We start from the raw sequence: 120,943 nt of genomic DNA, 5'->3' as shown, positions 1-120,943 counted from the left end.
ACAAGAAGTCATCAGCAACATGGTGGAAGTTTTTTAGTCTTTCCAACTATCCCTATTTATTCAAAATAAGACAAAAAATAAGACAGGACAAGTGTATTTTTATACAAATGGCAGTGTATTATTTCATAATTACAAATGTCAGATATGGTACAACAACCAGTGATACAACTTGTACAAGAATTAACAATGACTGCAGTGGTTCAACGACATGACTGTACAGATACAAAAAAAAAGAAGAAAAATCAAGAAGTCCCTGGCCCTGTTTAAACACAAACAATTCATTTGTCATTACTTCCTTCTCACATGACATCAAAGAACTGAAGATCTCTCACTCATTAAACTTTGTAGGTGAGTGCCATCCCAGTTTTTGAGCATCACAGCTTCAGAGGAAGAGCAGAGAGAAAAGAATTATTGGTACATATTCAAACAGGGCCAACTCAGCTGGCCACCTTGCAATTTATAAAGTTGTCCTCAGATACCAGTGAGATATGTTGGCACTAGAAGGTCATTTACATATACAAGGAACCTGAAGTATTACAAACCAATACATGCTTGAGTAATAAAACATATGTTTTTTTTTTTTTTTAAACAGGCATTACAATGCACTTAGTGCGGACATTCATAACTGTTGAGCTGTTTAAAGTTCCTTTATGGGAAGGAATTCTCTCTGAATGGACGGAAGTATAAAGGGGGGGGGGGGGGGGGGGGGCGTCACAACTTAACTTGGCAATTGGCACATCCCATAAAAGGCTGTCAGTCTTTCTTTAGTTAAACCAGTTTGATTAACTTAATGTTGCTTTTGGTATCATTGGCAAAAAAGTTAAAGACACTTCCTATAATCATTGTCCAAACACACCATAGTGCAATGAAACTAAACAGAATTTCTTTACTTCTATATGAATGATGTATGGGTACAGTTACTCCAAATAATGACGGAGGCAAGGGTGGCAAACACAGTTCAGATTCCCTGTGAGAGTGAGTCAATGTGTGTTAGAGCTTACTTACATGTTAGAAATACATCATTTACAAGGTTTTTGAGGCTAAGAGCTAAAAGGCTAAAATCTACATCGGCAAGAGAAATCATTGTTGAAATGTGCCTTAAAGCAAAAAACAAAACACACACACAAAAAAAAAAAAACAATTTAAAAGACACTCAGAAACTCAAGTGATGACAAGTTGATGCATCATATTAGAGTCCCGATTTTGATAATGGAATGTACAGCAGGGGACAAAATCTCAGATCAGATTAGTTAAAATAGGGACCTATATGCGTACCTTATAAAATGTAGGCAACCTTGAGTAAAATTTTGTTCAGTTTTTATGATACGGAAATATTGTATTAACAAAATGCAGACATTGCAAATCTGTACAGTTAAAATTAATTTGTGAGCATTCTTTAGCCGGCTGAATCCCATCTCCCGCATGGATAGTATATCACATTTACTTTAATGCATTGGATTAACAAAAGCTGCATTTTCATACAATGTATTTATAAACACACATAAAAAGGTAATGTGTCCAAATTGGGTATTCACAGCATTAAAACAGTTGGAGAGAAAAACAGCAACTGCCTCAAAAGTAATACTCAAAAAGATCAAATAGTGAACATAATAAATCCTGATTAGTATGTGTTTAGGAAATGAGGAGTCAACTTGGAAATTAAAAAAAAAAAAAAATGTTCTAAGCTAAAACAAAAGTGCTGGACATTTTGGGATCTGCAAGTGGTCGAGTGTTTTTGTACACAGATGATGTAAATACTCCTCCCCATCTGCACACAAATACAAGCAACTGCCTCGAGTCATTTCTATGAGATGACAACATACAGGACTTCGATGGAACAGTAAAGGTGGGCACTATTACTATTAACAATTGTTTTGTTTTTTTTATCTAGTACACACACAGCTAAAGCCACAGGATATAACTGGAGGTCTACTAGCAGGATATGTGGCTGACAGGCATCGTGCTATCTATGGTCAATGGGCACAGAGGCCAAAGCAGGCTGTATCTCAGGAAGCTGGTTTAATGTAACAGCAAAATTATTCAGATGAAGCCTTTGTCAGCTGCAGGTAATACCATCTCTGATACAGTGCCATCATTGTCCCTCCATCTGTCTACATTTTCCAAGTCATTCTCCAGTGAACCTGTCCAAGTCCTAGAAGTTTTGGTATACTAAAAATAATGGGAGGAAATCTCTCTTATTCTGGACTTGCAATTTGTTCATTAACACCTGGACACATCAGAAAGACCATAAAGAAAAAAACTGCTAGAGGATTATAAGGCCTTAAAATATAGAAAAAGGCCCCCATAATATTTCTTTTGTACTTTAAGGATGTGCATGCTGACTATAAGATTGTCAGACCTAAATCAGTATCATCTTTGCTCAAATCAAGTTGGTACACGCACCTAGAAGACTGTTTACATCACACTCCAACCAAATACTTCCACTTGCTACCCAATCAAGTGCAATCTGCTTTCACTCAGATATGGGAATTCATCAGACTATTAAGATTCCCAAACCAACGAGGCGTCTTTCAATCAAAGGGGGCATTTGAGATCTGGGAACACATACGTGAAGTTTAAGCAGCATGGCATCAACGCAGCAATGTTACATCAGATTAACTTTTTTTCCCTCATATCATTTGGATGTACACGTTTCATTCAGATCTACCTGAGCCTTGAGGGGTTACAGAGGCTTACATTTGGAATCAGGTGGATCTGATGTGCTAGCGCCACGTCACATTTGCCAAATCAATGAAACACATACAGCACATAGAAAACAAAAAAAGGCCTGATGCTACATTGGAAAAATAAAATAACTACTGGTACTGTGCTTCTTAAAAAAAAAAAAAAAAAAAAAAAAAAAAAAACTCCCCGATACACATAATCCACACTCATTCCAAAAGAAAATAAAAAAGAAATAAAAATGTAATGTATGCATTCAAGTGGTACTTTTATGGCTTTTTGTACAATACAACCTTTAGTGAAAATATACATCTAGACATAAATTCAAGTACAAATGTACAAAATCTTTAAACTCATACTTTTTTCTTTAATTATAATACACTTTTAATACAGCTCATAAATACAGGTCAACATTCACTGAGTTCCTAAAATTTGCGCTCGGTTGGAGTTTGTGGTGAAGTTCAGCGGTGGGAGGGGAGGATGAGGCAGGTGGAGGGAGTGGTTTAAAGTCGTGAGGGCTCTTCAATCTCATCGTCACTGTAACCGCCCTTAAAACAGACCTGAGAAGAACCAAAAGTGAAGGATATATATCACTAACATCAGCACTACCACCACGTTGCAGGTGATGTCACATTCCCCTTGTTGAAGTCGACCTTGGTTTCAGCCACATCACAAGCAGCGTATATGTAGTGTACCACTGAACTATGTAGTACCGTGTGCACACATCATCTGACGTGTGGAGAATAAGGAGACATAATCCATGCTGTTTAGGTTAAGAATAAACAGCTACAGAATTAACAAGATATATGAAGTAAAAACAAATGACACCAGGAAGAACAATTAGCAGCTGCATGAAACCAAAAGATGTTATTTGAGTAGCTTCTGCAACTGAAAAAGATGTTAGAACCATTCCTTTGTGTTATTCAGTGTTAAAATATTAGGGTTAGCAGAAATGTAGTATTGTCCTCACCGCAAACCAGCTCCTTTAAAGATCTTTGACCCTCAGTACGTAAAGAATATGCAAAGGTATTAACAAAGGCCTTATTCGAACCAGGTCAGAGTTGTAATTACAGAAACAGACAAAAGTAACAGATTTTTTTTTTTTTTTTTTGGCTTTGGTACAGGACCTCAAAAGGTCCATACAGTTGCAAGAAAAGTTTGTGAGCATTTAAAGCTACAGGAGGCAGAAATTAGGAGTGAAAAAACACACCGCAATTTGGAAATACACACCTGCCTTTTGCATCTCTCGCCTCTATCTTGCACAATCAATCTTTATTTCTTTTTTGCACCTTGATACACTCACTCTTTGCAGAGTACTCTCTTTATTTTATTTTACCTATTTATTTTTCCTTGCTTAGTGCACAATTTATTTCCCTTATTTCCTTTCAGTTTAGTTTACATTGTTTTAATTGTAGAGTTTATTTCCTTTGTTTCATTATAGTTTAGTTTGAATGTTTACGTTAGTCATGTGAAGGAAAACCGCAAAGTATAAATTTCATTGCTCTGTACTGCTGTGTATATGACCATAAAATACTTGAATCTCTATGTCTATTTAAAAGGACTAAACACAAAGATTAAAGGCCTGGTGCCATTCACTGTTGTACGAACAAATGAAACCAAAATATTGTCATTATGGGAGTCACCTTTAACAGAATCAGGGAAGTAATTAAAGCTGTCAGTCGCATATTTAACCCCTCTACAGCTCTTAAAACGCCTGGGATCATCAGTGGGAAGACTTAACAGCCTGTAGAGTCTAGAGGGAGAGTCTTGATTCCTCTCAGACTAACTGAATTACAGTATGCTGAAAGGAAACTGAATAATTTTTGCCTCACAACTAGCATGAACTGAACCTTTAATATCATATATTTGCCCTAAAATAAAATCTGATTTTCACACATCCTGAAGCTAGATAAAAACATTTGAAGAATTAAAAACATTCTTCCTCACCGAACAGTTTACACTAAGACCTGTTGGTCTGCTTCCTTGTATAAACTTCCTGCTTCTTGTCCTTCCACAACTGGATTAAGTTCAAGAGTTTGACCCGGACATTCCAAAACATTACATTTCATTTTCATGGACCATTCCTTGGTAGAATCACTTGTGTGTTTTTACTCTCTGATGATGTTCACAATTTTCAGTCATGACAGCAAGTTGTCCTGGTCCAGAGGTGGAAAAGCAGGCCCAAACGATGATGTTTCCACCAACTTTTTTCATAGATTTGGGATAAGTGATTGGTACCAAACATAATACTACTCATTTAAGCACACTGTTCTCAAAGTGAGGCTTTTAGTTTGCTCCACGATACCCTGTGGGTGACTGATCTCCCTCACTGCTACATGCCCTGCTCTTGGTGTGATCATTGATGGTCAACCTGTGGGGAGGGCAATAGTGGTGCTCAATCTTCTACTACTACTACTACTACTGCTACTACTACTGCTACTGCTACTACTACTGCTACTACTACTACTACTACTACTACTACTGTTGAACAGTTTTGCTCTGTATTCAAGCCATGACACACTTTGATAAACTTGTGTTATTACGGTTAAACCTTAAAAGTGAAGGTTTAGCAGGGCCTCCTAAACTCACATACACTTAATTCCAGTGACCCTTTACAATTAATAAATGATCCTAAAGGTCTGCCACACACAAATATTCAAGATTGAATCTTTGTTTTTAAAAAAATTTAACGTCCTTCTTGATTTTGTTAAATTAACACCTCTTTCAGTAGATTTGTACAAAAATCTGATTACATTTTAGGTCATGTACATTTAACAGTAAAAAGAGAATATCTGAGAGGGTTCACAGACTTTTACTTGCAACTTTAAGAGGTTCACGGCTAATACTACTGTCATATGCTGAGTTTGGACAAGGCCTGGGAAAGGAAGGAATGAAAGAAGAGAGAAAGGAAGTACCTTAGCCCCCACCCCCTCGGACAGTTGCAGGAGCACTAGCACTTGCCTCTCTTCTGAACAGGCGGTAGAAGAAGCCTCTCTTTGGTGGAGGGTTAGGCCGGTTCATGTCCAGGTCTGGACACAGCGTCCCATCGGTCTCATACACATTGATTTCTTTGAAGCACTCCATCTCAATCATCTACAGAGATATAAATACTAAGTTTACACCACTGATGTATGCTTCTGCAGAAAACAAGGTACCATTGCTGTATCAGTCTGCTGTAGCATTAAATGATGACATCATCTGTGACCAAAGGGTGCAGTACCTCATTCTGCCATGGGATGGAGACACTGCCTGTGACAAACTTGTGGTAGAAGTCATCGTCGGTGGGGTCAAGGTTGACACCTTTGACAGTGGAGAACTGCTCAATGTCCAGGACATCTTTACAGTACACGGCTCTGGGCTGAGAGAGCAGAAGATAAAGGAAGATGGAGAAGGATAGAAAAAACAGAGGTATACGATCAAACAATGCAAAGCCTAACACCTGTGAAGCCATTTACTACTAAATCTGGAATACAGTGGAAGAACACAAAAATCTTTGTACGCCTGAGGACTGTTTTCCTCTGTGTGGACCTACTGACCTGAATAACCCAAAATAGAAATGCAGATAACACTATCTACTTTCAACTATTGATTTAACCTCTGGGGTCAGTCACTCTCCCTCACTCCATCTATTTATGACACTGAAAATGAAATCATTTCTTCTGTGAGCAGCTTTGTTGTTCTAGACAAAAGGCTGTAGCACAAGACTAAAGCATACAGCACCTTTTCTGGGGAAGACAGTGGTCTCTTTCACAGTCACAGTCAGTATATACACACACACACACATTTATTTATTTATTTATTTCACACTTTAGAGCAGAGGTAACAACGGTTTACAGATTTACTTAAGAGGGATTATGAAAGTAAAAGGTAAGCCTTTGGAATATATAATGTGAATGTAAGGACATGACTGTGGAGACTATTACACCAACTCAGTTTTTGGACAACAGTGTAACAGAACACACATTACAACATATTTTCTCCATGATCCAGTTGGGTTTTAAAGTCTGTTCAGCCTCCTTGCATCATTTTGTCAAATATATAATCATACTTCCTATGAAAATAACCAAAATGAGCACTATATCACAAAATTAGAAACTACAGGTGTTTTCCTCGTGTTGCCATAATTACACCATTTTCACTGAGTGGTTTGTTGTGTTATGTCTACTGATGGATGCATCAAAAAAAGTCATCTTTAAATGATCCTGTTTTGAAACTGTAAGGTATACAAAGTACAGATTTCACTGAAAAGTTAAAAGTTGTTGGATGATGCACAGATTCTTTCTACTGTAGTCAAACCTTGATTTAAGTGGAACAGAAAGCTTTTTTTCTTTTTTTTTTTTTCAGCCAGTTCAGATTCTAACTCTCCACTACTTACCATGAGTGCTTATACTGGAAGTGTTTGTTTACTTGTAACAATGGTATTTCCTGTATACTGATTTGAAGCTCGCCTAAGTTTCAAGCTCCAAGTTGTGAATAGATGGTGATTTGCAGTGGGCTTGTGTGTTTGTGTGCACAGTTCTTACATCAGGACTGAAGGGAGGGTCCAACATGTTGGCCTCTAGTCGTTTGAAGTTTATGTTTCTAAAGATGGGGTGCTGCTTCACCTCTATGGCCCCGTGACCCTGACAACCCAGTCGCTCCTTGGGGTCTTTAGCCAGGAGCTGGTGGAAGAAGGACAAGGCAAAGAGAAACTGAAGCAACAAAGCTTTGCAAAGCCTGAGGATTCTGACAGATAAGTTATTACTCAACATCTTTTCTAAATTCTTAATAAAAAGAACATAAGCCAAGCCCTGGTCTTTATCTATATCACCTCAGTAAATCATTCAAAAGAAATGAAAGAGGCTGCTGTAATACTGAATAACTCTTGACAGTTTTATGACAAATTCATCCAATTCTGCGTATACGAAACACACATGGACATAGTATGCATGTAACCCTCCTGATTTGACGTGTGTGATCCTACACAATCTAATAAAGGCCAATACAAATCCATATACACAGGATAATACAACACCATCATGGTTAGCATTAGAGAGCAGTGGCGCTGCCTTGAAGGGATTCTGGATAGCATTACCTCCACAACAGAACAGCAGGCTTATGAAGAGGATGACTGCTGTTAGTGCTTTCACCACCAGCGGATGTTCGGACTGGCCCTGTTTTCACAACGAACAAACTGATGCCTGCTCACTTTTTCACCATCATCTCCCAACTCCATTCCCCCTTTGTTTCTCTACGTTTACATTACACAACTCCTGCCCAATTTACGCTACAGTTCAAAGCAGAATCTCACTCTCACTTTCTGCATTTGACAGCTCAGATCACTTGTCTATTTTGGGCTGTGGTAATAGCAATCTCTTCAGTATGACAGAGGCACCCACCCTAAGTCCTCCCCCCTTCACATTCTCTCCTCTTTCTTATCATCTATCTCCCATTTCTTGTTGAAACCTTTCTTCTCCCTGCTAACCCCCACACCCCCCCACACACACTCTCCCTCTCCCTGGGGAGTCTTTGAGTCTACCGAACCTCGGGTCAGAATGTTCCACCACGTCACACAAATAAACGTCCTGTCCCCTCCCGCTCGGGTGCAAAGCAGCTCAGTGGCTGCCTTTCCAGGCAAAGAATTGTGGGAGTGAAGAGGACAGAAGAGGTGAAATACAGAAGGGGATATCTGAAACTAATTCATTCAAAGTCCGCTGCATAACATTTAGTTTGATTTAGGAGAATCTAATATTTATAATTATGTTTTTATTAGTGTATAATCACCTGAAAATTATTGTTTTGTAAGAATGATTTGTTGGTATCTACAGAAGGCAGGGACCACTATGCAAGGGGTGCACCATGTCTCTGCAGTAGCTCTAAAAGGATTTCTTTTTTGTTTTATACTAAGTGGCTCCCAGCATTGCGATGAATTATCATCACCTATTATATACGAATGTGGATTAGATTTAATATTTCACTTTACTAAAAAGTCCAGAATGAACAAACACTTACTCTAACAGGATTTCCACATTTTTTGTGACCACTGTAGGTGTTTGTGGGGGCCATTTAGTCATTGCAAATTCCAACTTCACCACTAGATATCACTAAATACCACACACTGAAGCTTTAATACTCTGTTTTAATTATGCTTTAATTAATACAAAGGTTGTTTTAAAAAAAAAAAAAAATAGCAGCAAAGACATCTTTCCAAGGCTGGCACTAATACAAATAGACAAACACAGTATGATAATGTCTGTCTTTTTCTCACCAACTTCATAGTACAATTTCTTTCTTATAGAAAATCATCAGACTGATTACCATACACTTCATATATATTAAAAGCCTCATTGATTTTAACATTGCTACTTATCAAGACTGGAACTCAGTTTACAAAACATTATTAGTTCTAAAACACACTGTAAGGTCTGTGCAAATAAAAAGCTCATCATGAATCTGTTTAGTAAAACCAGTCCACAACATAAGAGTGTTAGGCCTTCATTAATGACATACTCACTGTTTAATAACCCACTGTTCAACTTCTGCTTTGTCATGTCAAGTTGTTCTAGAGTGGCAGAACATAGAAGTTGCTCCCTTAATAAGGTCATGGTGATATTAATAACAACACTGATTATGGTCTATAACCTTGATAATTTTTTTTATATCATCAGTCATTTCACCCTGATCCTGATTTAAATCTGTAATTTCTACTTTCACAGCAACTCCACCCTCTTTGCTAAACTTCCTGCACTCTTCCAAGCAGTATCTCTCCATCTGATATACTTGAGGCTAATTTCTTCACTTACCTGTCTGCAGATGTCCTTTGCATCCTCAGAGAACTTATCAGAGTACTCCTCCTGGTCCTCACGCACTCGTCTATCCACCTCTTCCCTCTTGACACGTTCCTTGCGTTTGCGGAAAGGTGACTGGCCCTGGATCATCTCAAAGATCAGACAGCCGAGTCCCCACCAGTCCGGGCTGAAGGTGTAGCTCTCGTTTTGAATCACTTCAGGAGCTGAGGAAGGGGAGGACAGTGTTGAGTTCAAGTGCTGCATCTACTGTACATGAATGGCTGCAGGAGTTTGTGATCATAATTGATAAGTGCAAGTTAATGCAGGGGTTTACTTTGGATTTTAGTGGTGGATTTTTCAGAGCTTGTAAAATTCTCACCCATGTATCCAACAGTGCCCACTCTCCCTCGTATCGTCTCTCCTTCAGGGATCTGAACTGCAAGGCCCAAGTCTGAAATTCGGATGTGGCCTAAAAAACACCCAAAACATTACACTGAATCATACACACTGAAATAGATTTAAAAATTTTAGCCTTTATTCAAAGTAGGGTTACCAGGTCCCAACAAGCTCAAAGCGGGACATAGAATTTGTTTTGTGTGCGACAATGTGGGACCTGTTATCGATGCTGAGAGGTAAACTTATAATTAGGTATAATGTCAGAATAACTTAATAAACACACACAATATCATTCATCTAAGATGCAATGTGTCCTCAGATCAACTTCACAGTGCTTGGTAAATTTCTCCTCCTGCTAATGAAACTAAAAAGAATAAGAAAATCCAGAATGGGTGACAATAGACTTATTTTGTTCAATTTGATTTAATCTTACATGTTGTAATGTTTAATGTTATAAAAGCAAAATGTGGCTTAAATAAACACAATATCAAAAATATGAACTAATTATGCAACAAAATTCTAGATAAACAAACAAAATTAACAAAAAAGCATAAAAAAGTGAAATGAACAAAATAAGAAAATATCAAACAACAAAACAAAAACTCTTCTAATAGGAATGTCTTGACAGTGTCTATATGATTGGTTAAATGTATGAAACAGCTGGATGTACACCTGTCTTGAACTCACACATTCTCTTTAAAGTCAAAATGGCCAATTGTCAATATGTGGAAAGCAGGACCAAGAGACAAAATTGCAGGGCAGTCCCACAGAAAGCAGGACATCTAGTCACCATAATACACAAAGGTAATGCATATAAAGTAATTAAATTTGCATAAAGAAAATAAAATACACTGCCTGTACAAACAGGTTTATGAAACCTGTATGTACATCCAGCAGGTTTTTGCTTTGTACATACAGGTTTATGAAACCTGTATGTACATAATTATACGTATAAACATAATAAATAATGAACCTGTTAGAAACTGCAAAACTGGGTTTCGTAAGTTCACATGTCAAGCCTTATTTTTAATATACAGTATGTACATATACAAAATTTTACTATGGTTAGATCATACATATATTATGAACTTGTATCTTCATATACATAATCTCCATGAGCACGACTGGATTTAGGCATACATGTTATTTTCTGCTCTTGGGATTCAGTGAATTACAGATGCAGTAAGTTGCAGAATCACTATAAACCTAATTGAAGAGTAAAAATAAAAATGTAACACTAACAATTGTCATGTTACTGCAGAATAATTCTTCATAAGAGAAATGTAAATGAAAGGCACAGCCAAGAAAACTATGGCAGAGATTCCCTTATTTTGAGATAGACCGAGCTACACACAGAACACATAATATATTACCCTAACTCAGAGGAAGACGTGGAGGAGATGACGCTCTGCTGTTGTGCTTGAACATTAGAAATAGGACTAGTGGCCAAGTGTTCATTTGTTTTAGACCTTGTGGCTACATCAAAAGAAGTGTGAAAGACACAGGATAAGAAATGTGATGACATGGCGCTCCGCTCAGGTCTGCCTTGAACATTAGAGGACACAACAGGGGCTTACCACGATCATCCAGAAGGATGTTTTCAGGTTTCAGATCCCTGAAAGAGAGGGGGAAAAAAAAGACAGATCACACTAGAGACTCATACCTTTGACGCTGTGCTTTTACAAACTGAACATACATTTAAGAACAAGGATATAACAATAAAATCCTGGATAAATATTTGTATTCTTTATTAACTTGTCATTTTGTTGACATTTCATTGTCTTTTATTGCTTGTGTGTGTTTTCTGTTCTTAAGTGTCAAAAGTCTTTTCATGTGGATTAATAGGTAGCTTATCTGCACACATATCTTTATTTGCTTTATTTGTTATCATGCAGTGTATTATGCTGAGCTATACTGCTACTTTTAACAGTGTTGAAAAAGAACATACAGCCTGGTAAAGTCATGGTCTTTTCTACGTCCTTTCCCAGGATACAGTTTATATTAAGACCTTTTCCAAGCATTTTAGATGAACATATAATATTATTTCCAGATTTTAACTGTTTTCATTTATTCTTAAACTTGCTTTCTTAGAAATGTGCTTAGAATCGAATGAAACTTAAAAATGTAACTTGTAGTTTTAGCAGATCATAACAAAGTTTATAGGAACATGCCATGAGAATGAGGATGTATGTGTTAAAGTGTGGCCCATGAGTCTCTGTGCATTTCTTCTAAGAACATCAATGTTTATATTAGCATTACTCTGAGGCTTTGCTGAGTGTGACACACCTCAGTGAAACCAGTACACCATTAATCCAGTCACACTTCATTATCCAGCACTCTTTATTTTTCCTCATCCTAGTCATACACTTTTAGGAAATGTGTTTTATTAACACCAGAGCAGGAACAAACAACTGGACATGATGGTTTGCTTTTGGCCTAATGATACACGATGCTCATCAGTTTGATCTTCCTGCTAAACTACTACAACATTCAACCATTTGTAAAGCCTGTTTTCTTCAGCGACACAAAGATTACATCATGTGGGTCTGTGAGATAAAAACTCAAAACATCCCCAAGTCCCCAAAGATGAAGATCCTCAAAATACCCCAGTAAAAGTCCCTTTCCCCTCTGGGTTTAGTTCTGCCCCAAGTAATAAATAACATAAAGCGAGCTGGTCACATCTGCGCAGTAAACCCCAACAGACGAAATGTAACAATCATCCAGTGAGTTTTCATTGAACAGTAATGACTGCCCTGCTGTGCATTGTCCTGCTTAATGCATGGCTTAAAAAGTACTGACATAAAATATTGATTTGATTCACTTGATGTCAGTTAGATGCTACAGTTAGAGCTGTAGATCACATAACAGAGGTCTAAAAATCTAAATAAAGTTTAAATCAAGATCTTTCTGTCAAATTATTGGCTTCTTTACTATGTTGCTAAAAATAATCAAAGTTAAGCTAAGTATCCTGGTCGTGAATGTGAAATACTCCTTGACAGAGTGATATAGCTTTGTGTCAGGTCCTGAACACCTTCCTGTACAACACTCCTTATATGACCAAGTATGGATTTTGAAAAAGTAAACACTGAAGGTCGTGTGTGTAGACTTAAAGGCATATACCTGCAGAAATGAATGTAATATTCATCATTATGTTTCCATGAGAGATTAATAATCCAAAAGTACATATGTTGTGTTTTTATTATCTTAGAATGAGCCTTTTATTTATCTACAGAGGAAACAGGTGGTCTATGGTAGCTCAGAATATACCTCCTCTACTTTTACTACTTCACATTTTATTGTGGGTGTTATCCAGCATTAACGTAGCTAGCCGTCTCCTTCTATGTATGACTGTAAAGCAGATATACTCTGAAGTCATAAACCCAAACAAACACCAACTCTACCAAGTGACTATTTCACTTTTGCTGCTGCAAGTGAGGGGTTGGTTGCAATCTGCATATTTACCACTCAATACCATAAAGTGAACCTTGTGAAAAATATTTGAAACTTGTATCTGAATTTTAATTGACTAAACATGAGATCTGCGTCTGTGTGTGACTGTTATGTGGTCTAACCTGTAGACTATTCTCTCACGGTGCAGGTCCTCAAGGCCACAGCAGATCTCAGCAGCGTAGAAGATGGCCCTCTGCTCATCGAAGCCCGAGTTGCCCATGTTGTAGATGTGGAATTTTAAGTCACCGCCATTCATAATGGTTAACACCAGGCACAGAGCATCCTTGGTCTCATAGGCATAGGCTAAACTAACCTAGAGAGAGAAGCAGAATGGGGAAGTGATACCAAGGGAGTTGAGGGACCAGTCAAAAAGAGACGAGGGTATGAGGAGAGAAAAGGGAGGAAGAGCAGTGGTGAGAGACAGGGTGGCGACAAGAGCTCAGATGGAACGCTTGTAATGTATACACAGACAAAACAAAAGGATATATATCACGAACATGAAAAACCAGAAGCAGTTCGAGTACTTTTCTTTTTTTCTTGTCTGCTCCATCTAATGCCACCATTTATCTCTTTTTCTCCTCCATTCCCACTGCCCCCTCCCACAACCACTCATATTCTTCCTCTTCCCCTGTGGGTCAGTGACATGCAGGGTACAGCAAGGCTGTGCTGCTGTGAATAAGCAGGATGTTGCTGCCATCAGGAGGAATTCCATCTGCTTTCCACTATGTAGTCAGATCCAGACCACAAGAGGGGATGGGAAAATTGTTACGGGCCAAGAGAACAACACACACACACATACATACGTAAACACTCAGATCTACACTACCACCCAAAAGCAAACAATCTTACAAAAGTCCATCCAAACAGTTTTAAGGGTCATATTCACACATGTTGGGCAGTTGAAAGGTTCCCTCATTTCCAATATAATAACAAGTAAACCCAAAGGAACGTGCTTACTAGATACTGGGTCACTAACAAATAAGGTGAATCATACTATCGTAATATCCGCTTTGCCCCCTTTGGAGAGTAATCTTCTCAGGTAATGGACAGGACATTATAAACTGGCATAAAACTTAGTTTGATAAACCCATTAAATTAATCCTCAATCATGTGCATGTCCCGCTATTCTTTTTTGGAGAACATTATTGAACTATAGCTATCAAAAAATGTATGAGCAAGAAGCATCAACAACAAAGTGAGGTGGCTTCTGCTTCAATCTCACCTGCCAGGGAAGTGAGATCAGGGTCACCCAGCCCTGCGCCTCATCAATACATACTGACACCCACACACAGGGTATGCAGTGAAATATGGATGTTATCAGTGGAAACATAAGCTCACAGTATGTACTTACTAACAGTATGCATGGACAAAAAAAGGGAAGAAGAATAGTGTGAGTGAAAGATGAGGGGTTTGAGAGAGCACTTGACTCTTCTCCTTGCTACTGCTGTTTGGTCAGTGTTGCTAGGCAACAGAGCTGTTCTCGTAGGTAGAGAGGCACATGAAAAGTCATCAGTTCTGCCTGCAGCACAGAATGAACACACACACACAAAATCATGTGCCAATCCCAGGTGACAAGAGCTGCAAGTCTGAGGTTCTGAAACAAGCCCACTCCAGCAGCCTCTGCAAGTGTGTGTGTGTGTGTGTGTGTGTGTGTGTGTGTGTGCACGCACAAGTGTGAACCCATGCATGCCCATACACATGTTTGCCATGACTCACTCAAACAAGGATGCGCAACACAGCTCATGCTGCATAAAAAAAAAAAAACTAATCCAACAAGTAGTACAACTCAAACATAAGCATTAGCTTTAAGTGGCGAACATGGGAGCATCTGAGCCTCCGCTCCCTTCCTGTTCAGGTTACTGTAATACAGATCAATATGATAGCTCTGTACAGTTAAACAGTCACACAGCCTTCTGTGTACACACAACAGTATACAAAGTACACAGTGCAAACAGAACAGAAATTAACAAGCTTATACTTCCAGCTTCCTCACTTTCTGTGTTCCAAGAACAGTCAAACAGTGCTTGGTGTAATTTTCTTGCCTTTGGAACAATATTTTTTTTTAAAGGAAACATAACATTTAGCCAAAACAAAGTTCCCTTTTCCTGTACACCTGAGACAATTTGGAAGCACACTTGACAAGTTTTCCGGCTACATCTGTGTTCAGATGTCAATATGCACAGTGCAGCAACAAGATTCAAATTCAAGCATTTCCATTTTTAAATTATTATCGTGTTGAGAGTAAAAAAACCTGCCTCACAGGGGCAGGTGAGGCAGTTCACATTTGTAAACAGTTGCTCCTATGTACAATATGTATTTCAAATTCAGACATCACACTGTGTAAATTACATTACACATTTCTACTGATTGTTCCCACATGTGTTTCTGAAGTATTAAAGGCCGGCAGAGTATTACTAAAATCTCCCATTTAGGATTTGAACTGTTCCCATGATGTATCAGGTTGCATGTTAATGGACTGTCACATCTAAATTTGTGCCCTTCAGTATTTTGGTGCAGCATGGAAGAAATGAAAAGCTAGGTGACTCCCCAAAAAGCATTCAAGCTTAGCATTAAAGAGCCAGCCAAAAACCACAGTTTACTGATGATTAGGACTATAGCTCAATTTATAGAAATCCTGCAAAGGAAAATCAGCCAAGGGTAGTGCCACCAATAAGAGCTTGGGCCATGGTAGTACAGTGGGAGGATAATCTTTTTTTTTTTTTTTTCGTTCCTTTTAGGGCTGGCACACAGTGTTTAATGCCAGGACACTTTGCTACATGCTGTTGGTCTACAGGGAAACTAAAGTTACAACAAATGGTATTGTGGATTTTCATCTAGTTGAATCCCAAAAACTTTTTTTTAATACTATAGTACACTTGTATAGTTTGGTCTGGAATAACACTTTTAAAATCATTTTCTAAATGATAAAACCTTAACTTCTGTTGTAATGATATGGACATTTTATGTATTGTTTTAAATATTATCATTTCCTCAGAATTGTATCTGAAATATGCAAGTTCTTTACATTCAGTGTTCAGTGGTTTGAAAATTTTTCTTATATTATTGACCTTATTTTTCCAGTTTGAGCCATTAAGAAAATTAAACATAGAAATGTATGCATCTAAAATACTGTAAAAGAAAAATAGTATGCATGAGCACCTGTATAACACTCAGAAACCCACAAACTGCATCAGAAATATATTCATCTCATGATTAAATGGTAGTAAAACAGGTTCCACATTTTAGAGAATATTCATTAATCAACAGGAAAGTCCAAACAAAATCAAAACTGGCATGTTTGCACAGGCTAAACAATAGCTTTAGGACTAAAAACCTTTGAACATACTGTCTCGCACAGCCGGTCAATAATATGTTATGACTTATTGTTTCCACATTTGTAGATTTCATATTATCAGGAGCCTTTTCACTATGACTCATGAGCTCTTCCACCTGGTGTGGACGTCACTAAACAAATACTCAAGTTGCAGCAGTGTCTTTAACAGCTGATTGACTGCTTCTGCAAACACGCCGTTCAGTTTCATTTGCAGGATCCTGGAGCCATGACAATGCACACTCAGACAAACACACAAAACAATTCTGTAGAAAAATTGAATAAGAAAAAAAGTAGTACTTACTACAAAACTACTGTTAACTTTTTCTAAAATGCGTTTTTCGTTTAGTGCCATTGCTTCACCTTTTCTTTTCTTCACTCGTTTCTTTTCCAGCTTTTTACAGGCGTACATCTTACCGGTGGCACGTACTTGGCAGGCACAAACCTGGAAAAGAAGCAGCAGGGAAATACGATCACACACACTCACATGACGAAACACACTATAAAAGCAAAACTAATAGTTAATATGTCACACCGCAGATCTCTCCAGAGACATAAAAAAAGACTGGCTGTTAACTATCTGTTAAAGGTCAATTGTATGAACTACAATCATTAACACTAACATCTCATTTCCAAACATAACGTTGGTTCAGTGCTCACCATAAAATCCTTAATGTCGTGGTGACTAAAGTGACACTCACCTCGCCAAATCCACCTTTTCCTAGTACTCTATAATGTCTGAAGGTATTTTTGGTTACTGGTTGCCTGCAAAGGTAAAAAGAGAGACAGAGGGGAAAAAAATGAGACAAAAAGATTATATAAAAATAACTGATTAGGTTGTCATTTTCTCAGACCATGTGATGTTGCAGACAGACTAATGCTCTAATATATTATTAATCCACCCTGATGACTGCTGTTTCCACCCTGCTTCAGTTACCAGCCATTATGCAAAGCATCATCAATTATTAAAGACCAACTGAATTACTGATTGGCAGTACCACCTTTGTGTTCCCGTGCAAATTTCTCTCCTAACACTGGTCTGGATATAAAGGATACCATTTATTTCCTGCGTGGTTTATGCAACGTCTTTTATTAAAGGAGAGATATTTTGCTTTTTTAAATGGAATTATGTATTTTAAAACATTTCCCTGTGGTCTACATAAACTGTAAATGCTCTGCTTGGGTCTGAATTCTTCATTAATTCAACTCCACAGGTCCATCTTCAACCCTATTTCTGAGTAATGACAGCAGAAAGATTGTTTTGAGCGCTGGCCCTTTAAATGCACATGAACCACTTCATGCCCCACCCCCTCCAGGGTGTTGGCTGCGCTGCTCTGTCCCATTCAACCAACAACTCAACATTTTAGGTAATCGGCTCCAAGTTTGAACATATTTTCAGCATGGACTACAACTGCTGCTGCTGACAAACAATTATGTCGTATTCAGAGAAATGTTTGTCAGAAGTCTTAACCTTATATGTGCAAATGTCATGATTTAATTAGTAATAAAACATAACAAATTAAGAAGGAATTGAAACAGGTTGTAGAAATTCACTCAATTTTTGCCGGAATGAATATAAAGATAGTTTTGCAGCACCTGGAGGGTTCAAATTCAATCTTTATGAACTATTAGGGTCCAAATACACAAATAAATGAACCAAAGACTAACAAAAGTGGGTTTAGCAAAATATGACCCCTTTAACAATCATTGCTCAAATGAGTGAATTCCTCTAAAAAGGCAAGGACAAAAACTTGCTTGAGACATGTAATTGAGGAGAAGCCCTGCTGTTGGACTGAGGATACCCTCACATAAACATCAATGATACATCATACGTTGCAGAAGGTCACTGCTGCTGTTTTTCTATGTGAGCTAAATGAACGTTTGCATGTTTGCGGTGTTGAGCGTGTAATCTGTGCCTACCTCTCCAACCATTTCCACTGCAGGAAGCGAGAGAAGTACATGGACTCCTGGTAGGAGGAAAATGGAGCTCCACTCAGATAATCACGAACTATTCTGGAGGGAGGGAGAGAGAAGTAGACGCGGTGACCATCTTAATAACAAGGACGGAGCAGTGTAAATGTTAACAGGAAAGAAAAACCTAAAAAATAATAATTAAGTCATATATGATTTGGAAGATCACTCCTTTACCTTAAAACTTAGGGAAAAACAATAAACAAATATCTTCTTCATCCGACTAATCCCTGAATGACATACTGTATATGCGTCTTTATAAATACACGGGTGTGTGGTTCATAGCCAGTGGAAAGGTGGAAAAAACATGGTGTCGATACACCACCATGACAAATCGTAAACCCCTTTGAACATTCCACTCAACCACAAGACAGGGGAGTTTGGGAAACATTTTTTTGGACAAAGTTACTTTAGCGGAACATCTAACCTCACCTTACCTGACACATGAACATGGGTGTTACCATCAACATTATGTCATCTAAGACATAATCTCCCCCAAAATTCTGCCCTGAAATAAAGGATTACAGACTCATTGTGACTTTAAAATACGAAGGTTCTCTGAGGAAATGAGGGGTTGTGAAAGGTCACAGCCTGCTCATCTCCTGACTGGCCGTCTCCGATTCCACTGGGAGATGTTAAAACATGACTCCCTGACATGACCCTGATGTCCTCACTAGCGGTGACCTCTCTTAACTGCTTTGACCACAGATGCTGGTTGACATAAAACATCATGTCTTCTTTCTCGCTGTAAAACCAAACAGGAATGAACTAAACTAGATCGAGGCACGATTACAGCAACTTCCAAGGTTTCAGTCACTGAGTACAAATGTTTTTATACAGAGCTTTCCCTATTATAAAAGTGTATTATTAAGTGTAGGTGCAGCCACTGGGAGCATCACCTAAGCCAAATTCATGTCAAATCAATGTGGAGAGCGTCAAAACCAACCAAAATGACTTCTGTCAGAATTAATAATTGCTGTAGGTCTCCAGTTCAGCGGGGTTATTGTTGTTCTTCCTTCCTCTCTCTATGTGTTATCACTTTGAAAGCTGTAACTACAAGCTGAAAATGGTGAGCTCTGACAAGGCCACACATATTTTTACATGCCATTTTCTTTTGTAGGGATTTAATCATTTTAAAACCACAAGGGACTTTGTCATGTGCACAACTTCAACCAAAAAATAAACTTCAATCCAAACACTGTTTTGCTAATGCACTTATACAGCATCTTAGAAGAACTAGACAAACAACCGAAGAAGTTTTTCCCCTATTCTAGAACACACATGAGGGGTGCCAGAGGTATCTACAGTAGGGATGTCCAACTCCAGTCCTCAAGGGCTGGTATCCTGCATGTTTTTAAATATTACCCTCTTCCAGCACACCAGACGGTCGTTACCAAACTTCTGCAGAACTTGATGATAGGCTTATCATTTGAATCAGGTGTGTTGGAAGAGGGACACATCTAAAACATGCAGGATACCGGCCCTCAAGGACCAGGATTGGACACCCCTAATCTACAGCAATAGTACAGAGCTTTTAAGGTGTGGATATAGGCCTAAAATGTTGCCAAGTTATATATATTTTGATTGAAAATGTAGAATTTTCTTGCAGAAGGTTCTGCAGTTTCCACATACACTCACTTAAGTCCTTCACAAAATTAGAAAAAAGGCTGAAAACAAATTACATTTTAAAACAGCTGAAAACTGAGGGCACACTATCAAGGTGTCTTTAAGATCTACTATTGTGTCTACAGGTGTTGTCAACAAATAAAATGATAGTAAGAAGAAGAGCTGAATGCCACAGAAACAATGGTAGTTCTTTTTAAGTAACTTAAGGTCGGTATAAATCTTTCAACTCTCCATCTAGATGGTTCCATAGGCTTACATTGATAAAACCCAAAATATCCATTAGAGAATAACCAGCCATTTACAAATACTACACCACTGCAGAGGATACCACTTCTTAAATATATATAGTATGCATTAAATAATGTTTAATGCACACAATTGTTGTTCATATGGTGTTTCAAATTAAAAACTTCCAAACAGGGTGGCATTTGTGATCCATTTTAGTGAGTATAAAAATTAGGGACCAAAAACGTGTGGAGAGAGAAAAGAGAGAGGTTTGTGCTAAAATATATTGAATGCATTTAAGAATGTTGTGTTTTGTCCAACCTTAGTAGGATACATTCACATTCATGATCAACAAACCAATGCTACCTACGTCATCAATACTGGAAGTAAACAGATACGCCGCCATATTGGAAGGCAAGAGTGGAGGCATCAGAGTGGCAGACTGTGTGTTTAGGAGCTACTTTATCAGTGGTAAGATATTTTGAACGAGTTATTGTTTTATTAGTTTATTGTTTATATGTGGTACACTATTTTCAAACTCTGAACTCTGGTGAAAGGCAACGCTATGGTGAGAAACTGGTTGTGGTTCATGGTTCACGGCACGGCCTGGACACAGAGGGCCGTCCTGTCAAGCCAGAACACCAGAACACCAGAGCTGCACACCACCCCATTTTAGCCACGGCCACGGCGCACAGTTTGGGCTCCACACCTGAACTGTGACCCAAGAACTGCAATATGTACCAAAGCGTGGATAACCTGTACCATTGCATCCCTGCTGTTCATCACTTTTAATGGTAATACACAATATCCAGCCGACAGGTGACCGTAGGTCAACTACCATACTCAGTACTCTGTCTCTGGGCACTGAGTTCCTTATATTTTTCTCCCTGGTTGGTTCAAACAGAGGGGGTCCTGTAGAAAGACTTCCCAAAATGTCCCGCTGTGTTTGAGCAGCCTATTACTGTACAAAATTTAACCATGACTACAATTATTAAGTACAATTATCTGTCTAACAAGCCTGGATCTGCTCTTTCTAGCTTGTGGGTTGCCTTCCAATATGGCCATGTAAACATTAATCACATGACGTCATGTGGCATCGGTCTATCGTGAATCATGGCTAACTCCCAGAGTAAATATCAGCACACTCTTGGTTAACATGACATAAGACAAGAAAAAATCTATATCTTACCAGTGGTGTTATGAAAGACAAACAATAATAGCCATCCTTCTCTCACAGCCAATTTAATTAAGCTGAAGGCAGCAGGGTTAAAGAAGTCCATTTGTATCTTATGCAGAACTAAAGCAAAGGCAGGAGAGCAGTACGAACAGCACAAACCCCAAAGCCACAAAGGTTTGGTCAATGTAACACAGTGGAAAACATGCCTCTGTCCAGACTCTATACATTTTAACATATGATGGATTTCATAAAATAGCTTTGTTTGTATTTTAACAGGCATTTTGGAAAGGAAAAATGTTCTGCACACATTTAAGTATGTTCAACACTCCTAAAGACATAAAAAAAACAAATCTGATTTGTTTTTCTATTTTCAAAAGGTTTGGACATCTGTTAGGGCGGTAGTGTGTGTACACAACACAAGCAGCACCTTTATTAGCCACCAAATAAACATGTTATAAAATCATTCCTTTAGAACATATTTAAGTACAGATTATTTTGGAGCTCAGCTGTTCTAGTCCTGAAGCGCTCAGTGGAAATGACACCATATGTCTTTCTCTGCCACTAACCAGTGAGATCACAGTCTCCTCTGCCAGGCCTCAACACATGACTGAAACCCAAAGTTACAGCGGATATCCCTCCACTACCACCCAAATGTAGAGGAGATGCTCATATTTGGCAAAGACATTTTTCCTTGACTGTTTTTTTAAAATGACTTCATCACTAGAGAGGACAAGGAAAGCTGCCTGTGGTTACTGAGCGCGCTGGGGTGGCTGTTCTTGGCAAAAAGGCTCATGAGTAGAGTTTCCAGAAGGAGGGCAGCCTTCTGCTGTGTAAAAGAAAACTGAATTATGTCGTCATGGGACACAGTTTCTGTTTGCAAGATAATTGTCCGGCTATCCTGACGGGTTCTTGATTTATTCTGGGGAAAAAGTGTCGGAGATTTTAACACTGCATCCTCACATTAGTAAAAGAAACTCCCACCTGAGTTCTTAAGGGTCGCTCTAAAATTAGATTTATAAAAGTGTTCGTCTGTCCTGTGGCCTTTTCTGCATACTGTACCTGCAGCCATTTTTATTTCATATGTCTAGAGCTGTCCAGAAAAGAAAATTACAATTTAAAAATTAAAATGAAAAATAGTTTGAATACAAATATCTGACTATTTAAATCATCTCTGTCTGTTCATTCACACTGCTGTATGGAATAACCCAGACAAAAGTTTATTTAAACACATACAGTACAGTTCATGAAAAAGTCTATAATGACACTGAACACAATCAAATGTATACTGGGCAAATGTGACAAATTACTTTAATAAACAAAACATGACTGAATAATGACTCAAATGTGAAAAAGTACAACAAGATAACGTTGGTCAAATGATGGAAAATAGTGTGGCTATTGTGAAACTAGGAATAGGATGTTTGACACTGAATAAGAACTTGGCTCCAATAGCATGATGGCTAATTTAAGGCTTTTCATCTAAAAGTATTGACTTTGCAGGAAAATAATACCTAAAAATGTTTAAAAATATGTAATAAATAAATAAATAAATAAATCACACAATCACCTGGATTTTTAAGTGTTGTTTTGATGTTCAATTCCAGGTTTATAGACTCATGCACATAGACTTTTACTACTTTGATTGTGATGCTCAGTTCAACAATGTGGCTTGAATTATCAAAAACAGCTAAATTTCCATGGTATAATTTTTTTTTCAGCAGAGAAATGTTGGCTAATGGTAGAAACTGCTTCTCACTGTTATTGAAGCGGCTGGCAAAAGTCCACCTCTGATGGGAAAAGGACAAATGTGGGTGTAGATGTTTTTTTTCTAATTGACTGAATTGGGTTCAGCTTTGAGATTCTTTTAAGAAACGTTGTTATACTTTTAGTACCTTTCAAAAAAAATGGTGACATTTTATGTGTATGTTCTTTTTAGTTTTAAGTTTGTTTTTAGTAGACTTTCATTGTGTTTATGTATGTTAGTGTGGATGCATAGCTGTGATTTCCATTTTGTGTAACTTCTTCTGCTGTCTTGGCCAGGACACTCTTGAAAAAGAGATTTTTAATCTCAATGAGCTTTTTTTGTCCTGTTTAAATAAACATTATAATAATAAAAAATAATAATGAAAATTGTACATTTCTATTAGTCCCATTTAGTTGTTTTGGTACAGGTGAGTAGAGACAATTAACTCAAATAATTGTAACAAGGCGATTATGTAATAACTGTGACAGGCCTAGGTGCATCATAGACGTTAACACATTCTTTCAGTTCATTTTTTTTTCTCTCCAGATACTAAGGCCTTCCAGTAAGGCAGGAGCCATGCAGTGCCTGGGACACCACTGGGAGCGGAAATAAACAGCCACATACAATATAGCTTTTGTTAGACAATGGGATGAGGAAAAAGAAAAGAAAAGAAAAGAAAAGAAGCAGAGCAAGCACACAGAGCATAATGCTACACATGTACTCAATAGTCATTCTTTACACTATGACATAACTGCATGTTCCACTGCAGCAGAAGAAAATCCATGAGTGAGCTAATGCATTTCTGCTAGTGGGTGTGTGACTGCCAAAAGTCACATTTCCACGTGCTGTACCATGCTTTCCTACAATCTCTCCCCCTGAAATAGGGGGAATTATGCTTGGGTCACAATTACATACTGGAATAAAAAGAATTTAAGAAAATCAAACTTCCACACTGGAATATAAATAATGATGATAGTGGAAGGAGTGAGATGACCAAACCTGAACATGCAGTATTCAAAAACATCTGAGCAAACACGTGCCTGTGCTGTTTCTGTTCGTACACTCTGCTGTTTTCCTCTATCCCTCCTTAACACTTTGTTTCCATTTCCCCTCATTTTTCCCAGTTTTCCTTTTTTGCTCTCCTTTCATTGCCCTCTGCTTTCTACAGACCTTCTGTAAGACATGTCAGTGTTCTTCTCACATCACGGAGCATAACAGTTATAAGGCCACCGTACTTCACCACAACAGTTTTCTGCCTTTTGACTTCTTGTTGTGATGTAACAGTGACATATCCAGATTAGGGGTGTGTATTGGCAAGAATCTGGCAATATGATACAAATCACAATACTAGGATCCTGATACAATATATCACAATATATCATGATACTGTTAAAAAAGCAATTTTTTGTTTGTTTCTTTTTTTTAAATGACTATTTCCTTGAAGAATTTAATTACACCACAAATATGCACAAATACTAAACACATTTTTATTTGATCACAACAGGATCTGATGCTATGTCACAAAATGTTCCTGTGTTAAAACTTAAATTATGTTTTATAGACATTACAGTTTAGGATCCTGTTCAAATGTTCATATATTCTATTCGTTAATATCTAACATTATAACATTATTTTTGTGCTGCAATCCCAACAAAGGAACTAACATTATTTAATAAAAGAGTGCTAAATAATACTAAATAAAATATAAACAAAAAAGAAAAACAAAAATGAACCTCCACAATATCTGCACTTGAATAAATACCTAAAAATATCGATACAGTACTTTTTAATATCGATACAGTATCATGAAATTAAATATCACGATATATTGCAGAACCGATATTGTCTTGCATCCCTAATCCAAAACTGAACAAAAACAACCTAGATGCCAAGATAGTGTATATTTGTGTTATGTTTATCTGAACCTTACCCACTGATGATTAAATCTTCCGTAAAACAAAAGCCACCAACTTGTCACTTTCCTCCATCTCTGTCTTCTCAATCAATAAAAAGTATGTACTAATAAAAAGATCTTATTTTGATCCAAGCCTGAGAAACAAATACATCTGTTTTAGAAGGTCTCTACAGCTGTGTATCACTCCATAACCATGTCTTTTCAACCACATGAGTTATCCATTTCATAATTCCAGCAGCTCTTGAACAACTCTCCATGTACTTGGCCAAAAACAAGAGAGCAGTCTGAGAACATAACTGAGTGTTTTCCCAACCATCATTCCCGCTCCTTGAGAATTCCTTCTAGCAGATTCCGGTATTCTCCAGGGACAGCTCTGATGAATCAGAGGCTGGACGCAGCATTTCCAGCCCAAAAGTCTGGCAGTATTCACTTGCAGCCACACATGCAGTCAGAGCTGAGGAAATGCAGGCTGGTTTCGCTGAACCTAACTGAACTGATTAGGGGGGGGGGCTGTGTTTGTTTTTTTACAATATTTTGTCTCGACATAATGTGTTTATTCATTTATTTTTGTATATTTTGGGCTATTTTTATTCTGACATCGACAACGGATGGAGTAAACTAACACTTTAAGTAGTAGTTGCACTTCTCCCACCCCTTTTCAGACATAAAAATGAAACTATTGTGCTGTTTTTCTTTCTAATTTTGTCTTGATTGTTGATTTTTGTATTATTATTTCTGTTTTACTTGTTCGCATATATGTTAAATCTCATTGCAAGTTCAGAATAAATCACTGAATCTTAATTTACTTTTTTGCAAGGACTTGAACTTGGGACATTGAGATTCATGGTCACCATTTTAACACAGGTGGTTTGCTCTTTATCCAAATTAAAATTCCAGATTTTTTCAAAACTGCTATTTTTTCCCCCCAAGACTTTATGTACTTTTATGCTTGCGTGCCCACTTTTTTGGTTGAGATTGTACCTGTTATGTATAGTAGAGAAGTTCCTTTTAATAAATGTATGAATGAATGAATGAATGAATGAATGAAGGCATTGTTTGCAGTAAATTATGTTTTTTGACAAACATTTTCAAAACCTATGAAAATCACAAAAATGCATGGACAGCACAAAGTTTTACTAGAATCATTCCAGTCCCAACAGGTTAGTGAAATCATATCCAGTTTTTTAATGCTTTCCTCATGTATTTCTTATCTAACAAGATTATGTGCCTTTGATCATACTCTAAAATTCTACTATGAGAGAAACATTTTTCCATACTTTATTAAGACTTTCACACAAAATTCCAGACTTGGCTCCAATATGCAACAGCGTATTAAATTTCCATGCTTTTTTAAGACTTTCAAGACCTGCGTAAGCACCCTGTAACACCATAAACCAGAGGTCACAATGTGATGTACTTATTTATTGTATGATAGTTGGTGCCAAGTTGCATGTGTTTGTCTCTTAGGTCTCGTCTTTCTGATACAATATGATACATCCTTCACAATACTGAAGGACAAAATCAAATCTACTGTGTTCCAATTGTATTCATTACCAAAGTTATTCGTTAAACAATGATGAAAGACAGAATCTACTCATACTGTAATTCACTGATTCCCAACCAGGACGTATCTGTAGAGGTTTTTTGAGAAACATGAAATATAAATCCACTTGCACTCATTAAGAATGTATTACAGACCAATTCCATTCTCATGTTTCATAGATGTACGATAACTACTACACAGACTGACGGCATGAGTTGTTTAAAACCATTTAAGTTCCAGATGTTGCTGATCAGAGTACATTAAAGTCAGGTAGCTAAGAAGCAGAACATTTGAAATAGGTAATTAAATAAAGAGATCAGATTGGCTGATTAAGTAGGCCCAACAAGTTGACCCTGATAATGAACATGGAAAACACTGGAAAACACCGACTCTGGTTGAAAATAATACCTCACCTCCAACTTGGCTGTTATGGTTAGACTGATGTTCAGTTTGTCTAATTTATTGATCAATCATCTTGAGTTTGGTGTTCAATGATTCCGATTCATTTATGTGGGTATTACTTCAATTTGATTAATCTACAGTCGCAGAAAAAATTATTAGAGCACCCCTTGTTTTCTTCAATTTCTTGTTCATTTTAATGCCTGGTACAACTAAAGGTACATTTGTTTAGACAAATATAATGATAACAACAAAAATAGCTCATAAGAATTTAATTTCAGAGCTGATATCTATCCATTTTTCATGTTTTCTTGATAATAACCAAAGTCACTTCAGTTCTAACATCAACAGCTTTGGCAGTGTACTGACAACAACAGCGCTTTTAGGCATTCCTTGTTTTCTTTTCTGTCCGTTTTAGTCACATGATACACACAGGAGTTAGTACTTGATTGCATAACCATTGTTTTTGAGGAGTTTTGATTGTCTAATAATTTTTTCCGCGACTGTAGATTCTAATGAAGTAAATGACGTAGGGGTGGTAAAGATGTCGGCCAATCAAAGAACTACTAGCTTTTCCATGCTCCAAACTACTCTTCTTATAATAGCCTCTAAAAATCCACTATCAGTCAACTTCTAGAACAAATGAGAGGTTGGCTGATAAAAACTGAAATGACTGACGTTTTTTAAAAAATGTCTAAATGTACGCAATGAAGCATTTAGCATTACATAGGTAACTGTCAGTGTCTCATGATACACAGTAGATATTACAGTTATTTGTCTGGAGTCCTGAGCAGCTGAAAGTACTAGTGACAGAGTTAAATTATTAGGCTAATACAAAGTTAAGTTGAGGTGTGTGCATGTGTGTATTCATGGGTGCCTGTGCAATGAGAAGCACATTCGGGGTAATAATCCTTGGTCTGTTTGCTTCCCCTGGCTCTTGAAGCAGGAAGCAGAAACACCTGCAAGAGTGTGTGTGTTAGTAAATCTGTGTGTCTACCAGAGAGAGAGAGAGAGAGAGAGAGAGTGCGAGTGCATGTTTGGGGAACACTGAGGTGGCTGTTGTTTTCATGCCAGCCATCCGGATGCTCTCTCTGCCCACTGCTCTTTTTCATTCGCCTCCACTGTGCATGTGTTTGCAAGTCTCTGTATATGTGTGTGTAATACTACGCTCCAGGTGCCAGCTGCCTCATCATCACTAGTGACAGGGTGCACTAGTACACAGTCTACAAACACACTCTCTCTCTGAAGGAACAGGACTCTGTTAGTGCCTATGCAGTTTTGACAGCCAGACTCAATCATAAAGACAAACAAACATTACGCTACCAACTAACAAACATTTCATTAACAGTCTCAGTGTAGGAGTGCTGATCGTAACTATGAAATGCTGCTCAGAAGTGCAGAAGGTGTAGGTGTTGTGATGAAGGTGTGGAGGTTTGGTAGACCTACTTGGTGCAGTCATTGAAGAGCTCCTTACAAGGACTCTGCTCCAACCTCTCCCAGCACCCAGCGACCACATCCTGCGGTATGTCAGGCAAATGGGCTGCCGACTTGAGGGTTAGAGTGAAATATACAGACAAGCAGAGGGACACAGAAATAGTGGCATGTTAGTCTAATGCAGACAGTGTTACAGAGGTGAGACAACAGATCAAACTAGACCGTTTACTCCAGTGGTTCCCAACCTGTTTTGGCTCGTGACCCCATTTTAATATCACAAATTTCTAGCAATCCAAGACATTCAAAACAGAATTTTTTTTTTTTTTTTTTTTTTTTGCTAAAATTCATTTGTTTTTGATCGTGTAATAGTTTGCTATACTATGTTGCAAATAAATGTTAATTTTAGGTTACATTTAGGCTATATAATGTATATTATTATGGACGGAGGCAGAAAAGCCAGGTGTAGATTACTGCACAAAGTGAGGATTTTATTTTCCTTGGTCAGGATATGTACAGTCAGTCCAGTTTATATTCACAAGGCTGACAATTAATACTGAACAAACAATAACTCAAACTATGAATTATGAAAGAGCTGCAGCATCTGAAACCGACCACAATGAACATTTGACAGATAAACAGTATCACAGTGTTTCAGTTTCAGCTTCAGAGTTTATCATGTCTTTTATGTATTGTAATTGTCTCTCTCAACTCACCATATATGTTTTATTAGGAAGTTTTTTTTAATTTATTTTTATCAATTACTAGAAATTTCAGGTGACCCCATTTGAATTCCAGGAGACCCCACGTGGGGTCCTGACCCCAAGGTTGAAAAACACTGGTTTACTCTGTTTCTGTTGTGATAGGATAGGGCATGATGTGAAAGTTGGGGTCACGCCTAGAAAGACCAATTTGCTACAGCTGAAATAAACTCTTGCACATTAAGGCTGGCAGGAACGCTGAAAACTTGATATGGTTTTATTAAGAACACTGCTTAGGGAAAACATCCTGTGAGTTTGATATTGAACACAACTGCCTACTTCCTTCACTGTGACGACAATAACACCTATCAAAAAACACGAAAACAAAAATAGAGGTTAGGGCTGCACGATTTTGGCAAAAAAAAAAAATCCCGATTTTTTCCTCTAAAAACTCGATTTTCGATTTCGATTTTTGGGTAAAACTACAAAAGACAACAGAAGTCAGCATGTCATTTTCGTGAGCAGCCCACTATGCAAGGCACTGCTCCCTACCTCAAATCTGTGATGGTATCATGTGATGAACCCACAGTTTTTTTTGTTTTGTTTTTTTCTCTTCATTAAATCTTTAAAATGAAGTAGAGTGTACAAATAATGTATACAACAAGAAAACAACATAAGTTTGTCAGGGGGAATACACTACAATAAAATGTCCAAATCAGAGCAAATACTTATGTTTTTACAGCCTTTTTGTTTCCAGATTTATCTAACAGCTTTAAATAAAGTTCAACATCTTACAAAAAATAAATACTATTTGGTTTTGTGTTACAGAACTTACATTTGTGAATGAAAAATTTAGCAAGTAAGAGGACTAAATTATTTATTTAAAAAAAAAAAAAAAAAAGGTTTTTTTTCCCCCTTTTTGGGGTATCTGGGCCCACAGAAGTGATACCAATGCAAGTCAGTGACAGGCATCAGTCGTGCGTGCGTGGACCACACAATATGAGTGATCCACATGCGGTTCTATTTAAACTGGGGGATCCGTGCATGGAACAGACCGACCCAGGACACACTGGAGGGATTCTATGTGTGGAGCTGGTGGATGTGTGTGGGCACAGGGCTGTCTGAGCTCCACTTCTGAGGCTGATGACCAGAGACCCGGACCCGGTTCGGAAGAAGACAGTACGGTACGGATCCGGGACAACGTAAGATGAGTGATCCGCATGCAGTTCTATTTCAGTTGCGGGATCCGTACGTGAAGCCACGGCTTACAGTGCTATAAGTACTGTGGGCTCATGAACACATTTAAAGTCCGGTCATTACACAGACTTCTGTGACAGACCGCTGTCACTGATAGGAGGAGGAGCCTACGGTAGCCTGCGGGTGCGCGGAGGCGCGCGGCCCGGAGGCACGAGACAGATGAAATCGATTTTACGATTTCCCTTTTTTAAAAATCGTCCTAATTAAAAAATCCGATTTCGATTTAAAATCGATTAATCGTGCAGCCCTAATAGAGGTGTGAACACATTATGTGCTGCGCACACTGCTGTTTCTATCATCTTTTGGCTCTATAATGTAAATACTGTCAAATGAGTTCATTTTAATTTGGTATAGGCCTATTTGTTCATTGTTCTGGCTTGAAGTCAAAGGACAGGAGTGAGTATTTAAAACATTATCATGTTAAGTTATTTGATGATGAGAATGGGGGTGGGATTAGATAAGTTTTTCTTCTTCCCACTCCTTGAGTGTAGATGAATGATTTTGGAATTCTGAATTTGAATGTATTCTGTAAATGCTCGAAATAAACAAACGAATGAATATAAGTCACCAGATGTGTGAGAATCACATATGATGTGGAACAAGATAATATGTATTTATTAATCCATTAATAACTGCTGGGCTACTGAATATCTAATATAAAGCAAGAGCTAAACAAATTCCCAACAGAAACAATGTTTGAAACAATGTTTCAACAATAAAAATGTTGCTCATCAGAGACAATATTAATTGCCTCCTGTCCTCCACAAATTCTAGCTCATCATTAAATCCATCAGGCCCAGGAATCACAGACTGTTGATCCATTTGACTCTATGGATAACTTTATATTTAATTCTGACAGGTCCTTGTCCAAACCCTGTACTTGTCTCTTAGACCCAGTTCCAACAAAGCTGATTAAAGATGCTTTACCTTTACTTAGCAGCCACCTCACTGACATGATCAACCTTTCATTATCAACAGGGTATGTACCACTGTCCTTTAAAGTAGCTGTAATCAAACCTTTTCTTAAAAAGCCATGTCTTGACCCTGGTGTTTTAGCGAACTATAGACCCATATCAAACCTTCCATTCATATCGTCGTTCTCCATGAGAAAACAGTTGCCAAACAGTTATATGACTTCCTTCAGGACAATATTTTGAGAATTTCCAGTCAGGTTTTAGGGAACATCACTGTTACACATGTACTTGAAAGAAATGTCTGGTTTCCTGTCAAGTATCCTTTCTTATGGATTATTAATTAAATCACACACAGAGCGATCCTTTTTCTGTTATTGTTCCATCCATTTATCTTGAAATTCTCTTGACATTGGAAGATGCACATGGAAAAGTATGCATTCAAATATAATTGGAGATCCTTTGCGAAATATATACAGAGTGGAAAGCACACATACTTGAGTTAAAATGTATGGCAATAAAAGAAAAAAGGAAAGCAAATTATTTGTACTTGAAAGAAATGGCTAGCTTCCAGTCAAGAATCCTGTCTTATGGGTTATTAATTATACTGGTTATATAAGGCCTGACTCGGTCATACTTTGTGTGGATCTTACCCCATTATTAAAGTATGTGTCTAAAACATTCAGTCCACAGTCCCTCCTCTTCTCATCAGGAGCTAGCTGGTACATGGCCTGTCAGAAGAAAACAGCATGTGAGCAATGTGAGCAACCACACAAATACAGGAAGCCATCTTTAATATCGCTCCAAATAAGGCCAAAGTGCAGGGCACCAGAGGAGGAAGGTTAAGTTAGGGATGGGAAGCGAGATGGAAGGGAGATAGAGGGGAGGTGGGTGCAAAGAATATTTTAAAGAGTATTTTTAAACTGAAATGATTATGGGGGAAAAAAAACTGTGACAAATAGCATTCATAGTCAAGAAAGCTGAATATCAGTGGTGTCGGTCTTCACACCCCATCTGTTATGTCATCTACCAACATGAATCCTCACTTTTCACGCAATCACAATTTCACAGATTGGTTTTTAAGTCAAATATGGCTGTGGGCAGGAGATTGTCAATGGTTTGGCTTTGAGACATGTGTTTTGTGTGAAAACAAGTCCAGCAGTGAGGAATGAAACCAAGCCCCACAAAGCCCATCTTAAGCACTAAAAGTTGCTTGTCAGTCAGTCTGAGTGGGTGTCTCCCTTCTACCTACGCCTGGCTTGTATGCTTACCTCCAGAAAAGACTAATGTACGGTCTCATTAAATAAGCATGATCCCCCTTACCCCCCCATTTTCCTTTCTCGCATACCTCCTGGGGCCTAGACACAAGCTCGGGCCTGTGTTTGCCTGCTGACCCAGGGGACCTACCTCTGACGTGGGCTTGAGCTCATGGAGAAATGCATGGAAGGAGGAGAGGGGTCGAACTCTGACAGCCTGTCTACGTTGCTAATCACCCCCTACATTCAACCCCACCCACCACCCTGCACTGTTGCCAAGACCAGACATAGGACCAAGCCCTGAATTTCCACTCCTGTTCCTCACTCTGCTTGGACCAGATTCTGGCCAGTCCAATAAGAAACAGAAAGATGAAAGCAAAATAAAGGCACAGGCAAATACCAGAAAACATATGACAGGCAGAAAGATGTGAGATGATGCTCTTAGAATAGGCAGAGTAATACTTCACATTCTTACCACAGCATCCATAAACTCGATACAGCGTTTCAGCTCTGGCCTGGTGTCACAGTACTGACGGAATAACAGCCGACCGATGGGCTGCTTCTCACATAGACTGGTGTAGTCCCTCTCTGAGAGCAAAACAACAAAGGGAACAAAACACAAGGGAGATGAAGAAATGTTACAGAACATTTGATATTACAATACCCTAGTGGTTTCCATCCAAGAGATCAGCACTTCACAAGGGGTTGGTAATACTATCTAGAGTTAATAATATTATCCAGAGATAATGATAATAATAATAACAAGGAACAATAAGAACTGTAAGGTCAATCTGATGTGTCCTCTACTGTTAGCCTAAAATGTGTTTTGTGAAGTCACATCAACGTTGACCTTTAGCCGGTGTAATGAGCTAATCCTCCAAAGGGCCAAGTGACAAATTTGTGACAAACTTGAGAGAGATTCCCCACTGGTGTTCCTAATATATCACATTCAGTGTTTTAAACAAACATTTAACTCTTTCAGTGCCATGGGCCGATTAAATCGGCTTTACGAATACAACCTTTAAAGTGCCACGGGCCGATCAGATCGGCTTTGGAGAACACGCCATATTTGTGTACAAACAAACCATCCACCCCCATTTCTTTCTCACATTTCGATGACGTTCTTTCTGTGTCCCCCTTTTGAGACCAATCAGACGGGAATTTGAGGTCACGCGACCGAATAATATTTTTATATCTTTTTAATGTTTCTTATTCTCTGGTGTTTCATCAGAGGGAGCCCTCCATGCCGGGGGGCGGCTGTGGACTCCGGGGGCTGTGGCGCCTTCTCTCACTGGGGTCCGCTCCTTTCTGGTGGGTGGGGGTCCCAGTTGGCCCTCTCCCACTAGTTGGGATGCGGGGCTGTGTTGCTGGTGCCTGGTCGCCGGGGTCGGCGGCTGCCTCCTGGTGCGGATGGCTCCCTGAGACAGCGCCTCCTAAATTGATGTTTTACTTTTACTTGTACATTTTTGTTCTGGTCTACCTGTGCTCAGTCAGTCTTCTTAAGTATGTGTGAGCTTGTGGGTTTGCATGTATGTGTGTGTGTGTGTGTGTGTGTGTGTGTGCGGGTGAGTGGGTGGGTGTGGGTGGGGGGCGGTACTGATTTTTAAACTGATATGTAAAGCACTTTGTGCTACAGTTTTTAATGTATGAAAAGTGCTATATAAATAAAGATTATTATTATTATTATTATTATTATAAATTATGCAAATTACGATCAATAATGAATCGGCTGCGTCCGGTGCGTTTTGAATCTAATCAGCAATCGGTCGGATGTTACCGAGCGGTTTCCTGCAGGGTTCTTCAAATATTATAAAAACAACTCGAAATACTGAAAAACGGCCAAATTCTGTGGCACTTTTAAGGCTTATTAGCCCCTTAACTGTCTGGCACCGAAAGAGTTAAAAACATGTCAATCCATAAAATTGCTATTTTTTGGAAAATGTTTACTTCACTTTTAAGGTGATATTAACTCTGGCTCTCACTCATATATAGTAAAGCACCTTATTCCACCTGCTATAAAACAGTGAGGAAGCAGCAGAAGACGACATCTGTTCTGAGCCACTGTAGAAACATGACAGACTCTGAAAGGTGACCAGCTCTCTCAGTAGATATAAACATCTAATTGTAAAGTAACACAATGCGTTTTGTTTGATTACACACTAATGATAATATTATGAATATCGAATTCAATTTCTGCGATTAGATCCTTCAAAATCCCACAAAAATGTTACACTGGACATTTAAAGGTCTGATTTCTGCTCGTTAAAAAGCCTGAACATCATACCATCTTCTTCTATTCTTATACATTTACCAACATCGGTCCAGATACCTGTACAGATATTTCTAAAACTGAAGATCTTTGTCCTTCTATGTTGACATGCATGATGTGTGCATGAGATAATGTAGCCCTCAAGTGGGGAAAAAAATCTGCCAAAATATCAAGCTATCCAGTGAAACCAGTAGTACATTTGCTTATGCAAAAGACAAAGTGCACTGTATGTCTGTGTTTTCTGTCCGTGTGTTTGTGGTTTTTATGTATGTTTGTCTGCTGTGCAGCTGGCCCCAGTCTATTAGGACTAATGGTGTCCATTTGAGTCATATTTCCTCTGGTACCAAATGAGGAAGAAGGCCCAGGACGTTTTCCATCACTGGTTGACAGTAAGTACAAGCACACACACACACAAGATAAACATACAAACAAAAATAGGCCACACACATTCACTTGTGCATGGAGGAAAGGGGAGGAGGAGGCAGCGGCAGAAGAGGGATGCATGGGATGAAAATTTCTGAGTGGTGACAGCTACAGGACAGCCTCCAACAGTAAATCAAATCTTCACAACAGCCCTCCCAGCTGCACTGTTTATTACACAGCATTCCCCCTGCTCCATAGCTCACAGCTTCCCATTCAGACTCACCACTTATACAACCACCAAACCTAAGTTATCGCTTTGGTGAGCAAACAGCAGCGTGCAGAGATATGATATTTTTATTGCTTCCCTTTCTACTGTGTGACCACTGTGTTTCAAACCTGAAGAACAAAAGCTCTTTCAGGAAATCTCACTGAAAATGTTTCAATATATTACTTGCCTCAATACTTTGCTTTTCTGCTCTGATTTTGTTTTTCCCTTGGGAAATATTTTTTTTAGGTTTGCTTTGACCTGGAACAGGGAAAACCCCTCACTTTCACTCACACATACACACCAGATAAAAGTAATTTTAGGGTGTCTCCACATTAAACCAGTGTATTTCAAATAGGTTACCAACACTCCATTCAATAATAGAAGTCATTGGAGAGTACATGCGACCAAGGTTTACGAGCTGGTTTCTTAAGTTATAAGCGATGTGAACCCAAACAAAAAATTATGGGGCAAAATGGAAAGAACTTCAGGTCTGTCATTTTGAAATGGTCTACAAAAGGCTTGAGACTACAAACAAATACTCTGACATCTGGTTCATCCTCTAAATTTATGATGAGTCTTTGAATAAGGCCTCATTGTTCTGCTCAAGAACAGGTTTTGCTGCAGGAGCTAAGAACTAAATTATTGTTTACAGTCTTGCACTCAGTGAATTTCTAGCATTTTAAATGCAGTTGCAGGATCAGACTGATGTGGTCCTATATATATATATATATATATATATATATATATATATATATATATATATATATATATATATATATATATTTGTTTTTGTTTTTTTTAATCTATTTGAAATATTACACTATTGGTGTAGAGGAGAACCTCGTAAGCTTTCTTGTAAAGCACCAAAGGGTTCCATTGATCCTTTCAACAAGACATTGCCATCTGTCTAAACTGTAGGTGTGAAGACAGCAACATAACCAGTAAATCTGATTTCACGCACTTGACGAAGAGTAAAACTGGTCACAAAACTCTTTTAACAGGATAAGTATCATTTCTTCAATCACAGAATTATTGGAACGGTTAAAATGTGTTGCTTGTAAAAATCTTGAACCACTTAAAAGCGTGGTTCAGATGTTCATGATGGCACCACCTCCGCTTCATTCTGAGCCAGAAAAAAACCTTGCTCAGGATAAATTTGATCTAATTATAAGTGCTCTCACACAGGTACTTATGAAATGTTTTTCAAAACATGATATGCTGAGCAACAAATGCATTAAATAGCACAGAGACACTGCAATGATCATGATGTGTTCAAAGCAAGATAAATCCCCTCAAAAATCATGAAAATTATTTTATTTATGCAGTCTTTCTTTTCTCCATCTGTGTCCATAGGTTATTGACTTAAAATACCTGATAAGTGTATTCCAGGGATGTCATGGATGTCAGGGATTTCAAGCTTCACTTGGGAACATAAATATTCTATGTCAAGGACTTTTTGCAGAATTTTGGAAGATAATCTCCTGTATGTAGGGAATAAGTTTTTTTTAGTTTGACTGCTCCAAAAACCCAGCTTCAGGTTGAGCACTTCGACTAAATTTCTTAATCGGTCTAAAGATTAAAAAATAAGTTTTATTTTTTAGTTAAATAAGCAAAATAAAGTTATGTGAGAGACAGAGCTGGTGGTTCATGCACATTCACTCACCATTTAAAGTAGGAGGGAGTAGCCTCAGCAGGTATACTGGGATTTAATTTGTTTACTTTTTAATGGTACACAGAGAGCTGGGAGTTGGCAACAATCTATACCCAGGGACACATGACTGATTTTAGGAGGTATATTTTCATAGCTTGGTTAAACAGAGCAATCTTCTAAAATGCATGTTCCTGTAAGAGCAACACCTACTAAGCAACACCAAACAAAACGCCTATGCACTTATTGAAAAAACACTGAGTGAAGTGATGGGGAATGTACACATTTTAAAAATAAAATGAATCCTGTGACACCGAGTATAGTAAAAACTGTTGATTCAACATAAAACATAAAGCTAAATCACATGCACTGAACACCTTTGGATATCCTTCTCCAATCTGCCCTTTAATTTGGATGCAGTTACCACATTAGTCTTATCACTTTATTTATCTTTAGATTTTAAATCCTACATTTTACAAAACACGTTCAAGCTAGTTGCCGTCTAATTCACTTACATTCGAAAATGCAGCCTAGCATAATATTGATGAAATTATCCTTTCTGTTAGCACAATTTTCTTCCCAATTATGAAAAAATGTTGAATAAATATATATGCTAGAGGACAACAAAAGGAAACATGTGAGATAAAATACAAAATTACAAGGAATATCGAGGAGGAATTATGCCAGGGTCTGTTTTGTGCTGTTTTGTCCCTCCATTTCTAAACTTACACTATGTAAGCCTTATGGTTGACATTTTAGTGAGAAGTTGCTGTTCTCAAGTTCTAAGCACAAATAGACACCAAAACAAAACTGAGCACACGAGTAGGCTACATAAAAATGTCACATAGAGAATGTTTACTTTAAAAGTTGAAGAAGAAGAAAATGTAACATGTTAGTCTAGTAATTTTTACATGAACATCTGTGTGTGTGTGTGTGTGTGTGAGAACAATGCATTTGTCAGTTTCTAAATAAAAACATACAACAAATTGTAATCACATTTTCAATAAGTGTATTCCATACTATTCCAGATTCAAAGCATTTAATGTTATATGCAAAATAAGGAACATCTCAGCGATTGACTCGATACAAGAAAAGTCTTACCAAAAATGTCTGGTACCTAGCCCTATTAGTGATTATTCACCACTAAAACTGCCTCCAAGTTCAGGAGAACATGGGATAAGCAGTGTTTAACCTGTAAAGTAAAAGGTGCCCATACATGTTTACTAGATGAGAGAAAAAGGCTAGGGGTAATAGATGGAAAGGAAAAGAGAGAACAAGGTCTAAGGCAGGCAGACAAATTGGCTGCAGCCCACATAATGTAATCTGGGATTCTTAGAAGTACTGCACACTTGTCAAGACTAAGGTCAAATGCCTGACATTATCAAGACACAACAAAGACACGGCTATCAGTCACTTTACTGTATCTTTCTTTTCTGTGTCCCTACACTATGTTCAGGGCATGAGTGTGCGCCTCTGCCTGTGAGTGCATGTGTGTATACATGCACATGCCAACACGTCTGTGTGTTGAAGTATGCAAAGGGGATTATTTTGATCCAGCGCTCAGTGTGATAGGGAAATTACACAATAGTGTCTATGTAATGGTGACGTATGCAACCCTCAACAGCTGCTATGTGCCCTCAGACAAACTCATACTACACATGTGTGCACATATAGCACTATTTTAAGACCTTATGCAAAGCTAAGTCCATAAATATGTGAGATATGACAAGTATGATGCTTCTTCACCCTCATGCTGACATTAATGTGCTGCTTCTGACCAGGTAATCCATCTCTGCTGATGACAGGTACATTGCCGTTTATGATAATTCCTGTAGATAAGTGATCATTTGGGATATAAGGAGAAGGCTAGACAAGAAAAACAAACAATAAGAGGTACATGCACATGCGCTTCTACTCCTGTCATCTCTCTCACTCTCTCTCTTGTCCTTAAGAGTTCTTTCCTCCTGCTGTAAAAAGCCTCTGTGTTTGGTTTTCACTCATTCTCTCCATAACTCTCCTATTCTGCCACTCTTATGTTCCTCTGAAGTGGTGGAAAGAGGGAGGGAGAGAGAGATAGTGAAAGGGGGAGGCCTGGAGATAGAAAAGAGGGAGGTAGTGTACTGTATGTGGGGGAGGGTAGCACTGCAATCTCTGGCAAAGATAGCTGTGACGCACTGTTACACACACACACACACACCTATACACACACACACACACTCAGTGCTGTGGCATTCAGAGAGCCACGACTGGTGCTGTTGGTGCTGGGGACTTTGATGTATCCTGTCACTGCTCCCAAGTCTAACCTGGATGTAGACAATGGGAAGGAAGCAAGGGTGACAATGTTTGGAGTCAGCATCTGACCAAACAATCTGTCAGTCAGTCAGTCAGATGTACACACAATGTTAGGAGACACTAAGATTGAGAAACGGCTGCTGCAAACGGATTCCCTGAGTCAGTTATACACACGCAGTTGTACACACACACTGTTTCCTGTCCCTTGCCTGTAACTGCGGGTGGAGACGGGTAGAACAGGAAGGAAGTCAATCTGAACTTCCTCCTGCAGTCGGACCCACCCCAACAACGGCATGGCACGTTATCTTTGTGCCTCACACCCACCCACATGCGCACACAAACACAGCGCATCGCTCGTTTCTTACCGATATTGCGGCGGAGCTCCTCACACTGGCTGATGTGGGGGAGTTTGAGCATCTCCTTCCATTTCTTACTGCGGCCATTCCTCTTCCCTCCTCCACCTGAAAGACACACAGAGATTTCACTTAAGCCTGCATGATATGATGATACAACTTGCAGTAAATAAGCAGTTATTGAAGTGTGTGTATTAGCTACACACCCTGCAATGATTATTATTTAAATGATTAGTTGTCACCTATTATCGGCAGTTGCTGAGAGAAACCAATTATCTAGTTTTAGACATTTTTAAAATAAATAAATAAATAAATAAATAAAGGGACATTTTCTGATTCTACCTTCTCAGACTTCATATTTCCTGTTTTTTTCACTCCTCTATGATAATAATCTGAGTGCTTCTGAGACTGTAGGTTGGGCTTTGCAAAACACTGAGCCAGTTTACATGACCATAAAAGTAAGATATCTGGGAGTAATCGGATAAGTGTAATCATCAGATCGCATTTACATGCACTTAAGAAATGCGATAATCGAAAATCCCTGGTTTAAAAGCTCCAGTCCATTATCGGATTTCTTTTTGAGTTCATATGTATGTCCTGACTATGTAAGTTCAATTCTCTACGATTTTAACTGTGTTTACACATGCGCAGACATAAAAAAACGATAAGTCAAATTAACCTGTATACATCCAGGAAGACGCCAGAGTACTGGGGAGAAATCCCGGTGTGTTAATACAATTTCTCATAATCAGATTACTGCCGTCATCTGATAAAGCATATCAGATTATCCTGTTTACATGGTCACTTGAATAATCTTACCACTCCAGCAATCGGATAATGATTGGAGCATTGGTGTGCATGTAAACACGCTGACGTTTTGCACCATTTCATCGGCCAAATCCCTAATCGCTGCAGCCCTAACAGGTACACTGCTAACATATCCCCCAAACAGCCCATTCCTAACAGATCAAGACATAAATGTTGAATCAGCATACTTTGATTGAACTAATGATATAATAGCTGACCAGTTGAAAAGAAGGTAAGACATAAGGATATACTGTAAATTCAAGTTTAATTTCCTCTGAACCATCTGAACAATATTTTCTTTTAAACGCTACAGAACTATATTGGTAAAAGAAATTCATCAAGGTCCTTGACACTATCTAACAAAGTACAGAGATTTATAATATATATATATATATAAATATATATATATATATTTTTGTTCTTGCTTCTCTGGCAATCTTTTGAAATGTGTTTATCGTGCATCTTCATATCTCAATAGCAACGAAAACACAACCTGTCGGCGCCAATTTCAATCAGGATATCAATCATGCCAGAGCCTTTATATTACATTTGGAGTCTTTCATCGAGATGGGATTTTCAACACAAGAACAAGAGGACATCCAGCCAAGTTTATGAGTGTGTGTTGACCTTGCTGTGGCCAGCGGCAGGGGCAGCTGGTTCATCTCACCAGTCGCCTCCATGCATTATGACAGAGCATGTGATGAAGAATGTTGACAGCTTCAAAGATCACAGTGCACACACAAACACACACACACAAACACAAAGTGGTGAATGCTCTCTTAAGTTTGGTCAAACATTAGCCAAACATGACTCTAACATAATGTTCATGGGTTATCTCAGTGAAAACACACACAGAGACAGAGTGGGTAAGGGGAGGTCTTCCGCGGCCTTAATGTGGGGGGTGAAAAACTTGTGGGCACAGCAGCTCCCCTTTAGATGAGTGGGGTCAGAACATGTATTACACTGACACTCACATACCAAGGCCAGCAGGAGGACATGTGTAGGAAGATACGGTGTCAGGCAGTGTGTCAGGGGTGAGCTGAGGTATTTGGTCCTTGAGGCAAAAAGCACTTAAGTTGAGTATGTTGATTATACGCAGCTTTCATTGAGAAAGAAGACGACTTGAACAAACAGCACAGTCTTTGCATGAGTGTAAATCTGTTGAGATCTTATGACTTTTGATCACAGAAAATATGCAATGATACATTGTGTCCAATCAATACACAAATATAAACTACATATAAACTTGAACAAGTTGGTTTCTGTCCACATGCCGTAGTGTCCATGGGTGAAATATTTAACCCCAAACGGTGTCCAAAGAGTGCGAAACTGATAGATGAACACTTGTCTGTGAAAAAGTGAATGTCGCTCCTTCTAAAGTGCTATGAGCACAACCAACGTACGGTGGAGCCCTATATAAATGCAAGTCCATGTGCCATTTATGTGGAAAACATTCCTGAAGACCTTGCTAATAAAGGTAAAGAAATGTAATAACATTTTTTGTCCATATTGGTCACACTAATTGGTAGAGTAACCTGGTAATGGCTGGGGGGGATTCATTGGCTGAATGCTATATCATAGAGTATACTGTACTCTATGATATAGTATAGTCTATACTCATCATCATCTCTGTAGTGGACCATGCATTTTACAAATAAAATAAAAAAAAATAGTGGAGGTTTAAGGTGTTACAAAGAAACACAGAATACATCCCACTCCTTGGTCAAACTCCAATACTGACAGCGGGCAGAGCAGAGGTAACACTGTAAATGAGGTCAGAATATCTATTGCATGTTGGCTAATATATTGATTGGATATTGGACTTTTTTTACTCCATAATACCCAAAACTGCCTTTCAGAAGTATTCCGTTAGCATGGTTATTATTGTTAATAAAAACTAACGAAATGACGAAAACTAGAATTGAAAAATCATTTTCATTAACTGAAATAAATAAAAACTATAATTAATAGAAAAAAAAACGATAACTGAAACTGTATTGTGTGCTTAAAAAACTAAAACATAGTAAAATTATGGATAATATTCCCTTTGTTTTTGTCAGTGTCGGTTTGATATGAAATCGATTTATTTCGCTCAAGCAATTTTAGCTGGCGGCACCATATGGCACTTCACGGTCCAACACTTCTCATCATTTGTTGTTAAGAGTCATCCTCTCGTCCCAACTCTAGCTGGCAGCATGGAAACTAAAGTTGGGAGAAAGGAGCTGAGTCCTGTACGGGATTTATGCGAATATGATGGTGAGAAAAATAAAAGACATGAAAAAACTAAAACTAAGCATTTAAAAAAACCAAAAAACTAATAAAAACTAGCAAACCTGCTCTAAAAACTAATTAAAACTAACTGCATTAGAGAAAAAAAAAGTCAAAACTAAATAAAACTAAATTATTATGAAAAATCCAAAACTATTATAACCTTGTCTGTTAGGCATAAAAAACAACTCCAGATGTCTGGACTCTAAACTGAATCAAACTGAATCTGTAGCAATGATCAGCCAAGAACTACCTCTGTTGCAGGTGATAAAAAGCTCCAAAAGCCAAAGGACAAAAGGTGTTAAAAATGAGTGAGTGAGTGAGTGAGTGAGTGAGTGAGTGAGTGAGTGAGTGATGTATGTGATGCAAGTTGAACAAATGCAGGATTCATCCAAGACTTTGAAGAAGCTTTAAGAAGAAAATTTTCAAAATGTTTAATGCAAATGTATTGACAGTTTGACACTCTGCGGACTAATTGCTCCTTTCTAAAAACAACCCAAACGGCAAATAATAAAACAGCAAAGCTTACACAACTGCAAAATACCAGTAACTTTCCTCGTGTAAAATCCCTGATGAGGATTTTCCTCCCAGGTGTTTGTTGGTGAAGGCGACAGAGCAGTGGACAGAATGCTCCTGCTCCAGACACACATCTGGTTTTACAGTTAGTCAGTGGATGTAAAGCCTTGATGATCTTCAGGCACACATTAGTGTTTTCAAATCACTTTAATTCCATGTTTTAAAACACCAAGTAAATAAAGTAGCTCAAGCTTGACTGAACAGTGTTGCCCGTTTCAGTTTGAGGATGACAGAGGGGAAATCCTCTGCCCTGAGGTTCATGGGACAGCAGCTGACCTGGCAGTGACATGTGACAGCTTCAACACAAACACTTACAGTGGGTCAGGCGTGGTTGGCCACCTGCAGAACAGCACCTTCACAGGAATGCTGTACATACAACATGCTTACTCTCAACAGCACAAAAACATCCCTATCCTGATGGACTCACATTTTTTCAAGGTCATTCACATTTATGACATAAAATCTTTGGAAAAGTAATCGCACGAGTTAAAAAACTGTAGCATGTCACACCTTTCACGTCTACACTGGAGCGTTAACAACTACTTGTTGACGTTTTGTTAACAAAGCTTTTAAGATCACACTAGTCTCCCACTGTACATGTCGACAGGAATGTTGACAGACCAGTTCACGGGCTGCAGGGCACACACTAACACAGAGCTGTGGCTGTAGATGTATATGCACGTACACAAAAATAAAGACAAAAAAAGAGGAGGAGCAAAGATGAATGCGGTCGTTATATACTACACACAGTTTGACGTTAGCCAGTTGCACCTGGCAAGTTATTTACCAGGAGAAATCCTTGAATGTATCTGAGCCAAAAACACTTAATGATTGATGAGTACAGTCAAACGAGCTCTGCAAAAAGACACAAATTGTCAGGACTCTACTTTGTCCCTGTCAGATGCTTATACTAAAAGAAGCAGATTTAAGTGTACAGCAGTATGGTGCCAGAAAAACATGAAAAGATAGTCACTCTAGTGCATATTAAGGATATGAGGAAGGGAAATGTCCCCAGAAGTTGAGGGCAGTAGGAAGAAGAAGTGAAGAAAATATGCAAAGATACTGACAAGAAATGAAAGACAGGGGTTTAATAGCAAGCTATGGAAGAGGCTGAGTGTGTATGTGCCTGTCAGAGCTGGCTGGGCCACCCCACCCTGTTTAATGTCACTCTGACGTCAAAGCCATGTGTGCAGGCCCTTAATGCAGACAGGATGGAGCAAGTATTTATTTAACTTTGGTTCTCCCCTCCGAGAGAACGGGGCCCTCCATAAACACCGACTTCAGAGCAGTTTCGCTCATTCATAGCAGAGATGAAGCCAGCGCTGAGATCATCGCGCAAGATCTCAGGACAGGTCAGCGCATGTGCAGCAGTGACGAGATTCATGAGTTGGAACACACCGATTAGGAGTCAAGACTCATCCTGACAAATCCGATTCATTTCCTTAGAAGATTTACAGTCAGCAAGATCCTTGAGGTCTGAGATGTGTAACGTGCTACCAGTGGTGTCTCTGGCCCCTTTCCACATTTCCTGTCACTCTCTGCTGTCAAATATCCAACAAAAGCAAAATGGACGCCCCAGTGTCACCGTCTACTAGTTTAAAACAAGTTCATGTAACCAAGTCCACTTTGCCTACAGCCTGCAGGGTTGCAGGAGTATATCGTTTCAAGGTGCACTGTCAAATAAGTACATTTTATTACCTACATAGGTTCTCTCTACTATAACACTTGATGCTAATTACGTAGTGAGTTCTCAGACGCATTTTGCAGTAGTTTATAATTACATAATCCCACATAAAAATCACATAAAGTGGCTTAATTCTGTCATTAATATGGCAGAAAAAAGTGAAGGACTTACCTCATCAGTAAGCATAATTACTTCATTTTTATTTCATTAATGTCTATTAACAACAGTGCATTTTTGTAGAAATATTGCAATGACAATAATCAAAATGAACAGTTTTTAGTCAAAGAGCGTTAAACCCATGACTTGAACAACAGTAACCTAATCTTCCAGAGGCCTCGGGAAAACACTACTTTGGAGAAAACAAACCCAAGTAGTAATAGTAGTAACGCACAGCGACTGGCACCTGTTGGTGCATTTATTCTCCCATTCATGTTTCTTTATAGGAACTACACTTTGAATTCAGGAGAGATTACTTTTTCTGCAGTCCAAATAGTGTTCTTACTAGGGATGGGTGATAAGATAATAACTATATATTTCACGAAACAACATTTCCTCGATAGAATAATGAGACATGCTCATACAATTTGGATAGAATTCATTCGTCCATGTTTTGATAGACATAAGAACAGCTAATCATAATTAAGTAGCGCCACACCGAACCAATCACGCTAGAGCTATGCAAGTTAGGTTGACACACACAGCACAGGCGTAAAAGCAGCCACAGCACACATACTAATGTTTGGGCTGCAGTGGGAGATAATGAGTGTTCACTTGGGAGAAAATTTGACCGAAAACTCGGGTAACCGGGATACTGAAAAGCAGGGTGCGGCATAGGAGCTGAGAGTTGGACATTCAAAACATGTTAAGTTTCACTTTGTCTACGGTAGTTACGGCAGTTAACGAACGCACCCCCACGTATATACCCCTGGCATTGTTTTGTGAAGATGGTCTGTTTTGTTTGTGTTCTCTTAAAACTTGAAAGCTTTTGCCTGCTGGTCAGACTTTTTAGTTTTAAATATATAGACCTATTTTATTTACCTGAAACAGTTGTATAATGTTCTTCAGCACATCTGTCATGTTCAACCTCTGACAGAAAATAAATCATATTTAAATCAAAAATAATGTTGAGATGTCTTCATATCTAACTTATGAGTAACAAAAAATTTAAGGCTGACAATAATAGTTATTTGATTAATATCATTACACAAATTGATATCATCTGATGTAAGGAAAAAATTATCGTAATATGATTTTTTTCCATATCGCCAAGCCCTAGTTCTTATTCACTTACACAAGAAATGTACGTAAATATAAAGCATTCAGCCAAACAGCTATCACAGATGAGACATCATACAGCAAAAATGTCACAGAATTGCAATCCTTAAATTTCTTTTAAGAATACCAAGTACTATCAACAGTAGTATCGATAAAACCTCACAGACAGAGTATTTCCTTTTCGCTACCACGTCAGGAGGTTTCACTTGACAGACACATTGCATTGCTTTGATCTATCTTGGAGCTCTATTTACAGTAGGCATGGATACATCCACAACAGTGTCTTTTACTTTCTGTCTGCAGTGTATTTTAGCATTTCCTCTATTTTCTAGTCTAACCGGTTGAGCATATTGAAGAAATGGGAGTATGTAACAGATGAAGAAAAACAAAAAGACAAATGACAGAGAAATAACAACTGTGCTTAGTATCTTCACACAGGTATTGTTTTGCGTTTCTTCTCAGTGCAGTTTTCACATGCTCTTAAAATGTGTGCAGCCGAATACAGTCCAGCACTATCCTAAATATGCTGCAACTCCCCATCCTCCCTTCCTTTCTCCTTCATCTCAAGTGGGAGAAGGAGCCAGACTGCAGGTCTGGTATAGGATCGCTGTAGAGCTCCTCCACCCACCCAACAATATGTGGGATTTTGTTGCTTCCACAAAGACCAATTTACTTATTTTGACCACCAGTTAAGAGTTCACCACTTATTTCCTGAAAGTGGAAAAATTTAGACTTTAGAGAACAAATTCCTGAGTGAGCTCAGGAATTTTTATGTACAAACATCAGCTGCGTTTATTCATGAAAAAACATAAAATGGATTTTATCTCTGCAACTCAAACTGAAACATTTTTACTGCTACGGTTTCATGAGAAAGTCATAAAATATATTTTACCAATTACGCAAAATACAAACAAGCAGGCATTTCTCATAAATATTTAATTTATACGTTTTCAAAAAGCAACAAAATCTAACAAACTTCTTAGAAATAAAAATATTTTAACAGAAAAAATGTTCATCCTGTGCAGCCCCATTGTACAGTTTCCAAACATGGTAAGGTGGTGCTACAAACAAATATTTTCATTGTTAACAAATACTGAATAAATCTTACACCTTCATGTCAGCACAAATGACAGCTACAAATTGCCTTGGCCAAAGGCTGTATATTTAACTTGCCCTTTTTTTTTTTTTACTCAACCAACAATCTAAACTACAAATTACTGACCTTTGCTTAAAACATGACAAAAGCAACAAATCTTCACATTTGAGAAGCTTTTTCAGTAATCAAACAGTTGCACATTTATTAACCATAAATCTACTCGACACAAAATAATACACATTGAAACTGAATATGTGAAAAAATTAGCAAAATATCAATGGTAAATGAAATAACATGTTGACAGCTAAACTGGCAACTTCTGCTGTGATTCCCAGCTTTTTCAGATGTTACTGTGGACACAGAGCAGTGCTGCACTGCTGTCTTCACAACTCGTCTTTTATTTTGCATTGCCATATGGGAGCTGCAACTCTCCCATCTGATGAACACATGTCACATGCTGACACTCTGAATAACAGCCATGAGGCCAGAAAAACCATCTCATCAGTGACAGGCCGACCATGGCAGCAAGCAGCCAGTATTTACATCTTCATGCAATATGCTCAGGGCAGTCAGGGCTACACAGGAACACAGACTTAGACAGTAGTGTCGGCAGCTTTTAGTGCTTTAAAAATGTGTGTACAAGATAAAGATCGGGGTTGATGTGTATTAGGTCGACAGGCACCTGTAAAGAAAGTAGTTTGATCTCCTTTGGTCCATTTAAGACATTTCTTGAAAAAACAAAACAAAAAAAAACTTAAATAATCAAATGGATATAAGTTATCATGATCATCATCTCCCTAACACTAGAGCTGACAGGGTCACTATGTACCCAGAATTAACCTACTATCATTTCCAGTACCAAAAAATGTCTCCTCACAAAAGGAAGGTCTCAAGTTACAACATGAGTATATTCACCACCTGTGTTTTGATACTGCTATTCTACAATTTCACCATTTATAAGAACACCAGTCACTTTGCTTGACCATACATATCAGTCTAACGTGAAAGTAAAAATGGGCACCAAAAGAAAATATTTGCATATTGACCTGAACCAGACAAATCTCTGGATACTTCATGTTATGTATGACAATGCCACTTAAATGTGGCAAAATCACTATACCTTACTGCTTTAATCTGTTGTCGACTATAAACTATTATAAATTACTGGAGAGGTTTCTAGTCTTACACTAAAAGATGCAATTGCTACACAACTAGGGCTGTCACAATATTGATTTTTTTGGTTGACGATTAACTGTCATATAAACAATGGTGATTAATGATATTGCCATTATTAGCCAGTAATAAAACAGTTTAATCATACTGGGTATACTCGTGAATATACCTGTACCAGTTTCTCCATCAAACTCTAAGAGGAAGTCTGGATGCAAGGAGGTGATGTCATTGAGAGTCAAAATAGTGGAAAACAATGTCACGTAATAATGAAGTAAATTATACAAAGCCCAAACAAAAGACCAAGTGACATAATGGGTTCAAATAGAGATACATTTTACCCACAGAGTGCAATGCAACAATTTTAGGACCAAGTCTAAATCTAGGTTCTTCAATATTTTATTAAAACATATTACTCTAGAAATGAAACACAGTCATGGGTAAATTTTGAGTCTTGGTTTTGCTTATTTCCCCTGTGGCATTTTGATTCTTTGTCATAAGGAGCCACATTTGCAAAAGTCCAACTGACTCTTAGAGTACAAAAACATTTATTATTCTTGTCTTTTTTGTGATGTGTTTATAGCACACATTTGTAACACAATGGATGAAAATATGGTTTATCTGAAGGCACTAGATGTGTATTTAAAATTACTGAAACAAAACAAGACATTTAAAAAAAACAGTAATAATAAAGGTAAGTGAGAGAGGTGAGTTCATGGTGCTAAAAGCCAAACACCCACTATTTCTTGGCACACAGACATTTTTTCTGTTAAAACACAGATAACACTGTTTACCAAGATATTTTTGGCCAAAGGAATCGTACCCTAAATATTTGGTACCAGTTCATGCCTCAGTGGATGTGACCCACACCCTGCAGCGGCTGCATAGGTAGACACTTGGACTGGACAAATGCGGTGCTCTCCCAAAAAACATGATTTAAATGGTAGGAAATGAGAGAGGGTCACGCGTAGTTTAGTCCCATTGTAATATGAGCATGCACACGTACATAGGCACAATGGAGCCTGACCATGATAAATGAATGGCCTGTTGCTTTTCCCCAGTCTCTCTCCCGTACAGTGTGTGATTGGCTGGAGTAGCCCCTGATAAGGAAAACATTAGCTGCAAGTATCTGTGTTGCCTATTCAAAGCAAAGGCCTGATGTTTGCATAAGGTAATCCGTCTGTATACTTGCACTGAAAGACACACATCAGCTGAGAACCAGGGGGAAAAAAAAGCGTGAATATCAGGCAGTGCGGTTCTCCTCTAATCCTCACCTCTCACATGCCCCTTCCTTTTTCCTCCTCTGCTTGACTTCATTTTCTTGCTCCCCTCCCCCATATAAACATTTTCTTCTCTCATTATGCCCTTTGTTAATTCTTTATGGCCAATCCTTTCTGTCTCTACATAGTTTTGAAAGAAGGTGTTTGTCACATGCATAAACATAGAAGATATTACAACATCAGAGTGAATTCCAGGACATGACAACAAACGAGCAGGCGGATGGACGGTAGGTCTCACATGAGGTAGGACACACAGTGTTCCACATGAACAGAAAGCGCACGCACACACACACACACACACACACAGTTGTTCATAAACATGCGCTCTTGCTCATTCCAGCAGCCTGCTGTGGTGTTTTGCAAGACTTTTCCTTCCTCTGCCCCATCTCTGTGTTCAAGATATTCCATTAAACCTAACTGAGACGTGGTTGAAAACTGACCCTTGTTTTCACAGCGTCTTAAGGGAGAAGGGAGAGGGAAGGACAGTGAGGGAACATGGCGAGACTAAACTTGAGCAAGGCACACATAGTTTGAGTGTGCAAGAGTACAAACCGAAAGGATAATCATCTATATATTATCTACAACTGTCTCGGAGATGAAGAGCCCATTGCTTAATTTCATGGCCACACTGAAAGAATGAGAACACACAAATGGAGCCTCTCCAGTGCTGAGCCCTTGACTGTAGAACATATTGCACATATTACACCTTGAAGATTATCTTTGATAAGACAACTCCTGGACTAAAAGTCTAGCCAAGGGAGGTGCATACAGCTGAAATGGAGACTTAAGGAATGTTTATCAAAGGCAACAACATGAAGTCTCTCTAACATTTAATATACTTGTTCCCACACTTTGACCCTGCCTGACTCTTTAAATCTGCTGTAAAAAAAATGGCTTAATTAAACCATAAGAATTTGTAAATGCACTCTATGCATTATAAAATACACATTGTAAATGCTGACAGCTCTGTTCTCATAGGAACACCCATTTAACATTTAATAAGGCAGCTGGAACAACATCCCTGTGATGTTCACAAAGTGCCTCAAAAATTGCCTCTTCATGCATAGTAAGCTTGCCAAGAAATTGTGCTAATGAACACCCTGGTAGCCACCCAGCTAAGCATCACCGCTAGTGCCATGCAGCAGATCTGCATACACATCAGCACACTGCATCTTGTTCTCCACACAGCCCATTTGTGGTTGTAATAACTGTAAAGACAGTGCCACATCAAGGGACAGTCACAAAGCAACGTGTTTTATGAGCCTCAGCTGGAGGAAACACCCCAGAGTGATGACAACAAGTGTAAGCCCAGCTATGACCACAAAACTAATAAAGCTACTCTGGCTAACGTCACAGGCAAACCCTCACAAGTGGTCGGAGAGGACCTGCGAGCCTGCGATGTGAGGGGTGGAGGAGAGAGCACAGAGAGGTTAGGAACATCAACAGCAGAGGCACAAGCACTTACAGCAAACAAAAACAATCAAAGCTTCCAGTGTGTGAGATAGAAGATGGGTTATATAAGCAGGATTAATGTTTCTTGTGTTTGTCAGAGGAATGCGAGCACTGGACTGTCCACATTCCTTCTTTTTTATGACTACAATGGGAATATAGAAAGAGACACAGCAGGAGAACGATCTGGAAATTGCAATTCAAGTCCAGGGCTGTTGTGTCAACTCACTGTTCATATAAATGTCATAATAAGTTAATATACACTGTGTTCAAGCCTCTGATGCACATAACTCTTGCACTATCAAAGTCTTAATCCATAGTGGAAGCCTTAACTTATTCCGACAAGTTGATCAAAGAGCAGATCTCAGAGGACCACAACACACGGCAGAGACTCAACAAGTTGCATAAGACAAACAAAAGGGGATCCATTTTTCTTCTTTCGAGGAGGCTCCATCTTTCTCTCCCTTACCATAACATGCCCCTCTACACTGACTTTATTTATAACCCACATCTCACTGCAACAAGTAAACACCAGCTCCTGAAAGGCATTCTGGGACATGTATTTCATCAGAAACTGAGGGGAATGCAGAGGGAACAAAGTGCAGATTCTGATGTTAATAATAAAACGAATAAGAACATGGAGGTGGGATCTCAGCAAATCATATCATGTTACTATTTAGTCAGGAAGATTCACTGTTACACTGAGAATACCTTGGAATTACAAATGAAAGATAGGGCTGGGAAATGTGACAAAAAATATTATCCTTATTGACTGGTATTGATTTATATGTATTGATTATCATGATATATAATTTGATTGAAGAGTATCTTGATAATGTGTGAAACTTGACAACAGAAGGTTTATTAGTTAAACTTTTAGTTTTAGTAGTTTTAGTCCAATTTAACTACAGGAAAATGTGTTCATACTTTCTTCTTTCTTTCTTTCAAATATTTGTGGCCATATGATCTATCTGCATGTCAGGCTTTGCTTTTATTTCTTACGTGTAATAGACTGACAAATCTAATAATGTACAAAGCATACCATCAATTCTTGAATTACAATGTATTTCTTAACTAATTAATGATCAAGGTATTACTTTGACTTACAGTTGCTCAGTTCAACAGTTTGGTGTTATCGACTGTTTAATCAGCTATTGCTCGTTCCCTGCTCAAAGCTACCATTATTATACCAGCCTTTAAAAATCCACTATCACTTCTACTTGAAATATACAATTTAGTATTATTACATTTGATACCAACAGCATTTGAGACACTGATTGTGAGAGAACCAAGTAACCTTTTAACTGCTAAATACTTCCTGTAATAACTAACATGACATTTAATGATGTACATGAATAACTTTGGATATTTATAAGTTCCAGCATTATGTATGCAAGTACAGTTAGTATCCACAGACACCCTTGTCCAGGTACACACAGTGCCTAATATAAAGTTCCTGAAAGTTGTCATAAAAATATTTATGCTAAATTCACAAAATCCCAGTCCAATTTTGTTACTGAAGAACTCCAATAAATAAATGTAATGGATGTGGGATATTTTACAGCTGCAGAGTAAACATAATTTTTTCAACAGACTTCACCATCTGTTCCGCTTTGATAGGCTGCTCTGCCAACTCAGGTGGAGTCTATACTGGTCAAACTACAGGCACGTTTACACAGAGATCCTGGAAAAAAGGTGAGATGGTGATCCCACCTTTTAACCACCACTGACCGATTTCCACAGCCAAGCCAAAGGAGTAACAGAGGTGAGACAGACTGGAAGTTTACACAGCGGACCTGCGTTCCGGAATCAAAGGAGCGGTGACACAGTGCAGCGTATAGTGTAATGTATAACTTATGCATCGGAAATACTCCAAGCATAAGCAGTGTTGCTAACCTCTCCAGAGTCTTTCACCTTTCCACAAATATTAGCATGGATAGAGTCCTCCGCCCAAAGTGACAACAACTCACGGATCTCAGTGTCTCCCCAGTCTGATATTTTTCTGGTCGTGTTGATATGTTTATTTACTGTACACAGCCTGCGCTCATTTTTAACTCCACCCAGTGTGGGGGTTGTACACGCAATACGTCATCAATACGTCACACCTTGGTTGCGGAACGAAAAGTGTTCCTTTTACATAGCATTCTGGAATCATGATTCCACCTTAATCACTGCTCTGTTACTACCTCCAGAGGTGTTACAAAGGTGGAATTAAATGATCCACCATTTCATATACACAGACATTGTTCCAGATTAAAGGTGAAATATTCCCAGAACAGAAGTGCTGTGTAAAAGGGTCTTATGATAGCACTATTTATAAATTACATCAAGTGCTTTCAACTGCAATATGTACTGAAAATTTCCTGTTAAAATAGACCCGATATAATACTCCATGTGCCAACTAGAGACTCATACATAAGTAAGATCCTATGATTTACAGGTATACACTGTATGTAGCCAAAAGTAAAAAGGATTTAGACTGTAAATTGACTGTTAGGGTTGAAATATCTCCCACATATTGGGCTGAGATTTTACATTCACATATGCTTGGGTTGTGTCTACATGAACAGCTGTTATCACCTTGGTATTCTCACTACCACAACTTCAAAATGTTTTAATATATTCCCAAGGGAGCTTTGACAGAAGCAACATCTAACAGTAGGAAAGTGTCTCTTCATCTATAGTTTTAACCTGAGGGGGAGAAGAAAAATCTATCCAAATGCTGAAAATATCTGGTTTTCCCTTCTACATTTGCACTGAACAATATGTGTGAAATTCACAGAGAAGAGGGGAGGGTGTGAATGGTGTCATCTTGACAATACCGAACCACTTCCTTTAACACATCATTTCAACTTTAGGAAACTGGACACACCCTGTCATAACACTTGCCACTTTGGCCACCCAGTTTTATATGCACAGGTGTGGAAAAGTTACCTAAAATGTAGTCAGGAACTTCTGAAGCCCAACAATCAATTAATTGGGACTGTGATAGTCAATTAACTGGTTTGAACTTCTTTTGTGGAAAATTATTTAAAATTCTCTAATTCCAACCTCTTTATTTTGAATATTTTCTGGTTTCACTCCTCTATGTGAGCTAGAGACGACTAGTATCAGAAGATATTGGTCCTAATAATGACCAAATATCAGGCACATGAAATTGTTGACATTAAGGCAACATATTAGCTATAAAAATTTAACCTCTATTAACCTCTTTATTTGATTTTCTGGTTTCACTCCTCTATGCGAGCTAGAGATGACTGGTATCAGAAGATATCGGTCCTAATTTATTTAACCAGGAAGTCCCTTGAGATGAAATCTCTTCTTCCAGGGAGACCTGACCAAGAGGCACATCAGTGCAGTACAAATGAAGTAAGAGTATAAAGCTACATGCAATTAAGACAACATAAAATGACTAAAAATATAAAAGCTAAAAATCAGTTTAAGAATAGCAGTTACACACTTCTGTTAGACAGTTTGACAGAAGAGATCTGAATTCACCCAAGGTAATGAAATGCTGAAGCTGAAGTGAATTTTGCAAATTGTTTCATGAGCAAGGTCCATCATAGGAAAAAGCTGTTTTACCAAGTTCAGAGTGGACTCTGGGGTATGATGAGCGGGAGTTGTATCCACTGGTAAATGGAGACAGGAGGCGACAAAGATATGGGGGTAGTTTGCCCAATACAGCCTTATAGATAAATCCAAGCCAATGACCAAATATCAGGCACATGAAATTGTTGACATTAAGGCAAAATATTAGCTATGAAAATTTTAATTAAACCTAAAAGTACATAGTTTGGACAGTTTCTTTGCAGTTCAGGACTAGATTTATCATTCATTGACATTTTAGAGAAAACCACTAATTATTACCAAAAAAATAATCAACAGGTTAACAGAGCATGAGAATACTCTGAAGTCACAGCTTTGTTATGAGGCACTAATGTATGACGAAAACTGCCCAACTTTTGCACACCATGCATGTTGTCATAGGAAGTCCTGAGAATTAGCTGTCATCTTGCGCCTCCACAGTGAGGTCAGAGAGATACAGAAGAACTGATTTAACATCTTGCTCAAGGACACATCAGCAGAGCAAACTCATGCTGACTCAGGGGTTTAGGCCCAACTCCTGTGGAAAAAAAAAACACCTCCACCCTGCTGCGTACAAATACTTTAATGACATGCACCATTAATGTAGCTGCAGAGCAATGGTAGGACAAAACACTGCTGACCTCTGACCCACAGGAGCTGTTTCTGGCCTGTGTATCTGTGTGACATGGTGTCATTCGCGCTGCAGTGGTGACAGCTGCGAAAAGTCCCTGACATATAAACACTTGACAGCTGCAAACACCCACCTTTGGAAAAGCAAATTCTACCAAATTAGTCTCCTGTGCTCCTTAAAGTGATCATTTGGGAGCCATCAGTGTAATAATTCATTATAGTGAATTGTGTACTGGGGAGAAATATTTTTTAGAATGCAGATGTAATCAACATGCTTGACATGAAACAATATTATACCGTCTTGATCAAAGATTTTGATCACAATTTTATTCCTCATGGTCAAGTTCAAATCACAGGTTACAAGAGTAGCTTCTGGTATGATTTATAAAGCTGAAATAAGCAAATGGTTGGTATTTTCTCTTCATAAAAGAGGCTGATATTAACTCATTTATCAAAGTCAAATTTGTCAGCAATAATCAAGAACGGGGCGACACGGTGGTGCAGTGGTTAGCACTCGTGGTGCCTCACAGCAAGAAGGTCCTGGGTTCAATTCCAACACCAGTCAACGGGGGGTGGGACCTTTCTGTGTGGAGTTTGCATGTTCTCCCCGTGTCTGCGTGGGTTCTCTCCGGGTACTCCGGCTTCCTCCCACCATCCAAAGACATGCACTGATAGGTTAATCGATTAATCTAAATTGCCAATAGATGTGAATGTGAGAGTGATTGTTTGTCTCTATATGTCAGCCCTGCGATGAACTGGCGAAATGTCCAGGGTGTACCCTGCTTTCGCCCCTATGTAGCTGGGATAGGCTCCAAGCGACCCCCGTGACCCTAGTGAGGATAAAGCAGGTTCAGATAATGAATGAATGAATGAATAATCAAAAACGGAGATGTTACACCGTGGTGACCTGGGGAAACACTTTTAGAATCCAGGCTGCTTAAAGGTGTATTACTGAAGACAAATCATGGTAATAAAAAAACTTATGGACACAGGTATCTAGTCTGTAGATCCGATTAGTTCACGACTACCTCACAAGGAACCACGTGACAACACCAAGTACCATTTAATTGCAGGTAAGGAAAGTGTGATGCCTCATAAGGAGCAGCAGCTATGAAATGGATTCACTGCTGCTGTGAATAATCCATTTCACAGCAGTGTTGGCGTTAAGTCTTGAACTGATGCGCAGTCTGACTATAATGCAAACCATAAGCAGAGAAGGCCTCTGCGCACACTGAACCACAACGACTCGAATAAAATGCTTCCACTCGCACAATATCCTCTAAGGCCATGCAGAGGCAAAAAAAATAAAATTTAAAAAAAAAAAAAAAAAAACACCCTGTCTCCTGATGTCCAATCCAAACGAGGAGGGGGAAAAAATGGGAATCGTTGAGCAGTTAATGTTATAACACCTTTTCCCTCCCCTGGCTGCTGATACAGTGTTGCACACCCATCCTGCGCCCACTCACTGGATACAAAGTAGGCTCTCTGCTCTGCCATCTCCTGGAAAACAGATGGACACTTGCTTCTTTTCACCTCCAGGTGAGCTGGTGCGGGCTAACCGGGCTCCCTGTGCACACCCGGGGGTGTAGCGCCTGCCTGGGCCGCCGGGGTACATAGTACGGGCCTTCTTCCAGTCCCTCCCCCCTTGCATCTAAAACCCTCAGTCATAAAAAGTAATCCAAACAGCTCCCCATCAACAGCCTCACAGCAATGCAGTGACATATTTCTGCGTCAAATAACACGCGCGTTCACTTCAGTCACATAATTAGGCTTTAAACACACCGAAACCTAAAATGACAGGTAAGAAGACACTGTACTGGTCCACTGAGCCCCGCTGCGCAGCTTTATTTTGGTCTGCAATCAAAACCCATGTAATGCGAACACCATTAAATAGCCGTTATGTCATCGTAAATTGTATATATAAATATATATATATCCACAAAACCACTGGTGCTTGTGTGAAAAAATTTGCTCGATAGCCTCTAAAGGCAACGCGATGCTGCAAACACTCCCTGCGTTGTTCATCCACCACAGCCAGCTGGGCCTTAGCGTTAACCTGCCCAGTAAATGTGTGTGTTGTTTAGTGTACAAACAGCTAATTTCAACGGATTATGCTCGGCGTTTGCCTGGAAACAAAGCGCTGCGCGAGGATGGGAAACAGAGGAAGCATATGAATCCAAGGACAGCCGAGAGCTCGAGCCCGTCCACGGTCATGTCGTTGAGAGGGGCGCGAGGAAATACATGGTTTTAATTTTTTTTTTTTTTTTTTTTTTTAACTGTCATTGAACGGTGCTTACCTTCTCTCGCCTTCAGGAGAACCGTGTTGGCCACGATATTTTCAATCTCCATTGTCAGAATGTGAATTCCGAGCAGTCGCGATACATTTCACTCAGTGGAAAAGACGGTTTTTCTTATCAAACGTGCCGACGACGGTGAGGCTGCTGCACGCGCACTGGGAGACCGCGGCACTGGTGCATAGTAGGTGTTTAATAGTGGTCGTCGTACCTCTCCATTACAAGATATTTGATCAAACGCTACCTTCGGAGCCTGTGTGATTACGACGGGCTTGTTAGCATTCACAGCCTGCCTCCCTTCCCTCTGCCTGCTTTTCCTTCCTGCTTCGGCTCCCTCCTCCTCCTCCTCCTTTCTCTTCCCCCTCCTCCTCCTCCTCCTCCTCTTCCTCGCCCCTCCTCTGCACAACGGACCAGCGAGAGTAGGAGGGATCAATTTACAACCACTGCAACCACACACACATTCACACACACTTACACACACACATACAGCAGTGCACTCATACATACATGCATGCAATTTCCTAGGCTTAGTCTCCTGAAATTATGGATGGATATGCCATTTATTGTGTGTCAGGTTTGAATTAACCCTTTCATGCATGAATTATTAGAACCTTAATCAAGATGTTTTTTCCTGAGTGTTTTTATTCCACTTTAGGCATGAAAAAAAACAATGTGATTGATTTTTTTTTTCTTATGAACCTATTTTTCATGGAGTTACAAAAATTTCCACTCAGCTGGACACCATGCGTTTAATTTTTGAAGCAAAGAAACATGCATTTACTGTCATACTGTGTGAAAGCTATGAAATAAATGTTATTTTAATGTTGCTAATCTCGTATTTTCTCACATTTTAACATACTATAACATTGGTCAACAACAAATTTATTGTTTAAGTTTTTTGAGCTGATTTAGGATAATTTTGGTGTGCTGAATCCAAAATTCACATTAATTTTGCTCAATCAGGTCAACTTTCTGAACTATGCTACATATTGGCTTTTTAACATTTTTGCTTACATTTATGGGCATTTTCACATCATATGATATAAAATTCTTTCATATTTCTTGCAATAAACGAGTTCTGAAGATTTTACTTTTGCCAATTTATGATTAATGGGTTTTTTTAATATTACAGGTGAATGAAATGGCTTCGACTAGAAGATCTTGCAAAAATAAGCCTGACGTATTCTGCTACATCTGCGGTGAATACACCATTGTACCTAACAGGTACAATGGTGAAATTATTATTATTTTTTTTTCTCTTAAAACCTATTTTGGGTGAGAACTATATAAAAAATCAACTGATAAAGTCAAAAAAATGTAATCAATTTTGTGAGAAGATCAAATTTTTCAAAATCAAATTAGCAAAAAAAAAACCTGACCTGATTGAGAAAAACAGATGTCATTTTTGGATTTAGCGGTGCAAAATGGTCCTAATTCAGTTGAAAAAACCTAGACAACTTGCAAAAAACATTTTTTTGTTACCCAGTGTAATAGTAGTTATTTCTCACTCAAATAATATGCAAAAAACAACAAAACATAACAACTTTAAAAAAACACACAAAAAAACAACTGTTAATTACAGTCTAATAACAATTAGCAATTGATTTACACTCAAATATGTTGCTGCAGATCAGGTTTATCAAGAACAGGAATGTTACAGTAAACAGTGTATTATGGGATGGTGCATAAGTATCCACTGTGTTGGTTGATATGCAAGTAAAACAACAAAATCCATGAATATACAAGAGAACAGCTGTAGAATAACTGTCCACTGGAGTGACCAGTATGCATGAAAGGGTTAATATGTGCTTATGTGAGTGGTTTTCTACAAGTTTCCCTCAGTCACAAGTTAATATTCTCCCCAGCAGCACATAAGGGTTAGGATTGGAAACATCTAGAAAACTTAAATGTTTCCCCTGTACTTCAAAACATGAATAATCATACTAATAAAAGTTTTCCTTTCCATGACTCTGTGGGTAGTGTATTATCAGAAAATAAATGCTGAGACCTGATCTAATCTGATTGTATGATCTACTGAAACCACAAGGATTTAAGTAGAGCCATGTGTCTACAAACTGAGAAGAGAAGCTGACGTGTTAATTTTATGCATCAAATTAGCTGCAGTCTGAGGTCAAAGGTCACTAATTTCCTATCTTCATACTTGTAGGCCACAGGTGTCAAACATGCGGCCCTGGGACCAAATCCGGCCTGCCAGAGGGTCCAATCCGGCCCCTGGGATGAATTTGTAAAATGCAAAAATAACACTAAAATATGAATAATCCTTTTAGCTCAGGTTCCACATTCAGACTAATTTAATCTCAAGTGGGCAGGACCAATTAAATACTATCATACTAACATATAAATAATGACAACTCCAAATTTTTCTCATTGTAAATGTAAATATTTAACATATATTTACACTAAAACAAAGTATAATTTTGCAAAAAAAAAAATGTGAATAACCTGAAATGTCTTAAGAGAAGTAAGTACAATTTTAACAATATTCTGCCTGTCACTCAATGTTTTGTGTCTTTGTAGATCCACTGTTGATTTGTAAGTTATAATGTACATGTGTAGATGATAAACTGAGGCAGAATATTGTTAAAATTACACTGATTTTTTTTTCAGTTTGTTCATGTTATTCACATCTTTTGAAAGGATAGTTTGTAGATGTAAACCTTTTCAGAATGTAAATTCACTTTTTTTTTTCGCTCTAAAATATAGAGAAAAGTTTGGAGTTGACATTATTTATATACTATTATATTATTTTACTGGTTCGGCCCACTTCAGATCTAATTTAGCTGAATCTGGCCTGTGAACTACAATGAGTTTGATGCCCCTGCTGTAGGCAATCTGTCAAATGATTAGATCAAATAATATCATCACTTTTTATTCATTATTATGTCACATATTATATGTACTAGAACCAGGAATAGGATTAAAACATAAAAATCACAATTAAATATCTCTTTTTTTTTTCTTTTTTTTTTTAACAGTGTGGGTTCAGACATTAAGTCACTGGGAATTCCCAAAGAAAAATCCAGTTTGTGTACCTGGTTTGTTGTCATTATTTTCTTCTCCACAGTCATAATACACTGTTCCATAGTATGACATTCGCGTTTCATCGGCGGCGTAGACTTTTTAGGAACAAAATCTGCTAATTTTTCAATGGTCCATGTATAGTCAATGCTGCCACCTACTGGTAATGACACAAAAATACAAAAGGACTGTGTACAGAATACTTTTAGACTCTCCTATAACTGATCACAGCTACAGTATAAATACTTACTCGCTACATACCGATAAAACTTACAAAAATGCAGTACATGGTTGACAAATCTTGAAGTATATTTGAACATTTTTTGACATCCTTTTTCATTTACAGTGTATCCGGAAAGTATCCACAACACTACACTTATTTAGGCCCACATTTTATTGTGTTACGGCCTTATTGCAAAATAGATTAAATTAACTGATTTTGAATGAATACCTCAAACTATACACACAACACCTCATAATGATGAAGTGAAGAAAGTTTGTTTGAATTTTTTTTTCAAATGTATTGACAATAACTTGTCTTAAAAAAAAGAAAAAAAGAAAGAAAGGTGTAGTGCTGCGAATACTGTCTGGTTGTATCTGTCAGGTACGTCATGCTTTCTGTAAAAATCATTATTGTCAATGGTCAAATTCCACAAACTGCGTGCTTTGTGAAAAAGGTGGTTTCATTTTAATGATCATTATTACAATGACGTCACTATTATGTTTTTGCCTCTAGATGTACAGTGCATTTTATGAAAAAATAAATGAGATTGACTGAAAATATGGAGGAAGAAAAAGAGGCATCCTGTCTGAATCCTAGACTGCAATTGAAACACTAGATGGTGCTGGTGCCAAATAAATGTGTAGCTAAAGCAACTTTATTCTCTGCTTCATAACATTTGTAGTGGATTTTTTAACTAACCACATGTCTGCTGCTGTGATTATACAGATAGAAGAAAATGTTGGTGCAGGCCTTTGTTATGCTATGGAAAAGGAAAAGGAGGAATTTGATGCAAAAGACAGATTAGTGTATAAACACATACAAACAAGTAGATACTACTGAGAAGACTAAAACATGCTCTTACCAAATACTCATTAGGATAAAAATGGACCTTCCAAAAAGACTATTTCATTATTGGCTGTTGGCCTATTTATTCATTTTCACACAGCTTACTTATTGCTATCTTACAGCAGGTGACACTGTGTTTTGACGACATATTTTTCTCATCAAAACAACAGGACAATAGACTTGGCCCTCAAATACCAAACTCACACCCCCAAAAAGAACAACAACACCAACAACAACACCACCACCACCACCACCACCAACAACAACAACAACAACAACAACAACAACAACAACAACAACAACTGATGAATGGATTATTTTTAATTGAAAAAGAAAAGTAACATGAAAATGAGAGTATTTCCATTAGTGGCTGTTATAATACACTGCACTACCTGCAAGTTTGTGACATTTACTGACATCTAGTGGTAAAATTGCAGGTTTTTATTTAAGGCAAAGGAAAGGCAAATTTATTTGTATAACACCATTCATACACAAGGCAATTCAAAGTGCTTTACAAAGGCATAGAAGCACATAAAATTACATGAGACAATTGCAGAGAAGAAGATTAAGAGACTATAAAATGTGGTCTAAAACTCAACATACTCATATTTGACATCTTCTCTCAATTCTCTCTTTTACTGGTGAAAATGACAAATCAAACAACTGTTGAATCAGCTGTTTTAGTATTTCAATGTGACACATTCCCTTTGGATAGACAGTAGGGCTGTGGGGTTAGAGTTTAAACAGTGGGGCTGAATGAATACAGTAAGGACATGTTCTGGTATCCTATCTGTTTTGCTCAATTTGGATTTATTTAAAAAAAAAAAAAAGAAAAAAAAGGTGTGTCTGGCTTAGTAAAATACATAATTATGTCTAGAAAATAATTTTGGATCATGTTCAGTGATGCATGCACGAAGTATGTGACTCTATTATATTAATACCGACATGATTTACTCAAATGGAAAGGAGTTCCATTAAAGCAACAAATACTTATGATCGTAATAACAACAAACATTTGTAAATAAGACATGTTTAGGTGATCAGTTGGGATCTTCCATTCACTTCTGCATGGAATGTACAACTTTTAAACCTTCTTAGTTTGCCTTCAAATTGAACATCTAGCCCTCCTTGTAGATTCTAAAGCTTGAATTTTATGTATAAATATAGCGTGTTTAACATATTTCAAGCAATAGAATCTACTAGGTGGGCGAGAATGTCATTTTAGATTTGAAAAGTCAAACCTAATGATTTTTGCTGTATTTTCCAACATGATATTCAAATGAGTTCAGGTCAAAGGTCATGTTTGGTCATTAAGTGGAGCCGGATACAATACATATTAAATGCACTATTTAAGTATCATATGCGTGAATTATATTTAAGTTGATAAAATTGCATAAGAGCTTTTATGGGATTTTTAGGGAATATTGCTGGTACGAGGTGATGACAAATGGGGGTGAGTTCAGCATCTGGAGGTTTAGATAGTTGTAGAATATCAATATACGGCATCATAAGATCGGTCCCTCTTGGAATCAAAAATTCAACTATTTCTGGGTAAGTCTATGAAAGTGGGCCAGGTAGGTACAAAAAGGAGACAAACCCTTGATATGATAGGCTAAGTCTAAAGTTTCATTCAATTTTAACCTATCTGTCTGTCTGCCTGCCTATCTATCTATCTATCTATCTATCTATCTATCTATCTATCTATCTATCTATCTATCTATCTATCTATCTATCTATCTATCTATCTACCTACCTACCTACCTACCTACCTACCTACCTACCTACCTACCTACCTACCTACCTACTAGGCCTGTAACGGTACACAAAATTTTCGGTTCGGTACGTTTTCGGTTTTCAAAGCCACAGTTCGTTTTTTTTTTTTTTTCGGTTCGGTACGGGAAGAAAGAAAACCCCTAAAAATGTCTTTAATACATTTATGAATTTTTGCTAAATTTTCCCCCAATTTTTGGACACAATAGAATATAGAAAAACAGGAATATAATTCTGCTGCTATAAATCAAATAGAAAATAAAATGAATTATTAATATTACTAACTGTATTTTAAACTTTAGTATTGCACTTTTCCCTGAAAGGTAGTTTTGAACAAACAAAAATCTAATCACAGTTCTGTCAGTTCACATTCTGCATAAAAATACCAAAAAAATTCCACATGAAGTGCAACATTAACAAGAGGACAAACTGGTATTCTCTTTGAACAAACTGAAGAGCAACAATGACAACAAAAAATTAACCAAATTATTTATTTTAGGACAGCTAACAAACTGTTTAGGCCACTTTGTTACTTGCGCGCGCGTGCAGGGTGCGATTTGCTGGGGGAATGGTTCGTTTGCTTGTTTTTTGGTCAGAGCCAGGGGGGTGGGGGGGGTCCATAACTAACGAAACTAACACTGGTGTGAAACGAAAGTGAAATGTTATATACTTTCAACGTCCAACTCCGGGTTCTATTCCTCTGTTATACAGCGTGTGTGTGTGAGAGACAGACAGACAGACAGAGCAGGTGTAAGTGTTTTAGAACTACCATAGCTCTTAGGCAGTAAACAACGTCCATCTTATTAACGTCTGTTTCCCCGTTGTTGTCAGTGAGCCCAAACGGGACTGTAATAATGGTGGAGGGTCTCCAGTCTCTTCCTTCCAGGTTCACATCATTTTTTTTTTTAATCTTATATCAGCTGCTATTTCGTATTTTGAGTCAATGTGTGCGTCGTTCAATATGTCCGTGTAGAACTTGCACGGATTAAAAGTTCCGCATCAAACAACGTCTTTCGTTCCTTTTTCTTTTTCTCAACATACTGTGCCATTTCGGTACAGCTGTGTACCAAACCCAACAGGTGTGAACTGAAACGGTTCGGTATGTGTATCGTTACAGGCCTACTACCTACCTACCTACCTGTCTGCCTGCCTGCCTGCCTGCCTATCTATCTATCTATCTATCTATCTATCTATCTATCTATCTATCTATCTATCTATCTATCTATCTATCTATCTATCTATCTATCTATCTATCTATCTATCTATCTATCTATCTATCTATCTGTCTGTCTGTCTGTCTGTCTGTCTGTCTGTCTTTGTGACTGTTGTCTTTTTGTCTTCATCTTTAGTGCAAGTTAGTATTGAATAACAGTGTTAGTTTACCTACATTCCATCACTTAGACATGTGAATCAGCCTATTGTTGACCATAGATAAGAACTCCTCTGGGACTGACACTAAAGAGACGTCCCAGATCTAGTGTGTGTGTGTGTGTGTGTGTGTGTGTGTGTGTGTGTGTGTGTGTGTGTGTGTGTGTGTGTGTGTGTGTGTGTGTGTTTGATGTCTGCTGTTTCCTGCCTCCGTGTGTTTTCACGTGACCGCGCTAACCCAGCCAGTGCACCTCAGAGGCACTCACACAACGGAAAGCACAAACTAACTCCGCTCATTTCAGCTCAGCAGCCCTATTTCAACGACACACTTCTTATTGAGGAGACACGGCTGATTTTTAAGGATGTTTTCACTCGGGGAAAAAATGGAGTTCCTTATAGCAAACCCTTTTTCTACACCCGTTGGTCAGAGGATCGGTAAGTCGCAGCTGCTTTTTTAAACTGTCGCTACCTGAACTACCCGTAGTTGTATTCATCATTTGTGAACTTCACAAATCACACATTTATTTTTTATAAACTCACTGATATAGCTTCATATCTAATAATTTTTTTTTGTTGTTGTTACTTTTTATACCATTTAAACAGTAAATATTTGACAGAAGTTAAGAAGAAGTCCGTTTAGCCAATGACAATACAGAGGCGGGACTAACTTCTCTCGTTCTCCCGTGTTATTGGTTCCTCTAACTTAGACGACAACTCCATTAGCCAATCAGCGACGATATAGAAGCTACTTGATGATTCTCTCACTTCCTTAGTCAGTGATGTATTTTGTCAAGTTGCAGATTCACACCTTTTGCACAAGTGTTCTCACAGCCTAAATTAGTCATATGATATGTAGAGCAAGTTTTATATTTATTTGCTTCTGGTGTTTTTTTTTTTTTTTTTTTTTTTTTTTTTGAGGACACTGAAAAACCAAACCATCATTCATTAAAAGGTTTTGAGGTCAGCTGGGGATGCCTGGAAAATGTGTAATCATAATAAGCCAGGAGTAGTGAGAAAAATGTTGCACACCCATTCGAGTCAAGCCTTCCGTCCTCTTATCTCCTCCACTCAGTGTCTTACACATGAATGTCAAGAGAGGCTTGAGCTCCTTTTGAGGCGAACAGAACAGGAGCAGCTGACAGTCACATGAAGTGGAGGGAGCTGGGGAAGGAGAACGGGTGAGAGGGAGGGAGGGTGGCAGGGAGGGGATGCAAGGAAAGGAGGAGAGTGTTTTGAGAAATGCAGGGCTTAGGCTTCAGAGAAGTATGGGGGTTTGGGTAAAAAGGAGGGAGTTTAGAGGCTTATGACGAGTCCATGAGGAGTGGAGTGCAAAGAATAGTTGGCTTTGATTGTTAAATAGGTTAGTGGAAAAAACACTGAAGATGACAGCCTATTTCTCACGCTGCATATTACCACCCCATACCGTAGCTCCAGTCAGAAAGATTAAACATTTTTATATTTGGGTTACAGTGGTGGCATACATTAAAGGAAAATATAGGACTTTTTATTACACTACACTTACCGTATTTGACAGCTTTATCTTAATTCCTTATTACAATTTTTCATCCACTTCCCATCCCTTGAAAGCCTAACTTCTCCTTAAGATAAATAAGCTCATTTAAAATCCCCTGGAAATACTTTTTTTTTTAACTCATGCACAGAGACACTTGGTTCTCACAGGATAGTGATGCCACACACATAAAATGATCTTACAGAATATGATGCATGATGTGGCTTGAACTACGTACTAGTGTACAAAGTAGTTCAAATGAGCTCAACCTTGAACATGTACAGGTGGAGAGTGTAAAATACTTGAAGATGAATCCAGAAACTTATGTTTGGGGCCAAATAGTGAAGCAATGAATAAACAGGAAAAAACAACAACATAATAACACAAAAAGAAACATATATAGGACATACAAAAAGAAAACTCCCATGAACTAAGCCCAGTGATGCATAAAGATGAGATTAGTTTGACAAATAGTTATCCCATAGTGTTCGTATACATGCAATACTTGAAATATTTTAATGACAAAAAAATCTAACTAATCAAATGAACAGTTTAATATTCAGCACTACAACTGAAATGAATATGAGGCAAACAAACAAACAAACAAAAAAAAGACTGTGAATGAAATAATCCAATGTTGTGATAAACATAAGGTGTGTATTGAATTAAATAAGTTATAGTAGTAAAACACTGCACAGTATCCATATGCACTTTTCATCTAAGACTTAAAAAAAAACAAAAAACTTCGACCAAGATATTGAAATTTAAGGAGGGGAACTACGGAGCTGTGGTGAAAAGCTACTGCATCCCTCGCGGTGGTCACGTGACTCTCACATGCAATTTTCATGGTTTAAGCACATTTTGATGATGAAACATACTTTTCTGAAGTACGGATTTCAATGCATTACTACTACATGAAGTGGAGGATTTTCACAGTTTTCAGTTAATACTTTTCCTTCAGTAAAGTAAATCTGAATACCCCCCTCATGATTCAATTGTGTTTATTAGTCATTTGGAACAGGAGTGAAACAGGGTATGTTTCAGGTCACGGCTGGCTTTCTTAAATACTTGCCTTCAGGCCTCCCACACAGAGTCTTAAAGAATGGAATTTAGTCATTAAAGGGACAACAGCTTTTACACAACCATCAGGAGGAGTATTACACACACTGAGAAATTATTGCGAAATGATAAATGTAGCTCTGGGGCAGCTTTTCAAAGTAAGAGAGAATAAACACCCTCCAACCTTTCTTCTGGGATACAACCAATACAATTTCTTCCAGATCTATGAATGTAAGCCACTGTATGACATTTGAAACTGTAGGACATTTTTAAACATTTCTGTTGTGAGTTGTTGTGATGTTATGAACGAAAGACTATGTGGTTTTATCTTAAGTGTCCAACAATATAAAAAAAAAAAAAAACCTTCACACCTAGATATTGGTTTGTATTAGTGCATGATTACACGTTCAGCTCTGTGTTGACAGAGCGAGCGACCAGTGGTGCCCAGCAGTCGGAGGACTGGGGCCTCAACATGGAGATCTGTGACATCATCAATGAGACTGACGATGGGTGGGTTCAACAATCTTCTGTTGTGATCTGACTGGAGATGAAGATTCCTATGTTATCATATATACATCTATTTACATGTTAAAATCGTGATTACTGGTAAATAAAATAAGATAGGTATTTATCATTGGAGACATTAGCCACCAAAAAATTCTAACCCATCTATTGCTCTGTCTTTTCAATGGTACTCATCATTGCTTTTTTTCTTGAATATAAGTGTTACATGGATCATCTAATGCAAAGTCATTTTTTTATACCCAGGCCAAGGGATGCAGTTAAAGCTATTAAGAAGAGAATTGTTGGAAACAAGAACTTCAGAGAGATCATGTTAGCGCTTACTGTAAGTACTCATCTGCACAGGATGGTGGGTAAAATGCATTCAGTTTGTTTAGAGTTGTGAAAGGCGTAGTGTAAGAAAGCAGTTTGAACACCAGATTAACCCTTGTGATGATTAACAGGCCTAACACAACAGCTAAATAAACATTCAGATTCTTCGTGTGCATACTGACAGCTTTGGAAAAGAGTTTTAAAGGAGTGATATTTTGCTTTTTTTTTTTTATAAATGTAATTATGCATTTTAAAACATTTCCCTGTGGTCTACATAAACTGTAAATGCTATGCTTGGACTTGAATTTTTCATTAATTCAACTCCACAGGTCCATCTTCAACCCTATTTCTGAGTATTGACGCCAGAAAGGTGGTTTTGAGCGCTGGCCCTTTAAATGCAAATGAACCACTTCGCACCCCAACCCCTCCAGGTTGTTGGCTGTGTTGTTTTGTCCCGTTTGACCAATAACTGAACATTTTAGGAAATCTGCTTGAAGTTTGGACATATTTTCAGTATGGACTACAACCGCTACTGCTGATAAACAATTATGTCGTACTCGAGAAATGTTCATGAGAAGTCTTGACCTTATGTGTGCAAATGTCGTGACGTAACTAGTTATAGACGTAACAAATTAAGAAGGAATTAAAACAGGTCGTAGAAATCCACTCGATTTTTGCCAAAATGAATATAAAGATAGCTGTGCAGCACCTGGAGGGTTCAAATTCAAACTTTATGAACTATTAGGGTCCAAATACACAAATAAATGTACCAAAGACTAATAAAAGTGGGTTTAGCAAAATATGAACCCTTTAATCTGGAACACCTTGAGAGATGTCTTATATTTACACTTTTGTTTCAGGTTCTCGAGGCCTGTGTGAAGAACTGTGGACACCGCTTCCATGTTCTGGTGGCATCACAGGAGTTTGTTGAAGGGGTTTTGGTCCGTTCCATTTTGCCCAAATACAACCCCCCTACTGCCCTCCATGACAGGGTGCTCAGCCTCATACAGGTATGTGGATTTCCTCATAGCACTGACATGATTGGGCAGTGTAAAAGAACCTAAGTTTGGATTGCTTGGTTTTGCTTACTTTTTCACCTGTGCTGTACTCAGAGCTGTTATCAACCAGCTTTATACAGCCAGTCCCCTGTTACAAGAATAATGATCATACATTTGGAGGGAGCAATGGAATTTTATTTTGAAATAGCAATTTTTCCTTTGTTTCCTTTTTGTTTCTATTTGGTCAGGTTACTACAAGCCTGCATTTGTTTAGTCATTACACTGCAAAAATCAAAATCTTACCAAGTGTATTTTTCTCATTTCTCGTCAGAATGTCTCATCACACTTAAAATAAGACATAATCGCCTGAAGAGTAACTTTTCAGTAAGATATAAGAGCTTATTTTTAGGCAGTAAATCTTGAAAATCTTATTTCAAAAAATCTTACCAAGATAATTTTCACTTGCTCCAGATTTTTTGCTTGAATTAAGCAAAAAAAAAATCTTGAATTAAAATCTGCTAATGGAACAAGTGAAAATTATCTTGGTAAGATTTCAAGATCTATTGTCTAAAAATAAGTTCTGATATGTCACTGGAAAGTTACTCTTTGGGTGATTATGTCTAATTTTAAGTGTGATGAGATATTTTGACTAGAAATGAGAAAAAATACACTTAGTAAGATTTTAATTTTTGCAGTGTAATGACTAAACAAATGCAGGTTTGTAGTAACCTGACCAAATAGAAAAGGATTTGAGGAAAGAAAGAAAAACAAAGGAAAAACTGTCATTTGCTTAATTCAAGATTTTTTTTTTGCTTAATTTAAGCAAAAAATCTGCCAATGGAACAAGTGAAAATTATCTTGGTAGGATTTTTTGAAATAAGATTTTCAAGATCCATTGCCTAAAAATAAGTTCTTATATCTCACTGAAAAGGTGCTCTTTACATGTTTATGTTTTATTTTAAGTGTGATGAGATATTTTGACTAGAAATGAGAAAAATACACTTTGTAAGATTTTATGTTTTCCAGTGTATAACCGTCTATATTCCATCCATCCATCCATCCAGATTTATTTTCTGCTGCCTCCTCAATGTTGACTCCATGCCTTTGGCCTTGCTCTGCCATGCAGTCAAAACTTTGTGTAGACACATTACCAGGAATGATAACATCTGATAGTCTGGTCCTGAGGGACTCTTTCTTTTAGTTTTGTCACCTTGTTGTTTCCCTTGTCACCTATTTTGTGCCACAATTAATTTGTCAAATGCAACTTTGTTTTTACCTGTATGTGATCAATATGAATTCATTAGCTATACATTTTTAATCTTGTTTTGTCATGCACAGTCTTGGGCTGATGCATTTCGTAGTGCTCCCTCCCTGGTGGGGGTGGTACATGTATATGATGACCTGAGGAAACGAGGTCTGGAGTTCCCCATGACAGATCTGGATGCTCTGTCCCCCATCCACACTCCACACAGGGTGAGTCCACAGAGCTAACATACATACAGAGTTAGATGCATGCCTACATTTCTATCTCTAATCTCCTTGCCCTGTTCTCACAGAGCATCCCAGAAAATGGGACTCATGATGTGACCCCTACCACAGCACATCCAGCTCAGACACAGCAGCAGAGCCCCTCTAGTCAAACCATTTCACCTCCAGTACAGCCCAGGGATGGACCAGTTTCCCTCTCTACAGAACAGGTACCATTGAAAACACATCAGTTATGTTCTGTTCACAAAAAAATAAGATAAATGCTTTGAAAGGATAATATGTTTGTCACTTTTACTTCTGACCTTTTTGATTCCAAAACAAAAGCAGATCATCAGTGTTTACTCAGATGTTGGTGTTGAGAAGTTTTGATAACATATAAATCATGGTTCACATAATTCACACATGACTGCAAGTTTAAATGTGTAGATGAAATTAAAGAACTGATGCATTTTAATTTTGCTTAGGGTGCTGTCTGATATTTTATAAAAGGCTATTGTTGCCCTGATCTGATAATAAGCTGCTCTGATTAATTAGTGCAATTTAGAAATTAGATTTTATGTGACTATGTAATGAGCGGAACTCTTTTCCCATCTCTTTGTCGAACTGCAGCAACATTTGAAGTGTGCCCTGTAATTTTGTCACTTGTATTTCTCTCTATTGTGTAGCTACACTCTATAATCAGTGATAAAATGTTGAACACAGCATTAATAAGGCTTAGAAATGGGTGCTTCTATGAAACTGGGTTTATTTTGGTAGCTGGCACTTTGCCAGCTTTTTTAGACCCAATAATAAAAGAGAAATTTAGACATATTTCCCCCCAGAATGTACCTGATGATGACCCCAGATAAATGCAAAAAAATTTTACTCTTGCTCTGAGCCATCCCAAAATTAATGAATTTTTAATAAAATATTAGGGCCAAAACAGGAGTAAAACTGGAACAGGAAATGCTACCTAGGTGTCAGTGCATTTGATCTGGAAAACATGGCTGTAAATGGTCTTATATACCACTATAAATAGACAGTGTGTTAACCTCAGCTAAGACCCAGCTATGGGTTTTTTGTCCACATTTGTGGACAAGAGTTTCACAAACTTTATACAAAAAAAGAAAAGAAAACTGTCCACCACAAAGGACATTCCATAAAAATTTGAAAAACTGCATCTGAAAAAACTGTTGCATCATGATGTTTCCAATAAAGCTGGTACTTTGCTGACATTTCCTGGGTCTCAGGAGGTTAAATTTGATTATCTTAGTGGTTTTTGTAATCCAGATATGCAGGTTTTTCATGAATCGGCAGTATCATTCCAGGTAACCCATTGTGTCCACTTGCGTTACATGCAGAACCTGCCTATTTAAACAAATAAATTGTGAGTGATTTTGCAATAGGGATCATTTGTGTGCCTTGCATAATTAGTTCAATTCCCAAAATGTACCTGTGAGAGAATAAAAAGATATTCCAAAAAAATAGTAGCGCGTGATTTTCATGTCCTTTTTATCTTGTTACTTGTGGATTTTTTTAAATAAAAAAAAATATAAAAAAATATATAAAAATGTGTTTTATCTGAAAAATAGTTTCTCTTTTATCTCAGTAAATATTTATTTTTAAAATAGACCCAAAGTGCTTCCACACTTGTTTCATAACATTAGTCTACATCTGGTTTGAATTTTTAGCCCCGATGTCCTGTTTTTATGGACCAGTTTCATAGAAGCACCCAAATATGTTTATTCAGCTTCATAATTTATGTTTTTTTGTGTGTGTATGTCCAGGAACAGAAGTTGCGAAGGGAGTTGGCACTTGTGAAGGGAAATCTCACTGTGATGTCTGAGATGTTGAATGAGGTTATACCTGGACAAAGTCAGCAGGATGACACTGAGCTGCTACAGGTGTGTGTCTGAAACAGCACAGTGTTTACTGTATCCAAATAGTTTAATCACACTGGACAAATATGTGGTCCAACTTTTCCATTTATAAACAAGTAATTTGTCAAAAACTGAATACAGGAGTAAGAACCCAAGTGCAGAACCAGCAGACAGAATCAAAGTTCACAAAAAAGGTTTATTAAAGATTACAGAAAAATGAGGATTCAAACAGACGTCCGATGTATTAGGGTGTGCGCAGGAAATCTCAAGTCGCAGGTGAGGGACAGATGTGTGGTCAAAAGCCAGATAGACGGGTTCAAACAGGGGTTCCGAGCAGATGTACCGACATGACAGGCTCGGGTCAAAACGAGGAGGCAGAGGTACTGGCAGGGGATAGGTGAGGCTCAGGAAAACAGGCAGACGGGAACAAAATGAGGGTAGGTATCTCACAACAGAAGAATGCAAACTGAAGGAGAAAGCACATGGTATATATACACACTGGGAGAGGGAGACAACGAGACACAGGTGAAACACATTAGGGCAGGGTAAGGTAACCACATGAGTGGGAAAGGAGGGAACAGGAAGTAAAGACACCAGACAGGACACAGGAGGGAGGATGCCAAAATAAAACAGGAAATGACAGGACAACACAAAAAGACACTACTGTCTGGGAGCAGATGTGACAGTAACTGTTTTTCTGTTCTTTGGGTTACATTATTTCTCGCCTCCATCTCTGATTTTCACTTAATCTTTTATTACAGACCACCTTTAGACTTTGCTAATGGCACACATTTACTGCAGCATTGTTTCCAATGTTCCTTTTCCAATGTCACAACATTTTATCTCCATGCTGAACCTAAACCTGACCAGCTGAAGCAACCCTAGATCACAGCACTGACTCACAGGCTTGTACTGTAGGCCCTAGGCATGATGGGTAATCACTCCATCCACCTCTCTTCTCACCCTGATACACCCATCACTCTGGAACTGGGTCAATCTGGACTCATCAGACCTTTTCTCCATTGAAACACAGTCCAATCTTTATTCTCTTTATCAAACTGATAGATGTTTCAGAGATTAGAACCTATTCACTGCATCAGTTAAAGGGTTAATGAACTTGTTGCAGCTGACGCATATTTATCACTGCAGTACTTATCCAATGGAAGGATCTCAACTATTTACTTAGTTAAATCCAGGTGGGAACTTTTTTTGGCTTGACTGTCTATAGGTAATTTCTCGCAATCTGGTAAAGGCTCATACTGTCTTCCACATAAAATTATTGTAGGTTAGTCATTTATCAGCTGCTATCACCTGCTGTCTGGCCAATCCTCCTGAGCAACCTATTGAGGACTTGCAGCTGACGTCACTGGTCATGTGATTGTTGTTTACACCGCTATATTGGTAGGCACGCTATCTGGATCCAGAAAGTCAGAACTGTTGCTTTATATTGTGTTTTTCTTTGGACTTGTGTTTGCGTGTTTTGTTAGTTGCGAGTATGTCTGCTTGTGATAAAGGCACCATAGATGAGTTTCAATGTTTACCAACAACAGTGATGCACGGGCAACTCAGAGGCAAAAACATGAGTACCAGCTACCAGCCGGCTCACATCAGCTGCGTACACCTCCAGGCTCTCCCCCGGAACTCGTGAACGAGCCGATATGTTAGCTCTAAAACAGTCCATTAACTGTCTCTGTGCCGATCCCATCTTCTCTTTCACGGCCGCATAATTTGACTTGACCGCATCGGGAAGGCTGTCCCATAGTAGAAAAGCAGACTTGCACAGATGGGTGGGGAGTATTGTCACCAGCTCCCCACTGAACTCACCAGTGTCGCCCGCCGTAGCTCCGACTGCCACTTCCAGCTGCTTCACCCAGCTGAGGAAACTCTGGCTGCCATCACCGGCCAAGGAAGCAGGTAGATCCACAATCACTCTGTCTCTATAGGGTGATAGGCCAGGGGAAGCCCTCCTGGTAGGTTTAAAGGGGTCTTCATCACCGTACCACGCAGGCTAACTATACTGAGAAGCTACGATAACTGCGGTAATAACTATAAACAGCGGTCGGCAGAACAGAACCACCACTGCTACCAGTGGAACCGAGCGGTCTTTCTGCCTAACTTATAACTGGTGAAAGCTAAGTAATAAACACAGGAGTTTAGCAGGTCCATTGTTTAACACGTTGTACAATCCAAGGAAAGCTTGCCTACCAATATGGCGTCGTAAACAGAAAACCACGTGATCATGTGACGTTTGTGCAAAACCTCAATAAGACACGTCACAGCAACATCATGTGACGCTTCTGACAAAGGCTACAGGAAGTAGCTGAAACTAGTGAAACAGATAAACAAACTACCCCTGTGTGATAAATGAATTACCTACAATAATTTCTCACAGTATTACCTGGATATTACAGCAAATTTACTACAAAAAATGAATGAGGAAATGTTCATAAAGAAGCTATCTGTGTCCATCCTGCAGTTTGTGTTTACAAAGAGTGATCCAACCACCACCTACTGAACCATTGTGTTGAAGTGTATACAGACCTTTATCAGCCTGTATTATTTAACTACTCTCTCTCTCTCTCTCTCTTTCTTTCCAAGTAGCAGCTGTACTCAGTGTGTAAGAACATGCAGACTCGTGTGGTAGAGCTCATTCCTCAACTGCTGGATGAAGGTTTTGTCGAAGAGCTGCTGGTGGTCAACGATGACCTCAACAATGCTTTCATTCGTTATGACAGGTGTGTCTTTACTTAGTTGGAAAAATGTACAGTTTGAGTGAGTTAAAAGCATATGTTGTATCTTGGTCATACTGTAGGTCATTTATATTCCTCACCATAGATAAGGGTACTTTCACAGCTTGTTTGGTCCAGATTTTCAGACTTTTTTCCATGGAACCAACTGCTGAAGTTTAGGAAGACCAAAGGGGGTGATCTTGGTCTGGATCAAACAAAAATGTGATGCTTTGTTAGTCAGAAATGTTGTAGAAATACTCCCACTACTGTGTGATTCTGTTTCAATTGAGTGATCGATTAGCTTTCAGATATTCTGAGTTTAAATAGGGGTCAATATCACTATAGGGTGCCTTTGGTGTCCTCTAGCAGAATCTAACTGTCACCATGAACACATTGCCAAATAATGAAATTCTGGGGATTTATTATGAATGGGCAAACACTTGCACATATATCAGCACAATTTTAAACCCCTTGAAATGTGATTTTGTTATTTCAAACAATGTTCTTTGAGGGAATGCACCTGATTTCTGCATGTTCCCTCACACTGTCCTTCTAACTTTAAGTGAGTTTGACAAGTGTTTAAATGAAAAAAAAAAAAAAAAAAAAAGGAAATACTTTTTAGATGTTGTCATTATTCTCAACAAGTTTTTCGATAAAACAAGTAATTTCGATTATGTAGATTTTTTTGTCATAATAATATTTAATATTCTACATGTGTCTTGAAATTGCTGTCCACCCTGTCATTTTGGGGGAATCACCTCTTTATTAATCTGGAGTGTCTTCATTGGAGGTGGAAACACAGTCGATGACAGCATTTAGTATTTACATTTATATTTAATTTTTTTTTTTTTTTTTAATCATTTTGTGTTTGGACTTAGATGTGGTTAAGTATGTCTACCCAGTCACCACAAAATATAAGTTAATATAAAACTTTTCAGAAATTCAAAAGATATTTGTTGAACATTACACCGTCCTCTTCAAATATGACCTACTTTGCCAACTCAAGGTCTGACATGTGGTCATTAAATGCTAATGTTAGCCAAAACTATTCACCCTGTCACTTATTTTTACGTGTATTTGTCGGTGACGGGGTGGACATATTTTCATATTTTGTGGTCTGCTTGTACTTTGTGTGCTTAGAAAAAATGTATTAAAAATGTGGGTGCTTGACCAGGATGCATTTCTAACAGCCTACAGTCGACTTAACACATTGAACATAAAGATAAGTGAAAATCTCAAGAATTTTTTTTTTACATTTTTAAGTCTGAAAGGCGCCTTATAGTGATACTGACCCATATACACTGTATAAATAAAGGTTCTTTGGTTAGAAGTGAATCAAGTAAATACCATCTCAATATCAAAGTTGTGCTGTAAGCCAAACAAAAGAGTCAAAAGAGTACAGGTAGATGATGATGACAGCAGGATATAGGTAAGTCATGCAGAGTTGTTAAAGATGTCTGAAGAAAGGGCTTTGGACTTTTGAATCGTGTATTTTCAAAATGTAGCTTGCTCGAACTGTTTTTCCAAGATCTCCTACCCTACCTTTAAGTCCATTTCCAAAAGTATAGTGACAAAAAAACTAAACATTTCAATTTTATACAATGGGATTTGACTTTGGTTTAGACAAAGGGTCTCAAACATGCGGCCTGGGAGCCAAAACTGGCCCACTAAAAGGGTCCAATCTGGCCCGCATGTTGAATTTGTGAAGTGCAAAAATTACACTGAAGATATTAACAATCAAGGGTGTCAAACTCATTTTAGTTTATGTTCCACATACAGACCAATATGATCTATGGTAAAATAATAGTAATAATAATCTGTAAATAGTGACAACTCCATTTTTATAGGTTCTAGGTTCAACTGGACTAGTTTTGCTCTTTTGAAGCACAACTAGTCCAGTTGAGCCTCGAAAAACTACAAGAAGCAATGAGCTATGACTTGAGCAAATGAGAAATTTAATGAGGTTAGGTCTTATTTTAGTTCCAAAATCCAAATTTTTACCAATATTCTGCTTGTTACCACATGTTTGTGTAACATTGTGTGTAATACACATGTATAAATGATAAGTTGAGACATATTATTGTTAAAACCGCACTTATTTTTCTTACAAATTTCAGTTTTGTCAGGTTATTCACATGTTTTTTGTTAAAGGATAGTTTGTAAATGTAAATGTTTTCATAATTTAATTTTTTTTATCGCACTAAAACAAAGAGAAAAAGTTGTCATTATTTGTAGGTTATAATGCTGTTATTTTACTGGTCCAGTCCACTTGAGATCCAATTGGGCTGAATGCACCCCCTGGAAGAAATGTCTTTGACACCCGTGGTTTAGACTTTCAAATGTGAAAATGTCATATTGAATATGTTGAATTAAGTCATATTGAATATGTTGAATTAAGTCATATTGAATATGTTTCAGGTTTGACAGACTTAACAAAGCACAGACTACAGCTACGCAACAGGTAGGACAAATCTCACTCTTTTTTTTTTGTTTTTGTAGAGAATAAACTTCTTTGTGTTTCAAACCATATTGTGTAAAGGTGTGTCATTATTAGTTAAGCTATGAGATCACCCACACACAAAGTGAATTTGACACCCACTTGGTTGTGTCTTTCCCAGTCGAGCACTGTCAGCAGCCCAAGTCTCATCGACCTCAGTTCTGAACCGTCAACCCACAGCCAACCTGCTGTCATCACAACAACCAGCCAACCAGTAATCAGCACTTGGGCCAATCAGAGGCAAGCAGCAAACCACAGTGAGTAAACGGTGCAGAACTTCTAAACCATGTATGTTAAAGTCACGAGGAAGCAGGGCTTTGACCTTCATGTTGTGATCTGGTGTATTTCTGACAGAATTGAGAATGTTGTGTCTGGATATCACATGAGCAGGGATTGTTTTAAAAAAAATAATGAGCTGCATCAAAAAAAGAAAGAAAAGGGTTTTTCCCATCTCCCAAAATGCACTTTATAATGGGATTGGTGTAAGGTTTAAAGTTTATTAGGGGAGTAAAGAAGGGCAATTATCCTCCTCTAATGTTATTGGCTGAAATGTGTTGTGGAGTTATTACTATGTAAACAACAGGTAACATAATTTTAGAGGAAAAATAGAAGACAAACTTAATGGCTAGTGTCAATCAGTGGTAGGGAAAGTAGTTTTTCATTCAAGTGTTACTAAATGAAAAAAGCTATTTGTTCTGTCATGTAGAAGTAGAAGAGGAGGAGTTTGACATGTTTGCCCAGACCAGAGGCAGCTCCTTGGCAGAGCAGAGGAAAAGGTGAGTGATTCCCAAGACACCTATACAGCTTTATGACATACACACTTTCATAAGCAGTGGATGAAAACCATATACCATTTTATTTAGCTTTTCTTTTTTTTTTTTAATCTTACAAGACTCACTAACAATATTTGAAATATTGCATTTTAAATTTGGCCCAAGATTCAATTCAGTCTTAAAAAATCACATTGAAAAAGACAAAAATCTCTGATGTGTTAATGAACATAAAAGAAAAAATGGTCAAGGTTGTCCCTGAATAAATGAATCGTATTTTGAAAATATAAACAAATGTAGATGTTGATTCCTGTAGCATGCTCAAAAAAAAGCTGACAAAAGACAAAATTTGTCTGAAAAGTTGGTTACGGGTAAGGGATCATGACTAAAAATAAAGTCTACCAAAGGATTAATCTTTACAAGGATGGATTAAGGTTCTGCACTTTATGAGAAGAATGACATTCAGTTCAAAAAGAGGATTTCTCGATGCAAAATTGCAAAGAATGTTGGTCTGTCATCTACAATACATAGGTGGTCAGGGAAAAAAAAAAGCCAAAGGTGGAGACCATTGTTTAATGCAGTGGTTCCCAACCCTTTTGGCTTGTGACCCCATTTAACATCACAAATTTCTGGCAACCCCAGACATTCAAAACAGAGACTTTTTTTTTTTTTTTGCTAAAATTAATTTGTTTTGATCATGTAATAGTTTGCTATACTATGTTGTAAATAAATATTAATTTTAGATTATTATAGACTATATAACGTATATTATTATGGATGGAGGCAGAAAAGCCAGGTGTAGATTACTCCACAAAGTGAGAATTTTATTTTCCTTGGTCAGGATATGTACAGTCAGTCCAGCTTGTATTTACAAGGCTGACAATTAATACTGAACAAACAATAACTCAAACTGTAAATTATGAAAGAGCTGCAGCATCTGAAACTGACCACAATGAAGATTTGAAAGATAAACAGTACCACAGTACTTCAGTTTCAGCTTCACAGTTTGTCACGTCTTTTATGGACTGGGATTGTCTCTCTCAACTCACCATATATTTTTTATCAATTTGTTGTTGTTGTTTTTTTTTTTATCAATTACTAGAAATTTCAGGCGACCCCATTTGAATTCCAGGCAACCCCACGTGGTGTCCCGACCCCAAGGTTGAAAAACACTGGTTTAATGTGTGTGACAGCAGCATTTTTAAGAGAAATTCTTCCTATTACTGTGATGAATGAGACTGGAGGTTAGGAGGATTTGGAACACCATTTTCACTTCACACAGCCCACTTCATCCAGAAATACAATCAGCTACAATTCTAATCTATGACAAATTGCAACATAGTTTGCATCGTACTATACTTTGTAAATTAACAGTAACATGGGGGATAATATTGCTTTTTATGTGTGTAGTGTGAAGTATGAGGACCCAGGAGCTGTGGAGGGTCTTGCAGGAGCACTGGACACCAGGTTGCAGGTCACAGGAGGGGTGTGTATAACATAGCAACAGACACTTTTGATTTAACAAAAATGAAAATACACTAATGACACAAATACATAAAATACATAATCACTCTCTTGGTAATTTTTCCATTCAGATGCAACCAGCAAAGAAGTCTGTGCAGAATGACATTGACAGATGGTTATCCTGTGATATGGTATGTGATATGTTTCAAATGAAAACTACAGTATGTGATGCATGATAAGTGGTATGATAATATGACATGGCCGTTATCTTTGTGTTTGGAAATGCAGGAGGACCAGTCTTCAGTGTCGGAGGGAGTGTGCAGTGAAGGTACGTTGGTTGTATTTGTAGTTTTACTAAATCAGTCTTTGTTCATTTTTATGCATGTGTGTGTTCGTGCCTATGTAACTATAACTTTTCCTTTTAAGAGTTTGATAAGTTTCTGGAGGATCGGGCGAGGGCAGTGGATCACAGAGGCCAGGTAGAACCTCCTCATAGCGTGGCAGCTTACCCCACATCCAGACCGCCACCCCAACAATCTACCCGGCAACAAGACACATCACATGACCAGCTTTTTTCACTTTGAATTTGGGAACAAATGGATCAGGTAGATGTAAAGGTACATAACACATACACCATCACACCTTCAGTCACATACATGCTGTGCAAAATCAGAATTTCTATGAAACGACACATCTACTTACTACAAATCTGCTGCCTAATCATTTCACTGCATACTTGAAATGCAGTATTTCTGTTAATTCTGCTGTTTGTTTTCTTATATGAGTATGAATGACTTTATGCAATATGTATTTATGAAATGTATCACTATGTTGTTAAAAAATTTAAGCTGAAGAACTGTTTACAATGAAGTATATACAAAATATATTTGTATCACACTGTCATGTGCCTTTGATTTTGTTTAGAGGAGAATAAATGACTTATTGTCCTAAAAGTATGTTTCAGCTGTCCTCTTTTTAGATTTTCTTATTTATTTATTTATTTATTTTTTGCCATCATTTATATAAAGGAACATGCCCTGAAGCCTGTCTTTTACATAACTAATATTGCACAAAGAACCATCATTGAATGAAAAAGAAATATTAGAATGAAAGAGACGAAAGAAACAGTTCTCTCAAGTCTCTTTTTTGGTTGCAAATCTATTTGATTGAATAATAAATAAACAAATGTCTCTCCATATACTTTTTGTTAACACCATGCTCATGGTGAAGTACAGGAGCTCCCTGGAAAACCTGATTTGTAACATCTACATTGGTCACTAAAATATTAAGACCACACTACAGTATTTTTTGCCATTCATTTCTACTTTTATGTCTTCGTCCTCATGGATCAAGCATGAAATAAAGCTTCTGTCAATGTCTGATTCATGAAAGATTCTTAGAAATATAAACAAGGATAAATACAATCTGAATCTAAATCAGGAGCTGTATTAATGTGTCTATTTTGTGATTATGTTTTCAGCAACAGAAATTGAAGGAATAAAAATTAATAGTGATGTGATTTACATTTCAAAAATCACAAATGGATTTCATTTTGCTGGTCAAACAAAATGTGTGTCAAAACAGAACATTTTGATAGCAAGAAAGAGGCTGCTTTTTGTCTGTTTTCTTATTGTTATATTTATATTCTTAAAATAATATAAAATGATGGACACAAGTTAAATCACATGCTTTGTAAATGTTCTGTTGTTTTTGAACAGGTGAAAAAGAGCATTGATGATCTAGTCAAAACAATTAGAGCCATGACTAAAGTGGGAGTTCAGGTGTACTATGACCATACCCAAAAACAAGTCTGCGGTCTGCCATGATAATTTCAGCATGTTATTGTTTAAGAGTTCAAGGATGTCTGGTGTCGGGTACACAGAGTCCCTGAGAGATCCCGTAACTGAACAACTGAAAAAGGAAGACCAGGAGAAGACTGTTCATTCTTCTGTTTGACTATCCAGCCCTGAGAACATGTCAAGACAATTAAACTGTGGATTATATCTGTGCTGGTATTCCTTTTCTGTCCTCTTACATGGACCTGCAGCCTTTGATTTCAACACTTCAACTCTGAATCAGCCCCCAAATGTCAAACCTGTTAAAGACCAAGAAATCATGGAGGAGGATTCACCGTTTCTACAGCTGAGAGCTAGACTGCCATCTTACTCTCAGCCCATCCGACCATACTCCATTCTGACAAACACGGAGGACTACCACTACATGCCTAAACCTAAACACCGCCGACCCTCTCGTCTTCGCCGTCTCCTGGGATCACATTTTGATCCATTCTGGATGTCGGTAGAGCAGCCATCTGAAGGCTCTGGGGTCTGGACTCCAAATGGAGGTCAAGGTGATGGCCAGGTGTTACCACGTGGAGACGCGCTCCCTGCTAAATTACACACAGCTGTTAGAGACACATTCAACTTGAGTGCCTCTCCACAGCTGAGAGTAGCAGCAGAAAACCACGGACAAAAGCTGGAGAAGGAAGCTGCAGAACTAGACTTCAGCTCTCTGCCCTCAGATGTAGCCAGTGCAGTCCGAGATTGGTTGGTGCGCTCTGCCACCTGTGGATTACACTACCAGTGGGTGAATCTGGGCTCAGCGTTCTGGCCTCGATGGGTTAGGCATACTGACTGTGAAGGAGCTGGTGCTGGGTCCAGCTGCTCCTTTCCCCATGGGATGAAGTGTACGCGAGCTCAGACCACATACATCAAGATCCTTACTTGGCACTGTCAAGAAGTCACAGAAAACAGAGATGCATCCTCAGAGGGTAAAGGTCACAGGTCTGAGGGTAGCACTGGGAGTAGGACAATGGAAACTAGTCAGATGTGCACATGGAGGCCAGTTCCTTATCCTGTGGTCACAGCATGTACATGCTCATGTAAATAAATGTTTTCTCACCAGTGTCACCTGTGGCAGAGTTTCTGTATCCATGCATTACTTGTGTAAAGCAGGTACAAAAAGTTATAGGTGCAGTCCTTGTGCATCATTAATTGCTTTAGGTCATCAGGCTTAATTAAAGTCCTTTCATGTGAGTGTTGGTTGGTAAAATAACAAAAAAGACTTTGTATTCATGTCTTCATTTTCAGAGCTTTTAAAGCTTTGGTCACAAGTCTGCATAAATACATTTTAAATGGGTCATTTAGTGTCCTAACACTAAATGGGCTTACGCAACTGTCACAAAATGTGTGGAAACTCAATTTTCAGCAAGGTTTTGATCAAGTGTAGCTGATACTGCTTACTTTCTTTCCTTTAAAATTGTTTCACAGTTTCTGTTAAAACGAAAGGCTAATGTGCAGCTTGAAATGTAACTTTAGTAGAAGAGAAAAGTTTTACTTTTTCTTTACTCTTTAGTGATAAAATTATCTTTTGTAAATTGTGGTAATATTTTTTTTTTTATCTGTAATCTGTTTTATTGCACAGAAGTGAATGAAATAAATTTGTCACACATTATATACTGATTTCAATACACAGATTTATGACAGATGTGTATGGTTGTCTTTGTAATCCACATGTCTGTATCTGCTTTCCTTCTAACAATCAAAAACCCAAACTGAGATTAGTCCACATCTACACAGTTACTATATACAGTATTGAGTCTGTAATAAATGGAAATGCCATAAACTGCAGATCTGGTTGTTTTTCTTCTGAATGTGATAATGAATCCTTTGTCCAGTGTGTAGTAGCCTAGCAGCAAGTCTACTTTTACAAATGTTTCTTAAAGTAACAAAATGATAATAAAGCTCAATTACTGCTAACTGGAAAATGAAAGTTCCTGGTCGGACGTTACTTTGGATATAATGTGAATTTATTCATGCATAATTAAAAAATAAAGCTACCGGTAGATGTGTGAAAACCCTGTAGTTATCTTCAGTCTCCGGACAGAAAGCTCTGATTTCAAACTATTTGCGTAAACGGATATTGGCAGATGTCCGAGGGCCCGTGAAGGCAGCGCGGTACATTCCAGCCTTGTACACAGACAAGATGGCAGCCTCATTGGAAGACGAATTCGAAGATGCACCTGATGTAGAGCCATTAGAACCGACGCTAAAAAATATAATCGAACAGAAATCTCTGAAATGGATATTTGTGGGGGGAAAGGGTGGTGTCGGTAAAACGACATGTAGGTAAGTTGAAGAAAAATACCCAAGCCTCCTCGTAGTGACTCATGTCGCTAGCTGCTATATTAGCATAAATTAGCTATCGCCACAAACAGACGTCTCTTAGATTATGTGTAACGATAAGATTCGATTTCCCAGGAATGAATATGTGAGTTTTATCTTACTAAACAACGGTGGGCCGGCATTAAAGTAGCTTGACATGTTTAATAAGAGAGACTTGGCTAACTAGTTGTTTGCCGGGTAGTGTAATTGAATGCTTTTAGCCCTGTCACTAGCTAACACTAGCCATTATGCACATGGATTCATGACTTCAGGCTATGCTGCGATGTATTTTCAGTTGGATGTTGACACAGTGTGCGTATGCTCATATTTTATTCGTTTATGGAGGAAACTTTATACTTTATTCTTTTTTGAAAACAAATCTGGCCAACGTTAGCCTTTAAAGTGCCCGTGTGGGTGTAGCTTAAACTGTCAAGACTAGCTGTCACATAACACCTCTAGATTGACTCCGTGGTGTCATGGGTTTTTTGCTACGGAAAAGAGTGATGATATTAGTCTATTTTATAGCTTCTTCGTTGTCTTTTCCCAGCAAAATCCTTAAACTTAAGGAGAAAAGTGAACAGTATTTCTGTTGATGTCGTAGACGGGTATTTTAGGTATAAAATATATATCTGAATCGTCGCTGTGCAGAGTGAGTAATGATACCAAGTCCGTGTCAGACCATTAAACGACGAGTCCGAGTAACTTTAAGGAAGTGGTTTCCAGCCTTTTTTGGCTCGTGACCTTATTTTAATATCACACATTTCTGGCGAGCCCAGACATTCAAAACAGAGACATTTTTTGCTAAAATTAATTTGTTTTTGATCATGTAATAGTTTGCTATACTATGTTGCAAATGAACATTAATTTTAGACGACATTTAGTCTATATACATGTAATGCATATTATTACGGACAGAGGCAGAAAAGTCAGGTGTAGATTACTGCAAAAAGTGAGAATTTTATTTGCCTTGGTCGGGATATGTACAGTCAGTCCAGCTTGGATTTACAAGGTTTACAATTAATACTGAACAAACAATAACTCAAACTATGAATTATGAAAGATCTGCAGCATCTGAAACTGACCACAATGAACATTTGAAAGATAAACAGCACCACAGTGCTTCAGGTTCAACTTCACTGTTTGTCATGTCTTTTATGGAATGGGATTGTCTCTGTAGACTCACCATATATTTTTTGTTAGTACATTGTTGTTGTTGTTGTGGTTTTTTTTTTTTTTTTTTAATCAATTGCTAGGAATTTCATGCGACCCCATTTGAATTCCAGGTGACCCCAAGGTTGAAAAACACTGCTTTAAGGTATTAGGCTAAAGATAAATACATATCAATTTAGAAGATTGTAAAATGTGTGCTAATTATTGCTTTACCTTAACTAATAATGCATTTGAAGACCTTTGCATGCCTTAATCATGTCATCAACAGTCTGTTATCTCAGTTAAATGTATTATAAAACTTGCCCAAACACTCAGTTTAAAATAATTGGACTACCCCTTCCATGCATACCACTACAATGGGGCCGATATTAAAATAAATGTTACTTCATATCAAACAGTCCTTCCAACTATTGGTGTATCAACCTGTCTCTTTCCTTGTCTCTTTTTCTAGCTGTAGTTTGGCTGTTCAGCTCGCTGCAGTCAGAGAAAGCGTCCTCATCATTTCCACAGATCCTGCTCACAACATCTCTGATGCTTTTGATCAGAAGTTCTCAAAGGTGCCGACTAAGGTCAAGGGCTATGACAACCTCTTTGCAATGGTAGGTCAACCTGGTCTCACTCCAAGTACTCTGCTGAAGTGACAGCAGTGAATGGAATTGTTATGTGTGTTACAGTTTTTTAAGTACTTCTCTCTGAAGGTTTTCCGACTAAACACAAAAGATTTCATTGTCTGGGTGTAAATGCGTCTCAGCCTTGCGGTCTTTGAAGCAAGACCGCTGTCTAATCTGTTTAAATGGAATCCTATAACAGATGTGGCTCAGTACCCTGAATATACTACAAATTTCCATAGACTAGAAGATTATGACACATTACCAAAATTATCCTTTAGAGAGGCAAGTGACACCTTGAGATATTGCAACTGGCAAGGCCTGTTTACAGCGGCCCATTTACAGCATCTAATAAATTCACTCCACTGAACCACAAAACTGTCATAAACATTAGAAGAACATTTAACAATGTCAAGGAACTGATTGGCTGACTGATACATGGGATTAGTGCTTAAGTGAATTAACTGCAGGTTAACTTTAACAAATGAATACCGTTGAAATCTTTCATCTTTAGTCAGAATACCTGTCCTTACTGTGGAACAACAACAACCTCTGAGTTGCAATTGCACACTAAAAATAGCTATCTTTGAGTAGGACATGTCTTTTAACTTGCCATTTTCTTTTGCTGGAATTTTGTCATTTTAATACCATGACTCATTTCAGCATGTGTAAATGTTCCACCAAAACAATTTCTGTCAACATCGTTTTTGAATTGTGTAGATGAGTGTGATTCATTTAATGGAATACCTAGTAGCCAAACAGTCCAAGGAGTTTTTGCCCCTGTTCCAGAATGATAGTGAATGGTGCCAGATTTATCTTCAGCACTGACACAGCACTAACTGAATGTGGAAATAGGTCTGGCTGTACAAGACCAAGGTCAGTCTCCAAAAAGGAGATGCTGAAATCCCATGAAAAACATGAGTATTTGTATTAGTATTATTTCTTTGGTAAGGTTAATTTGTCTGTAATGTCGAGGAAAAAGGTACTGGAGCCTCCGGGCTTGATCCACAAGACGGTTGAACACCTTTGTCCATCAGGCTGTCAAGATGCTTAACTCTGTCCACTTCCACCCCTCCTTTGCCTTTATTTATTTTTTTTTTACCTCTTTTTTTATAGTAAGATGAGAGAAAATGGACATCTCAATTCTTTGTATGTCCTGTTTATCTAGTGAATTGACAATAAAAAAAAATCTTTGAATCTTTTAAGTTATCAAAGTACACGTATCCAGAAACCAAAATATGGAAGCAAAACATTTTCATATGCATTCATTTCTACAGCATTTAACCAGTCATTGACAGTGGAATGTTCTCAAGGTACACATTCGTAGTATAACAGCACAGGTGAAACTAATACTGCTCATTAGCACTTGTGTTCCACTTATTGAAAGGCAGTGCTAAGGGGGTCAAGGTACTGCCCCGTCCGACAATATGTCAGGAATGTAAAGGGTGAAGATTTCAACGGTGTGTTGTGTATGGTGAAACATGTAATCCAAAGTAAGAAGCTAGTATTGCTTATTTACTTTTACTCATTCTTTGCTCATACCTTCTTTTGCTCTCATAGAGGGATATGTATGCTGTATTTAGAAAATAAAAAAGTTTTAGTGTAGGACTGTAGAGTCATGAGGATAGTCAGATCTCAAGCCCATACTGTATCATCATTGTGTAACAAACTGAATTGCTGCAGGCTCCTCACAGTTTTCACAGCCGTTTGGATAATTTCTAGAGACGTCATTCAAATTTTCAAATTCTTAGTTGTGTTTGTCAAAAGGTCTTAACAAATTCACACTTAACATTGGACTCTTTGTATTATTTTGTTACAAGTCAGTGTATTCAAAATCAAAAGGTTTTGTTGTATTTTTAAAATGAGCATTAGAACATTTGTTCTAGATCTTTAGATGACTACAATTATCAGTGAACTACACAATAAACAAACTGATATTTTCATTAAAACTGTAACTTGACTGCTCACATATATAACATATACTTCATAATCACGTAAGAAAAGTGACCTGTTGTGTATCTGAAAAATTTAGAATAGTACTATCCACTGGCCTGCTCCTACCTTTTTGTTTACTTGTTAATATAAAATGAAAAGTTTAAAAAATATTTAGAAGTTTTGTCTTGTTTTTGTTTTTTTAACTGACATTGAGTGTTAATAGATGTTGATGTTGGACATAAACAGCTTGGTTGTTATTTTTGTCTTGGTGATTGCAGGAGATTGACCCAAGTCTGGGAGTGGCAGAGCTGCCGGATGAGTTCTTTGAGGAGGATAACATGCTCAGCATGGGGAAGAAGATGATGCAGGAGGCAATGAGTGCTTTCCCTGGCATCGATGAAGCCATGAGCTACGCAGAGGTCATGAGGTTAGAAACTCTGCTGTCACTGCAACAGCAAACAACATAGGTTCTGATGTAGTGACTGTTATTTATAAGTCTACCACTTGTGGATTTTTTAAAAGGTAATATGATAAGGATAGTTTCTAACAGCATAAAAGCTGATTAATCAGTTGATTTTACTGGTGCCATGAAAAAGTTTATGTTGTGAGAAGTTAACTGTTCTTGAGTTTATTATAAACTAGATAGCTGTTGAACTGAACAACTTAGTCAAAGTAAAAAAACCACACACACCTTAATAAATGTCTCTAATTGAGTTTCAGTCTCAAGTTAATTAATGGGTAACTTTGGGTAACCCAGCATCAAACATGACAGGTCAAATCTGTGGAATTCTTGGTACAATGTTTTTTTTAATGTCACGTCCCCAGAAAGTATATTTAGAACTTTAAGTTTGAGCTCTTTGAGCTTTGTCACAAACTATTCATTGTACCATGTATATTCCAAACAGTCTCTGTTCTAAGTTTTGATAGTTCAACTTTATTTTCACAGTAGAGTCCATAGACCTAGTACTGGTTAACTACCTAAGATCTCCATTAGATAAGATATTTTTCTGTAATCCCTCACTTTGCCATTAACACTTCTTCTCATTGTGTCTTCTCATGTGTGCCTCAGGTTAGTTAAAGGGATGAACTTCTCAGTGGTGGTGTTCGACACTGCCCCGACTGGCCATACACTGAGACTGCTCAACTTTCCTACCATAGTAGAACGCGGCCTGGGCCGCCTCATGCAGATCAAAAATCAGATCAGCCCTTTCATCTCTCAGGTAAGGGAGCAAAAGCAGATCTGGACATTTAATGAACTTTGTCATTTTCACAGTTCACATGTTTCTATAAACTCCAGAGCTGATTTTGAGAATAAAGCTCTCATGTGTAAACCCCTGTCTGTTTCTTATTATTAGATGTGTAACATGCTTGGTCTGGGTGACATGAATGCAGATCAACTCGCCTCAAAGCTTGAGGAGACCCTACCAGTCATCCGCTCAGTGAGCGAACAGTTCAAAGATCCTGTAAGTGACACACACACCACATTTGGGGCCTATGATTGTGTTTGTTTACAGTGGAGGTAACAGTAAACAAAGGAAAACAAAAGCTTCTCAATTATAACAGACAACTTCTGTATTTTTATGATCTCGCAAAGCATTTAGAACTACATCTTCCACGTGATTTGACTGTCACTTTGTATCACTATGAAAATATATAATAATCTCTACGCTGTGTGCATCTACACAACGTGTCCCCGCACATGTCTGGGCAGTGGTACTGAACACTCACTCCATTCCTACATTCATCGCTGGACAATGATGTAAAGTCACAAGACAGTAAACAAACTACTGACAACATGCAGTCAGAATCTTTACAGTCAGTCTTGATATATATTGTATATATTCTTACTTGAATTTTTAGTTTATTACATTCAAATAAGAGTTTTGAAAGCAAGCAAATTTTATTATTTGACTTGTTTTGTACTTATACATATTAATCAGTAGCTTTATTATACTTTACAAATTTTTTTTTTTTTGGGGGGGGGGGGGGTGCATTATTGTTTTTTAACATGTAAACCATTGTTATATTGAATGTGTTTTGTGTATAATCCCCCAGGAACAGACCACCTTCATCTGTGTGTGTATCGCTGAGTTCCTGTCCCTTTATGAGACGGAGCGTCTGATCCAGGAGCTGGCCAAGTGCCGAATTGACACACACAACATAATCGTCAACCAGCTTGTTTTCCCCGACACCGAGAGGCCGTGTAAAATGTGTGAAGCCCGACATAAAATTCAGTCCAAGTATTTAGATCAGGTAAGCAGACAGTAGTTTGTGTTTTTGGGTTTACTGAGCATCCAGCTGCTCTACTGAAACTGAAACGAGTTTTTTGTGTTTCCTCATGTCAAATCCACCTGAATGTGTTTTTGGGGGTAGGAAGATGGTTATTATATGGTACTGACGAGTCTAAAAAAGTGATAGGATTAGCAAATGTAAGTGACTGCAGTTATTTTGATAAAGTTGCAAAGCTGCAGGTCTCTTCTTTATCCAAATCAAGCAACTTAATGTGAAGATGTATGGGCTGATACGGGCAATTTCATGGTGCAATGGAAAAACTGAAGGCAAAACATCACTGTCTACTGGTGCTGCTGTGTTGATTCTGTGATAAGCTTTAGAGCATTAGGCCTGCTACATACATGAGAACAGAGAAATGTGTTTGTCCTCTCAATATGGCAAAAACAACAACAAAGTTCATCCTGGCCAAGATATTGCATACTTCACAGGAAACTCAAATGCTGAACTTGCACTTTTCCACATTAACCATGCCGTTTTTGAGTACCTGACCAATCACACAATAGTTCTCCCACACCACACGAGAAGAAAGTTGTGATGGTGTGACGGTGACAGTGTGTCAAGAACAGGCTGCAAAAACTCTCAAATGGAGCAAACGGTCTCATCCGACCAAATCTATCAATAGCAGTTTTACCCCTCCACCTCTGTGAAAACATAGTATTGATCAACAGCAACAGTATTTAAATCGCTTGTGTTGGAGCCAAAATACAGTTTTGTTTGTTTATTCCTCTTTTTTTATTTTTGACCTTAATTTAATAATTGTTTAGTGGGTGCAGTTCATTAAAGGTGTTGTTGGTATGGGTGTGGCAAACTTACATATACCTGCTGTGTGAGGTCAGCGGTGTGTTTGAGGACAGCCCCAAACAATTTTCAGACCGTGAAACAAGTGAATTGACTTGGTCGGCGTTTTCAGTGTTTTCTTTTTTGTTAAAGAGCCTATTTTGTTTATTTGTAGAAAGAATATGGAAAGACAATTGTAACTTATAATGAACTCTTGGATTTAAAATTGCTGAATAAATGGATTGGCATATCCAAAAAAGGCAAAGAAACCCAGCCGGACATTCATTTATGCACGTGTCGAAAATACAACAGGTTGAACCCTTCCACACCATAGTAGTGGCTAAAGGTAAAGCCACTACAGCTTGTTTTAATGAAGCATGTGAATATCATGATGTGTGTTTTCTCTACAGATGGAGGACCTTTATGAAGACTTCCACATAGTCAAGCTACCACTGCTGCCCCATGAAGTCAGAGGCGCTGACAAGGTCAACACATTCTCTAAGCAACTTCTGGAACCCTACAAACCCCCAAACAAGTGATTTCCCTCATTGCAGGACCTCCTCTTCCTCTTTCTCCTCTTCTTCCCCCTCCTCTCCTCCCCTCTTCAGACCACACATCTCTACAGTGTGAACTCACCTCCTCTCAGCTCCCCCCCAGAACGAACCTCAACCTCAAACCAGAACCCCCTCAGCCCTGTCATCTGAAACAGAGCGTGCTCACCGGTGCAAAAAGGTGCACGCTTGTCAAGAAGGGGAGCTGATGAAATCCTAAACACACATCCATATTGTTAAAGAGATACAGCAGTACATGATTGTACTTTCGTTACTTTCACTTCATGTTCTGTTCATTCATATCCTCTGTGTGGCAGTCATACTATTTCCACATAAAAGCATTTTACTCTCTCCTGAAGACAAACCTCTTCTCCTGCATCCTTTTGCGATTTCCAGCCTCAGATGTTTTCCAGTGACGATGCTGTGGATGTAACGGCTTTCAGGTGGTTTGATGTGTACGCCTTGGTAATTCTGTGTTGTTTGATGGCTGTGTCTGTTCTTCAGTTTGATTTAAAATCTGATTTCCTCCCTTGAAACGGTCTGGAATTTCAATACAAATTCAGGCTGTGACGGCAAGGCAGTTAAAAACACTATGACCTTGAATAAAAGAAATGGAGTGGCCTTTGGTCTTCAGTAAAAAAATTTTTGACAAGGCTGTCTTTTTTTTTTTTTTTTTTTTTTCCTCCAAGACTACAAAATCAGATTGAAGTACATCTTTGACCATTTGTTCATCACCCAAACCCTACTTTGCCACATGCATTAGAGCAGTTCCTCAAACAGAAGTCAAATTAGGAGTGTTGTGGACTGTTAATACTGGACAGTCTTAATAACCTCTAAGTATTTGAAGTCACTGTGACTTCTACACATAGTTCATGTTTGGAGATTGATCGGATTGCTTTTGTTGTGAAAGAGATTCAAAGCTTGGCAAAAGTCCAAGTGTGATATTTTTGGGGCCAGAACCTTACAGAGTTGGCTGATGGTGGCTGAACCACAAATACTCAGTTCTCATAGAAATCATCAGAAGCTTTCATTGTCAGACATTTCCTATCCATCCTCTGCTGAACACTTGTGGGAACGCTATGAAAGGACTATTAGTAGCCTTAGTAGGTGTTTTGTCAATTTAAAAAAATTGAATGTTGCCTGATCAAATGAATGGTGAAACAGACCCAGTCACATTTAAGAGAAACTGGACTCTTGATTGGCTCGTGTTAGTCCTGCTTGTGTTAACTGATATATCCTGAAAGAATAGATGACAGGGCAGTGCATCCTCAAACAAAAGCATCATACCCCTTCCTCTGTCACTGAATGCTTTTGAGTCAATAAGAATCTGTTTTTCTATAGATTATCTTTTAAATTAAGTTGCAGATGTTAAATAAAAACAGACTTGCCTCAGCCGACAGTCTTTTGGTGGTGTTTTCTTTTGATCTGTCCACCGCTTAAGCCCCTCCTTTCACTGGAGTAGAGCACACACCCATAACCTGAACACACTGCAGATTTACTTTGACAGAGCATGTGACCTCAGTTAACCTTTACAGTTAGATCACGCAAGACTGACTTTCATATAATTAATGATAACATAGTGCAACAGCAGCAAATCAACTGCATGTATTGTAGAAGCACTGTAGGCCTTGAAAGTCTTAAGTATCTCCCAGTCCCCAAAATATCTTAAAAAAAGTGGAGGTTGACTTAAATTGCAGATACATGAAGTGTTACAGTGTACACATATATATGTCTATGTACATGTATTTACAGTAATTACATGAATGAATTGTACACTAGAAAGAATCTGAAAAGTCACTGTATTTAATCTGTAGACTGCTTTTAACTGGTAGTTCAAATATTACTTTTCTTTCATTCTCTCAATTCATATTTTGACCCAAATTTGTTTATTAGAAACCGTAAACCAACACTTTAACTTTATTTTTCTTTATCTGTGACACAAATTTAACCCAGTGCTACTTTTGTGGCAGTTCCAAAATAATTTTTTCTTCCGATATAACCTTTCTCAGGGAATTTATCACCATTTATTATAATATTATCCTCTGTATTTTGCATTTTTTCCAGTGAAAATCAGGTGTTTTCCTATATTTAACTTACTGATCTTGTCCTTTAATCATCATGCTGAGATTACATTTGAGGGTTATCATACAAAAAAACAGAGAAAACTCAAGAAAAAGTGATTTTGTCTGTAAAATATATCATTAACTGATCATAAACCAGGTGTCTCCATCCACTGTCATTGATCCAGCTCCATGGGTTTCACTGGTGAATCAAAGTTGTAGAAGATGACGGTGTTTCCATGGCAACTACGGAACCTCTAAACCAGGGGTGTCAAACTCATTTTCTCCTAGGGGCCACATTCAGCCCAATTTAATCTGAAGTGGGCCGGACCAGCAAAATAATGGCATGACAGCCAATAAATAATGACAACTCCGAATTGTTTTAGTGCAAAAAATAACGTTCAATTATGCCAAACAAAAACTATCCAAACAAAAAGGATGCGAATAACCTGAAAAAATTAAATTTGTTAAGAAATATAAGTACAATTTTATCAATATTATGCCTTGACTTAATTATAGGCTACATGTGCATTACAGATCAGATCTACGAAGGCACAAAACATTTAGTAACAGGCAAAATATTGTTAAAATTGCACCTCATTTTCTTTAGACATTTCAGGTAGTTCATATTTGTTCAGGTTATTCACATTTTATTGTTAAGGAATAGTTTCTTAATGTAAATATTTTCATAATTTAATGTTTTTTGCACTAAATCAAAGAGGAAAAAAAATGGTGTGGTCATTATTTATAGGTTATTATGATGTTATTTTTGAGTTTGTTGCTGTAACTTGCACTTTGCCAATTCATCCATGGGCCGGATTGGAAACTTTGGTGGGCTGGTTTTGGCCCCCGGGCCGCATGTTTAACACCTGTGCTGTAAACGTCCAAATGGGTCATATCTGATGACCATGAAAAGATGACAAACTGCATTTTACATCAAATATTTACATGGATTGATAGGATGAGTGGATCAACAGGTGAAACAGTTTATATCAACAGATGATTTTGGTCACTGGTGTATATTTGGGTCTTTATGGGTTAATAAATAAACTTAACGAAGTTCTATCTAATCTAATAGAAGGAAGAAACATTGGACAACCCATTAAAGAAACTCATGATCCTTCAGTTTATCACTACATACACAATCACACATTTGGAAACTTCACTGGTTAAGTCAGACACATGTATTGGAGAAAAAAATGTAATATAACGTGAAGGTGATAGAAAATGAAAATATTCAAGCAAGGTACAAGTCAGGGGTGTCAAACTCATTTTAGTTCAGGGGCCACATTCAGCCCAATTCGATCTCAAGTGAGCCAAACCATTAAAATTCTAGCTTCAAAACCTATAAATAATGAGATCTCTTCATTTTAGTGCAATAAAAAACATTAAATTATGAAAATATTTACATTTACATACTATTGTTTCACAAAAAGATGTGAATAACCAGAAAATTTTTTTTATTTCTTAAGAAAAATAAGCTAAATTTTAACAATACTATGCCTCAATTTATCACTTGTACATGTGCATTTACACACAATGTTACACAAACATAATATTGTTGAAATTTTGAAGTTTGGAATGTGTAACTAAAATAAGAATGTCTACAATATTATGTGTCAACTCATTAACACAATTTACTAATCAGATCTACAAATCCACAAAACATTTAGTAACAGACAGAATATTGTTAAAATTGTACTTAATTTTCTGGTTGTTCACATTTTATTGTAAGGGTTATTAGACTGTTATTTGACTTTAGATCACATTGGGCTAAAACCAGTTCAACACCTTTCACTGTTAATATTTTCAGTGTAATTTTCGCACTCCATAAAATCATGCCACGGGCCAGATTGGAACCTTTGGTGGGCCGGATTTGGCCCCCGGGCCGCATGTTTGACACCTGTGGTACAAGTACTTTAAACTGGTACTGGTCCAGTGGATCTGAACGTGTACGCGCAGACTCACTGGAGTTTATTTCTTATTTTATTCAAAGTCATTTAACTCTTACTTCCAGCAAATTACTATGAGCATTATTTGTCACATAACAACTTATAAACCTATAGCCGGGGAAATAGGCTGTTGTTTTCGTATCACTTGACACGAAAGTTCTCCATGGTCCAGTGGCTCCTGTTCCGTAATCTCTTGCTGGACCGTGCGCTCCTTGGGCCCCGGCGCTGCGCCCTGTCGCTTGTAGTCCATCACCAGGCCGCGCTCTGCCGGTCGGGGGCCGCGTTAACGAGCTCCTCCTTCCCGTTTTGGGGATTTACCCCGGGGCGCACTGACCAATGGATGTATACCGAGGAGGCTCCGAGGATTACTGCCATGCAGACGACCGAGCTGACGCCGAGGGACAGCAGGGTTATGCGCTTTTTAGGAAAACAGTATTGGTAAACACAGAGAGGGTTATGAAATTAAGGAAGGATATTCATTTATTTGTCCAGTGGCACAAATTACGCACAGAGATACGCTGAGTAATTCCCATCCACCAAGACTACACACTACTAAAGGTAAGAAGAAATTTCCTTTGAGCCAAATCCAGTAGAAGTTTGATGTGGAACAAGACTTGATGAGACTGATGAAAATGCTGTTCACATCAGTTTGACCTCCTGTCCCCAGCATGACCCATCTGAGCCTGAACCTGCAGGTGTAATGACATGAGCTTATGTATTTCATAGTTCGCAGTTGTTTTATTCTGAGGACCAGTAATCTGTCTGTCACCAATGACCGTCACCTACACAGCCAGAGTGGCAAATGCTCGCTTCTGTGGCTTCTCCAAGCTGCTTTTGGCCTGGAAAGGCAGCATCTACAAAGTTTTATACAAAGAGTTTGTGGCTTTCTTTGCCATGTACACAGCCATCAGCATCACATACAGGTGAGTCAGGAGGAGGACTGATGCCTGATATATTTACACATCAGGTCCTTTGATTTACAGATTATGATGCATCATTTGTACCCTTTCAGATTTTTCCTGTATGATGACCAGAAGAGATATTTTGAGAAGCTTGCAATTTATTGCAACCACTATGCCAGTCTCATCCCCATGTCCTTTGTACTGGGTAAGTCAAATGATGCATCTCAGATTCAGATTCAGATTCAAGTTTATTGTCATTCCATCATATATATCAAACCATATTTGCACTCTCCTTTTAAACACTTTTTTACTCAAATTTATATGACTGTTTGTTTTATGTGTATGTTTATGTGTATGTTTTTGCTGCTGACAACACTGTGAATTTCCCCATTGTGTGATCAATAAAGGAATATCTTATCTTATCTTATCTTATCTTATCTTATCTTATCTTATCTTATCTTATCTTATCTTAACTTATCTTATATAAAAAGTACACAGAAACGAAATATTGTACTCAGGTCCCTGACTGTCAGCAGCATTTAGTAAATAGTATAAATTACTGAGAAAAAATAACAAATAATAAAATACTGATATAATATAACAATAACAATAACATCCCCCCTAAAAATTACCTATAAATAACTAAAAAGTTTTATTAAAGTAAAGTGCCAATTTAAAGTGCATTCCGGGCTCAAGTTCAGCAAGAGTTCATCATTCTAACTGCCTCTGGATAAAAGCTGTTTTGGAGTCTGGTGGTCCATGCTTGTATACGCCGCAATCTCCTGCCTGATGGGAGAAGGGTAAAAAGACCCTGTGTGTGGGTGGCTGGTATCATCCATGATGTTCTGGGCTTTTTTCCTGTACCTGCTGGTGTAGGAAACAGACCCCAGTTAAGCAGGATGATGGCATCCTTGATATCTACTATATGAATGAAATGAACAGCGAGGGATGTACACAACTCATCATAGGTTATTCATGGAAAGTATGCTCAGAGACATCTCTCTTATAGGTGAGGAGATTTAAAAGGGGACATAAAAAGTTGCTTCATTAATGTAGTGAGTATTTGTCATCAAATTTAAACCAACTTAAAAGTGACTGAACTTAAGACTTTAATATAACTCAAATAACCAGTAAATGCACCATGGGTTTGTGGTTTACACAGTCAAAAACATAATGTCCATACCATAGATGTACACCACAAAGAAAAAGTCAAGGATATTGTAAATTTTTGGGCTACTTTTTTCAGTTGGGATTCTTGCACAGCGCTTTTAACTTTTTTTTTGTGTGAATTGCATTGAAACACATTTTTTAATGACCAAACATAGTTTTATTTACAAATGGCAAAAATGACAAAAAAAAAAGACAAAAAATAAAAAAAGAAATATCCGTAACTTTTTGTTTGTCGTATGTTTCAGGTGTTTTATTCTCAGCTTTTGCAAGAAAATAACAATTAAGGCCTATTTGCTGCCTCTCCTGCTCATCCTGACTGATTGACTGACAGTGACTGACTGGGAAATAACCATAGGCCCACCCAGGTGCATGCTGGTCCCTCTTGGTGCTGCCTATTTATGCCCAGGTGCCCACGGTCTAAACCAATAAGAAAAACAAAAACAAAATTTGCTAAATGATGACGAATGAAAGTATTAACCATGAGAGTTGAAAAAAAAAAATCTAAATATTAAATAAACAAAAAAAGCAAACAATCAAAAATAAACAATTAGCAAAAAAAAATCCTTTAATACTAAACAAAAAAGTAAATTAACTTTGAACCAAAAACTAAATAGACAAATAGCTCCTACAATTATTTTTGTCTATATCTGTAGCTGTCTTTTTCTTTTGTGGATTGTTCTTAATGCATTTACATAATCAGCTAAAACCTATTGTAGCCTAATACAGTGTGTGATGAACCACTGTCTGGCAACATTTAGTGCTTAATGTAACCATTTATTAAACATATATACAGCACAATTCAATATTCACTAAATTAAAATGCCACATACAATCTAATATTATAAAATAAACAGCACAAAATGTTTCCTCTATATAGTCTCTGACATAAAGTACTTTTTTTTTTTTAATCTCAGTGAGTCCTTCCTGGTTAAATATAGGTTAAACTAAAACATGTATAGATTAATAAAGATATTTGCCAGATGCTGCCACTTTTACCTTAAGTTGTTTTCCTTTAATTTAGAGCCAGAAAATGTACTTGGTGTGAACTTGTAGCCAAGAGTTTTTTGGCTGTTTTCCTATTGTTGCATCACAGCAAAAAAAAAAAAAAAAAATGTACTCCCTGACTACAGTTTGCCAAAATGTGTGATTCTAAGTAAAAAAAAGGGAAGAGTCAGGTCAAAATCTAAAATATTTCTTTGCTGAGGACCCTTGTGTACATATATTCCCTGTTAGATTCTATTTCTTCTACCAAGAAAACAATATTTGCCAAAAAAAACCTGAACATTGGAACCGGTCTGATATTTGCTGCGTCTTCACTGTTCGGAGCAGGTTTCTATGTGACCCTGGTGGTGAACCGGTGGTGGAGCCAGTACACTAGCATCCCCCTCCCTGACAGGCTCATGTGCATTCTGTCGGGCGGCCTCCAGGGCAGCGATGAGCGGGGTCGCTTGCTGAGGCGAACCATGATGCGCTACGCCAGCCTGTCAGCCCTCCTCATCCTCCGCTCTGTCAGCACGGCCGTCTTTAAACGCTTCCCCACCATGGACCATGTGGTGGAGGCTGGTGAGTGCAGAGGGAGGGGTATGGTGTAGCTTTATGCAGCCTTTTACAGTGAACTGAATACAGGATACCAGTTGAATCGGCTTCCGTACATGACATTTACAATACAAAAGCAAAAAATATCTGTGTCAAATGTATTTATGTGTTTAGTGTATGGCATTGTAAATTGGAAAACGAACCCTAAAACCCCTTTTGCTGTATTCATTAGAGGTGAAAGGAGTTCTGACTATAAGTTTTATTCATTCTAATTGACAGGAGATATTTGTTGGATTGAAGTTTTTTCACACTGTGTTCATGCGGTGACAGAAATCGCTGCTGATGGAATGATCACACATTCACCTCCTAACTGTGTGTTATTTCCTTTCTTGTACATTCTCTACAACAGCAAGTGTAGGAGAAATCACAGACAGGCACATTGTGAAACTCACAAATGATAAAATACAGTTACACTGGAAAAAATCAAAATCTTACCAAGTGTATTTTTCTCATTTCTAGCTAAAATGTCTCATCAGACTTCTTTCTTTCTTTCTTTCTTTCTTTCTTTCTTTCTTTCTTTCTTTCTTTCTTTCTTTCTTTCTTTTTATTTCAAACATGCAAAAAAACAAAATAAAACAAAACAAAGCAAATTAAGACAAAAACAAAATAACATTTAAATGAACAGAATCTATCTTAAGTACGTGCAACATGGTGGAAAAGGAGTAGGAAGAAGTATAAACTTATTTAATCCTACCCCTCAAGTGTTTTTACACCTTTATCACTAACTTAATACAACAGTCAACAGTTTTCCTAATTTCAGCATTCAACCACAACAAATACATAATGCAGTAATTGAATTATACACAACAATATGATCATGGCAGTACACTCATACAAACAGACTCAACAATTCAACAGTTTTCTTCAATAATTATAGCATATTTATAAATACATTATCCATAAACAAACAGCCCTCATTGTCATTATTAAATTACTGGACCTCTCAAGAATCAATTCTTTATATCTTTTTTAAAACTGAATCATGTTTGATATTTGTTTTATCTCCACACACAATTCGTTCCAAAATTTTGTGGAACAAATAAAATAAAATAAGACAGAATCACCTAAATAGTAAGTTTCAGTGAGATATAAGAACTTATTTTTAGACAATAGATCTTGAAAATAGTCTTTCAAGAAAGCTTACCAAGATCATTTTCACTTGTTCCATTGGCAGATTTTTTTTTTTTTTTTTTGCTTAATTCAAGCAAAAATATGTTGTAATAATTTTTGGTTTTCTACTTGTTTTCAGAGGGGCATTTTTTCCAGTGTATCATGAACCTGTACCTCATAAGACATACTTGGCACAACATTATTTTCCATAACTTTTTAGGAATCTGTTTCTTCTAATGCGACATTACTTTTAGCACATTTATATTTTTATATAATAAAATATAGAACATCATCTGAATAAGTGAATATCTAGTTATAATATAGAAGAATGCATAAAATAAAATATTATTGCATATTTTCTATTTGCAATTAATTAACACAGACTATCATGATTAGGAGATATTATCACATTTATTAATAATTGCATTTGTAGTATATAATTAAAGTGCATGTAAGTATTATAAGTTATATTAAAAAGGTTGATTATGCAATTCTGAGTGTGTGTGAGGTGACTAAAAAAATGTATGGTGAATGGTTTGCATGGATGTTTTGTGTTGTAAAAAAAAAAGTAAAAAAAAAAAAAAGTGTGTGGACAAAGCAAAGGAAGTGGAATCAATTTATTTATTAGTTTGTAAAAAGGGGGTGGGAAACTACAAGTTATACTTCTTCCCACTCTTTTTTGAGCACCAAAAATTTTGTTTGTCCATGTCGTATTGTTCTTTGTTATCTGATGATTTTATGCACTCGAAATAAAACTTAACTAACTTTTGGCACATTTCATGCATTGTAGTAGGATGTAACAGCGAGTTCTGTCAAGTTGTTGGTCTCAGATTCGCCCATAAACTTGCTTTTGTTCAGGATTCATGACAAGAGAAGAAAGGAAGAAATTCGAAGGCCTCCACTCTCCTTATAACAAATACTGGATCCCCTGTGTTTGGTTCACCAACCTGGCTGCCGTTGCCCGCTGTGAAGGCAGGATCAAAGACGATCACACACTCAAACTGCTGCTGGAGGTGCAGCATCACACACACGCACACGACCAGTGACAGTCAAACACAGGTTTTTCAGTTAATTGGTTTTGACACAGCATCAGAGATGGAGCCATGATTCTAATGTTGTCAAGAATGGCTTCAGAAAGTCTCTCTGTTTGTTTAAGAACAGGAGCTGAATGCGTTCAGAGGGAAGTGCAGCATGCTGTTCCATTACGACATGATCAGCGTGCCTCTGGTCTACACTCAGGTAAACCTTCTCCTCATTTGGACGTCACATTTGGAGTTCAGTGTATAACCCTTTATCGGGCAAGTGACTATTTTTGGTAATTCTGCACACATTAAATGACATTGACAGCAACAGTTACAGTGATGACAGTGAGTCAACAATCTCAGGTCCAATGTGGTCTCCAGGGTCTGTAAGGTCCACCTCTGCATGAACAGTGAGTGTACCTGCTTTGTTAGGTACCATGAAGTAATGGTACTAATGTAAGGAATGATGTTCAAAGGGATCATGTGGATGTGGACAGGGGTCTGGATCAGCACTTATGTTGGTCCAATGCTGCGCTCCAGGCAACCCGTAACTCATGTTTTTCCAACGTTCTGCCGGTGAAAATGCACTGGAATGGCAGTCAAACCTGTGACTTCCCACCCATGAACTCATACTAGACTGATGTACTCCCAGTTCTGAGCTCTGACGTCACATAGTAATGGCGGCCCCCATGGATGTGGTGTTTATGCAAATTGTTTATTAAAACAAGGTATTGCTCTGACATTATTTATCTGCAAATGTTCTGCGTAATCACCAGCTACTCTAGCGTTAGCTAGTTTTCAGTCCATTGAGTGCAATGGATGGTTCTCGACCGGTAAAAGGTGGTCTGCCCTCTCCGGGTCGGTGGAGAGTCTTTGCCCCACGTGGAGGAGTTTAAGTATCTTGGGGTCTTGTTCACGAGTGAGGGAAGGATGGAGCGTGAGATCGACAGACGGATCGGTGCAGTGTCTGCAGTGATGCGGTTGCTGTATTGGTCTGTAGTGGTGAAGAAGGAGCTGAGCCGAGAGGCGAAGCTCACGATTTACCGGTCAATCTACATTCCTACCCTCACCTATGGTCATGAGCGGTCATGACCGAAAGGACAACATCCCGGATACAAGTGATCAAAATGAGTTTCCTCCATAGGGTGGCTGGGTGCACCCTTAGGGATAGGGTGAGGAGCTCAGCCACCAGGGAGGAGCTCGGAGTAGAGCCACTGCTCCTCCACATCCAGAGGGGCCAGCTGAGGTGGCTTAGGCATCTGTTTCGGATGCCTCCTGGACACCTCCCCGTGGAGGTGTTCCGGGCATGTCCTGCTGGGAGGAGGCCTCGGGGAAGACCCAGGACACGTTGGAGAGACTATGTCTCCCGGCTGGCCTGGGAACGCCTCGGGGTCCCCCCGGAAGAGCTGGACGAGGAGTCTGGGGAGAGGGGAGTCTGGGCATCCCTGCTTAGACTGTTGCCCCCGCGACCCGGCCCCGGATAAGCAGTGGATAATGGATGGATGGATGGATGGATGAGTGCAAGACTAAATTAATACCAAATACGTATCCAAATATACAAAAAATAACATAACATAAAAGGTATAACAACTTTTTTTGCCTCATGTGCTGTACTTTTTACTCCTTTGTTTCCCTCAAATAAGCAAAGAACGAGCACCTTTGGCGATAGAAATGATTGTAAATGGGCATAACATGGTCCACCATGCTGGTTTGTTTACATCTAGCTACCACAATTCTTTGCACTCAGGCAGTTTGGCGTGACTTGCCTGGAACTTTACAAAGTTGTGAGTTGTGGTTTGAAGTCGTGACTTATGGGCTCAAAAAACAGCCTGGAACGCAGCATAATGTTCTAAAATCCATTTTCCTGTCACCTTACATGTGTTTTTCTTGTATTTTCTATATATACTTCTTGGTTATTTTGGCCACTTATGGGTAAGGAACCAAATATTGTAACTTCATTGACCTTGATTTTCTAAACAACAATAAAAAATTTTGAAAAAATTCACAAAAGTAATAAAGTCTTGTTAGGTCCTCCAATAACTATATACTACTATAATGAATTCCAGAGTATTTTTATGAGTTCCCTATAAAAGGTTAAACATGCATTTTGAACATTAGTCACAGAGTGGAGTTAAGGGTGGCTGCCACTGGCTGCTAACTCACCCCTAAAGCCTACAAGAAGATGCTTTTAAGTCATTCATTGCTTCAATTTAACACACGTTTAACCCATGAAGACCCAAACATCCACTGTGGACCAAAAGTATCTACTGATCTAAACTGTTTAATATCTGTTCATCCATTAATCTTATCAGTACAAGTAGATTATTGAGTTAAAATGGTGTTTGTCATCTTTTCATGGTCATCAGATACGACCCATTTGGACTTTGAGAGGCTCTGTAGTGAATGTGGAATCACCATCACCTTCTATAACATTTATTCATCAGTAAAACCTATGGAGTTTGATAAATGACAGTGGATGGAGACCCTTGTTTTTATGTTCAGTAAATGATAGGAACAATAACCTTTGAATTTACTCTGAGCTTTGATGAACAGCTGCATCAGGGGTCTCAAACTCAGTTTCTTTCAGGGGCCACATTCAGCTCGATTTGATCTCCAGTGGGCCAGACCAGTAAAATAATAACATAATAACCTATAAATAATGACAACTCCAAATTTTTGTCTGTGTTTTAGTGCAAAAATACCCCCCATTAAATCATGAAAATGCTTACTTTTATAACCTATCAAAACAAAAAAGTTGTGAATAACCTGAAAAAAATTCAATTTCCTAAGAAAAATAAGTGCAATTTTAACAATATTCTGCCTCAACTTAATCATCTACACATGTGCATTACAGATCAGATCTACAAAGACGCTAAACACTTAGTAACAGGCAGAAAATTGTTAAAATTGTGTGTAATTTTCTTTAGACATTTCAGGTTGTTCATATTTGTTCAGGTTATTCGCATTTTATTGTTACAGGATAGTTTGTAAATGTAAATATTTTCATAATTTAATGTTATTTTTTGCACTAAAACAAAGAAAAAAGTTTGAAGTTGTCATTATTTATAGGCACAGTGTAATATTATTTTTTCACATCAAACCAAGAAGAAAATATGTAGTCACTATTTTTTGTAGGTTATTACCTCCGCCAAGGAGGTTATGTTTTTGCCGGCGTTGGTTTGTCTGTTTGTCTGTCCGTGTGCAAGATAACTCAAAAAAGTATGGACAGTTTTGGATGAAAATTTCAGGAAATGTTGATAGTGGCACAAGGAACAATTGGGGGGGGGGGGGCGTCACTGATCTGCCTTGGCAGAGGTCTGCGCTCTTCAAGTGCTTTTCTAGTTATTATTATTTTACTGTAGATCATATTGGTCTGTATGTGGAACCTGAACTAAAATGAGTTCGCCAGCCTTGACTGTGGAGTTTTTCTACTTCGCAAATTCATCCCACGGGCCGGATTGGAACCTTTGGCGGGCCGCATCTGGCCCCTGGGCCGCATGTTTGAGACCCCTGATCTACATGATCAGTGAATTAAACATAGAAAAATGGATGATTTTCAATGAGAAAATGCAAAATGCAGAGGATAATATGTAATACATGGCGATAAATAACTTAGGAAAGGTTAAATAGAGAGAAAACTTAATTTAGGAGCTGCCCTGGGTCTTTATGGGTTAAGTCCAGCAGTCATCCTGCTCTGGTGTCAAACAGAGGCTGAAGTTTACCCACAGACAGCGCCTTATATCACCAAAATATTGACACTTTGAGAGAGAAAACTCAGCTGAATGGGTTCATAGAAGCTATATAGATTATTGGAACGTGCTGGGAAGACAAACACATAAAGGCAGCTGTATTTGAATATGGTGTACTGGTCATCAGTGGTCTCAAAATTACCACACTGTCATATATGAGTCATGAAAGTCATATGTGCTGTTTCAAGGTTCAATCGTGTTTCTAAAATGAAAGTGTGAAGAAATAATAACCTAAAGAAAGTGTGAGTTTGGTCATTTTCACAATTTCTTCTGAAAAGAATGACAAAAGTTTTCATTGCCATGGTTACTTGACTCATCAGGAAACATCATAAAACACCATTCCATAGCTTCTCCCAGTGCTTTAATTTAATGTGGTTTGTGTGAATTCTTAAAACTGCAGCACCAATCATGTTCTGAAATTCACATGAGAGAAGAATAAAAGGTGCTTCTGGGTCAGGTCAAAGGAACACTCACATCTATGAGAAAAATCAAAGTTTCTCTCATCTTTTTCTGTATGCACTCATTTGTTAGCTTATTACTATGATGTATAATAAATGCTCAAATTAAAAATATTTCATCTATATACACATTGGTCCTTACATCATAATGGGATGAAGAATTGAATATGTTATGGATCCCATCATACTGATGCTCGGCAGCCATGTCACTGTTTCCAGAAATGATCCCTGTGCAAAAACTAATACCATAATTATTTATTGTATAGTTTACCATCATACTAAAGAGTGAATAACAATATAGAATTGTTATTTCTGTATAAAAATGCTTATTATTAGAAAGCTGTTGATTTAAAAAGTGACATGTGACATTCTTAATGTATGTATTGGCGTAACATAAGCAGGATGGATTAGCACCATACTCCAGATTGCAACCTGTAAAAATAAAACATGTGATATGTAGTATATAATCTTGTAAGAAAAATTGGGGAATCTAAAAGAACAGAATATTGTTTTTCAGGTAAATTCAGTTAAAATATAACTTGGCCATTTGTGACATGAAAATATAGCATTAATTGTGATGAAATTGGACATTTTTGGCCTGAAAGCATAGTTCATATGAGCATCAACATGCTGAACAGAACTGAAATCCTGTAAATTTGCATAACTTGCATTTACCAACACAAAGTTCCTTTGGGGATTCACTTATATTGATTTCTTATGCACAAAGACAGAAATAAGACCTCTAAGCAAATTTTAGTCATATTATTTATTTATTTTCTTATGTTACCAGTTTAATTATTTTATTCAGACTATATCTTTATATTCTTTTCGTTGTGTTGTTTGTCAGGTTTCATTGTTATTTGTTCCTCAAAAAATATGCAAATCAAAACGTAATGGTGTTTACAAACCTGGTTAATGTTGACATCAGTGTGCCCTGGTATTGGTATGTACCTTTAATTCTCTTGTATACACGTCAATAAAAATACGAAACAAAAAAAAAGAAAAAAATTTCTCTCCATATAACACACATTGATGTAGGTTATATATAGACAAAGTTAGAGCATATTGAACACATAACTTGTAACCTTGTCACCGCTTGACCCGACCCTCCTGCTTCTGCTTGGTCATAGCAGATACATGGTGATTAAATAATGCTAAATATCTTCCTTCCTCAGGTGGTGACTTTGGCAGTGTACAGTTTCTTCCTGGTGTGTTTAATTGGTCGCCAGTTTCTGGACCCCAGTCAGGGCTACCCGGGTCACGACCTGGACCTGTATGTGCCCATCTTCACCCTGCTGCAGTTCTTCTTTTACGCTGGATGGCTCAAGGTCCTTCACAGGCTTACATACAACTTTTGATGATATAAGGATAGATAACTTTTAAAGTTCGGTGTGATGAGCCTGTTCAACTTTCTTTTTTTGTCATGAAGGTTGCGGAGCAGCTTATCAACCCATTTGGAGAAGACGATGATGACTTTGAGACTAACTGGCTGATAGACAGAAATTTCCAGGTGTCTTAACGTTTTCCACTTTGTTACAGTTTTACTTCATAGGTCAAGGTCCATGTGATAAGTTTGACATGATATGGTATGGCATGGGGGCCATAAACATTTTCTTTCTTTTTTTTTTTTTGTCTCAAAAACACCTCATATTGACCCCCACCTTTGACCTCTTACCATAACCAAATTTTGTATTTTCCTAAATATGATCATACAGAAAAAGTGGTGTCATGCTTACGGATTACATTTATTATGAAGTGTTAAGGTGAAGTAGTAACAGTCAGATAGTGATGTGGTGAAGCGGAAGTTAGTGAAGAACGACAAAACAACCAAATGTGTTTTTGAAATAATTTTTAGAATACACCTTCTTTGTCATTTTTTAAAGTTACTAAAACAAAACGTAAAAGCATTATGTAATGTAATGGGTGTAATTACTATAATTCTTTGAAAAAGGGAGGGTAGTTGTCTCCTTTCATTTATCTCAGGAGGCTGACTTTGAGTGGATATATAATTAAAATCATCTGAAATAATCTCCTCATGTGTTTGCTCTTTACTGTACTTTATCTGTGTGTGTGTGTGTTTCATGCTACAGGTGTCCATGATGGCCGTGGACGACATGTATGGAGATCTGCCCGTGATGGAACGAGACCGCTACTGGAACGACTCCAACCCCAGACCACCCTACACTGCCGCCACCCTCTTTGTCCTCCGGAAACCCTCCTTCCAGGGGTCTACTTTCGACATGGCGTGAGTTTCTGGTTACTTGTACTTGATATAACACCCCCCTCCAGGGAAACTTAGGTGATAAAAGTGAAAGTATTCAGGTGTATTCTATTTGAGAGTTACAGTGATGTGGTCAGGGCTGTGGAAAGGAAACCATGTTCCATCTTCCCCAGGTGACACATGAAAAAAATAAAAGGCTGTTCGTGATAAATCTAGCGGCTGCTGCTACACATTTGTACAAAAATAACTAGACCAAGTAGTGGAGCACCATTACATTCTGTCCAGATATATAGGGGAGAGTGGGGTGATTTGTGCCAGGGGGGCAGTAGTGCTACCTCTTGTTTCTATAAGAAATAGGGTCATGTGACCGCATATTTTTGAAGAGCCATCCGTTTTACTCATCCTACAAAGAAGAGGGACACATGGCATGAGAGGTGAGCACATTTTAGCCAAAACAAAAAAAAAAACAAAACAAAACTGCTTTTTGCCTTTCGAAATAAAATGTCTATGATCAAGGTTTTTTGATTCTTGTGTCTGAACAAATTACAGACAAGTTTAAAAACATTTCCCACATGTTTTAGTGCTTTAGTAGCCTAAGCCATTTCTCAAAACACGTTCTTGTCTGTTCTTGTCTTCTCGTGAAATGTCATCAGTCGCTGTCCAAGTACTGTTCCAACTGCAAGTTCGCATAAACCAAGAACACATGAAATACCTGGATGTTGTTCTTGTTAGCTAGCTTAAACTTAATGATGCTCTGGTTGGTGACTCGTGTAGACTTGGCTGGGAATAATTCCCAAGATGCAGTTCATGCCGGCTCGGCCAGGACCCAGGTGGCCATGCTTGGCTGAAATGATGACAGGAATTACAGTTTTGAAAAATATACAAAAATGTATTTATGACATGTAAATACTAGTACAGATGTACTGAAATCAAATCGAGTGACATTGTGGTGATTTGATGGAAATGCATTAGGGAGCAGATGGTGTAAGTACAGCAGAGACAGGGAGGAAAGTTCACAAGTACGCAGCCGTTCCAATTACAGAGAGACTTGTGTTCTTAGGAAGTACATACTCTGGGACCGTTCTTACCACGACCGTATTTGCTGAGTTTGCAAGAACATACTCTGCGTTCTTGATATTGACAAACGGTCAGTGAGTCTGTACAGTTAGCATGGCATTAGCTCTGAACAGCTGGATCATACTAGTTTTTCAAAATGGTGGGGCTGGGATGGTTTGTACCAAAGGGCCTGGGTTAAGTTGTGCCAGTGGCACAACTCACCCCCACTTATGATTATTTTCAACATATTATTTTATTATAATTGTATATTATATGCTTAGATTTTATCACTAAAGCTATTTGACATTCTTAATTTTAGACCAAAATCCATCATGCCATGCACTTATACACAGAGGACAGACAGGGCTGCAGCATCGACATATGGGACGTTAAGTAGTACGCCGGATCTGGACCCCCAGACCCACATAACTACACACCCACATCCACACAGCCAGACCCACACAGCCAGAGACGCAAATCCCAGACCAACGGATCTAGACCCTAACCCACACACCCTCTCACCCAGACCCACAGTGAGGCACCCACCCTAACAAATCCACACAACCACACACTGAGACCTACAGGGTGGGGAAGCAAAATTTACAATATTTTGAGGCAGGGATTGAAAGACAGTGTATGACCAATTAGTTTATTGAAAGTCATTAAATTTATTTGCCACAAGAAAATTTACATAATAGAAAATGTTTTTATTCTATGTGTCCTCCTTCTTTCTCAATAACTGCCTTCACACGCTTCCTGAAACTTGCACAAGTGTTCCTCAAATATTCAGGTGACAACTTCTCCCATTCTTCTTTAATAGTATCTCCCAGACTTTCTTGTAATAGTTTTGCTCATAGTCATTCTCTTCTTTCCATTATAAACAGTCTTTATGGACACTCCAACTATTTTTGAAATCTCCTTTGGTGTGATGAGTGCATTCAGCAAATCACACACTCTTTGACGTTTGCTTTCCTGATTACTCATATGGGCAAAAGTTTCTGAAAAGGTATGGATAATAGTGTTAGGTATGATTATGACATCAATATATGTTTGGTTTCAAAACAATTGATGTAGTGCCTGCTGAGAAAAAACAACTAAATGTTCATTGTAAATTTTGCTTCCCCACCCTGTACACGCCCAGAACCCAGCAAAGAAGGGCCAAGAAGAGCTGGAAAAGTGAGGAGATGGGCATGCCTCATCAGTGTTTGATTTACCTGCCATTGGTTTATTTTAGCTAACACTGATTTCATCCATCCATCCATCCATTCTCTTCCGCTTATCCGGGGCCGGGTCGCGGGGGTAACAGTCTAAGCAGGGATGCCCAGACTTCTCTCTCCCCAGACTCCTCCTCCAGCTCTTCCGGGGGGATCCCGAGGCGTTCCCAGGCCAGCCGAGAGACATAGTCTCTCCAGCGTGTCCTGGGTCTTCCCCGAGGTCTCCTCCCGGTGGGACATGCCCGGAACACCTCCCCAGGGAGGCGTCCAGGAGGCATCCGAAACAGATGCCCGAGCCACCTCAGCTGGCCCCTCTCGACGCGGAGGAGCAGCGGCTCTACTCCGAGCTCCTCCCTGGTGACTGAGCTCCTCACCCTATCCCTAAGGGTGCGCCCAGCCACCCTTAGGACCACGGAGTCTAGCTCTTGGGACACTGATTTCAGTGTTTAATATAATATTAAAGATCAGTTTTCAGTCCCTCCAGAAAAATGCAGGTAAAAATATTTGATCATGCGATGGAATATGCAGGGGTTATGAGATTTTATGCAGTGAAATTGCAGGAATTTGCTAAAAACGCGTGAAGTTGCAAATAAATGCAGGAACTGGAAAAACATGTCTTTCAGTGAAAAAAACTGATTCTTCCTCCACCCCTTGTTGTAACTACTAACTACTACTAAATGAAAAATGTCTAATTACATCCTATGATAAGCAAACATATAGAAGAAAGCATCCACTACATCACAGAAAGTGCTGGTTATATTTTAGTTCTTCTATATTTTCTAAGCATGGAATCAAACATAGCTTTAACATTTGTGAGTCACAAGCATCAAAAATAAAATAATTGCTTCCTGCTTCACTAAAGTGAGGTAGAACAGGCCGTCTGTTTCAAGGCTATTAGAGCCTTTATGTTCACAGATCATTATTATCACTGCAGGAAAAAACATTTTAAAATGTTTCACACGGGTGGAGTGGCTCTCCAGCGTCAATGTGTGTGCATGTGTGCGCTATTTCTTTGAATATGCATTGAACTATACAATTGCAAAATTGCATTTTTCTGGAGGGACTGAGTATTATTCAGTTTTGAAGTGGCCTCAGTTGCAATGGGATGTTCAGAAATTTAGTCACTTTATTCTTATATGTTACATAATTGACAGACAGCGTTCTATGTGTGTTCAGTTGTCATCTATTGGCAAAGCCTTTTTGCCTGAAATGATTCACAACTATCAAACATTGTGGGTAGTTATGTTTTTTGTGTTTTCCCAAAAAGAAAGAAAATATGAAGAAAATAGAAAATATGATTTATGCCGATAGTTTAATAGGGTGATGATCTCTAAATAAACCTTAAATGAGTATTTTTTTTTTAATTGAATTTGTCTTGCATTTATATAGCATGACAGTTTATGAGAATAAAATGTTCTGTTTTACTTCAATATTCACTGGCACAATTTACCCCAATGTATTCTCGCCAAAGGCCCAACTTACCCCGCAGCGGGGGCAAGTTGGGACACAAAACCACTTTTCTTCCAAAAGCTAAATTTCTTAAACAGTTTATTTCAGATCCAAAGTTATTGTTCCCAGGGATGCACCACATCCTGAAATATATGTACGTACTTAAGTTGGAGGAATTACTGTCATGGCCTCGCTTTAAAGTCCCTTTGAGTAAAAACTGGCACAATTCACCCCACTCTCCCCTAAAGAAACATGGAGCAGGGATGATGAGAAAGGATGCTGCCACAGTTGACTAAAACTTTGCGTGTGGTGTGCAGGAAGATTGGAGTTTTTCTTGGATCTTCTTCTTATCTAACCACTGCTTATATCTTTTATATTATACCTTGAAAAATTCTTGATTCTGAGATAGTTGTAAATTCACACTAGTAAATGTATTTCCTAAATAGTGACTCTTAATCAAAATGTCTTTAGTAAGTAAGTAAGTAAGTAAATTTTATTTATAGAGCACTTCTCACAGACAGTCACAAAGTGCTTCATCAAATCAAATCAAAATTAAATCAAAATTTACAAAAACCCAACAAAATCCTCCAGGAGCAAACGCTTTAAACACTTTATGCAGCAAAATAGATTTTCTGAAAGTTTAGTTAGATTCACTAAATATTTTGCAGACAAATATAATTAAATTAGTTTTGTGGATATTTAGATTTCAGATCAAATTGAATCCCTGTACCATGCTTTTACCATTGACCCACATTCAGTGGCACAAGATCGAACTACAATTAAGAAAAAAACAATACTGATAATTACTGAGATCTAGCCCATATTATTTTGTAACATTTTTGTCTATTTAAGCTGGATAAAATTTAATCAATGACTGGTTTAAATATTTTTCAGTCTTGTCAATATGTCTTAAAAGTACCTTAAAATATTGTATTTATTACTGACTCAGTATATTTAACTTTTCACAGTATTTATCTCAAATCACTGTTGTCCTGGGTCTATACTTTGTGCACGGTATACAGCACCCTCTGTCCTGTGGCCCTGGGTTTGGCCCGAGGAAAAAGAAAAACCCCTTAAAAGATATATAAAAAGAGGAGACTAAGAAAGAGAGGAGGGTATCTGTGATCTAGAAAAGACAGACAGTGCAATAGGAGCTGATTGTACAAAAATAACAGAGTGAAAATACCTCTGATGTTATTTGACAGGATCCCTAAGGAGGAAATGCACTTCCAGCCTCTCGAGGAAATTGCTGAGAACCTTGAGGAGCCTGGTGGTCGTCACCCCAACATGGCCCTGTTCAACCGCCTCCTAAATGCAGCCCCCTCCCGACTGGCTTCATGGGAGGGGCTCTTCGCCGCACTTCAGCGCAACTCCAGAGACTGCGTCACTCACCGAGCATTGACCAATGCACCCGCGACGATGAAGACAATGACAGCTGTTAAAATAGGGAAAGGAGGGTCTCTGCCGTCTGGACTGGGGCAGGAAACCCAAAGCACTGTGTGCAGTTTCAGGGAGGACAAGAGCGTCAGAACACCTCTACTGGAGATTGAGTTTGGAGCCAAGCAGGAGCATGGGAAGGAGGTGATGGGAGACGATAAGAAGGGTGAAGGAGATGGGATGACAGAGAGGGCAGTGGATGAAATCCAAGCTCTGGTGTCGCTGCCCCCTCCTCCTCCCCAGCCCACGTCCACTCGGCCGGCCTCCACCATTACCATCGCTCCCGTCACCCCCTCGGCCTTCCTGTTTCACCCCGCTGCCCACTCCAGTCTGGAGCACTGCAGCTCCCAGCCCATTATCAACCAGAGCAGAGCGGTGCCTTCTCTCTCCACCAAACCTCCCTTAGGTGGTCACAAAATGTCCTTTCTCACTGTGCCGTCATACGACGAACCACAGCGTTTCCGTAGTGTGAGCATGGGATCAGAGCTGACTGGACCTTAACTCAACATGTTCTCATGAACTTCTGACTGTCTCAAACTTTAATGCATGTTTTCATGACTGATATTACTCAAACATGTGGTTGTGGCAATGGCCCCTGATGACAAACAGCTTTCACTTTTACTTGGCAGCATTTTTGAGGTTGAACGGTTGTGATTTCTTTAGAAATTAAACTGAAAATGCACTCCACTTTTGTGGTCGATAAACTAGCCCTCATATTTCCACATTTGATATCTCATTCTTTCTCATGACTTTTCCTCTCCCGGTACATATTTTAATATCACTCTTTCTCGATACTTATGTTCATTTTTCCACATATCTGCATACCTCTGTGAAAGTGACGGTTCATAAAGAATTTTTAAAAAATAAAAAAAAACACTAAAAGCTGGGCCAGTGACCAGTCCATGCTTGTGCTAAGCTCACATAAAATATTTTACTGTTGGCTGAACTTAGCAGGAGTAATGAATGCAAGGTGAAATTACCCTCAAACACAAAAATTATATAGCATGTCCAAAAGTGTCTTTATTTTACATGTTGTATCTTTGTATTTAGCAACTCTTTATCAATGTATTAAGTGGGCTTTGCTAAACTACAAAGGTCAGTAAGTGGCAAACTTCACAAGACCACATTTGGTGCTGTAAAATGGTAAAGTAAAGTGAAATCAACTGTCAAGGTGACAACAATTGTTCAAAACACAGGTTTTACTACCTTTCGTATATTTTTTATTCTGAAATTTTTAGGTCTGTGTATTTTAGATACAACCATGGTTCAAAATGTGCAAACGTAAAATAAACATAAGATGATCTTTTAATTACTTTACTGATATTAATTTTTAAAAATTCTGTGTACAGAATGGTTTCTTATGCATTACATTCAGTATTAATAAAAGGGACAAATAATGACTCAAACTGACAGTTTCTTTACTGATGACGTCATATTAATGGACATTGTTTTAACTTTTCGCTTTAAAACAATATCTTATCTGCAGAAATGAATGTTGATGTATTACACATTAATAAGTGGTTCAGACAACAGGTTAATTATGTAAAAGCACAATGAGTTTACAATTAGAGCAGTCTGCCAGTTCCCATCACAGCCCACATTTATCATTGCAGTACCAATTTTGTCCAGCAGAGGGCAACAACAGCAAACTAACACTGAGAACCCCAATGCAAGTGCACTGTAAACACCATTCATTTTCATCCTGCTCACAGATGGTTACCTAGGCTGGAGCAGCCGCAGGGAGAGTGCCTCCTCACCTGGGTGGACTGCCTCTGCTGGGCCAGGAAAGACTGAGCTGGACCTGGAACTCTGGATTCTGTACAGAGACTGTGCTGCTGCAGGGCTGTGGACTGCAAAAAGTATCAACAACTGTCAGATGTGACCTGAACTGAGGTTTAGCAGACAATCTGACAGAAAAGTGTTCCCTCTAATAATACTGGTACGAACACTTACCTACCCTGCAATGATTCACTACTAGGTCCAGTACTAAAGGGAGTTTAGGTGTGTATGCCATACTTAAGGATTTAGTTCACTTTATACCTCTTTTTGTCTTTTGTCATTAAAAAACTTAATTACTTTAGTTTTTAAGTATTTGACTTAATCCATAATAAAATAACATAAAACATATAACAATGTGAAACAGCACAATAGACATCAAAAACATAAATAGAGGAATAGAACAGGACCATAACAGATAAAAAAAAGATGAAAATGACACTGGGCTACTTTTTACCTTTTTTACTTTGAGTACATTTCAGAATGTGTACTTTAACTGCTGTAAATAAGGTGAATCCACACATTTACTTTTACCTCTATATGTATGAATATAAGGACTTTTGCCATCTCTGTTAATTGTATAAGTTGCATCGGTGACACAGGAATGAATCAATGTCAGCCCTGGTAGGTTCAACAGGTTGAATTCCAAAGCACATTCTATATCCTACTGAAGCATTATGCACACATGTCAGAGAAGAAACAAGGTTGCGTTTTTCACAAGCCTCCAAAGAAGTGACGAATGATAATAACATTAAGCGAAGCCATAAACAAGTCTAAAAATCACCATAAACCTGCCGTCATTTAAAGCCACAGTTAAATATGATTGACGCTGTTGGCTGTGAGGGCTGACACAAATGACAACCTGACCCATTTACAGTGGTTTCTAACACATGTATCATAAATGTGACAGATATCATTTAATTCCCCATGATTCAGCATACGCACATCAAATAATACGATGACCTTGCATTCATCACACCCCCTACAATCCTCTTCACCTTCATGCTTTGATGACAGAAACAGTACTTGTGTGTAAAGGTTAAAAAATGGGTACAGATTTTTTTTTTTTTCTCACCATGCTGTGCCAAGCTGTGAGTATCAGATCCTCCTCCTGTTCCTGTCTGGACCTCACCTCCATCTCCACACCTGGAGAGTCCTGTAACAGTGACATTTAGAAAGTCACCTACCGTCCAGATCATTTCAACGCAGTAAGAGAAATAACCAACGCTAACTCACCACTGGAGCAGTTGCTGCCATGGCATCAAAGTGTCTGATCTCCTTGTTGTTCATCATTATTTGCAGAAGATGTCAATATAGACAAGATTATGAGCACCGAATTGTTGCATCGATGTGCATCAACGTGCCTCTCTGACGCTCAGGGCAGCTCTTGGTTGCTTTTTTGTACAAGAGGCCCAGGTTTTGTTGCTTCAAAGGCAGAACAATATGGAGAGGTGCTGCAGGCTTAATCAGTCTGGCTTCTCACTGCAGTCAAACACGACATCCTGCTGAATCAGGGACATTCACTGCTAGACAGTCAGTAACCAAGCTGGGGATTAAGCTCAACCATACAACACAATTAGACAATAGGTATGCACTAATGTTGAAATGGAGCGGCATAAAGTAGACTATTTTAGAGTAGAAATAATGGCAAAAGAATCATGTTTGTACCTGTAATGATTTATCAGATAAAGTCGAACAGAAAAAAATCAGGGTGAATTGTTGTTATTCTTCTGTCAGTTGTGTCATATCACACTCTGCTGATCCCTCAGTTAGTGCTTGTTTATCTGTTAATGTCAGTATTTAGCAGTTTCAGTGACACAGAACGTTTGTAGTTCCCCACAATTATCAGTTCACCAGCATCAAAGGCCAGCGCGCCCCAAATATCAGGCAAGATGAAGCAAGCAAGGAAACAGCCTGGCCATTCGTGACCAGCTATCTTCTGGAGTTCTTTATTTCCTGTCTCCTAGAGTCAGTTTTGACAAAGGTCAACCCATTCCAGTCTTTACGGTGGCTTCAGGGAAATGTGGTTTATGTTTTTGTCATTAAGTGTGAAAACACAAGTGTGGGGAGGATTTCAAAGAACTGCGTGCATGAGTATTTCTCTGGAAACCAGGAGCACTGAGATCGCAAGGACGCCTTCCTGAAACTAACTGAAATCTAATTTAAAGACTCAGATCGACTCGGCAGCTCTTTACACAGTCTAGTACCACAAATGTAACATGTAAATAAATGCACATGTCTGTATGCACATTTTCACTTTTCAAAAAGTATCGACCACTGTGTGTTTTTCAGGCTTTTTTGGAAAGGAAACAGTCTCCAGAGATGGAAAAAAAAAACACTGATAGAAGCACGACGCAGAAAAAAAAAAAAAGCGGGAAGAAGAGAAACTTTCGCTGAGAAGTTTCTTGGAATCTGCCAGATATGAAACCTTGCGAATGTTTACTCACTTATGAAAGAGATGCACATCCTAGGCCACAACAGACACACAGACGGTGCAGGAGATTCCTGTTAGCGGAAGAGCCTGAACATCTGTTTGTGAAAGCTTCAGCTGCACACTCACACAACAAGCTTTCAGAGATTTCGCATCATCAGTCACAGTACTTTCCATTCCTCATCACAGTTATCATGCTGTTTCTTGAAGGAGACAAGAAAATGATAAACACGCAGCAATCAAAGGAATATTATTATACAAACTTGAAGACTGGCTTTTTGAAAGTTTCTGTTGGTCATGGTGACACTGTAATAGCTGTAATGGTCAGCGTAATCTGAGAGCATTATACAGCTGATATAACAAGGTCCAATGGTTACTCACAGGATAAAGGCAATAAATGTTTTTAATATGATGTGTATTATTTGGAAAGTGAAAGCAGATTGAATTGCTAAAAATAGACCTAACCTAGACAGAAGTACTGGAAAGCGAATGACATGAGAACGACCACAATACTTTTCACAAACCAGATCAGCACAAAAACAACTGCACTGTAAAACTTTGATGTCAGTGGATGTCAACTGCAGAAGCGCAATGCATCCTGGGTAGAAAAAAAACATGATTGAAGCGTGTAATGCTGAAAATATGCTGTAAACTTATGTGAAAACAGTTGAAAAGGTGAAAAGACTGTAAATATAAAACAGGTTGGAAAGTGAAAGTGCCTAATCTAAAAATCTGGAACTAAGTAGATGTACTCTGTGTTTTCTCTGTTATGTTTACAGCTGTGGCAGGTTCAACATGACTGCTGTGTTGAATGTGATAAAGCTCTTATAAAAGGCTCCTGAATAAAACACCAGAGATGGTCCTGGGTGTATTCATCACACCTACAGACTAAAGATAATGTGGCCTAGTTCTCCTTTGATGAAAATATAATGGCCTAATCTGCAGGTTTTTATCTTAAACTTCAATCATATGTGTCACAGACAGGAAATCACGTCAGTTCCCTGACATCAAACTTTCTTCTGTTGTTTGTGAGAGGTGTTTTGTGGTTCAACAGAGGGGATTTTGTTGCTGTGATGGAGAGATTAGTGTTGTAGTGTTAATATTTGGCGAATTTATTTATTTTTTAGAGAAATGCAGGTGTGTTTGGTCCTTGGTTCAGCTTCATGACTGACTGTAGAGCTGCCATAAATAAACAATAAACAAAGAAACTATTTATTCTGTTTGTATGCTGCCTCTTGGTCATGTTGTTATTGTAAATGAAAATCAGTTGTCAACTAATTTACCTGGTTAAATAAAGGTTAAACAAAAAATAAATAAATGGGTGTGAGAGTGATTGGTAAAATTACAAAAAAGAGCTATTAGAATAATTAATAAAGTAGGATATTTTGAAGCAACTAATAATTTATTTATTCCAACTTAATACCTTAAAATTGCCACATATTGTATTTATTAAAATATTAGAGATGATTTATAATGTAAAAAAATAATATTGTTCCAAATACCAGTCAATAGTTCTTTAAATAAAGAGAGAGTAACTATAATTTAAGAGGTCTTATATTTTTGAATGTATGAAAGTGAGGACAAATGTGAAGTCCAGTTGTGCTTCTGTTGTGGGTGTGAAATTATGGAATAGACTTGATGATGAAATTAAGTTGTCCACTTCTCCGATAAAGTTAAAAAAAAAATGCCTTAAGTATAAAATCATTCAGGAATATTAAGTGGAGATGGTAGATGTGTTTTTGTTGATTGATTCTTCTGTTATGGTGACAATGCTCAATGATGTACACATGTAAATGTAAGGTCAGGGTGTCAAACTCACTTCAGTTCAGGAGCCATATCCTCCCAATATGATCTGAAGTGACTGGACCAGTAAAGTAATAACAGAATAATATAGAAATAATGCCAACTCCAACATTTTAATGTGTTTTATACTGAAAAAAGTAAAATTACATTATGGAAACAATTACATCTATAAAGTGTCCTTTTAAAAATGTGAATAACACTAAAACAACCATGAAAAAAAACTGAAATTATTAAGAAATATAAGCGCAATTTTATTCATTTTGCCTTTGCCTATCATTTGTAAGTGTGCATTACAACTTACAGATCACAACTGATCTGGAAATGCACAAAATATTTTAGTAACTGGCAGAATATTGGTAAAATTGCACTTAGTTCTCTTCGGACATTTCTAATTTTTCATATTTTTTTGTGAAAGGCTAGTTTGTACATTTACACAATTTCAAGTAATTTAACTTTTTTTACACTATAAAACAGAGGAAAAATTTGGAATTGTTATTATTTGTAGGTTTCTATGATAGTATTTTACTGATCGACCCACCTGAGACTAAGTAGGGCTTTTTATGGCACCTAAAGTGAAAGGATTTACTAATAAAAGTTAATATCTTCAGTGTAATTTTTGCATTTCACAAATTCAACAACGGGCCGGGTTGGGACCTTTGGCAGGCCGGATTTGGCCCCCGGGCCGTATGTTTGACACCTGTGATGTAAGTGGTGTGTCAGATTGAAAAGGATAGGCAAAAAATAAGCTTCTGTTTCTGGCCTATTCCTTTTTTTGGTTTTGTGTTTATTGTGGTTGTTGTACTGTGTGTGGTGATTACTGTGTAAACCAAAAATAAAACACATTTCATTCATTCATCATGTTTGTCTCTATATGGTCAGCCCTGCAATAACTGGTGACATGTCCAGAGTGTACTCCACCTTCACCATAAGTAGTTGGGATAGGCTTCAGCAACCCCCCACCCTAGTGAGGATAAAGCAGGTTCAGAAATAAGAATGAATGAATAATAATGAGTCTCATCTGTTATAACACCTCAACCTGTCACTTCTATCATAAAATGACCATTAGCTAATGCCAGATTAATATAACATAATAAAACAGATATAAGGTGGTCCTTATATGGGGTCAAAAATTTGTTTTTGGAAATGTTCAACTCTCACCCCTAAATTTGTTAGGATGTCAATAAAAACAAACTGTGCAAAATTTCAGATTGTTTTGAAAATATCTGGGGGTAGCTCAAGGCCTTTGAATATTTCCAAAATCGTTAAATATTGCATAAATTTCACCGTTCTTACAAACGCATGCCACATTACAAAATGGAATGCAACATTGCTTTTATTACACACCCACCACATTAACTACATGTGCACAACTATACAATATATCCATAAAAAGGGAACAAACAAGCCAAAAAAGTTAATGCATGTATTCGCAAAAGATCGTAGAACTCAAGTCAGAATTATCGTCTTGTCTTCAGTTGAGTGATCGTAACTGTTGTCA

The 120,943-nt window shown here is 38.1% G+C and overlaps 6 protein-coding genes across 7 annotated transcripts; 4 read left to right on the top strand and 2 right to left on the bottom strand.

Moving 5' to 3' along the window:
- Window positions 1-505: 505 nt before the first annotated feature.
- grk4 (G protein-coupled receptor kinase 4) lies at window positions 506-58,418 on the bottom strand. 2 transcript variants are annotated; one of them, XM_030141590.1, is made up of 16 exons: window positions 58,093-58,418; window positions 39,988-40,083; window positions 33,258-33,370; window positions 32,180-32,257; window positions 28,673-28,773; window positions 18,547-18,639; window positions 17,328-17,391; window positions 16,931-17,071; window positions 13,418-13,608; window positions 11,423-11,460; window positions 9,829-9,918; window positions 9,465-9,673; window positions 7,206-7,343; window positions 5,903-6,040; window positions 5,598-5,775; window positions 506-3,242 (listed from the first exon to the last, which is right to left on the bottom strand). In XM_030141590.1, exons 1-15 carry the CDS (start codon window positions 58,142-58,144, stop codon window positions 5,599-5,601), a joined length of 1,719 nt encoding a protein of 572 aa, XP_029997450.1. In that variant the 5' UTR covers window positions 58,145-58,418; the 3' UTR covers window positions 506-3,242; window position 5,598. The 2 variants fall into 2 exon arrangements, with proteins under 2 accessions (XP_029997450.1, XP_029997443.1); XM_030141583.1 differs by having other exon boundaries at window positions 5,644-5,775.
- A 7,141-nt stretch (window positions 58,419-65,559) lies between these two features.
- On the top strand, window positions 65,560-81,565 carry LOC115424327 (target of Myb protein 1). The gene is made up of 15 exons (XM_030141527.1): window positions 65,560-65,770; window positions 68,330-68,414; window positions 68,673-68,751; window positions 69,599-69,748; window positions 71,075-71,209; window positions 71,293-71,433; window positions 72,991-73,107; window positions 75,685-75,818; window positions 78,231-78,273; window positions 78,431-78,566; window positions 79,016-79,085; window positions 80,490-80,565; window positions 80,675-80,734; window positions 80,832-80,871; window positions 80,970-81,565. The coding sequence occupies exons 1-15, from the start codon at window positions 65,698-65,700 to the stop codon at window positions 81,125-81,127; spliced, it is 1,497 nt and encodes a 498-aa protein (XP_029997387.1). The 5' UTR covers window positions 65,560-65,697; the 3' UTR covers window positions 81,128-81,565.
- Window positions 81,566-82,517: 952 nt separating this feature from the next.
- LOC115417906 (noggin-like) lies at window positions 82,518-83,432 on the top strand. The gene is made up of 2 exons (XM_030132127.1): window positions 82,518-82,887; window positions 82,957-83,432. The coding sequence occupies exons 1-2, from the start codon at window positions 82,518-82,520 to the stop codon at window positions 83,430-83,432; spliced, it is 846 nt and encodes a 281-aa protein (XP_029987987.1).
- A 1,059-nt stretch (window positions 83,433-84,491) lies between these two features.
- get3 (guided entry of tail-anchored proteins factor 3, ATPase) lies at window positions 84,492-93,433 on the top strand. The gene is made up of 7 exons (XM_030141540.1): window positions 84,492-84,670; window positions 86,328-86,475; window positions 88,698-88,846; window positions 89,489-89,639; window positions 89,775-89,882; window positions 90,475-90,672; window positions 91,899-93,433. The coding sequence occupies exons 1-7, from the start codon at window positions 84,528-84,530 to the stop codon at window positions 92,025-92,027; spliced, it is 1,026 nt and encodes a 341-aa protein (XP_029997400.1). The 5' UTR covers window positions 84,492-84,527; the 3' UTR covers window positions 92,028-93,433.
- A 2,965-nt stretch (window positions 93,434-96,398) lies between these two features.
- Window positions 96,399-114,715, top strand: LOC115424323 (bestrophin-2-like). The gene is given in 12 exon segments (XM_030141513.1): window positions 96,399-96,609; window positions 96,719-96,974; window positions 97,064-97,158; window positions 99,453-99,686; window positions 101,688-101,842; window positions 101,991-102,068; window positions 107,234-107,386; window positions 107,488-107,568; window positions 108,149-108,303; window positions 113,204-113,319; window positions 113,322-113,437; window positions 113,439-114,715. Coding segments are annotated over 11 exon segments (1,833 nt in total). The 5' UTR covers window positions 96,399-96,609; window positions 96,719-96,822; the 3' UTR covers window positions 113,937-114,715.
- Window positions 114,716-114,814: 99 nt separating this feature from the next.
- LOC115424358 (protein Hook homolog 2-like) lies at window positions 114,815-118,954 on the bottom strand. The gene is made up of 3 exons (XM_030141570.1): window positions 116,448-118,954; window positions 116,287-116,367; window positions 114,815-115,285 (listed from the first exon to the last, which is right to left on the bottom strand). The coding sequence occupies exons 1-3, from the start codon at window positions 116,502-116,504 to the stop codon at window positions 115,142-115,144; spliced, it is 282 nt and encodes a 93-aa protein (XP_029997430.1). The 5' UTR covers window positions 116,505-118,954; the 3' UTR covers window positions 114,815-115,141.
- Between the last annotated feature and the right edge of the window lie 1,989 nt (window positions 118,955-120,943).

The sequence above is a fragment of the Sphaeramia orbicularis genome, chromosome 1 (assembly GCF_902148855.1).
Source record: "Sphaeramia orbicularis chromosome 1, fSphaOr1.1, whole genome shotgun sequence".
NCBI lineage: Eukaryota > Metazoa > Chordata > Actinopteri > Kurtiformes > Apogonidae > Sphaeramia > Sphaeramia orbicularis.
This window is presented reverse-complemented; position numbering and strand designations above follow the sequence as displayed.

Bases quoted from the DNA above. Each gene is read 5' to 3' on its own strand.
- grk4 (XM_030141583.1), bottom strand. From the start codon at position 58,144: ATGGAGATTGAAAATATCGTGGCCAACACGGTTCTCCTGAAGGCGAGA. The intron at 13,609-16,930 runs GTAAGTACTACT...TTCTCTCTCTAG, and splicing joins AAGTTAACAGTAGTTTTGTA to GTTAGTTTAGCCTATGCCTA. The intron at 6,041-7,205 runs GTAAGAACTGTG...CTGCTCTCTCAG, and splicing joins ACCCTCCCTTCAGTCCTGAT to CCCAGAGCCGTGTACTGTAA.
- LOC115424327 (XM_030141527.1), top strand. From the start codon at position 65,698: ATGTTTTCACTCGGGGAAAAAATGGAGTTCCTTATAGCAAACCCTTTT. The intron at 79,086-80,489 runs GTGAGTGATTCC...TTATGTGTGTAG, and splicing joins TTGGCAGAGCAGAGGAAAAG to TGTGAAGTATGAGGACCCAG. The intron at 80,735-80,831 runs GTATGTGATATG...TTGGAAATGCAG, and splicing joins GATGGTTATCCTGTGATATG to GAGGACCAGTCTTCAGTGTC.
- LOC115417906 (XM_030132127.1), top strand. From the start codon at position 82,518: ATGTCAAGACAATTAAACTGTGGATTATATCTGTGCTGGTATTCCTTT. The intron at 82,888-82,956 runs GTCAAGGTGATG...CAGCTGTTAGAG, and splicing joins GGTCTGGACTCCAAATGGAG to ACACATTCAACTTGAGTGCC.
- get3 (XM_030141540.1), top strand. From the start codon at position 84,528: ATGGCAGCCTCATTGGAAGACGAATTCGAAGATGCACCTGATGTAGAG. The intron at 89,640-89,774 runs GTAAGGGAGCAA...TCTTATTATTAG, and splicing joins TCAGCCCTTTCATCTCTCAG to ATGTGTAACATGCTTGGTCT. The intron at 90,673-91,898 runs GTAAGCAGACAG...TTTTCTCTACAG, and splicing joins AGTCCAAGTATTTAGATCAG to ATGGAGGACCTTTATGAAGA.
- LOC115424358 (XM_030141570.1), bottom strand. From the start codon at position 116,504: ATGATGAACAACAAGGAGATCAGACACTTTGATGCCATGGCAGCAACT. The intron at 116,368-116,447 runs GTGAGTTAGCGT...TCACTGTTACAG, and splicing joins TGGCAGCAACTGCTCCAGTG to GACTCTCCAGGTGTGGAGAT. The intron at 115,286-116,286 runs GTGAGAAAAAAA...TACTTTTTGCAG, and splicing joins TCACAGCTTGGCACAGCATG to TCCACAGCCCTGCAGCAGCA.